At 40.5% G+C, this 122,919-nt stretch overlaps 9 protein-coding genes and 2 long non-coding RNA genes across 15 annotated transcripts in view; 7 read left to right on the forward strand and 4 right to left on the reverse strand.

Annotated features, from left to right (window-relative positions):
• The window catches only part of LOC145454398 (uncharacterized), an 11,601-nt gene extending 3,809 nt beyond the window's left edge, over positions 1-7,792 (forward strand). The window contains exons 3-5 of the mRNA XM_080332390.1: positions 409-553; positions 2,609-2,777; positions 5,029-7,792. Of these exons, the coding sequence (XP_080188516.1) occupies positions 409-553; positions 2,609-2,777; positions 5,029-5,322 (608 nt within the window). The 3' untranslated portion in view covers positions 5,323-7,792. The remainder of the gene's footprint in view (positions 1-408; positions 554-2,608; positions 2,778-5,028) is intronic.
• Positions 7,793-16,526: 8,734 nt separating this feature from the next.
• Positions 16,527-21,205, forward strand: LOC145454700 (uncharacterized). The gene is made up of 6 exons (XM_080332686.1): positions 16,527-18,056; positions 18,113-18,211; positions 18,308-18,496; positions 19,635-19,731; positions 19,832-20,002; positions 20,139-21,205. The coding sequence occupies exons 1-6, from the start codon at positions 18,044-18,046 to the stop codon at positions 20,227-20,229; spliced, it is 660 nt and encodes a 219-aa protein (XP_080188812.1). The 5' UTR covers positions 16,527-18,043; the 3' UTR covers positions 20,230-21,205.
• Positions 21,206-25,812: 4,607 nt separating this feature from the next.
• Positions 25,813-41,102, forward strand: LOC145454136 (potassium/sodium hyperpolarization-activated cyclic nucleotide-gated channel 2-like). Of its 2 annotated transcripts, XM_080332158.1 has the most exons (17): positions 25,813-26,816; positions 27,652-27,789; positions 30,889-31,023; positions 31,089-31,248; positions 31,319-31,450; positions 32,270-32,431; positions 33,452-33,584; positions 34,332-34,417; positions 34,947-35,093; positions 35,152-35,272; positions 35,609-35,731; positions 36,360-36,524; positions 36,583-36,695; positions 37,553-37,656; positions 37,962-38,052; positions 40,386-40,498; positions 40,559-41,102. In XM_080332158.1, exons 1-17 carry the CDS (start codon positions 26,758-26,760, stop codon positions 40,917-40,919), a joined length of 2,343 nt encoding a protein of 780 aa, XP_080188284.1. In that variant the 5' UTR covers positions 25,813-26,757; the 3' UTR covers positions 40,920-41,102. The 2 variants fall into 2 exon arrangements, with proteins under 2 accessions (XP_080188284.1, XP_080188283.1); XM_080332157.1 differs by having other exon boundaries at positions 40,386-41,102.
• A 3,056-nt stretch (positions 41,103-44,158) lies between these two features.
• On the reverse strand, positions 44,159-45,637 carry LOC145454134 (uncharacterized). Its single transcript, XR_013920051.1, has 2 exons — positions 45,513-45,637; positions 44,159-44,201 (listed from the first exon to the last, which is right to left on the reverse strand). It is a non-coding gene; the product is annotated as an uncharacterized LOC145454134 (long non-coding RNA).
• LOC145454132 (ras-related protein Rab-29-like) lies at positions 45,554-51,429 on the forward strand. The gene is made up of 5 exons (XM_080332155.1): positions 45,554-46,838; positions 48,030-48,101; positions 48,158-48,339; positions 49,432-49,556; positions 50,734-51,429. Exons 1-5 carry the CDS (start codon positions 46,733-46,735, stop codon positions 50,846-50,848), a joined length of 600 nt encoding a protein of 199 aa, XP_080188281.1. The 5' UTR covers positions 45,554-46,732; the 3' UTR covers positions 50,849-51,429.
• A 7,850-nt stretch (positions 51,430-59,279) lies between these two features.
• On the reverse strand, positions 59,280-61,661 carry LOC145454045 (ATP-binding cassette sub-family E member 1-like). Its single transcript, XM_080332028.1, has one exon. It carries the CDS (start codon positions 61,544-61,546, stop codon positions 59,744-59,746), a length of 1,803 nt encoding a protein of 600 aa, XP_080188154.1. The 5' UTR covers positions 61,547-61,661; the 3' UTR covers positions 59,280-59,743.
• A 9,135-nt stretch (positions 61,662-70,796) lies between these two features.
• Positions 70,797-72,739, forward strand: LOC145454013 (uncharacterized). The gene is made up of 3 exons (XM_080331987.1): positions 70,797-70,954; positions 71,240-71,364; positions 71,975-72,739. Exons 1-3 carry the CDS (start codon positions 70,948-70,950, stop codon positions 72,260-72,262), a joined length of 420 nt encoding a protein of 139 aa, XP_080188113.1. The 5' UTR covers positions 70,797-70,947; the 3' UTR covers positions 72,263-72,739.
• A 1,262-nt stretch (positions 72,740-74,001) lies between these two features.
• Positions 74,002-76,316, reverse strand: LOC145454009 (uncharacterized). Its single transcript, XM_080331984.1, has one exon. It carries the CDS (start codon positions 75,608-75,610, stop codon positions 74,402-74,404), a length of 1,209 nt encoding a protein of 402 aa, XP_080188110.1. The 5' UTR covers positions 75,611-76,316; the 3' UTR covers positions 74,002-74,401.
• A 1,157-nt stretch (positions 76,317-77,473) lies between these two features.
• LOC145454007 (adhesion G-protein coupled receptor D1-like) lies at positions 77,474-90,509 on the forward strand. The gene is made up of 15 exons (XM_080331981.1): positions 77,474-78,226; positions 78,663-78,722; positions 78,785-78,901; positions 82,349-82,404; positions 82,469-82,666; positions 82,889-83,052; positions 83,880-84,111; positions 84,200-84,361; positions 84,429-84,548; positions 88,862-88,948; positions 89,012-89,150; positions 89,246-89,391; positions 89,472-89,684; positions 89,818-90,006; positions 90,309-90,509. The coding sequence occupies exons 1-15, from the start codon at positions 78,178-78,180 to the stop codon at positions 90,318-90,320; spliced, it is 1,944 nt and encodes a 647-aa protein (XP_080188107.1). The 5' UTR covers positions 77,474-78,177; the 3' UTR covers positions 90,321-90,509.
• LOC145454014 (uncharacterized) lies at positions 84,555-87,134 on the forward strand. The gene is made up of 2 exons (XR_013920012.1): positions 84,555-85,600; positions 85,802-87,134. It is a non-coding gene; the product is annotated as an uncharacterized LOC145454014 (long non-coding RNA).
• Positions 90,510-90,955: 446 nt separating the features above from the next.
• Positions 90,956-116,696, reverse strand: LOC145454003 (calcium-dependent secretion activator 1-like). 4 transcript variants are annotated; one of them, XM_080331975.1, is made up of 30 exons: positions 116,184-116,696; positions 115,947-116,126; positions 114,950-115,021; positions 113,737-113,850; positions 112,893-113,033; positions 111,917-112,108; positions 111,580-111,747; positions 109,983-110,150; positions 109,802-109,923; positions 109,027-109,138; positions 108,643-108,726; positions 108,457-108,579; positions 106,848-107,020; positions 105,284-105,432; positions 104,223-104,359; positions 102,360-102,453; positions 102,207-102,300; positions 100,689-100,854; positions 99,578-99,701; positions 99,044-99,153; positions 97,549-97,575; positions 97,291-97,447; positions 97,083-97,224; positions 96,276-96,488; positions 94,851-94,955; positions 94,661-94,787; positions 93,962-94,045; positions 92,227-92,334; positions 91,976-92,161; positions 90,956-91,252 (listed from the first exon to the last, which is right to left on the reverse strand). In XM_080331975.1, exons 1-30 carry the CDS (start codon positions 116,340-116,342, stop codon positions 91,148-91,150), a joined length of 3,936 nt encoding a protein of 1,311 aa, XP_080188101.1. In that variant the 5' UTR covers positions 116,343-116,696; the 3' UTR covers positions 90,956-91,147. The 4 variants fall into 4 exon arrangements, with proteins under 4 accessions (XP_080188101.1, XP_080188103.1, XP_080188102.1 ...); XM_080331977.1 differs by lacking the exon at positions 97,549-97,575 and having other exon boundaries at positions 116,184-116,691; XM_080331976.1 differs by lacking the exon at positions 114,950-115,021 and having other exon boundaries at positions 115,947-116,696.
• Positions 116,697-122,919: the final 6,223 nt, after the last annotated feature.

Consider the following 122,919-nt stretch of genomic DNA (forward strand, 5'->3'; position numbering starts at 1 on the left):
AAACCACTGTTGCCCCGCAGTTTTGTTAGTATCGTCGCCACAAGATGGGGAGTGGGGAGCCTAGGTATGCCTCCATCAGTTGGACAGGTTTTGGATTCCATATCTTTTTGTCGCTTCTCCTTTTATATTATATTATTTTACTTTTCATTCAGTGTACATGCCTCCTTTTTTACATCGCCTATAGGCCAGGTGGGTGTTTAATTTTGAAGACTATACTCCAAGTCGATTCGACGCCTTCTTATCTTTCATTGTATCGCAGTCTGATGATGTATTGAAATAATGAAAGTGTTAGCAATAAATTGAATTTTATTGAAAGCTATTCCCCGTGGCTAACAATATCTTATGTGTAGATATATTTGAGTCTTTACCAAAATTATTAATTGGTATTATTGAACTCATATGTAACAGCGTCGCCAGATCCGATGTCTGCAAACTACATGTTACCACCGTTTCTTGCGGCTACTGCCGTGAACCATTACCTTCCTCTATACCTGAAAAGCAGATTCATGGATTATACAGAATTGGGACCAAACGGCACGCGAAAATGCAGGAGGTTGGTTGATGTATACTGATATTAACTATAGCTATCAAACTTGTTGGTCTTCAATATCGGCGTGAGTTACACTACAGTGCATATTCATGTAATACATCCGCTTATAGCTTACCAATGCCGCAATTTCGCGGCGTTACCGTACCAATTGTTGAAGCGGCGCCGGGCATAGGAATTACAGGTACAAATGAAGCCCATCTATCATATGTGGTTTTCTGTTTCAATGATTTGTCGGATTTCATGGCATATACTTGCGGGTGGTTTGTAAACTATCAATAATACGCATATTTGGTCTAAATAAATATAGTTTCGGTGGGACGTCACGCGTCGGCATTTATAATTGTAACAAAAAGATGATGACATGATAGCTGACACAATAATCGTGTTTCAATGATTTATTAGGCCTCCCATGCATATCCATACAGGCGCAGACACAAAATTATACATTTGAGACGCTGTAAAGTCAAGTCAGAACAACCACACGAATATAATTGACCTTGACTTACATTTCTGGTTAATCTCCCGTCGATATCCGACGCGCTTAACTTCCAATAGTTTAAATTTATCTTTTATCCTTTACCACAGCAACCACAATCAATAAATTATTTCAAGACCAACAGGTCGAGCCGTCGAATAACATTTATACACAGTTGTAAATTGTATTAATATACACCTTACATACTATACTGACATGCGTATATACCATTCAGTCACGTTTACTATCTAAAATATCCACAACTGATTCCTTCATTTATTTTGAACCAAAATGTTCAGAAGGAGTCATTCATGAAAGTCAGTAGCCAAATACCAATATTAATTGAGCGTTTACAGTATTTTCTTTAACTTCTCATGAGGACAGGAGAGGCACTGCGTCTCTGACCGGACATGCACCTGATTAGGGTTGCATGTAAAACAAACGGTATTTTAAAAGACTTTGTTTCAAATAATGGCCCTTTAAAAAATGTGTTTTTTCAAGTTGTAAAATTATGCCATAGTTGTGTAAATACTTTCCAAAAAACATATTGTATGAGCCCACGAACAATTAAGACCCGATATAGCCGACGTTTATATATATATATGGGATGGTTGAAACCCTCAAAATAGTCGGATCAACAGCAATAGTACATATATTTCGTCAAAAGAGCTATATCTACCCTATATTTTCAATTGTCAATGTCAATCCACTATGACGTCACAATCGAATATTCGTGACGCCATGGCTTTAAAAAAATAAAAAATAAAAAACATGTTTTAAATGCAATCCCACACCTGATATGATTGTTGTTTCAATTTTATGTGTAGCAAACTTTTTTTCTATTAACCCCATTTAATGATGGCGGTCATGGTTTTCGGCATGTGAATACTTAAAGATATACGTTTACGGGCAAAAGTAGTTGCCGTTTTGCCCAAACTTCAGCAGACGTGTTAATCGAGCAAGTAAATAACGCTAATCGCTGAGCGGCGCGGTCAGATTGTCGATAGAAAATGTTCTTACGGAGAGGATAAAATATCACTATGTCTATTTATCGTCGATTACGGGCTCGGATATCGTCGCGAAAATGGTTCGGTCGAAATATACTTGAAATCGTTAACTTCGTATACTTGATAACGTAATGATGCGTATAATGCTGAAGTGAAATAATAATGAAGACACGTGTAGGTGATTACAAATCTTAGTGTGAAGTAATAAACGTGTGGAAAAACAAACAAGTCGGTACGAAGAGATGGACACCGGTTCAACAACACGAAGAGCAAGCACACTGAGAATATATGATTAGCGTGAGAGAGGAAATGTTCCCGAGCTGTCTTTCATGCAGTTTAATCTATGTGGATTTACCGCAATCAATTACCATACGATATACTGCGCACGTGAGTAGTCACGTGAGTTTTCGACGAGATTTCTGCTATTTGCACCGTACGATAAGTACGGTATATACCAGTGTGGGTGCAAACCAATTTGTGGTACGAATTACGATAAATGTTATCATGCTTTAACGTACCAACTCCTTATTCGCGACGCATGTAGCACCGACAGGACGCTAATATCTTGTATTGCAGAAGCCGGACTGTCTTTAGTGAACTGCAACTTATGGCGTTGGAGGGACGGTTCAAGCAGCAAAAGTATTTGTCAACACCAGACAGAATGGAACTGGCGGAAGGGTTGGGACTTACTCAGCTTCAAGTAAAGACTTGGTATCAAAACAGAAGAATGAAATGGAAAAAGCAGGTGATGATTTCGGCTTTAGATATAGCCAAATGTAGTGTAAGAAATCCCTATCAGAAATTATAGACGGTATAGTATAATTCTTGCGCCTAGCTACAATTCTATAAAATTCAAATGTCAATTATTTGTTTCATTTGTGATCCGTGAATATTCCTCCGTTTGTTTAATTTATCTTAATCGATAGTGTGACAATAACCGACAATTCTCCTGCAAAAATATTCTATGAAATATGTAAATATAGTAGATGATGCTTATATATCTTTATATAGGGAATGTTTATAACAAGTAGAGCTTGGTCAAAGCCGCTCAACAGCTATTATTTAATGATATATCCATTATTTTCAGTCTGTTGAATATTTGCGGCCGGAAAATATATTTTAGCAGTGATGGTTTATCGAATATTCTCCATGAAATTCCAGGTCAATATTTTACTTCATTGGGATCTCATAATGGCAATCCATATATAGATGTTTTCCCATCAAAACTCCCTTTCATATCAAACACCGCAGTTGTTACATGCCCAACACAGGTCTCGCAGATAAAAGGAGTCGCCATCACCAGGAAAAGAATGTCATCATATATTTACCTTGAATGGATGATAATAATTGATAAATATATGGGACAGTTTTCCTGATCTAAATTTCATAATTGAATTAGAAATACGATTATTAGGGATAGGTGCTGCTTCCATTTTCCCGTAGTATTTGGATGCGTTATTACCTTTTCTCTCACATCAAAGGATTCGCGACCATCAATTCAAGATCCCCTTTGATGGAGTTATAAAGCTGATAACGATAATTTAATTTTCTTGTAGTAAATGGAACCTGTCATCTACTCAAGGGTTTATTTCATTTCATTATGCGGCTGTAATTAATCGCATCTGCGAAATCTGAAATTGAAAGCGCTAACGTCAATAATGATTTGAAGATTAGATGAACAACTGTATTATTCGTATGAAGAAGTCGTTTATGTTGATGCGCATCAGTGGTAAAATACCGTTGGTTTCGATTCAGTTTTGAAGATGAAAGCGATACGTAATGCTCTCTCTAGTTGAGGCGTCAAACACATCCTGTACATCTTTCCCATTGGGAAATTCCACAGGCCGGCCGCATCCACTCGCCCAGAGACTGGGCGATGTTTTGAAAATAGTGCTACGGAGCTGGGCCCGTCGTTTGACACGGTGTCAGTTATATTGGCAGCTGATGCAAAATTTGCTTCCGGGATCGAATGATCAGTCGCTACACGATTTTACGGCACTAAACCATTACGTAACATCAGTTACCGGCTCGAAGACTTCTCTAGGTATTACGAGATCAAAAGATAGTCTACATAATGCAGTATTACAAGGATTCTGTTTAAAATAATAATGAATTTAAAACACATATGTTTAAAACAAACATGTTGTTGCTGTTATTAATGTTTTAGTCATTATTGCGTACATAATAAAATTGCATCTATAATCGCAAATTCGCAACAGTTTAACTCACGAGATTGCACGACTGAACAAACGATTGCATTTGTAGTATTGGGACGACTCGGGCTATATTTTGGAATGATTTGACTTGAATCGACTCACTACCCTAAAATGACTTGACTTGACTACGGACTCGACGAAAGGTGCAATTGAATTGTGACACAGAGTCCTTGTTCAAGTCATCAAATATTCTAACTCAGTTGCACTAGAAATGACAACACCATGAATACGTCAGATGAAATGAATATACTGGTCCTTTATTTCCAATTACGTTTTCGATATGGTTAATTCCATCAGACATCGGCATCGCAAACCAAACAACATCGGCGTGCCCCTACCCGACACTCAAAAACATCAGAAAACTTGACGATTGTGGACCATCTTGGCCACAATCACAACGAGCAAATGAACCCATAATGTAATAATATAAATACTTTAAATAGGAATAGGACATTTGTATTATTGCTCTTGATGTCATCGTAATTATCGTGGAAGTTGTATATTTTTTCATAAATTTCACCACCCAAAACTGATTCGCATATCCTTGTTTCAAAATACACTAACTTCAAACGCGTCATTTCCATTTGTGCCCGCGATCATATAACTAGTTCGACGTATCATATCATTATCAATAATTGTGAATGTACCATCCGCTAGATGACACTGCTATGTCCCAAAAGTTTACCGTTTTCCTGCGATGGATTTTACGGGAATATTAAATCAGCAACATTGCGAATCCCTAACAAAATAATTAACTATATTAAAAATGTTTCTCATCAGGGCCAACATGATGATGACAGAAAACCTGCGACATGCGACTCTAGAGCGTCGGAAGAGAATTCAAATCAGCCCAATCTCAGATCTAAGACCTGCCATGGTGAATTGAAGAGGATGTCCCAATCGACGGAGGAGGACGATGAAGGCCTTGGATTCTCGCAAGAATCCACGTCAAATTCAACGACCAACAACAGACATGTTTCTAGTCGATTCAAAGCTCATTCTGCAATGAGAGACACGTCGAACAAAATATCCAACACACAGGGCAATGCGATGAAGAGTTTAAATCGCGTGTAGCCTATATTACCATAAAATATGTGATTATGGTGCGGAGAGAAACCAGAAACACTTCTGTGTATCATTAGCACGAATAGTGACTAGGCGCGGTGTCATGTGTAACGATGCTTTTGAATTTGAGAACGGTATAGAGCAGGGAGCACTGTCCTCGCAATCTGGGCCGGCCTACCGTACATTTTGCGAGCCGCAGATTAAAATGATTCAATCCACAAAGAAATGCCAATTCAGAATTGTGTACTTTTCGCACGAGTGATAGTTTTTACTGGTGCGTTCGGGCGATTCCAATATATATCTTGACTATACCTACAATCCTGATGAAAGGTCAAGAATTAACAACGTGCAACAATAGTGATCCATGATTCATCGACACCCTCTCCAGCAGCTCTACCGGCAAATCTGATCACGTGGGTTGAGGAAGGATAAATATTTGCTAGTAACATGTGCAACTGCCAATATTATCGAAGAAATTCATTCATGAAATTCAAAAAATATTCGCGTTCCGCGAGTCTGGGCAGCAAATCGCAATAACTTTTCATAACTTTACTCGCGATGTTGGTGCGTAGTGAGCCTGTGTTGATTTTCTGCTTCTAAAATTAAGAATCTTCATGCGCAAAGTATTTCACAAGAAAACAATGATGGCACAGAAAACCGCAAGGGCTGTCCACGATGCGAAGTCACCAGCAGTAACCAAATTAACATGGATATTTGGCATACAGGAGGTTCATTCACGACTATCAACTGGAATGCAGCCCTACTCGATATAAAACACCCCTGGTATAGAGTGTGAGAAACGCCGGGAGCCCAGCAGCGATATAGAGACATATATATATACTAACTCTCACATAAGGCACGGAGTCAATTTATATTTTTGTTGTAAGAATTGTGTGGTGCCGTCACATCATTGGTGAGAATAATTTTCATTCGGTAAAGTTAATATTATTACTATTGCACGTTGGACCCTTGACTATGATTATTGCGCTATGTTAAATGTCACATTTTCCTTAGTCTCATTTCATTTCTTATCAACAGCGAAATTCATCCGTTGAAGTGATCAGTGTCCCGCAGTGTAAAATGAGACGACGCCACTAAGGCTTCAAACATAAATCAATTGCCGTATAGCTGACACCGCAATGTTTGAATTCGCAAAACATGACAGGGTGACCGAAACGTTATGCGTACTATACATGCGCTGTATTTTTCTGCTCCAAACAACGTTACTCGTTGAAATCATAGGGTTACCATACGTCCTCTTTGTCCTCTTTTTTAAACATTTTTGAAAGTGTCCTCGGAGGACGCCTAAATGTACTCTTTTTTGGGAATTTGTCAGGGTTGTAATGACTCGAGTCATGACTCGACTCGAGTCAGACTCGAGTCACAATTTTCTGATGACTCGACTTGACTCGAGAGTCATTTTCTCAAAATACGGAAACGACTCGACTCGACTCGAGTCAATCTGTGTATTGACTCGACTTGGACTCGAGTCATTACGCATGACTCGAACCAAGTCATATGACTCGAGACTCAGACGGCAAAGACCGACATTTCGTTGTAATTTCGAAGAGCAATAAAGTAACCACCCTATTAGGATTTCGTCTATTGGTACTGGTACTTGAAAATGCGACCAGAAGCTGTTACAAGTGGGGAAAATTAGTATATTATGAATGCGAACCATTCGATATCACCGAACAGAGTTGTAAAAGTGGGTTTAACGAGACTTTAACTGGAAACTGAGCAGTCCGCATAATGACTTGGACTCTGACTTGAGTCATAATACCATGACTCGGACTCGAACCTCTGCTCGATGACTTGGACTCGGACTTGACTCGGTGGTGAATTGAAAATGACTCGACTTGACTCGAGTCAAAACTATAAAAGTAAGATTGACTTGCGACTCGGAGCTTTGTGACTTGGTTACAACCTTGGAATTTGTCCTCGTTTTTGAGAATTTTGGTTGAATGTACGTGCAAATCAGCGGCCAAGCAACGCTCCGACGTGATTTCCGTGACACGAGCCAGAAAATGACCTTTCCTTAAAATAAAACTGTATTTCGGGATCTGAGCCGGACAATTGACCTTTTTTAGTCAACCGACCACAAAGTCCGAAAAATTTACCATTTTCCCTGGTTTCACTCCAGCTTTGCAGCTATGAAAAATTTGAATAAGTGTCCTCTTTTCACACTTCCAAAATATGGTAACCCTATGAAATCATCATGCCTATTATACATACATAGTTTAACATGTATCTTCTTCATCCTTGACTTTGGCACTGAAACACAGATAATTCGAATAACGAAGACCAGAACATTGTCAAACTCATGCCAGGCATACGGTAACTTGTAGGTCACGCTTGTACTGCTTAAGTTTACTGTAGTATAAGTATACAAGTTTACATTTAAAGTGTGTTTCTTATTCTATATCTTTCTTTTATGCAAATTGACGTGAGTAGAACATTAATAAATGATTCCCTGTTACGTCTCGCCATTGAGCTGTGTACGCGCCAAACACGTAATCACCACGCGCGAAAAGGCTTTTGTGGTCGGTGGACGGATTACAACGTAGACGGTCGCGTGCGTTGCTGATGACGAAATCAGTCTGCTTGTGATTGAGAGAAACGTCGATTCTCGTTGAATTCCCCGCGCGATTCAAGTCCGATTCCGTCACGAATGTTCCGCAAGACACGTGTACGGATGACGTATCTGCTGAAAGCTATGTTTGAGCGCAAGCAATACTTGGGGTTGTTGTAGTTGTTATATGTTAGTATGTCGCCATTACATCAATCGTCATTCCGCAACAAGCCCGTGCCTCTGTTGACGATTACCAAACTACGGACGGTCACGACCAACTATTACTGCTGACTTTTGCAAAATAAGCTGTAGGTGTGACGACGAGTAGCCCAGATAAACCTTAAACGCTTAACAAGATCACCCTCTCGTAATAACCCTGTCACCCACGGGGCCACAAGTATTGCAAGTCTGCTATACTTGGCCGCCACGCGACATGAAGGGAACGGTTTTTTTCGGAGGATTTGATCACGATGAAATCTCTCAGTGGCTAAATTTAGCAAACACGACCTAGGCTTACACCTGAACACGGACCCTGAACTCAAAGATGAGAAAGAAATGCATTGCACATATAATACCCACTCTTAATATGCGTGGCATCCGCGTTAGGATACACTATATTGAAGACTCATAGATCGATATCTGTCTGTTTGTTTTTCATACGTACTCACAGCTTTCTCTGACACCTGAATTTCGCATTTTGATACAAGCGATTAGGCCAGTGGTTCCCAACGTGAGCGATATCGCCCCCAGGGGGCGATTTGTCGGTCCAGGGGGGCGAAAATAGCCAAGGGGGCGATAGGGGGGCGAAAACGGACGAAGGGGGCGATGTGGGGGCGATGGCGCGTTGAAATGGCTACATTGGCGTCCATGACCGTAACTGCCACACCCAAACCACCAATTGGGATGGGGGCTCGAAGAGGGCCCACAATTTTCTCGTGAATTAACACTAATTATAGAGTATAATTTTGGAAATTTAGGCAACTTTTTCAAAAAAAATTCGCGCTGTGCGCCATTTCGTGGTCACATGTTTCTTGCTTATTGGATACCCTTCCTCCAAGAAATAATACGCATGAGTTATAGAAATGGGCATCTCGGCATCAGCCATTATCACACCATGACGCACCAACACATATGAAGTTTCAGGCCATGTAACATGCGACTCCGAGAAGTGTGCCAGAACGAGAAAACCTTGGCGGAAAAGGATTTCCTTTATGCTGACCGACTTCGATATATATATTCTATACGATATACATATATATTTTATTGTCCATAGGCGCCTAAATGGCTGGCGCCAAATGTTCCTGTCCTGGCAATCCGAACCCCACAAAAAAATGCCATCTCTCAGAGAAAAATTAATTGCCAGTGCAGAAATACCAATTTGAAATCGTGTGCGTCTTTTAGTTTCGTACGTATGGGCGATTTGAATATCTTTTGACATAGCAGACAGGCCACGAAATGTCATTACGTAACGAAGTCATTATACCCACGGGTCCGCCCGAATATGTTCAATTATTATTCACGGTCCCTACATTTTCCAAGACACCTCACTCCGCTTTACCGGTAAATCTGAATACATGAGCAGAGAAAGGATAAAAAATTGACAGCAATATATATGCGATTCCCGATCATATTGACCGATTCAATCATGAATGATAGAAATTTTTCGCACTTCGCGCGAATTAATCCGACTAACTTGAGAGCAATGTTCCCTCTAAGCTGCGCACGTGCGCAAATGCGCAGTGCTGAAACGGTCTCTGCGCACAGAAAATCCAAGCTGCGCACAAAAAATCCGAAGTGATGTTTTTTAGTCGTTGCGCACTGTTGTCCAATGGACCACGCAGGCGCGCAGACTCGTGAAAATTAGATGGAACATTGCCAGGGCCAAATAGTGTTATCACTGAAGTCGGAAACCGAGGTACAAGTTCGGCCCGCAAAGGTAAATATTGCGCTCCGTGAAGAAATGAGAATTTACAATCACGTGCGCTTCACGGAAGAGATTTTTTCCGCGTGGCATGAACATTGCGTAAGATTTACTCAGGACCGTAACTGCCGCACCCCAAACCCGCCAATTGGAGGGCCGAGCTCGAATGGGGCCCAAAATTATTTCGTTAAATAACATAAATCATGGTGTATTTATTTGGAATTTTCCGGAATTTTTTTTCGCGCTACGCGCGATTTAATATTGTAAGATATCTTTATTATTGGGTGCCCTTTCCCAACAAAAAATGCGCATGATATATATAGAAATAGGCACTTGGGCGTCGGCCATTACCGCACCATGACGCTCCAAGACATATGAAATTAAAGGCTATGTAACATGTGACTCCGAGAAGTGCGCCAGAACGATCATCAGCGAGAAAACCTTGGCCGAAAAAGACTGTCCTTGTGCTGACCGAAAACTTCGATATATATATACAATATACATATATGTTCAATTGTCCGTGTCCATAGGTGGCTAAATGGCTGGCGCCGAATGTTCCTGTCATGGCGATCCGAGTCCAACGACAGGACAAATGCTATATCGAGGGAACATTATTTTCCAGTAAAGAAATACCAATTTGAAATCGTGTACGTCTTTTAGTTTACCACGTTTGGGCGATTTCAATATCTTTTGACATAGCAGATAGAAGGTCACGAAATAGATTCATATAACGAAGTCATTATACCAACGGGTGCGCCCGAAGATGTTTTATTATTTTTTAAAGGGCCTGTCTATTCCAACCCACCTCACTCGATCAGCTCTACCGGTAAATCTGATTATGTGAGCAGGGAGAGGATAAAAATTATTCAATTCCCGATCATATTGACCTATGCAATCATTAATTATATAATTTTTTCGCGCTTCGCGCGTTCAGGCGACAACAAACACTAAACGGGCACTCAATTTAGATGACAAGCACCGAAAAAAGGCCATTGCTCGAGGGGGGTCTTGGGGGCGGAGTCCCCCAGAAGTTAGTTTTATCATCCTATGGGAGGGTGGTTGCGCACAGTTTTCCAAGGGCCTGCGCAGTGAGTTGGCGTGTTTGCGCAGACTCGTGAAAAATTAGAGGGAACATTGCTTGAGAGTCCAACAATTTTTTCTGAGAAGTAGCGGTAAAGAGGTATCGGGGGAGTTTGGTCTGATGGGTGCAGAAGTTTGCTTTATCGCCCTATGTAGGGGGGGTCAACACCAACGTATTGAAGGGGGGAGCTGACGAAGTGCTGTTACGGTCCTTTTAGAATCAAGTCGAAGAAATCACCTTTTTTGTTAGTCAACTCACCAAAATTTAGCTGGAAAAGTGTAATTTCGAGGTCGAGCCGAAAAGTTGACCGTTTTTCTTAGTCAACTCGCCGGTGATTTCAGTCTGTAGGCCCATTTTCGGTTCCCAATATTTGTGGGGCGATGATCGGTGTGGAGTTTGAAAAGGGGGCGATGAGTCGAAAAAGGTTGGGAACCACTGGATTAGGCGCTTGTCGCTCCTTCTGAACAGCAAAAGCGCTCAATCGCTGCCTATGCAAATCACCGCGCGATTGCTCGAATTTCAATACTCTTCGAGAATTCCAAATCCGAAATTGGGTACAGGATAGGGTTGCCATACGTCCGGAATCTCCCGGACATGTCCGAAATTTCACTGTTAAAACTGCGTCCTGGAGGAATTTCCGAAATATGCGTTAATGTCCGGAATTTTGAAGGCTTGAAGTAAGCTCATAATATTTTCGCAAATCAACATAAACAATGTTATTTTGGGGCAGATTTATGCTACATGAAATTTTTCTTCGCGCTCCGCGCGATTTAGTATCATATATATTGGTTTTAATATGGGGACTACCACCCTCGCAAAAACTGCGATCAAAAATAAATAAAAACAGCATTCATTTACAAAAAGAAGTCTAATTGTAATCGCCATTACAAGATAACGGTATATTCATAGAGTCGGTTTACGCCGTTTGGATGCTTTATTGAAAATAGTGGTTTTAAACCTGGGGGTGGTTTGCCTTTATTCTGGAGTTCGCGAAGATGTTGAACGTAATCAGCTTCCAAAATAGGCTGTGAGTGAGTTTGGGCAAATGTGCCGGCCTTTAATTAGTAATCAGCTCATCAAATTTTGAGCTGGACCACGGAACATTACCATATTTGAAATGGAGTCGCGACCGTAAAAGGTTGGAAACCGCCGGATGTGCGGTGTTTATTTAGCTCAGTGGTGCAGTGCGCACCGGCATTAGGATGGTAAATAATCTTATCGGTGTGACTTGAACATGACTTAGCGATGTACTGTACAATTACGCTCCTTGCATTTTCGAAGTCATCATCCTCCACCACCAGCTTTACCGCTAACTGTGATCATGTAGGCGGAGAGAGGATCAAAATTATATAGCAGTGGAAGAACCAATATTATCGATATAATTCATTCAAATCATTCAACGAACAGATGCATATAGTAAGCCCCCGGAAGTTGCACCGATTACCTTACGGTGGCCCCAAGAGCAGTGTTTATTTGGGCGGGAGTGGCTGAAAAAATGTGGCTTCGGCGCTGGTTACAGCAGCACACAACCACATACTCCTGAACCGGATCGTGACCACCTCTAGTCGATAGACAATGCTTTGCTGGTGTGACGTCATATTGATCGACAACGTGTTCATACCTCATTTTAAATCCGTTAGTGGGCGATAAAGAGCGTCCGGAATTTGTGCAAGTAAAATATGGTAACCCTAGTACAGGGAGTCGTAAGCATCTCCAGGATCGCACGCAACTCTAGAGTATCTTCGTAGCAATCTAGACCGGGGCTCACCAACGCGGTTCCCGCGGGCTAGACCGGTACAGATGAGTCGCCCCAGGTCGCAGTAGCAAATATTAAAATGATAATGGGTCAGTCGACCTAAGAAACTTATGAATGCAGTTTTCGATCGAGGCGTCGCCCACGCGGAGGCTCAACGGGTATCTGATTAATATTCCCAAGTCTCGACGCGGCGTGCACCGCGCAGTGCAGCAACGCAACTGATTACGGCGACGCTGGTGTGAGTCCCGGTGAGCGAGAGTTTTCTGTTTTTGGTAAGGGGCGGAAACCCTGCCGAGTGCTCTGAATGTCTAAGTGAAGAAATCCAACCGAGCACGGCTAAATGGCGGAAGTAACTGGTAGCCCGTCGCATTAATCAGTACCCAAGAAGTGGCTCTTGGTTTGAAAAGGGTTGGGGACCCCTGATCTAGACATATTGTCAATAGATAATAGCCCCGCAAAATGCTGCGAGATGCAACAACACCGAAATAAACGCAGCATGTTGTGTCGTTTAATGGTAGTGTTGGGAACAAGTCAATACCTCCGAGTCACGCGTTCTATCGAGTCATTTTACATTTGACCCATAGGTCAAGTAAAGTCACTCGATTTTTGAAGAAGACTCCATTCAAGTCAAGTCAAGTCGTATTTCCGAAGTACAGGTATGGGCCTCCCATGGGCTGATAAACCGAAGTTCGGGGGAGATTCTCCCTCAGACCCCCTTTGCGGCGTACGTCATCACAACGACAGTGTCCTTATCGTTGCTAAGGGAGCTGGCGTTGTCCAGTCGCGAAAAAATCAAATCCATGGCTGAATTCAGTCAATGAAATTGGAATTACATATATTAGTGACAAATTATTAAGAACCCGTAATTAATATTTATACATCTGCGGGCGGGCCCATTGTTATCAATTTCTTTGTTGTGTGTTGTTGATTCGTGTCCTCTTAACCTGCTATATAGTCAAAAGATTTTGGAATTGCTCAAACGTACCGCACTTAAAGAACTTCTTCCGTGCGACGCACACGATTCAAATTGACATTTCTTCACAGGGCGCCCGGGTGGCATTGTAATGTGGGGTTTAGATTGCCAGGACGATAATAGCAGGTGCCATCCATTCAGGCATACAAATATATCGGTTTTGGTCGACATGAAGCGGTTATTTTGGGTCAAGCTTTCCTCGCCGCCGAGCTTTTTGGGCGCACACTTCGCAGAGTCGCATGTCAGTCGAAACGTCATTATGTACGTCTTGGTGTGTCGTGACGCGGTAACGGGCGACGCCTAAATGCCTATCTCTGCAAATTATGCTTTTATCCTTTCTCAGCCCATATGTGCTCAGATTCACCGGTCGAGTTGATGGAAGGGGTGCTTTCGATTATTTAAGGCAAGTTATAAGTGATGACGGATCTTCGGACCGGAAAGATATTGGAATCGCCCAAATGTAAACAATTTTTTTTCGTGAGGAGAGCACGATTCCAAGTTGATATTTCTATATGAGGCGCATCATTTTCCTCTGCTGTTCACAAAGATACTGTGGGGCTCATACTGCAAATGGCGTTATTATAATCGAAAAAGGAAGCCGTATTGAATCCCGCGCAGCACGTGGAAAATTTAAGAACATTCAAAATCTTTCAAAAATTAGGGAGTCAATTCGTAACTTCGATTTGCATGTCGACGGCCACCAACACATACTAATTGAATTACGTAATGACGGCAGCACAAATTACCTTCTACGGCAGCAGGTTAGCCACCCTTGCCGTAGAGCAAATTGACTTGAGTCAAGTCAAGTCAAGTCATGTGAAAACGTTGGGCCGCGTCATCTCAACACAGGTTAATGGGGCCACCGAGATGTATTGCAAATACTATGATGGTCTTGATCAGAGATGGTCAAAGTAGTCAAGAAATCTACTCAAGTAGAAGTAGAAGTAGCGAGGAAAAAATCTACTCAAGTACGAGTAGAAGTAGCCTACTTCTTCCATTAGCAACCTGAAACTATACTTGAAGTAGAAGTATAATTGACTGACTTTAAATCTACTCATGTAAGTAAGTAGTTATGAAAACGATCCTAATTCGTTCACACGGATCGTCTAAAGGTGCAAATTGAGCTATGCGAACGGTGCCGAGCTTGATTCATATTGATGTATACCAGGAGGTATACAATTTTCGACAACATAAGCATTCGTCCGCACCATGGGATGAAAATAATAGTATTGATATGGAAATGCGATACTAATCCTTCGTTTTCTCAAACAGCACGTTTTAGAAAATATCATGGTATGGCGCCCTCCCCCATATTATAAGGCCAGTAGTATAGTCAAAGAGCAATACAGAGAAGTTGAATAGGATACGGTGTAAACACTTTGCGCGATTAGTAAACGTTAATAAAAAATATGGTGCACCGTAAAAATGCCATATTGTGTAGCTTTATTTCCGGAAATTAAAGGTATTACTACACTTGCTTTTATAGTTCAACATGTATGTTATCCAGACAAAAGAACTGATATTAATTAGAACTCAAAGTATATGATATTGGGAATTGAAAGTGAAATATAAATACTACTTCTAAAAGCGGGACATGTATTTCATGTCTTTAGTCCAGAAAGTTTCAAAGGTGGTATGCTAAAACAGCTCTAAAACTAATAAAAAGTCAGAGTTCACTTTTCCAGATTAGGACACGCCATGGACATGCTAGATTACGATATGATAAGTAAATGCTGGATTGCGAAACATCAGTTTCAAACGTTATGCTGAGCCATGTTATGTTATGCTTATGTTTTATATTTCATATCGGCGAAGGGCGACAATGTGGTGTGAACGGAACCACGCCCACCCGCCATACCTAAATTATATTCATTGATACTTTCGTCAAATCATACTGGTTACTCCGCATCCACTGCGCGCGAAGCGCGACGACAATTCTGGGCTTTACTCTACATTTATGAAAATGAAATGTTGATACTCCGTGAAAACAGCCCCGAAATTCCTCAGGCTATCTTCTTGATATGAGGATTGAACTACTTCTACTTGACAAAAAGAAAATAGCGAAAAGTAAGTAAGTAGATCACAGAATATTACGAAGTAGAAGTAAAAGTAGAAAAAATCAGATCTAATTGAGTAAGTACCAGAAGTAGAGGAAAACTACTTGAGTAATTCGAAAAGTAGAAGTACTTCGTTACTGACCACCTCTGGTCTTTATTAACCGATAGATGTATTCCCGGAGAATGTAATCCAAATATGAGATGATTTTGGATGACCTATATATAGTCCGTGTGGGTCAAATTCAGACATGCATGAAATGCCATGACAGACATGGCGATTATAAGTATATCACCATGTTAAACAGTATATATCCAGTATGCAATATATATTCCACAATTGCGTACTTTGATCAAATTTACCTGTTTAGAAATACCTTACCTGCAAGCATAATTCCGGAATCTTCCCCAAAATTCCACTGTTTGTAATGTTGCAGACTCGTTGCATAAATGCCGTGCGTATTATTGCGGGTGAAATATGCCGACCAATCGCCTCCGGGTAACTAGTGGAAAGTTTTACTTAGTGCGCGATGCAGCCATGTCGTAACTACCAGGCGTAATACCCAGCTAATTTTAATTCGTTGTAACCATTGGTGGTGATTGAGAAGCCGAAAAACGGGTTGGGCCGATGCAAAATGATTATATCAATGTGTGGTGGTGGGTTTTCGCCCGACAACCTTGTGGATATCGCATTTAAGGAAGTGCACAGGGCTGATAGAGAAAGGTATCAAATATTACCGATCGACCCAAATGCAGCGGTCATATCTTATATATACCCATAGGTGGTGATCAGCAACAACAACAGGATCGAGTGTAGACTGCAATCTATTAAGCAATAACCAAGCAAGAATATTTGCATTTCTTATATTTATTAATGCATTGTTTCATATTTAATTATATCTCATAGTGATATGTATATGTCATCTCAGCTTGAATACCTCATTGATCAAGAATATTACACATGTGTAACTTTAATGAAGAATCTAAATTGGTTGGATCAGGCAAAATTGAAGATGGATATTGGAATTTTTTTTATATAGCAAGAACCCATTGCGGTAGCTGCGGTGTTGTAAAAATCCCTGCTGTATGAAATGAATCTCAAGTTGAATGTCGAAAAAACACGCTATATGTCACATCATATGACTAGCATTGTAACATTGTCAACGCTTTGCGTACAACAAAGTTATTTCGAAATTGTTATGATATTTTAAAAAATTTGGCACGATTTACAGAGTTAAGTTTGAGAAAGGGAGTCAGATTTCACAACGTAATTCACTTTGATGAACATCTTGTTCCACAAACCAGTCATGGAAACTTAATAATTTATTCCAGCGTACTATTTTCCACTACACTATTTTATTGATTCATCGAAACGAGCGTCAAAATGCCATGGTGGCAGTTGGGAGAAAATGAAATAATCGCTTAACATGTTGAGCAAAAATCATTTACGCTATCGGTTGGGGATCGCTCCCCACGTTTTTGCTATAAACCCTCCCGACATATTTCAATCCAGTGCACATAACTAACTATGTCTATAGCATAATACTATTATGGTACTTTTTACTCCAAGAAAAAAATCCCCTTTTACTAAACGTGACTCAGCGCACGTGATGTCTTTATAGTACGGGAGTGTAGCGAGGTCGATTCCCGGCGAAATCAAGTGGCGTTATGAATGAACGTACGCACTCATTCGCTATTTATAAGCCGCTGATTCCCTAACAAATTACTTCAGTGTAGACGTTCATGCAGACCGTTATCACTGACTTGGCAGTGCAGTGCACTTATGAATTATATCCTCTTCATATTTACGTTACTAGTTATATTGCCAAGGTGCATTGAACGATATTATACATAGACTGACGCCAGTTGTACAAGATTTATATTTACATATGCATACCAGCTGCCTTGTTCTTGACTTTTCCTCCAAATTGATGAATCTGTCATCGGGTTGAATTTTCGCGTATTCACCAGCTGGTGTTGGAGGTGCCTGTGTCGCTAGATGAACGTCTTTTACCGCTCGGGGCTGGGTAATTTTGGGATATTCAACGGATGTGTCGACGAGATCGAAAAATAGTTTATCCTCCTAATTCCGCTGCCTATGTGCTAATTACAGGATGACATCTCTGAGTGATCCTCGCTTGGTATGCATTGCAATGCAGCTCCGCCGTCGTTGCAATCACAATGTTTCTGTAGCTATATATTCGAGAGAATCGTTGATGCACTACGGTTATTGGCAGGCTAGGATGGGCTAGGTCTAAGCGATTTTTTCAAGCTGATGAATTACTGCATTGTAAATGTTGACTTTTCTACCCGAGCAGAGCGTGCTACGATACAATTTCTTGTAATCAAATCTTACGTATACTCGTCAATAGTATGGAAATAATAGGTGAGTGGGATATATTCGTAGCTAGTTTATAATAGAAACTAACAACTTGTGTTTAGGTGTTGCGCTATTCTGGTTGGCCTTGGAGTTTGCAACGGGATCAGCTGCCCCGTGTAACAGCGATAGTGATTGCAAATTCGGAGGAGAATGCGATCCAGGTAGCCAACAAAACATGAGTGACTGCGCATAGTCAATAACCAATCAACTATATAATATATGAAAACGATAAGGGAGCTTTCCTTGTATCCATCTAGTTCGCAAAGAATGCTCCTGCGTATTTTACTGCGGAAAATACAAAAGTCAAGAGCTTATTTGTTCATGGAGACGATATCCAATGACCAAATGCCAGGCCCTCTCGGACGCGTGTGAGAAGCAGGAAAACGTCGACATCAAACCTTACGTGTGGGAAGAATATTTAAGATTAAGGAGCTGCAAGCGAGTAGGTGAGTAACAGACCAGCGCATGCCGATTACGGTGAGAGAAATTCAGAGATTATGCGCTCCACACGTGATCTCTATATTAGCTGCTATGAGAGAGAGAGAGAGAGAGAGAGAGAGAGAGTCTTAATTTTCATCCAACCGAAATACAGCACAAACAGGCGGCGACAACTGATACAATAAGATGATGATACAATAAGATACGCATGTTCAGTATCCGTTGTCGGATAGGGATGATAGTCATCACATCTCTGCAAATGGCAGATGTTTGCTTAAAAAAAAGAAAATTACCGAAAAGTTATAAGATAGTTTCAAGTCGATCATGCGATATCTGGGCGAGGTAGGGTTACAGCGTTAACACGACGATAAGAGGTAATCATGTCGGCTTTTCTAAAACTATCACTGGACAGTGGACAATTCACTGATATATTATGGTAATGCATTCCAGCTGATAAGTCCTGAGTATACGATGGATCTCTTGGTTAGGGGTTGCTATTAGATGGGGGTAAGTAGATATTTTTCTTTGGCGAGGATCTTGTATCACGTGAGTGAACAGTGAATATGTTTAGCAGGTAAGAAAAAGTCATTAAACACATGAGGCAAACTATTTGAAAAACTATTGTGTAATTTTGATACGTCGAAGTAATATAGTTCACCAACTTCCCGGATTCGATGTTCACGGTCGTAAGGTGATAATTTACTGCGAAGAGGTACATATGAAATCAACCGTCTCGCACGATTTGGCAGGGTTCGAATTCTGCACATCTATTTTTTGCTGTGTGTGCATTTCGCCACACTACGATTCCGCATTGTATGTGAGAGTGGCATAGTGAGAAGTAATTGAAGCACTTGGTTCGTAGTACTGATTTAGGAACCAAAGATTGGAGACGGGTCACGAATCCTGGGCAGTTTTGAAACTGTGCATTTAATATGGTGCTTCCAAGACATTTTCGCATCAATGGTGACGCCGAGATATTTTGCCGAGTCACATATGGATAATTTTTGAGAATGATGTTCACAGTGAAATTATGCTTCTGCGCTTCTAAACTATGCTTTTTCAGCGTAGCTCGTAGACGATCTATCCATTTGTGCAAGGACAGTACAGTTGTTTGGGTTGAGATCGATATACCTTATTGCTTTTCAGAGTCGACTTTGCCCGATGAATTTTGTCCTGATCAAGGCTATTGTAACGGAAACGGTATATGCATCCAAAAAAGAGGACTAACTCGACGTTATTGCAGGTTTGTATATATGTATTTATAATCATTATAATGTCCATCGGGATCCATAGAAATTTGCACCGCATTACGAAATAGATTTTATGTGAAGTCATGCTTTCAGATGTGCGTATCAATTCGTCGGAGAACGCTGTCAGATTAAACTGTCACCGGAACCTAAAGCGGTCAGCAGGCAGGATCATTCCGGATTAATCATTGGACCGATCCCAATGACAGCGCTGTTGATCGTTTCCATTACCATTTTGACAACTTCGGTGTTTTACATTCGCCACAGGTAATTGGCTATACACTGATCCTAATTTGAGCGAAATGACTACTTGTATCTACGATTTGGCACTGTCGAATTTTCGAAGCGTTCATAATAGTTGAAATAACTATTCATGTAATAAAGATATTGGTTTGTTTTTCAGATCACCGAAACCCATTAAGGCTGAAGAGACAATTGCCGGGAGTACCACGACAATTGAAACGACACATGTCAAGATTATACAACACGTTTAATCGCTACAGGTCAAATACGATGTCCAACAAGAGTTGTTTGAGTAAATTTATGATTATTGGAAACCTCAAGACATATGAGCGTGACGAAATCACCACGCGACGGCAGAAGAGCAATCAAGGTTAAGATTTACTGAAAAGAGCACCCACCGTGTTTTCAGCGTGCGAAGAGCTCAAAACCTCGCGTTCAGTTCTCGACCAACAAATCCCTCCTTGTAATCAACTGTTAGAGTGAAATAGCGCAAGAAATGTTCATCGAACGTCCGGTATAAAGATAGGGGAAGATATGGCAAGCTGTCATTGGTTGATACCTACATGGAACCCCAGCGCTGCTACACATGCCCTTTCGCAATGAGCAATTTCTCAATTGTTGAGCGACTGCGCGTATAGCAATTACTATGGCCATTTACAGTAAGTCCGCGATCTGCCATGCTGGTCTCCGTGCTTGCAGACTCTAGCCAGTACGACATAATGTGATTCTTCGCTTCAGTAAGATGCTGCATGTGCGGTGTGCGCCCATGGAGGCATGGAGGAGCCAATCAGGAGTCGCGGTGTTATGGCGGTTGACTCAAAGACTATGCCACTTCCAAATGCACATCGCCGCTGTCTGCTAAATACAATCCCCGAAGCCACGCAGCGACTTTATTGTTCATCAACGTTAAACGAATTAAGAAAATTCCGATTTCTTCTATGATGAATATCACTGTTAAAATCTTTTGCATTGTTGGCATGTTACCAACTCTTATTTTCGCTATACACGCACTAGTCGAACCACTGTGCTTTATTATGTAACTTTAATAGACACTTTCCATCTATACTTTAGTCGCTTTCAAATGTTGGTATTTCTAATCCCTGTGCAAATAACATGCTTTTCTGTGACGCGGAATTCGAATGCGAGTACGCTACATGTTTTATGAGTCAAGTTACGTGAAAGTATCGTAGCAGTGGCATCTATATGGAGATATACTGATTTCAAAAATCACGGCGGTGATTGATATGCAATCTTCTACTCCGTCCGTTTTTTTGTCGATAGTAACCTTTAGCACGTACAGTATAGCTAATTCGCTATACAATTGATAATATGATTATCACGATAAAGAGGAAACAGACTGGATGGAAAATTGGTTTCCAAAATCAGTTCTGGCACGCGAGATATAATAGCCAATCATTTCGAATCGACTTTTCGATAGAACTAGTCCTGGTACTGTGTTTTAGAACTTACCCCGTGCATTGGTGATGAAACATAAAACCAAATTCAATGTGAAAATTACTTATTATCAGTGCTGTTTCGGAAGGATCGTGTATACGTAGTCGGAAAAGTCAAAATATAATTGTATTATCGAATGTCGCCTCTCTGAAGTTATCGGAAATATGTGGTTATGATTTTACGATGAGCAATTTGATGACAAATACAAACGTTATTTACCTTTGGAAAATGTGACAATGACGCAGCAACATTGACTTTCATGCCAAGCGAAACCATGTCCCGCCTTTTTCAGCGATAATCCGAAGTTCCGAGTATAAGTCAGAGCATATGGCAACTGATCATTTGTCAGTCGACTGTCTGCGTTTGTGCGGTTCAAGATAACTGCGTATTTTACACAACCATACTTCAGTTGAATGTCCTCGTGGTCACGGACGACTCATTGGTAACCGTAAAAATGCAATGTTACGAAACACCTATTACACCGTCACCCGCCGTCACAGAACGTGAAATAATTATATTCAAATATTATATCAAATTTTGGTCACAAAGAATAGTATTCGTACGGACTCTTCGCGAACTTATCAGTAAGAGCTCGAGCCTCGACCGTGCATAGGAGCATAGGGAAAGACGCCTAAGAATACACCTATCGTTTCGTATTTAACGGTGATCGCAATTCTAATTGATTCAGATATAGACAGTCTGTTATACGGGCGAAACACAACAATCCACTAATACCATGCTGGAGGCGATTGCGACGGAACAGCAACATAGTCGAATGGTTGAGTAACTTATAAGTTAACCCTCCCTCACTATCCTTGTACGCGGGAATTTTTCTCCTCTAACAATACATTAAACGAAAAATAGTGCAGGCCTGTATAGTCCTTTCGACAATACCTCATCTATAGTATACTGGACTTAAGTGTCGTAGCCTATAGGCCCGACTGGGAATATGTTTTTTCGGCGGGCCGCATTTACTATTCGCATTACTTCCCGCGTCGCACAAATTCAGAATTAGTCAGTAACTAATGACTTCATTTATAGTTAGGTGAGCTTATGTACAAGTTACTCTAGCTATGTTGTAAGACCGCTTCTACGTAAGTTTTTGTAGCTAAACTAGATACTTTTACCAGGGCTGCAACGACTCGTGTCATCACTGGACTTAAGTCCATCTCGAGTCGCAATTTGTCGCTGACTCGACTTGACCCGAATCATTTTATCAATATGTAAATGACTCGGCTCGACTTGAGTCCCTTTGCGTATTGATTCGACTAGCAGTCGTTTAATTGCGCATGACTCGACCAAGCCATATGACTCGAGACAGGCCGGGCCAGAAACTGTCAAGAGTCAAGGGGGTCAGAGTATAGTAATCATTGGCACTCAATTAGAAGTAACAAAGTAAATTCACACTCAAGTAGGGGAGATGTGGTACCGATGGATCAAAAATTGCAAAATGATCTCGGGCCCTCAAATCTTCAGCCTAGAATAGCATATCTTTTGCTGTCTCAACTCTCAACACTTCGATACAAGCTCTATCGCGAACATTTACATGAATATCCGCCTTTTCAAAATATATTTATAAGCGTTTAAAATTTGTTGCTCGAACGTGTCATCGGTCCCCACCCGGTGGGTCCAAAGGCACACGACCATGGGACCTATAAGACATGCGCTCAAAAACTCCAATTTGTTAACTTGTTTTTTTGTGTACTATAAGCTAAGCTACAGCAAGCCAATGAAGAATGTTTCGTCGCGACCTTCAAAAAGAAAATAGATTATATCAACTCAAATGTTGGCATAAAATCATGTTTTGATTTACGCCTAAACTTACAAAATTTATGCCACATACATATTACCCGCAAATCGACATTTTGACTTTCAAATACCTCGTAATAGCGATAAAACACCACAGGTAAATATGATAAACAACCTATATATATGTAGGCGAGTTTCTGTTGTGAAGTGATTAGTTGGTCCATCTAGTTTGCTTTATTTGGACATGGTACCATAGGTCCCCCACCCCGTAAATATTGTAATTGACTTGAAAATAGTCGACTCGAGGAGGGTATTGATTCAAAAAATATGTGCCATTATATGCCCTGATACAAGCCCTATACTTCACATTAAAAATTACGGCGGGTTTGTTAGTCTGAACGGGGATATAGAAAAATGCAAATGTCGATCCAAATTTACTTTACACCCCCCAAAACGTAAATCATTCGTCACAGACCCCATAACTCACGAAGGTCGAATTTTTTTGCATGTGAGGAAAGATTCTGTAAGCATGTAATTGTAGACAAATTCACGGAGTGTAATCATGGAATTATCATGGAGAATCTTTCAAGTATTTTCGGTCCCGGTGATCCGTCGGTACCACATCTCCTCTACACGTAAATAAAAAAAGTTAGTATTCTAGACCGAGTTCTGGCTAAAATACTGAAAAGTCTGAAGTAAAAGTAGTCCAAAACAATAACCACTTGAGCAAGGAGTGCAAGTACGCAAAACCTACTCGAGTACTTCGACAAAGTAGAAGTAGTACTTTACTGACCATTTCTGGTTACGAATGAGAGATATGAGTATAGTATAAATGAGAGGGAATCGTTTCACCCAAGCGGACTTATGAAAAATCAGTTGGACATCACATGAATGCATCTCCAGTCGGAACACTTGAGCAGTAATAAACAGTATGACTTGAACTCGGTTCAAGACTCTTAGGCCTGGTGTAAAAGACCATAGTAGCCGATCACCAAATCACGATACTAGCAACAACAACAATAACTTGAACTTGGACCCGAGTCTCAACACTACAACTCGGACTTGATCCGTTGCAACCAGACTCAGACTTGACCCGGTGGTGAATTGAAAATGGCTCGACTTGACTCAAGTCAAAACTATCAAAATAAGATTTGATGTGACTCGGAACCATGTGACCTCGTTACAACCCTGAATTTTACCAGTGATATGTAGCCTTACCATTGATAGTTATCAGCCCATCCATATATCCATGATTTTATCGAGTAGAAGTAGTGAGATTTTTAGAACTTATAGGAAATCGTAGGAACAAACTGGCCGTATACCGTATAGGTCTAGCGCTTCGGCAGCATGTTACCAGAACTTCATTTCGTAAATTCCGCTTTTTGACTGGCAGGGGCATCCGACAACCCCGTCCAAATTCATCTACTCCAACTGCTTACTGGGAGTAATTTTCTGATCTTACCTTCTTGCGATTACACTTCAGGTGAAGTCATGATAACAGCTGCGTCCAGTAAAAGTGAGGAATATTTATCATTACTTCTAAATTTACTTGATTGTCATCAATGACTGCATTGACCACCCGTGCGCAGAGTGTCTGGCATTCAGAAATATGACAAATTATTGCTAGTAAACACCAATCGCCGTTACCGTCTCATCTACCAATATATTCTGATTTGCAACATCTGATTTAAGGTTATGTAGCCTATCTCAAACTAAATCGATTTACGATTTTGAGTAACTTGATGTGGATTTTAACCTGACATTCTTAACTTTGAATGTTCGTGTCACATTCGCATGAATGTCGACCATTGAGTCATTACAGGATTCGGACTTGAAATGGGCTACGATGCGTTATGACTTCGGGATTTTTATTTTGAACAGGATTTGGAACTGAAAAGCCATTGCGTAATGAGTGCTTGCGCAACTGCTGCAGTAATGCTTCTATATATAGGTCTACTACTGCGAAGCTTCGACCCACAACGTTCACACAACAAGAGTTGAATCCAATGTGCTATCTTTATTTCTTGCACATATTTTTGCAAGCCGGAATTGTCCTCGTGGTGCCGCACTTTGCCCCAGATCACAGTTCTCTCATCTTCCATCATTTACTTGAACGCGTGATTCCGTGAAAATGATCTGAAGAATCAGTTACAATATAAAGAAGTCGATGCGCGTTGATTAGGTTTCGTAACTTCCATCGCCTTGCTAATCAACCGTATCGATCATTGCTTCTGATTACCTATTCGATTTATTTGCACTTTTACAGATTTGTGGTTGCAATATTCATGCGTAGATCATCTTCATTATATAACCTACTTGTATTGTGAGTCTCTGCCTACAACTAATGATGTGGACTGGAATGAACTCTTACTTGACTTTCCGAATCTGCATTTTTATATATAGATTACTATTCCTAATTTGGTGTCTAAGGGAATCGAGGGAATTCACAGGAGCACACACAATCCGTAACAAGGCGTTAGTTATTCCCACGGACTCCCCTTAAAATCAATCGATGAAATGTAACCATAAGCAATCAGATATTGATTATCCGATATTGGAAGAGGAACGAGGAAAAAAGAGGCCTAAAAAGCACTGAAAGGGTTGCACGATGATTCAGTATATGATTGCATTGGGATTTTCTTAGGGTTGAGCTTCGTGTGATCTGGCAGACATTGTGGAAAGAGGCCGATCAGTCTGATATGTATAAGTTGAGTGTGTAGCATGGTCTATATTTTGAAGTTTGAGTGAGACTTACGGGTTGGTTACAGGGTTATCGTCGTGAACAACCGTTTCTTGTCTGACCTGCCGCGCCATAAACTTGTAGGAGGTCGCTTATGGGTTTGGTATTTAAGGGACGGGCTGTGACTGCTCGAAGTCGAATTACATGCGCTGTTCTGCTGTCGTAGGATATCAGCAAATGAAATGGTAATATTAACGAGCTCTTACATGCTGGCCACTGACAACTGGTCACTGTGTACAGCTAATAAATTCTTTTCATTCGTTGATATGGGCCATGATCAAAGCTGTCAACTACAACGCATTGTGCCCGCTGCACGTTCTTGTTTCTGTTTAGTTTATCCTTGGTGTTCAAATCGCTCTACTTTCTTCGGTGCATGTTAATCACTGACGCTCCTAAGCTACCGCCATAACGGTACATGATCATAACACATTATGGTGTAACTATTACAAGACATCCATTGGTATCCTGCTTATACATTCTCTACACTGCAGCATTAATAATTCAATGCAATCTAGTAAAGTTCCCATCGTTCAGGAGTTGCCTTGAGTTTGCTGTTGTACATAGCTCCCGTATAATACACAAGGTTATTCTCGTTTAATGGCTCTCAATAATGGAGGATATAGGCGCAATGGGATAGTGACATTTTCTGGGAAGTTAGTGACGAGCACGCGTATAGTGTATAAAAATAAGTCAACTTTACTGGTACGCCTTCGTGTTTTCTTGGTGGGATTTGCTGGTATTATTAATTTTGTGTAGTATTGTTGGCAGGATGGTGGTCACAGCAAAACTATAGAACAGTGGCAGATTTCTGAATATACCTAAGGCATTAAATGCGATGATGGCTATATTACGCCGAAGAAAAAAGCCGGGACCACACGTGTCTGCATTCGTACTGTGAGTCTGAGTTTGTGCAAGACCGTTTATGCATAATTGTAAATGTTGATTATTATTATCTAATATGTATCAAGATATAATATGCTCATTGCCTACCGTAACCATCATCGCCCGATCTTATGATCAACTATAGACTGTTGCGGCATAGTTCGGCCAGAGGTCATGGGGAAACTGCAACCTATGTAGTATTTGGGTTTGCACAAAATGATACAAAATAAAAATATCACCTAGGATTCAGTTTTCGTTATGTCATCATTTCTAGTAGGAACTTCCAAGTGGCAGACCATTTACATGAAGAGCACAATTTATGGCAGATGTGCATACTGCTATGAATTAATGTTTTCAAATACACAACCTGATCAGTATTTGACTTACAAAACCAAGTCTACAAAAGAGTTTTCACATCCCAAAGTTGTTTATATACCCTACTGCGGCATGCCCAATGCAGTCGAACCACTAACTCGTATTTCGTGAACATATTTGAATTGTCTGCTTGTACCATGTATCAACTAAGTTAGTGGTGTTACATACACTTTACATAACTATATGAGGATGTGAATAGTTCCCTACATGTGCCTATTCTTGACTTCAGAATGTAACTTGTAAGCATGCATTCTTTATCATAGCCTTTGATGGAGATAACGATTTTCTCAACGCTGATTTTCTAATGGATATCGTGTTCCATTTTAGCTTATCCCACAAACGGCCATCGATCGCACCATGTGCGTCGTTTCGATTTACTTCTGCCATTTTCGACATCTACTGTCCCTATGTGTCACCTCGATTAACTTCTGTCAATAAGGCCCGTAATCTCGATCTGCATCTGCCGATTTAGACATACGGGCGCATCAATGTCGGTGCCGGTGACTAAATTCTCCCTGAGGATGTATGGCAGTAAGAAAGGGGTGGAGGAAGAGAGGGTAAGACAAAAGAGAACGGGGTCCTTCGTGATACATCCATATTCAAACTTCAGGTATGTTTTTTTTCTTGAAGACGGCAGGGCTAAATAACAGGTCAAATGTAATGGGTAATGTAATCTGTGAAATTTCTAAGTGTACATCGCACAGTGCACATTTGCACTACAATTGAATATTTATGAAATATCGCCGCTTGATTTGAAGTTTTTTTTTCAAAAGTGCAGGCTACTACAACTCAAGCCGACTGCACACTGCATCTTGCCACACGACAAAACGTGAGAATGGCGCCTGTCTGAGATAAAACAATGCACAGTGCTTCGCCAGACTTCGCAACATAGCGTCGGCGAGTGGGTTGAGCAACTCGCCGACTAAGTTGAATTCTTTTTAAATTTTGTCGCAAGTTGCGGGCTCAGTCGCAGTAGCAAAAAAGCACGCGCTCTCGTTTCGACGGTGCTGTACTTTGTATATTGTGTACAGTATTGTGCATCTGCGTCTTAAAATGAAATATTAAATTGAGTTTTTGAATTTGAAAATTATTTACTGGCAGTATGGTATTCCTTACCAAAATTCGAAGCATCAGTAAAATACTTTCAGTAAACATAGCTGTAAGAATTATCTTGGTGTATTCTTCAGGGGTAATAATCACCAAAAACTTATATTGTTACGACATCATCAAGATGGGACATGTCCAATGGCCATGGTTGGTACTAGTACAGAGCAGATACGCTACGACTCTGCGTCCCAGTGTGCAGCAGAACACAACTGCTATAGGGTCGAGAGCGCGACATGATAGGGGAATTATTTTAGTCGCGTCGCAAACCCAGTGTGCAGCGGGCTTCATTAGTATGGTTCCTTTTGAACGCCATTCCCGCATCGCAATATCACTGGTCAGCTTGTACAATAAATAGCATCGAGTATATATAACGTGCACCGTGCATATATGCTGATATCGTCATGTTACTATTGTTTCGGGTTAATGCCTACTTTTTTCAAATGATCACAGATAATATGGATGGGAAAGTGGTGGTATAAGGATAAGCAGGGCTCGAGTGGTAGACTCGGGTGATTTAATCGACACGATAGGTACAACGCAATCCTATTCTATCATCTCCTGTAGCATATATATATATATATATATATTAACCTGTTTTTTCTTTGATGAAGGGTCGGTGACGCAAAATTAATTCACAGTTTACATCTTGTCATTCTTCATGTAAGTAGCATTAATTAGGATATGTCTAAGTAGAAAATTGCCGCGGACGACACCGCGGCTTGAGAACTCCGCCCTCTTCATGAATATTAATTCATTCAGAACAACGAATATTTAAGATTGGGCATGAACATATTCGATTATCTGCCACCGCCTCGTTGATAAGATCTCGCGCATAGATATTCCAACAGTTATTTTTGTGTAACACTTTTTTGAGATCTTACATGTTGTACGCAGATAATAATATCGAATCCACATAAGATGAGGGCTATATCCGAATTTATAAATTGTATCCGAGTACATATATATGTACACATCTTTATTTGTATGCATATTGCGACGCTCGCAAGTCCTACTTTGCTCATCCCACCAAATCGTATGTTCATTCTCGTCTCATATCATACTTCAAATCTCTCGATTCGTATCATGGTACCGCTAGGCGGCTGGGTGGTCTGAACTCCCATCCGAGGGTGATTGGTAGCAATATTACAGCCAGTTACAGTTAACCACCTTATCCGTAGAATGTATTGCCAATGTCTCACATTCCTATAATCAGAATACAAGCGCTGAGACTCTAGTCACCTTTTCAGACGACTTGTTGATCGAATGATATGTAATCATAATCATCTAATGCTCTTGGAAGATTTTCGATTAATAATGACTCCAGTCACTTTGCAAAAAGGACTTACCTTGGCGACAGGTTGAAATTGGGTCAAATTTGGTGCGCAGCGTTTTTTACTCAACCTAGCAATTCTATCGATTAGCGAGTAAAATTTGAAAAAAAGAGTTATTTTAGAACAACCCTGGCGTAGGTGAATTGTGTAGGCTATTGCATCATATCAATTTGTTCCAGCTTTTTGAGGTTTCATGTTCTATCATTTCTTTGGCTGACAGTTACGGATGTATTTCACCAGCTCTACGTATATGTGGGTCCTACAAAGCCCTGTTGAAGGTGTAATTCAATCGATATTTGTTAGTCGATTCAGAATTAACAGCGACTTTATCTATCAATCATCAAGTAAAATGCTATGACTTGAATAATGCCTCCAACTGTGAATATTCGAGATGACTTTGTGATTTGACTCGTAAGTTCACTCGATGTGAGTACGGGAGTTGGCTTGACTCAAGTCAACTCCAAAACTCGAGTGATATGACCTGACTCAGGTCTAAATGTGCAATGAGCCGATATGACTCATGACTCGAAGGTAGACTTGATCCTAATACTGCAAAATAGCCTACAATTATGAGTTGGGGTTAGATTAGGGTTACCATACGTCCTCCTTTAGGAGGATTTGTCCTCCTTTTTGGGTTTTTGAAAATGTCCTCCGTGGACGCCTAAACGTCCTCCTTTTTGATATTTTGTCCTCTTTTTTGAGAATTTGGGTTAAATGTAGGGCACAATTCGACTGAGGTACAGTAAATCAGCGCTCAAGTAACGCTGCGGCGGCTATATCGGGAGCTGAGCCGGAAAGTTGACTTTTTTAGTCATCCGACCACGAAGTGGGAAAAATTTACCATTTTTCAAGATTTTCCTCCGGTATTCTAAATTTGAAAATCTTCCAAAATATGGTAACCCTAGGTTACATAGGAATCTCGGTAAAATATGCCTAACTGTTTATACTGCTGGAAAACCCGGGAGAGAGAGAGAGAGAGAGAGATGCTATTCTTTTTCGCCTGCACCATCGAGATGCTTTGACGATGGAGTTGCGATACGGCCCCATGAGGTCATCTAGTCTGCGCCCCCTTTTTTCTCGTCCATGCTATCCGTGATTGCTGAGCGCCTAGCAGGATAGCTGCGGATACCAATTTTCGAGTCTTTGGGTATGACGCGGCCGGGGATCGAACCCACGACCTATCGCTCGAGAAGCCGAACGCATAACCATTACACTATCTCGCTCGGGGGGTACGATTATATTTCACCTCAGCTTTCATTGACATTGAACAGGTTTTATTGGGACCTCATCTCTCTCCTGTTGCTTATTGCGAGCATCATCATCATCCCGGTCGCTATTTCGTTTTTCAATGAGGCGATGACAAGTGATCCAGGCTGGATAGCTTTCAATGTGGTTTTAGATCTCTGGTAAGACTCGGACTTGGCTTGCGGCAAGCGTCATGGCGTTGATCATCCGCAAGCTCGATGCATAGGTTTGCCAGCGATGTCGTAATGAACTTCCACACCGGAATAGTGGTAGAATACGGCGATGGTGATGTCATATTGGATTTGAAAGAGATCCGGCGTCATTACTTGAAGACGTGGTTCGCTATTGACATTCTGTCAACCTTGCCCATCGATTTTATTTTATGGGTAAGTAAGATCGTTCATTTCGTTCATATTGGCACATAATACTTGGTGTGAGGCCCGACCTGAAATACAGATGATCTACGGAGTATCTCCGAGCGCGAGCGCGTCACGAGCTATGAAGTTGTTTCGCTTCGCCAGACTGTTGAGTCTGCTCCGACTTCTGCGCATATCGAGGCTAATACGCTACGTGCATCAGTGGGAGGAGGTGGGAAAATATTATGGATTGCGTGAGCTTGCTAGAACAACAGTAAAATATTTATGACACACCAAGGTATATATATCTACGAAAAGCAAGGCTTGTATGAATACAGTCTGTTTCAGCAGCCTCATTGTTACCATACTCCACAACTTCCCTCAGTTATATTGCATTGTTACTTTTCCCCTGTTGTATTCATCGAAACCAGAATTATGTCGGCTTTACGAAGACCTGCACTACAGATATAGCTTATACCGTCAATATCATAAATACGATCAGTAAATATGCATATAGTCGATATTACTGCGTTATACCATCGGAACAGCCACTACACCGCGATTGAATAGCCTAAATACGGATTCGAGTTTGCTCCTGACCATATACTTGGAAAACTCGCACTCAACTCAACAATAGATTTTGAGCCCTCCTGCTACCGTACCTCAAAATACCAAAGACCTCGAAGTTAAATAAAACTGGACAGGTCACAAAGCACGGCTCCAGCCCGACCAGCCGTACTCACACTGGTTATTGAGTTCCGCTCTCCGAATACCGAATGTTACGCAATTTCATGTAACTCTTGGTCGTTGTTGTATATCTTGAGCAGTATAGTACTTCAGCGGTGCTATCTCAGATCAACTAAAGCAGGACTGCCTGTCGAATATGAAAAATTAACGTTTCTTGGAAGGATTATTGAACATATGCGAATAGACATTCAGTTTTATCGATTTCTGTACCATTTCCCCAACATTAGTGTAATTTCTATACCATTTACCAAACGGTAATGGAATGTTCCTGCATGAAAAATTCGATGTCTTTATTCCGTTACAGATTGTGAATATGCAGTATGATCTGGCTGTGGCAGCGGTCAGGATATTCAACCTGGTGTGTGTGATTCTCCTAATAGGGCATTGGAATGGATGTCTCCAGTACATGATTCCGATGTTGTACGACTTTCCAGAAGATTCCTGGATCGTCGTTGACAACTTGCAGGTATACAGTATTCGGCTTTTTTTGCCATGTGGCATATTCACCAATTCAGTAAGTGCTTTTTAGAGGTACAGAACTTCAATGTGCAATTGAATAGTATACTCATATTGTAATGTGTCCGGATATTTTCGGTTAACACACGGCAGGGGTAATCGTCAGCAACTAGTAGATAATTGGAAAGAACATTGTGCAATATGCATCAACAATTGTATTACAAAGTCTGACGTCATCAGCGTGAAATTTCGAATAAGGAGCGTTCAACGTACTATTTTTAGATGGTACACGAAGTCCTTGTGTTGACACAGCCTTGGCTGGTGTATTTTGATAAAAGTCGACTCTAAGACACACAAATGGAAGTGTGAACGGTCCATCCCCCGGAGATTTTGCGTCGCCGGGAGGGACCGGTCACACTTTCATTCAAAGCTCAATGTCAAGGCAGACAGATAATGAATAACCTTCATTGAGCTGCTGGAACATGATATTCACTCGGCCTAACAATTAACTTTCACCTACACACGATCCATGTGATTGTGCAATGAGCATATGCACAATGTGAATGTACATCGGAAATTTGCTATGCTGTCAGTGCGTCAGACATTCATGTTCATCGAAATACGCTGTCACAACTTTGAGTGCGTTTTCCTTTTGAGTACCATAGGATCAATATACGATTTCTTGGCTGATAAGTAATTTTACTCAATTCTTGCACTAAAGCGGTGGCTCGTAACCGGTATTCTCGGGAACCCGAGTGGTTCTCTGGGCCAGTCTCAGGGGTTCGGCAGGAGTTCAAGGAACATGCTTAACTTGTGTGTATATATATATGATTCGTGATGAAGATCACTGACTCCAGGCAATTTGGCGTGATCAGTAGTCGAATTGTGAGTGTTGTGCCCGCAGTGTTGGTATCAAGTCACTACCTTCGAGTCACGAGTCATTGCACGCTAAATGCAGAATTTACTCCGAGTTAAGAAACTCTTTTGTGCCGGCATTTTTTACAATCACAGTGAACTCGAATATTTTTAGAATGCAACATTGGGTGAAAAATATTCCTGGTCATTATTCAAAGCCATGTCCCACATGTTATGTATCGGATATGGACAACAGCCGCCGAAAAACATGATGGATCTTTGGATAACCATGGTTTCGATGATTTCGGGTAAGTGTGCCGACATTATTCATGTGTGTACAGGAGGGCTGTTCCAAAAAACAAAAACTTTTCTCTAAATCTTGCTTGATAGGCGATTAAAACGTCAGGTTCCCTAAAAAACTAAGCACGCAGGGGGATTTGAATCCAACCGGTGATCGCGAAGCTTTTACAGTTTTCAAACTTTGAATTTATTATAAAATATTTAATGAAAATTACTGACAGCTCCATGAAATTGATACGTTGTCTACAAAAACGATGCAAAACAAATTTGACTCAATTCCAACCGATAGAAGCGAAGTTATTGCGGTTGCAACTTTTGGATTTGCAAAAATAGCATTGACCGTGAGTAATCCCAGAATTATCAACAAAAAACTCAAATAACTTCGCTTCTATCAGTTGGAATTGAGTCAAATTTGTTTTACATTTGTTTTATCAATTTCATGGGGTTGCGAGTAAAATTTAGAAGAATAATTTTTGAATATATATTATAATAAATTCAAAATTATAAACCGTCCCAAATGCTGTTGTAAATGGGTTCAAATTTGGCGTGCATCGTTTTTTTAAACATGATAACAGCTAGCAAACAAGATTTGGAAAAAATATTTGAACAGCCCTACTGTACAATGTATAGCCTACAATTGTACATACTGTACAACTGCAGCACATCAAGGATGAGACAATTTGATTTGCTTTAAGGATCATCAAAGCAGATTAGAGTTGTCTCTCACTCATTAACAGCACCGTTCCTAATTTCAGGTGCCGTTTGTTTCGCAATGTTCATCGGCCATACCACAGCACTCATTCAGTCGTTAGATTCCTCAAAGCGACAGTACAAAGAAAAGGTGACCTGCCTGATTTGGATTTTTACGACGATCTTGGTTATTAGTTCTGCAATGGCGATGTGAAATGTGCGCAGGCTGATAACCCGACCTAATACCATAGTTCACTCCTAAAATTTCAAACAGTTACAAGACAAGCTCCCATATAAAAATCAAGATCTTGGGTTGAATTGTATTGCAATGAATGCAGCCCACGAGCGCTATACTGCGTTAACAGCATAAATGGACTATATCATATTGTGTTGTATCATGGTGTGTGTCGGTTATTACAGTGCTGTACGGTGCGGCTATACCTCAATCGATTTATCTAATGTTTCTGCCTGATGTAATTTAAGAAGTGATTAATTTGACTTCGCTATTGATGCGCTATATGTTGAAAGAAAAATCGCTGAGGCGGAGTTAACACTGAACTCTTATGCTGGAGCTCTGCGATAATATCGGGGTATTTTTATGGCAACTCTATTCTTGACTCACTGTCAATGGTATCTACAGTTGGCTATTTACATTGAATGTTGATTTCTCAATTCTACAGTACACTCAAGTAAAAGAATACATGAGGTACAGACGTTTACCTAAGGACCTCCGCATCAAAGTGTATGAATATTACGAGAATCGATTCCAAGGTAAAATGTTTAACGAAAAGGGGATACTGGACGAGGTGTCTCCTGCTCTTCGACAAGTGAGATACTTCCTGGTCCAAATGAGTTCGTGGGTGGTTGTGACTTTAGTGAATTCAGGAAATTGTCAACCACAACTGTCTCGATTTGGTGGCGTCTGTGCCGTTCTTCAACAAAGCGGACGAGGAATTCGTTAATGAAGTGATACTGCTGTTGAACTACGAAGTTTACCAACCTAACGGTGAGATTACAGCTGAGATCAAATAATTCCTTCACGTTTTCACTTAATGCATGTCCGTTAGTCCAAGCGCCCTTTGGTGCTTGTAATTTCTATCCGTCTGTTTATGAGTTCTAAACAGTAATTCATATCGATTCGAATACCCTGTTCCCGATTCATTCAAACATTTGATATGCGGGCTTTAAGGAAAGGTGATTAATGATCGTTGAGGTCAATATAACGGTACTATTATCTTTTCTTCTATGAAAATCCCTTCATGTACGATACATGAGCAACCTGGCCTTTCGGAGGCCGAGGACCCGATTCAAGCTGTGATGAAGTCTACTCAATTTCTGACAGACGTTATCATGCAAGAAGGCTCAGTTGGCAAAAAAATGTACTTCATGCAGCATGGGGTCGTTGAAATAAAGAGTAAGCAGAATCCAAAGACAACGCAGCTATCGGATGGCTCTTACTTCGGAGGTAAAAAAACGTACGATTACTTTCAGTGAGGTAACCTTCGCCGCAGTTAACGCTCACTATTGAACACTGTTTTACGACCAGGGGGTCGCATGTTAGTGTCCGTTTGCGTCTGAACACAGCTATCACTCACACCAATGGGTTATGAATTCGAGTCTTGCCGAGATCGACTCCAGAATTCCTACCTAAGTGTTCCAGGTTTATCTAGGCTACCTCCCCGCCATCTCATCCGCGTAAGCGGTGTCTTACAAAAAAGCCTAGAAGTGAGCCGTGCTACAAGTCGACCTTCACTCAGCCGGCCAGACCCGTATATCACGGGTGGCACACGGGTGTGAACAGCACACTCTTTCGCTAAGAGTCTATAGGACACAGAGCATAACATTAGATCAATTGGGACAGCTAATTACTTTTGATAAAATTGGAGTTTCGTCCATTAGCTGAACCCAAAGATGTCCTCTTTTCTCCATGTGGGTCCACTTGTTCGCAGTCTTCGACCACTAGTGACTACTCCGGTCTATAGTGTCTACCGATAAAGCCCTGCGACTCGGAAAGTGCATCCGTCAATAGTTGCTTAGTCATTTGCTGAATGAATTCTGCGACACAAGCCTACACTATACCGTATTCCTTCCAGAAATAGGTCTCCTCACCAATCAGAGGCGGGTCGCCTCCGTCACTGCAGTGACAATATGCGCGTTGTATTCCTTGCACGCAGACGACTTCAACGAGTTGCTGCCTCGCTATCCTGTGATGCAGCACGCGATGGAGAAGGTCGCTGCGTCTCGGCTGAATAAACTTGGTAACTATTCATAATTTACAACGGAGCAGCGGTGAGACATTTCGAATCTGTTGTCAAGGAAGGTGTAGCAGCGTTTTGAACAGGCGGATGAAACAGAAGGATGACTTAAATGATAATTCCAAAAATATCGTTATTGAAATTGAAAAACACGACCAACGTAGTGCGGAAAAGGTACGTATATAGGCGTGTTGTCTTCTTTATGTCCGTGTCACCTAGGGTTGCATTTAAAACAAAAATCCATTAAAACATATATTTAGAACAATGCTATTGTTTAAAACATGTTTTTTTATTGTTTTTTTTTGTTTTTTCAAGTCATGACGTCAGGAATATTGCGACGTCATAGGAGATTGACATTGCCAATTGAAAATATCGGGTAAATATAGCTCCTTTGGTGAAATACCTACGTACTATAGCCGCTGAACTGACTATTTTGGAGTTTCCAACCATCCCATATCGTATACATCGACAATATCGGGTGGTAATCGTTTGTAGGTTCATACAATATGTTTTTGGAAAGTATTTACACAATTATGGCATAATTATACAACTTTAAAAAGATTATTATTTTTAAAAAGGCCTTTCTTTAAAACACTGTTCAAAACATGTTTTAAACAACCATTTGTTTGAAATCGAACCCTACTCTCAACACTGTGCCCTGCTTGAGTATCCCGCGAGCAGAAATCTACACTTTTTCATGCTCAATCAGCTTTTCCTTTAAATATTTACTTGTTAGGTTATCGTTTTAAAGTATCGGGATTTCATTGATCTCATTTGCATTCTGATACTAAATAGAAGGGCGTTTATCAATGGTTAGACTCGTAACAATACCTGTACTAGATCGAGAGACTATAGCGGAGCTAAAACGAGGTTCCATAAACCCTTGTACACGTCTACCCAAGCAGCAAGCACACCGTCAGATTTTCCACGATTGTGTAACAGGTATAAGCTATAGAATGAAAAACCAGTATTCGCTACCACCGTATAGTATATATATCATCTCGTTCCACATTTTCTCGTATATTTTTAAGGTGATTTCTCCTATGCAAGCAAACCCGACCGGGGCGAGAAAATTTGCTAAGTTCCGACAAGCGAATATATCTTCGCCGAATAAAAAGTATCATGCGTTACTCAGGTGCGTAAATGAACGGCGAGTGCCCTATTGGAGTACGTTTGTTGGAGCATGTACGCTATGCATTTGCAGTGAGGTCGGTGATGAGGAGCCCAGATATGTTTTCCTCAACCCAAAATAGTTTGACCTTTCATGTTACGCCTTGCTGCCACAATTGAGTATGTCTATAGATAACTAACCTACGTATGTCAGAAGTATACAGTATCCAATAAATTTACTTGATCCAATACGTATCCTGTTTTTTTTTTACTATCACTTTAAACATCTTTCGATCATTTCACTGCGATCATTGCGAAACCATATTTCAGACGATCCCGGCATTCCGCAGCACAGGATTGTGAGCTAATGCCAATATCATTAATTGATCAGGAAGGCCACGGACCCAATCGCGATTTACAGGTAATGTTAAATTTTTCATCCGTATGTCCGTATGTTAATTATTTATCCATCAGTCTCTTGAATTGCGAATATGAACATAAGACATCGTGCAGATTTCACGAGCTTTAATGACTGTTCCCGAATCAAATATTTTGATGAAAGGCGTTACTAGTACGTATAAATATTTTATGACATCACTGATTTACTGGAAGACTCGCCTCTCATCGCGGAAGTCTGACATGGAGTGATTACGAACATTCGGCTTTCGATGATTCCAAATTGAGAGCAACATAACGTATGAATATGTTGTAAATGATAAACAGTTTCGGGATCTCTCTCGCATAGATTTTGGCGCAATGTTGTTGTTGTTGTTGTTTTTTACTAAACAAAACAATGTGGTGCTTATCCCCGTCGCATAGTGATGGAACAATATGAAAATGAGGATAAGGCTTCATCGTTGGAACGCATGGCGCGTCTTATGCGGATTTATATGCTTAAAATCGAAGTTCTCCCTAGGTCATAATGAGCATTCCGTGTATAGCAGATAGGCTCTCATATCATATCGCATATCATATATAAGATCCACGACAAAACATTGATTTGTTTATATACATAATGTTCCGAATATGATCATGGTGCATTGAGGCTCAAATCATAGATATTTTTGTGATCCAAAATCTATCTGCAATAGTCAGGGAATTCCCTGTTAACAGTGTTTCATTTTGTGCGTTGTGGATGTGCGAATGGGATATAATGAGTGAAACTAGTTTTAAAGCATATACATTCGGTGCTTCGTAAACTTTTATTCAGGGTTGTAATGACTCGAGTCACGATTTTATGGTGACTCGACTTGACTCGAATCACTTTTACAAATACGTAAAATGACTCGACTCGAGTCAATATTTGTATTGACTCGACTTGTAGGCTACTCGAGTTAACGTGCATGACTCGAACCAAGTCATATGACTAGAGAGTGTAGGGATGGTGTGAACCTCTGAAAGGTTCAGGTTCGTGTGAACGCGAGCCTTTTAGAAAGGTTCTGTGTGAACATGAACGTGAACCTCATGACGTCACGTGACGTCATTTTGCTAATTCCAACCCTTCATTTCAGTGAAGTGGTAGTCTATAATGTACACGATACCCAACGACGACTCGGGCCACATTATGCCACAATGCTGAAGTACAATGAAGTGGTTTTAAACGTCACCAAATGTATCAACTGGGGCCATCAAATGATATAATAGTCCCATTAAATCAGAATCTTTCGTCGCTTTGCCGACAATTTCGACGAGGACTTGCAAGGGAGTATAAGCTTACGACTTAACGGTCTAGACCAGACCGGGCGAATGTATTCGGCGTCCGAGTATTGCAACGTTGATATTGAGCAGAGTGTAAAACGGGTTTCTATTCTTGCTACTAATATTACCCCATTAACAAGTTGTACATTAGTAGCCAACACACCAACCCCAATCGTTTTCATGATACATTAAACATATGAAGTCAAGATTGACTCCGTACGCCTGCTAGATTTTTTACATCAAGCAACGATATCAATTTCATTGATTGGTTGAATATAATGAATAAGCATCATTCACTGACTACCTACTTGTAGTGTATTTCGCTCTTGATATTGTGTGATTGCGGGTCAAGCTTACAGTGGAGAGTCACTAAATATTCACTACGGAAATCTGGATATTTCGAGCAAACTTTTGTAACAAAGCAAGTCAAATCTTTGAGATTGTGAAATGTTATAATGAAGTTAAAATTGTAATATATAAAAAAGGTTCACAGTGCAGAACCTACCAAGGTTCGTTTGTGAACGTGAACCTCTAAATTTCTGAGGTTCACACACAGAACGCGAACGTGAACCTCAAGCTCACACCATCCCTAAGAGACTATAGGCCAGCCAAGACAGACATTTCATTGTAACTTCGAAGTAAGTAAAGTCACCACATTATTGGTAGTTCGTCTATCAGTCCTTATACTTGGAAGAGTTGAAAAAGTGGGTTGAACCAGATTGAACTGAAAACTAAACAGCGAACATAATGACTTGGACTCGGACTTGAGTCAAAACACTATGACTCGGATTCGACCATCAACTAGTTGACTAGTGACTACCGCATAAGTGACTTGACTAGTTGACTTGTGACTTCGTTACAACCCTGTATTTCCTACTTGTATAGTCTATAACTCTATATACTAGAAGAAACTCTTACCCGTTTAGGAAATCGTTATAATTGTCATGATTGTCCTTCGACTTTCTCTGTATGGAAGAGCACCTCAATATACGTCCAAATGTTCAAAATGACTGTATACTTGCCTCCACGAATATAGCATCTCTTCCGTATGTTCAGCAAAAGCCAAACGGATTTTTCCAGCGCATGATACGCCGGGCTACTGACTGGTCTGTGAATGGTCCCGCCGAAGAGAGCTGCCACAGTTCGAAGAAACGTCGCCAGGGAGACGAGTACCGACAGTTATACGATGCTCGCTCGTGTAAAGTAATTGAGGAAGTTCCTATTCACAGTTGTCACCAAAATGGCGGGTTCGATTCGATGGAAAACGAAATGATCGCAATTCAACATTCTGATGGATCCGGTCAGCCCGACGTTAATGATTTCAAAGATAGTAACAATTTATTATCAGAAACTGTGGATGTACGCAACGATATAAATTGTCGAAAAGGATCCACCCAAAGCGATTCCGTTGCTGTAGAGAGCACGGATCTAAGTACCGGCAGTGAGTTATCATTGAAAGAAAGGTTTCTGACGTCACATAGGAGTTCTCCGTTGATACACGCGGTGTCATTACCGACCTTGCCTGACACGGAAAAGAGTCAGCTGCAGTACGGCAAAGTTAAAAGCTACCAAATCCTCGACGTGACGTAGACGAAAATTGACTCGGAAAATGAGACGGAGCTCTTCCATTAACTGCCAGCTGTCTGCGAGTAGACCGTTTATCGAATTACATTTTGTACATATTATATTTTCTTGCTGCGTGGTGTCCACTGTCCATTCAAAACGCATTTTCTTGTCGGAATATGTATATACAATAAATATGCATACATATTATTATGGTAATACATAGTATAATTCGGGTATGTACATTGTGAAAAGTTGAATGAACCGGGTGATTGAAATAATACAGTGACGATAAGCTGCGCCATAGCCAAGATCACATTCTTTGCCGCGAGTGTATTCCTTGCGTTGACGCTTTGAAGTTTATGTGTATCTTTTTCGGGGGCACAGATTTGGGCATTAAGTCGACGCAGTTCTTTCCCGAGTATCGGCCATGCTATATATGCATTCTGGTAATCTGGTGGGATCATATGAGATATATCCAGTCGACAAGTGTTATAATTGCCAGAGAAGTACTTTAACTTTCTCGAAGTACACTAGTAGATTTTGCCCACTTGCAATACTTACTCGAATGGTGATATTTTGGACTACTCCCACTTCTACTTAACACTTTTGCAGGAAATTTTGAAGTTGTTTTTGACATGTCGTGAAAATAGCTACTCCTACTTCTAATTGAGCAGAAATTTACGGCGTTATACTTCTACTTCTTCTTGATTACCAACGACGACTACTTTGACCACATCTGCTTATTTCATTGAAGTCGATCAGCATATCTCGAAATATTTCAGTACTGTAGTGTCTCATTATTGAAGATATATAGGTTATCTATCAGGTAAATCCTTGACCCTAGTAAATCACACCTACATATTGTCCTGCCAGTTATTGCAGCGATTTCCGCAGGGCAAAGCGCAAGAGTGATAGGCAATGGTCAGTAGCCTGATACGCGAGGGATTAGCACAGTGACGTGCGGTGGGGTTCATGGCTGGTGGGGCACTGACCCCTAAAACCCCGGACTCATGACGTTAATAACAACAGCAGCAGGAGAAAGTGGCAATAGGCGATGGCGTTTTCTCTGCACCCTGTTAGCCGACGTTGCGATTCTTCGATACATACCTCAGTGTTTTATTTAAAATGAAATATTCAGTTATGTAATATGGATTGCTTAACAAAAAGGATGAAAGCAAAAACGAAAAATTATTCGACTCCAACCAAGTCATATGACTCGAGACTAGGATGGCCAAGACAAACATTTCCTTGGAACTTCGAAGAATAGTAAAGTTACCATACTATTGGATTTCATCTATCAGTCCTGATTCTTGAAAATTAGTGTGAGAAACTGTTAAGACTGAGGAAAATTACGATATCATGAAAGCGAACCATTCTACATCACTCGAGCAGAGTTGAAAAAACTGGGTTGAGCCCGATTCAATAGAAAACTGAACAGCGAACATAATGACTTGGACTGCGGGACTCGAGTCAAAACACTATGACTCCGACTCGACCTTCTACTAGCTGACTTGGACTCCGACTTGACTCGGTGATGAATTTAAAATAACTCGACACTCCAACCAAGTCATATGACTCGAGACTAGGATGGCCAAGACAAACATTTCCTTGGAACTTCGAAGAATAGTAAAGTTACCATACTATTGGATTTCATCTATCAGTCCTGATTCTTGAAAATTAGTGTGAGAAACTGTTAAGACTGAGGAAAATTACGATATCATGAAAGCGAACCATTCTACATCACTCGAGCAAAGTTGAAAAAACTGGGTTGAGCCCGATTCAATAGAAAACTGAACAGCGAACATAATGACTTGGACTGCGGGACTCGAGTCAAAACACTATGACTCCGACTCGACCTTCTACTAGCTGACTTGGACTCCGACTTGACTCGGTGATGAATTTAAAATAACTCGACACTCCAACCAAGTCATATGACTCGAGACTAGGATGGCCAAGACAAACATTTCCTTGGAACTTCGAAGAATAGTAAAGTTACCATACTATTGGATTTCATCTATCAGTCCTGATTCTTGAAAATTAGTGTGAGAAACTGTTAAGACTGAGGAAAATTACGATATCATGAAAGCGAACCATTCTACATCACTCGAGCAGAGTTGAAAAAACTGGGTTGAGCCCGATTCAATAGAAAACTGAACAGCGAACATAATGACTTGGACTGCGGGACTCGAGTCAAAACACTATGACTCCGACTCGACCTTCTACTAGCTGACTTGGACTCCGACTTGACTCGGTGATGAATTTAAAATAACTCGACTTGAATCGAGTCAAAACTATAAAAGTGAGATTGATTTGTGACTCGGAACCGGGTGACGTGGTTACAACCCTGGATTGTATGGTGTGAGAGACTGAGACTGATAGCATCACTGATGAGAAATATCATCTAATTCAGAACATAATTTATGCCCATATGTTAATGTTTCCATACCCTAACATTCATACAAAATCTAAGCTACAAATGTTCCATACAATCACTGATATAGAACCGCCAACTTGGCGAATTGCAACGCGTTACGTAATAGACCGCGGCTTATTTTGACATTCTATACAATAACAATGGTATGCATTCGGATAATAATTAACACCTTGTAAACACAATATGTATACATTTTACCTGGGTCATGTGATCCGGAACGGCATCAACAATGCAATTGTTGATTCAATCCAGTTCAAATCGGAAGGTTACAATCAAACCAGGTGTCGGAGACGTATTTGATTTGTGAGTCAGGGGAAAGGGTTTTTGTCTTCCGATAACTATCAAATTGAAAACAACTATATGGCATTATGGCAAGCATGGGATTTGTTGTGTTGGAATATCAGTATTTACTAATGGCACACTACCGATTATTTGGGCTTAATTTCGTCACCGACAGTATGCAGTAGGTGCCATGTATATATAGTGCCCCCAAAGAATTTCAATTATATTGCAGTTGGGTTAAGTTGAGAGTGATGCCCGTAGCTTCAGAATACATGGCCTAGTCTATTATAGAAAAGGCGTTAGGGATTTAGCGATAACCGGTCATCTACTTCCGCATACTTATTGTCAGCCTAATTTCCAATAGTATTAATTCTAGCGAAAGAGCTATAAATGCATGTATATAGCGGCTCTTGTGACGCGATAAGATCTGCTTGTTAGAGAGTTAAAAACAGAGAGTCAGTACCCAATAATAATCGTTTGACACTTGAAGGAAGCCGTTTTAGCCTGAATACAGCAGACGTTGTGGTATTTTATATATAATATAGCCAACATAAGGCGACGTGCAGAATACATTTCCTTAAGGGGCTAGGCTACCCCTCAAATCGAAAAATCAGTTAAACGCCTATAACTTGAATACTAATGGAGCAATCTTTTTGAAATTCAGACAAAAGGTGCTTTGGTGGACATTCTAAATTTGATAAAAATTTGGTGTGATATAATCAAGGATTTTTTGATTTTTATCAAATTTTGTTACTTTTCAGACTAATTTCCAGGAAAAATTTTCACACCAAACTTTTTCACTGAATTTGTTTCTCGATGCTTTTTATGGATTAAAATAGATTTAATGCACACAATAAAAGATTTTTTTAGGCCCAACAAAGGGTAACATGCAAAAAAAAAGTGTTTTTTGGAAAAATTCTGAAAAATGGTATTTTTTGACTTTCACAGGCAAATACGGATTGACCCCTTACCAATACCCCAAAATAAAATTTTTTATTGTGTTCAGCATCCCAATATATGTCAATCTTCAAATTTTCAAGTTGATTGGATGATTTTTTCTGCCTCAAAAATGGTTACTAGTACTCATACTTACGCAAAATCAAAATTTCGAGAAAAAGTCATTTTAATTTCGCAACACATAAATGCAACAGTTATACTATGAAAACTTCAATTCTAACATAGTTGGTACAATGAAACGCCCCAGGAGTATATGATTTCCTTCAGCATTTTAATGTTTTATGGTTTTTGATAGCGTTATTCATTGTTGCAGTGATCTGAGCGAGTTGATTTCCATTCTTTAAAATCGATTTTCCCTCATGATTCCACACGATTTGCTATAGTTGCTCCGGTAGTCGACAATGAAACGAGAGTGGCTAGTACCAAAACCCAATGCCATACTTGCTTCTTGCTTGTATGTATTCTGTCATGCCATGCCCCATAGCATAGATTGAGACTGTGATATATGTAAAGGTCTAATCCAGAGTCTCACAGTCTTCAATCTTATCATTTTATCGTCGAAAACCAGTCACCAAACCCGGTTTCTGAGCATACACGAACCACAAACTACAAGCGCCGAGCTCCGCATATGGTTTGTTTACATCCGTGTAACGCATCATTGATCAAACCATAGATATCTCAAATAACACTAGAATATCGTAATGATCAAGCCTTGCGATCAGGGTCTCGGGATATTGGTTGTTGTTGCGCGGTGAGTTGATAATTAGGGGGTGCGATCACTGGATAGGATCATAAAATGTTAAATTTGACACACTTAGGCTTATCCAATCATTACGAAACTTGCGTAGATGAAAGATAACATCTAATAGTACAAATATCACCAAAAATATTTTTTTTCATTTTTTTTCATGTTCAGGGGTTGCCTAGCTCCTTAAGTGAATCACTACTCCATCTGCATGATATTTAGGTATAATGGAGTTTAGAATTATTCCTTTTACTTCAAGCCATTTAAGGACTGTCAGACATGCATATTATGTTGAGTCTATATGACTTATTATCTACTGTAACCGCAGAATTATGAAGCCTATTCTGGGTGCACAACCACGTTGCGCTGTCAGCTGTCTAGTGTCTATGCTGCCGTTATAAATCTAACATGTGTCATCAAAACAACCGTATTTCACCCATGAAGCATAGACAGCTGACAGTGCAACGTGGTTGGCCGTGTACCCCGAATAGGCTTCAAAATTCCGCGGTTACAGCTACACTACAGCTATCAATATCTTTGTGTTCATTGTGAGACGTAAGCATAACGCCGTATACAGTCATGCAATTGCTACATGCTACTACTGCAGCCCAGTCCAGTCATCATTTCTATGGCTGAGACCGGATTTCCTAATTGAAAATGGTCCGCGACCCACCTCTAAATTTGGTAAGCAGATTACTTAAAAAGGATCATCACCTTTTCCCAGACCTACTCACGGGAAGTTGTGTACTAATAAAATCATAAATAAATACGACCTGCGCTTTCGCGATCCCTATAGAGATAAGCTAGACAACTATAGAGTTGCATTTAAAACAAGTGGTTGTTCAAAACATTTAGTTTAAAACATGTTTTAAAGAGTGTTTTAAACAGCGGCCTTTAAAAAATTGTGTTTTTTAAGTTGTGAAATTATGCCATAATTGTGTAAATACTTTCCAAAAAAATGTTGTATTAGCCTACGGACAATTACCACCCGATATAGCTGACGTATATCGCTATGGGATGGACGGAACACTCAAAATAGTCGGTTCAACAGCTATAGTACGGATATTTCATCAAATGGGCTATATTCACCCTATATTTTCAATTGTCAATGTCAATCCACAATGACGTCACAATTGAATATTCGTGACGTCGTGGCCTAAAAAATAACAACAAAAAAACGATAAAAAGGATGTTTTAAACAAGGGCCTTGTTTTAAACATGTTACTGTTTTAAATTGATTTTTGGTTTAAATGCAATCCTATGGACGACCTTCGATGGGGTCGCGACCCCCTGGTTGAAGACCATTAGAGTGACTACACTACTCAATATATTCTTCAATGCTAATCCACATTTATTTTTGCCGCGCAGCTCAAGGCATATTATTTGGTAGCCCATCTCTACAGTCGCCCGCACATTGCCATGTATAAGGTTTTAGTGATTGGAGATATTCGAGTTGGTAAGACATCTTTCGTACACCGACTTGTCAATAACTTGTTCAAAGACAACTATAAATGCACATTGGGAGGTAAGCGAAAAGTTCGATTCATGCTACTGCATTACTATTACAATTATTATCGTACATTGCCAACCGTCGGCTGTCAGTCAGTCAACTGTTGGCCAGAGAATATAGATGTATAGGTGGAAAAGCTAATTTACCGAAATCTGACCCTGTTAGTACGTAAATCTGACTCTGTCAGCTCAGCACGTATAACATCATTTTTAGAAGTGTTTTTAATATGTTGCAAAAGTCAATACTCAGATTGTTTTACTGTGGTTCTCCTATACCTTAAAGCCCCGAACCATGGATCCTATACCATTTGAATATCATCAACGTCTGAAAGCATGAGATTAAAAGTGTACCAGATTAACACAGCGTTGCGCCAAGTATAGGCCAATATGCCAGAGTTTCCATCGACGAAGACCAAAAATTAAGTTCATCCATTTAGGGTCACATTTAGGATGTTGACTGTTGATGACTAGAAAAATGTCATCACTTTCGCCCAGGCTGCGTCATACGACTTCATTAGCAGTCTGGATGCAATTTTTCGTAGGCGTGGTTATTGTGACCTGTGGTGAACATTAAGTCATAACTCAAAAATTAGGACAAATCATGAATACGGACAATATAATTAATCAGACATTGCCATTCAAAGTAAAGACAGATTTTATAAACAAGGTCGGTATAGCAGCCCTGCCTGCCTACATGTGGATGTGAAAAGATTTCGTGGCAGATAAAATTTGCTCAATTGCTATACTATTGTTTTGGGTTTTTTTATTAACCTTTTTTCGTCGCATAAGAGTATTCTACGACTGGTCACAGTTTCAATCCGAATCACGAAAACATGAAATAAATAATAGTTGGCCCTCCATATCACTGGACCACAATCTGACATATCCACCTCGCCTATACTGAAACCTGCGGTATTCATTTTCATCGCTTCCGTTTATGTTATCCTTTCTTAATTCGAGCCTGCATGCCTCCCATTTATATGCTGTAGTGTAGTGTGTCTGTTAAAAAGGCTACTCTAAGTCGTTTCGCCACCCTCCAATCTTTTCGTTATATCATAATCTTGTAGTGTTTTGATTTGATGAAAATTTAAATGAAAGGACAATGATGATGTGTCAGATTGTATAGTCATGATACCTTAATAGATGGTGGTATAATTGCCTATACAGCTTATCGTAACACCACAATATCATTCACTTCGTATTGCAGTTGACTTCGCTCTGAAAACAATAGAAATGGACGACGGCCAGTCGGTCAAACTCCAACTATGGGATATTGCAGGTATGTTGACTATGTTCACGTATTGACAACGCCAAAGCAAACTTTTCTATGTCAAGGGAGCGAAAGAGCAACATCGATGACAAGAGTCTATTATAAGGGTGCATCCGCTTGCATTCTAATGTTCGACCTTGCAGACCGAGATTCGTTCAATAATTGCAGCAAATGGAAAAAAGACCTCGATGATAAAGTGTTTCTTTCTGATGACGGTCCTATACCGTGTCTTTTACTGGGCAATAAGGTGATTGTTTTCAAGTTGGATGAGAAAATACGAAGAGGATTGCAAGCTTATATCCTGTGTTTTCATTATTATTATAGCTGCATGTAACATCTACCCACATTAACATATTTCAAATGTATAAGTAATTGAAGGAATTCAATAAATTTCTGCCATATTTGTAGCACACAACTGCATCAAAATCAATTCGTTCTATACGAAGCGGATTGTAAGATTATATCCTGTGTTTTGTAATTATAGCTAGGTGTACCCTACCATACCCACATGCGAACGTACTGATTACGTGAACGTATTTGGAGGAATTCAACAAATTTGACCAAACTTGCTAATTTTGCTACTGAGATGTCGTAAATTTGAATTTCATCGCCGCTTTTTGATTGCTCATTGTGCCAATGAAAACGTTGCTTTCTCTGTACAAAATCTATTGACCCTCCATTGCCTAACTATACCAGTTATAGAATTTATTTTCTCCTGCGAATTATTTCTCTGATCTCTTTGCTTTTCTCCGATTGCCTCATTGAATGTATACTAAGCGAGGCGTTAATAACCATCATCGGTTGAAAGCGCCACTTGTTTCCATATTAATAATAATAATAATAACGTTCGATTCGACATGATCCAAAATATCACATTATTGGGCACTGTGCACATTCTTCGGAAGGCCTTGAATGCACCACTGGACTAAAATTACACTTGTGAATCACAGCATAATTTCTGTAATTTCGATTCTTCATCTTCAATCATCTCTACCTCTGCTCTGTAACCCTTGCCAATTCTTCATCTGCTGCAATTCTGTAATCTGACTTCTCCATGTATTGCATAGGAATATCAATTTGAATGTATTACTGAAATTTTAAAAATTTACTCCAATCTCGCCATTTTCCTTTGGGGGCACGTTGCTCCCCGGATTATGTGTGTATTTACCAGTTTTACTGTGAATAAAGAATATAATAATATAACCCATACTTGTGACTCATGAATGTAAGCAAACCTGCGTCAAAATCCATTTGTTCGGTTCTATGAATTTGAATATGCTTGTAGCGATGAGAATTTTTTCACAGGGCAGTTTAAAGTGATGGTCTTTTGTTTTCACAGGTCGACTTAAAAGAAGAACGAGTGGTCAGTGACCAAGAAATAAAAGCATTTCAAAAGGAATATAACTTCATCGGAAGTGTTCTGTGCTCTGTTAAAGAAAACACTGGTTTACATGAAGGAATGAAGTAAGAATGACGATACATCCTATCATTACAGATATTTTGCCTATAATCTCTAAATTTATTATTATAACGTCCAGAGAAAGTCTCGCAATTCATAAAACGCAATTCCCAAATATTTAGGCCTAAATGTTATAGCGTTGATAGTATTCTCTTTATTCATCTGCATATCTTCTCTAGCATATATTTTACAAGTTTACATTGAAATCAAGGGGTAGATAGGAATTTATTATCCATTAGCGTTTTGTAAAATCCAATTCATAAGTTCATGTCTTCTTTCAGGTCGCTGTGCCTGAATTGTTCTCATATACAGCAATGGGTGTCAATATGATATTATTTAGTAATTTATACGATCACTGTATGAGAAGTGAGCACATGCACATATTCGCATAGCCCAGGGGCGGGCAAAATACGGCAAACGGGCCGGATCCGGCCCGCGACGGGATTTTGAGCGGCCCGCAGAGAGTTTCTACTCTGAAAGTGGAATTCTAATCTGAAAGTATTGAAAGTTATTATGCGTCACAGAATGAATCCAAGTTTGCCAACCTGAGATGGATGGTCATGAAACTACTTGCTCTGTTCGGGTCTATACATACATTTGCGAGCAAACATTTTCGATCATGAACATAAACAAGACAAGGCCCCGTCCCAATATAATTGATATTCACGTGCAGTCTTTATTAAGAGTTTCTACATCCGAAGTGCAGCCAGAGTTCAAAGAACTTGTTGACAAATTTCATCGACCACAGGTGTCTGATTGCGTTATTCAACAGCTATTTAAGTGCACTAGGATAATTATTGCATTAAAAACTGTTTTGGGTCTCTATACTTCAAACTTGAAGTTTGCATTACATTTATTCCTTGTGTAGGTGGATAAATACGCGAATAATGTATCGAGTATGCAATCCGGCCCGCCAAGTACTTCAATTTCCCATGTGTGGCCCGCCGACCGGAGAAGTTGCCCGCCCCTGGTATAGCCTCTAAATATCGAACTTCCCATTGCTCTGACACGAAGATCACCCATTGAGTTGAGACAATTCAATGAAACGTGATTATCAATCCTTGTTCACATGTAACTCGAGAAATATGCAAATCGTATACATCTTTGGTGTAGGACTTGAGGCCATATACAAAATGGCACTATAGTAATGGTTGAAATGAGACTATTATTTTCATCGTGTAGGTTTTTAACCTCAACTATGGTGGAAAGGTGCAATCAAATTCAAACTGCCAACGATCATGACATCGGGTTTTCTATTGACTCCGATGAGCCGAAGCCATCACGACTGTGCTGCTGATTTTATCTACCGATCTGTACCTGTACAGTAATTATCCATGTCACAAACACCAAGACCTTTGCCGTCAACAAGGTCGCGCGAACTTTGTGAACTCGAGTGCGGAGGAGTTTAAATGGCTGCGGTTATGTGATTTCGTCCAGTAAATGCCATTTCAGCATCACGAGATTTCCAGCATCAACCCGTATCAGGGAAGCACCTTGAAATGTCAGAGAATTCAAGTATGCTATATAAATATAGCCTATGTTGCGTAAACTATACGACATTACCTGGTTACATTGCTTCAAGTTATTATTGCGATCCAATACTGTGACACGAAAAGTTGGCTATGATACTTTTTTATGTCATTCCTTTTCACTTAACATGCTATTTCCTCATATCGCCATACCCAGTCGGTTTTGTAGGATGGGCAATATTGTACATGTAAAAAACACTGCATTATCGTTTTCATGAATTCCCAGGCTACCTATCAAAGAACGATCGTTGTAGGAACTACAAAGGTTTTTTCAATACATACTATATATTATATCTATATCAATTATATAGCAGATATTTTGCTCTGAATACAAAAACATTTGCTGGAAGATTGCGTAACATTTGATGACTTTGACGTTACTTTTCCCTGTCAGTAAACACTGAAGGAGGTCCCTCAGTGGGTTCTTATTCTAGTCTTTGAAGAAACAACTAATATCGCCTCCATATCAATTTTCGAATAAATCTTGGCATGTAGATTCCAGTCCAATTTCCGCGAAAACTGTTTCGTCCGGCAGATTTTTTTAGGAACACGTCGCCTCCGGCCATTCCAATTATTTTCGACTGATCAGCGGCCTCCCATTCCACTTTGGGCAAACGGTAGCCCCTATCTCTACTTTCAAGCATATACCTTGGTCTCTTATTTCGCTTACTGGGAACATTGTAATCTCCATATTTTGAGTCAATCGTGGAGAGGACCTCTAATCGCGACGCAGTTCAATTCTGCCACCTACCGGATATTTTAACGAACACGACGCCTTCGGTGCATTTGAGCGGGGCATGGACCGGAGCCGGACAGGATTTGTTCATTCTAGCCGGAGCGTGATTGGAGCCGGATTCCTATTTTTTCTGATGCGGCAGACAGACAGACAGACATTTTATTGCTTCGTCAAACATAAAAATTTGACTAGAGGCAGACATGGGGTAATCGCGATTAGTAATCGTAATCGATTACAGCATTTTCAAGTTATCGTAATTGCAATCGATTACATTCGAAAAATATTCGAAGTAATCGTAATCGACTATTTCGGATTTCCAATCATTTCTTTCTGAAATAACGATTACTTTTTATTTGTACAAGGAACATGACGTTAACTGAACATTCGTGAACAATGAAGAGTACGATATCATACCAGGTTATTGATAGAAACGCCCCTGCTCCTTATTACGTCACAGGTATTAGCTATGGCATTGCGTAAAGAATTATCCACACATAGTAAATAGATATTCGATTCACATGTAGTAGATATAAGTTAGGGTTACCATACGTACTCTTTTAAGAGGATTTGTCCTCTTTTTTGACTTTTTTGAAAGTGTCCTCGGAGGACGCCCTTTTGTCCTCTTTTTTGAGATTTTGTCCTCTTTTTTGAAAATTTAGGTCAGATTTAGAGCAAATTGCGAGTGATATGCCGTAAACTAGCACAGAAGTGATGCTCCGGCGGGTATTTCGGAGCGAAAAACGGTGACTTTAGCTCTGGGCGGAAAAATGACCTTTTTTTTAGTCATCCATCTAACAATGCGGAAAGAAAAACGGTATTTTGAGCTCTGCGCGGAAAAGATGACCTTTTTTTTAGTCAACCGATAACAAATTGGGAAAAATTCACCGGTTTTTAAGAAATCTTCTCCGGTTTTGCAAGTCTCAAATTTCTGAAAAAGTGTCCTCTTTTTAGATTTCCAAAATATGGTAAGCCTAATATAAGTAGCGTGATGGTGAGAACACCTGCCATGTCGTATATCAGGTCATCAATACACTCCAGACGCCAGTACCTTGCAGCAAGATAATAATCACCACGCTGCCCAGTTTCGAATAGAACGTATGTATTGATGCTTGGTAATGTTTTGCTAAACGCAGTTTGGCCGTTGCTGCTTGGAGAACAGTAGGCGGCCTATGTGCGTACACCAGACAAAGGTTTGAAATCTTGTACTCGTAAAATGAAACATTATGATTTCCACATCGAAGCATTAATAACAATGACTGCTCATATAAATCATAATCGAGCCGTTCTTTGCCGTTTGCAGCTTAAAATATATGTATTAAGAGGATTATAGGCTAGGGCTCTTCAAAAATGACTTTTTTTCTCAAATCGTACTGGCTACTTGATAAAATTGTTAGGTTACCTAATTTAAGCCTACACACAAAATTTGGTTCAATTCCAGCCAGTAACCGCTTTGCTACAGGAGAAAAAAGTTTCTATTTATTATGCAAAAATAAATGATAAAAAATTTGAAATTTTACTGTTCACCCCATGAAAGTGTTAGGCTGACTACAGAAACGATCCTCGCCAAATTTGGTTCAATTCCAACCTGTGGAAGCGTAGTTATTGCCGTCGAAAAATTTTGATTTGAATAAAATAGTATTTACGGTGAGCACAACTATAATAAATAAACAAAGAATCGGTCACCTTAAATACTATTTTATTCAAATCCAAATTTTTCGACGGCAATAACTCCGCTTCCACTGGTTGGAATTGAATCAAATTTGGTGAGAATCGTTTCTATAGACAGCGTAACACTTTCACGTGGTGAACAGAAAATTTTCAAATTTTTTATCATTTATTTTTATATAATAAATAGAACCTTTCTTCTCCTGTAGCAAAGCGGTTACTGGCTGGAATTGAACCAAATTTTGTGTGTAGGCTTAAATTAGGTAACATAACAATTTTATCAAGTAGCCAGTACGATTTGAGAAAAAAAAAAGTCATTTTTGAAGAGCCCTATTGTAGGCAGGCGTTGTTGTTCAGTTTATCTTAGTCTCATACATGACTCTACTCGAAACGTGCACCAATCGTTATTTCGCCATTCTTCACTACACATTTGGATCTGACGCCATAGCCGGCCACCCGCTTATTCACCATGTTAGCGTGACTTGTAGCTAGAATCAGGACCGTAACAGCACTTCGTCCATAAACGTTGGTCTTGGGCCCTCGATAGGATGATCAATCAAACTTCTGGCGGGAGGGCTAAGTCCGAAGAATAACTATTCGTGAGATGCACACACAAATTGCCATTTCTTCACGGGCGCATCATTTCCGTCTGTGGGTGCCCCAAGTGGCAGTCCTATCGTGGGGATCAGATTAGGAGAACAGGACTAATCGTCGCTCCCATTCAGCGTGACATATTAGGCGAAACTGCATATGTTTTGGAGTTTCGTGGCGCTGTAAAGGTCGGCACTGAATCTCTATAAATCAGTGGCTCTTAACCTTTTTTCTTCCAGCGCCCCCTTTCAAAAATTATCGTGCTCCAGCGCCCCCCACCTCATACTGTAATAAAGACAATGGGTAAGAGGGAGGGCCGTAACAGCACTTCGTCAGCCCCTAAAAAAACGATTGTCTTGCGCACCCATAGCGTAATAAATCAAACTTCTGAGGACTTTGCCCCAAGAACCCCGTCGCGTGATTTCGATGGTCAGCAAAGTTTGTGTGACCTGGTCGGCGTAGGCGCCAAAATTTTCTATAATGCAAGAATAAATAGGTGGTAATTGCATATATATGTCGCTATAAACTTTATCTTCTCAGCCCGCGTAATCAGATTTACCAGTAGCGCTGAGTGAGCTGTTGTATTGGAAATGAAGGCCACGTAATTAATAATTGAACATATTCGGGCGTGCCCGGTGGTACAATTAATTCGATACATGTTGGTATTTTGTTACCTCTTGTCCGCTATATAGTCAAAAGATATTGAAACGCATGAACGTAATAAACTAAAGTAAGCACACGATTCAAGATTGGTATTTCTTCACTGGCAAATAATTTTCTCTGATGGATGTTATTTGTCCTGTGGGGTGCAGATTGTGACGACATGAAAATTCGGCACGAGCGATTTAAGCACTTATACACAATTAGACTTCTATACATCAAAGTTCACGGTCAACATAAGGGCAATCCTTTTCGGCTAAGGCTTTCTTGATGACGATCTTTCTGACACACTTCTCGGAGTCACATACTGACCGGAACTTCATATGTCTTCGTGCATCGTGGCGTCGTAATGGCCGACGCCAAAATGCCAATTTTTATTTTCTATAATTATGAGTATTATTCCCTGGGGGCGTCGTTAAAACATGATGTGTAATTTATGTTCATTCACCGAAAATATTTAGGGCACCCTTCGAGCTCACCGATTGGGGGTTTGGGTTGCAGCAGTTTCGGTGCTGGTAAGAGGTCAAAGTCCAGTCGGTCATTTCGGGACTTTGGTATTGGAAATATTTCGCGCTTTAATCGCGCTCGAGGACCATTCGGCTATAATAAACCATATAATAATTGTGTGTGGTATACTCAGGGTCAAATCAAGGTTGTTATAGCAACAATCGGGTACGGTCTCATACCCTGTGGTTCGAACCATCCCGAATTCACATTTGCGATTGGCAAAACGGGGAAATTATCGGCATTGGATTTTGTCTTAGGGCTTTGTGTAACAATTAGTAAGTCAACTGAGATTGAGATGCCGACATCTGCTCTGGCAACACTGGCAACCGTGACGGCAGTGTTTTAACGGGAAATTGGCGATCTAAAAGTACGTGCAATTCGTTTTACCTGAATTATTATAATAACCCACTACATTACATTTATGGAAACATATGTATCAAACATCACCGCGCAGCGCGACCAAAAATTTCGGAATTTAACATATTTTGTGGAATGGTAATTTGCTCTGAATAATCATTAAGGGTATGTCCTACTACCACATCATCTACTGCGAAGCCATTTTTTTCAGCGCCCCCCATATCACCCCCTTGAGCCCAGCGCCCCCCATATCGCCCCCTGAGCGTTTCCGCCCCCTTCAAAATCGCCAGCGCCCCTTGGGGGGCGCTGGAGGCAAGGTTAAGAACCATTGCTATAAATTATGCTTATTTTTTTCTTGAGGGGACAGAGGTATGCATTTCAAAATCAAGAGATCTAGTAACATTAAATTGCGAAGGAAAATTTGAAGTTAATTAAATCTATGGAAAATACTCTATAACAGTGGTCGGGAACCTATGGCTCGCGAGCCATATATGGCTCTTTGGGGTATAAGATATGGCTCTTTGAAAATTTTTTAATTTTGCACCTAATTTATCAATATTGCAGCAACTTCTTCGTACATTTTCATGTCGGCAAGAATAAGTATTCTCGTCGCAGCATGAACATGTCCTTGAGAGGTCAGGGCGGTGGGGTATCCAAGGTTAGGGGAAGAACCACCCTTTTTTCAAAATCCCCAAATTTAAGTTCCTGTCGCACCGGCGACTTACACCACTCACAAATTCGATCTACCCACCATCGCGCGCCTAGAAATTGTGGATTGCGCGATAATACTTTCATTGACGAAAGATAATAGCAGAAGTGGCGACACTTATTGGACAATGCAGTTTTCAAAGGCACATTGTCTTCCTGATCTACGCCTAGAAATAAAATGACTTGGAAGTAACATTCACAATTACAAATTCAAATTAAAAACAGCGCTATCCATTTTCTTGATTGGTTAGTAGCTTCCTAGCACCGCCGTAAAAATGTAGCTGTGTAAGGCAACGTTAAGTTACGCCATATATTTTAGAAGGCGATCAATACTCAGATTTTCATATTCCTCGCGACAGTTACATCTGGTTAATATCAGTGATTCTAAGCTACTTACGATGAGTTGCATGCGATGTCACACGTGAGGTTTGGCCTGTCCGTGCCTCATCTGAGCCTTACCTCTACTTACGCGCTTTATTTTCGAACAATAAATATGAAAATTCCGTGACTAAAAATGTTTAAGATCTAGTCATTCATAACACATCGATTGAAGATAACAATAATCATTGAAGGTTCGCAATTTTCCTTCACTCATCCCTGACGACATCTGAGGCACTGCCTCAGTTGCCTCCCCTAACATCGCGTCGCTTACATATCACACAGCGGGTATGTACTGCTGTAGTGACCCTGTTTGGCTTCACCTGCCGATGTGGGCGTACAATATGGCGCACACTACGAATCCCATATATTAATGCTACAAATACGCCACGGATTTTCAATTGTGACGTAACAGTTTATTGACATGTACGGCTCTTTCGGAGTCACAATTGAAAATATTGCGCCAACATGGCTCTTTGGTCGAAAAAGGTTCCCGACCACTGCTCTATAATGTATGAAATATTTTTGTGTCCCTTTCGAGTTCGCTCTCCGCCCAATTTGGGGTCTGAGGTGCAGCAGTTGAGGCCCTGGCTAGAGTGCAAATCGTTTGGTGCGAGAAATCGTCAGCTATGAATTATGTTCAAATGCTATTTGAAACATCTCCTTTACATATGTTGTTTGTGCGTTTGATATTCATGTTGTTTCGACTACATTTGTCATGTACACCAGGCCGATATTCTTCAGTTTTATTCCGTATTTACACACTTGTACCTCGGCTCACTTCTAGGTTTTTATAAGACACCGCTTGCGCGGATCACAACCCATTGGTGCTGTAACTGTGGATCATACCACTACGCTATCTCGCCACACTATCTCGTTACTCGCCACTCCTTTACATACAAAATTCCTCATTATATTTAAACCAGTTCAGTTCAGATGTGCTTGAAGAGCAGTACGTTCGCGAGACAATTTTGTTGAGCCCGCCACGGCCCCTCAATTAAATTTGTCCTAAGCGGGCACACGTCGTGCCGAATCCATCACAACACGAGGCCTCTAGTGAAATTATTTATCTTATTTCCAAGTTAACATTTTTCATATAGTGACAAAACATTCCCACGTCATCGATTCAAGTCAAAGAGATCGCAAGTGAACTTGCCATAGCGGGAAAAAAGTGCTTTTCTTGCGCTATATTTATTAGCCAGAAGGCGAAAGGGACCATGCCTCGAGCTCTTCTGTAATTTTTTTAATGAGCAATAAATATACTATTTTTGGGCAAATTCATTTAACCTGAAATATTTCTTTGCGCGCCTCGCGCGACGTAGTTTTTCTGGAAAAGTAAAAATGAAAAATAACGCATTGAATGCGCTGTATTCCCAATTATGAAAGGATGGTATTTCCTTAGTATCGCTTGAGGCCGTAGAGATGCATCAGTCTCGAATCGCGCAGTGGGCTAGTGCGGACCATTAGGCCCATGCACATTCTGTTACAAACTCCATTACCATACAGCAAACAATGGTATCAACATTACAGACCAAATTCATGCACGAACTTTATAAGAAAAATCGCGCGACCAGTAAATTTGGGCATACAAATTTTTCACAGCAGTTATATTAGCGATTGGTGCATGGTAAGCCGACCTACATAAATCGATAAGCATTCCGTTCGCGTGATACAGGACTTAGTTCGTTGCGGACAGGGTGTGTGTGTCTGTGTGCGCGCGAGTTCGTGTGAACTGTGTGTATCAATGGAAGTATGGGGAGTCTGTGGAGCGAAGCCGTCAGGAAGTTGTGTTGATTGGGAACAAGACCATTGATTTTTGGAGGTCGAAAAGTTTTGTTACGGCCCTGCTTGAAGCAAACACTCTGTTGCGTCCGTCATATTCTTCAGTCAACTGGTGTTTGCACGGGAGGAATGACCTTTTTTAATAGTCTGGCTGATTTGTCATAGGGCAGTGGTTCTCGAACTCGGGAGCACGTCCCCCTCGGGGGGGCGTGAAAGCATCTTAAGAGAGCGAAGCTGCAGTCAACAGAATTTTTTTTCGCGCACGGCGCGATTTACCACCAATTCATAGTTATTGCTCTGTGTATAGTGCAAATTTCAGATTTGAGAACTGTCTCATCACCACTCATAACCTTCCATTCCATCAAACTATCCGTTGGGATTGCGAGTATTCTGGTTGCATTTTGTGATATGACAATGAGGGGGGCGCAAAAATTTTCACTGTCATACAGGGGGGCATGTCTAAAAAAGTTCAAGAAGCACTGTCCTAGGGGTAATTAGGCTCGAATTTCGGCAAAAGGGGTCCACGAGATGAAAAAGGTTGGGAACCACTGCCTCTGTAATGTACGTATCATGGTGAAAGTGCAACAATGAATGCCAGTAGTCTCGCAACGGGTTAAAAAGCACTGATGTGTGACCTCGATACCACAGAGATAGACTGGAATGGTACCTTTCGCAGGCCTAGTACCTAACAACTTTATAGCATCCATCCACCATGCGCCTGCCTCAGTGCAAAACGTGATTTCGAATAAATTGACTGCATACCACCAGTACACTACAATATTGACAGTTGCCATGTCACACGTCTGTACACGAGGTAGAGTTTAAAATCTCTTTATTTTACGTCAATTTTCCCACTTCACTTCAACTAATCTCAGCACTTAGCACAACACATTCTGCCATTAACTAAATATAACGCTGCAAACCCCGTCTCTAACCATTTAAGGTCTAACAGTGCAGAGACCCCAAGGGTGGCATAACAATAGCCACCTCAATCACACCCGAATACCCAATACAATTTGAATCCACAGAAACTCGAGCAGATCGCAACGTTCTCATATCACACTTTTGACAGACACCAGAGCAACAAGATTCATGACAAGGTACTGATAAATAATTACTCTAAAACACTGACCAAAACATTTACAACGTGCGCTCAAAAATTGCCCCCGAGAGCAAAATATTGTGCATTCGTTACCGTGTATCTCGGACTCAAAAACCCACCATGCTGTACACTCCTTAGTCACGAGGTTGCGTCAATGATGTGAACAAGTTCAACGAGTCAATCTTCGTAGAAGAAGTACTGCCCTGTCTTTTTCTGTTCGGCGTCCTTCACGGAATTGCGCTTATTAATCCTGGGCCGGAAATTGTTGGGGTCCCGGCGGAACGTGATTTCCAGAGACGCGAGAAATTTATTCATTCCGTTGAGTAGATTTTGAGGAGACGTAGCCGAGGTTTCAATGGACGGCGTGCCTTCAAATACAATGACTCGGTCGGCCAGGTACGTCGCCATGATAAAATCGTGCTCGACTACAAACGCCGTCTTCTTAGCATGCAATATGAATCTCTTGATGACTTTGGCGGCTACAATACGCTGTTCTGAGTCAAGGTACGCCGACGGTTCATCGATAAGATATACATCCGCAGGTTTACCAAGACATAGCGCTAACGCGACACGTTGCAATTCACCGCCAGACAGATTCTGAATTTCTTGATCGATAAGTGCATCGATCATCAATGGTTTCATAACGTCTGCTATGAACTGTGGATGAATGTATGCCGATTGGATTTTGCTGTGCAGCAACTGCCGTACACTGCCTTGCCATTTCGGACTGATTTTCTGCGGCTTGTGGCTGACGTTAAGCATGGGTACTTTGTCGCCGGAATCTGGCTGTAAACGACCCGCTAGCATTTTAATGAAGGTAGTCTTCCCAGTGCCGTTTTCTCCGAGCATGACGATGATCTCAGAATCGGTAAAATCTCCTTCGTGAATTGTAAGCTGGAATTCTCCCAGTCTTTTCTGCATATTTCCAAAATGATACCTCCTCATTTTCTTGATTTCTTCTTCATTATCAGCCGATTCGGATACTTTGAAAACGAGTGATGCATCACGAAATCTCAAATTCTCTGTCGGTACGAATCCGTCCAGAAATACATTGATTCCTTCTCGGACTGAAAAAGGCATGGTCACCACACCGTACGCACCTGGGACCCCGTAGAGGCAGCAAATGAAATCGGAAAGGTAATCCAACACGCTGAGATCATGCTCCACAACGATAACATAGTTGATTTCCTCCAGTAAACTGCGGATAGCCAGGGCTGCGTTTAATCTCTGTTTCACATCAAGGTATGACGAAGGTTCGTCGAACATGTAAATATTCGCCTTCTGCACACACACTATAGCGATAGCAAACCTCTGTAGCTCACCACCAGATAAATCTTCAATCTTCCTATCGGACACTAAAGTCAAGTCCAATAGATCGCAATACCGTTCTTGTGAGCCAGTGTCGTCCTTTCTATCCAGCATAGCTTGGACGGTACCTTTTACGGCTTTAGGGATTTGGTCCACGTACTGTGGCTTTATCACTGCTTTGAGATCGTCCTCCAAAATCTTGGTGAAATAATTCTGCAGCTCTGAGCCACGGAAGTACGATAAGATTTCTTGCCAATCCGGTGGATCACTGAATCTACCCAGGTTCGGTTTCTGCTTGCCCGCAAGGATTTTCAATGCTGTGGATTTTCCAATACCGTTCGTGCCAACGAGGCCCAAAACCTCACCAGGTCTTGGAGTCGGAAGTCGATGTAACTTAAAAGAGTTGGCACTATATCGGTGAGTCGTATCTCTTTCCAGGTTGCTGGGTAAATTTATGATTGATATAGCCTCAAACGGGCATTTTTTGACACAAATACCACAACCGATGCACAGTTCTTCAGAAATCCATGCAATCTTTGAGGCAGGTGTGACCTCGATACATAATTTCCCCATCCGCACCACGGGGCATGACTTCTTGCATTCCTGGCGACATCTCTTTGGCTTGCAACGGTCATTATTGATAACTGCGATACGGGTATTTTTGTCGGACATCTCAAGAGTGAGAAAGGCAGACAATACCCGTGAATTCCCGCACTTTCTAACAAAGTTTCAATTGGTACAGGACTAAATGAAGTTACTTGTCTAATAAAATAAACCATTGCAGTTGTGAATTTCAATAATATTAGTGTATGCATGAAAATATTACATGCACCAGCAATTATTATTGGCTCGCCAATAAACAAGCATATGATAATGAAAGTTCATATTTCCCAAGTCTGATGGTGCATGTGACCGCATCCGCATGTACGTAACATATTTATAAGAATGTTGGTGGATACACATCGGCAATGCCAGGGAAGTCGGCAATATTACCATATAATATAGCATGTAACCATATGGCAATTTCATCCATGTAATGTAGCCTAATCATATATTTAGCGATGTTATGGGGATGTTTATATATACTATTGTTTATATACTATTGGAGGGGTTGGGTAAGGTTGGGTTCGGCTAAAAAAAGGGTTGGAATAAGTTTGGTTGAATTTTATACCAGTAGGCTTGGATGGGTCAGACCAGCACCAGAGGATTAGGCTACATTACAGGTCAAGCTTGGCGTTGAGTTTAGCAGTAGCACAGTTGGTTAGGTTAGGAGGTGTAGTATATTCAGAGTTATGTTAGGTTGAGCATTGAGCGAGTGGCTGGCTGGGTATAAGCGGAGGTTACGGTATATGTTAGGCTGGGTTAGGAGCTAAGAAGTCACCAATCACCATCAATAAGTCCAATAAACCGTATAAATGGGTCCATAGGCATCCCGCATATAAGACAGAGCATAACTGTAGGCATAGCACTTTGTACGGTACGGCTAACTGTCTTGGCACACCAAATATATTGCGCTAATCGTATCGGGATTCCAGCATTCCACCACATTTAATACGAAAAGAGCCTGTTATCCTTTTCGCCATTTTTCGTATGGGCTATAACAAATTCAACTTGAGGGGGTACAACAGGGGTGGGCAAACTTTTGAGCTCGCGGGCCGCATTCAACATCTGAATCCATTCGCGGGCCGCACTACATAAAACTGGGATCATAAACCAATACGGCATATTGCTGGTAATTGATTATATAGTGAGGACAGGGAGGTAATATTTATGCTTATTTGAGACAAACCAAGCATATTGCTATGATGATATCGTGCACGCGCCAGAAACAATGGCGAGATTTCATAGGCTGGTCGACCTCAATAACCAATTTGTCAAAACTATAGAGATGAAAGTCTGTTGTCCCGATTCTTAGAACAGGATTGAAATTTAAATCTGTGAGAAGTGATCAGTTCATAGATTTACTAATTCCGCTTTGGGTTCAGTTCCAGGACACCCAATGCTGACAGCATCATAACCATGTTAGCTTCAAACACGCTTCTACTATATGTGTAGATTTCCCGCCCCCTTATCGTCATATCACAAAACGCAATCAGGATGCTATAGCAAACCTAACGAATTGTTTGGTGGCATGGAAGGTTACGACTATTGATGAGAGATTTTTAAATATGAAATTCATACTAAATACAGAGCACTAACTAGGAATTGGAAGAAATCGCGCGAAGCGCGAAAAAATTTTCAGTTGAGCTCAGCTTTGCGATCCCTTTCAGATGTTTTCATGACCCCAAGGGGCACGCGTCCCCCAGGATGAGACCCACTTCCTTAGAATTACCATGGTGAAATATACTAAGGAAAAGTTTATGCATTAATTCGATTTTTAGTACGCATTTGATCAATATTTTCAATAAGCTTCTTTAGACTCTCGCGGGCCGCACAGAACGGCGTTGCGGGCCGCATGCGGCCCGCGGGCCGTAGTTTGCCCACCCCTGGGGTACAATATATCAGCAGTGATATTGCGTTGAAACGTCTACGAGCATGTTAGACGATGAAATATATTTCATTACCTTTCTCTTCGCAGTTCAAACCAGAATTCGTAAACAAATTCTACGGCACAAATCCTATACAGCTATACTTCGACCACTTCAGTGTTCGACCTGAACCATCTCGATAGTCGAGACTCGAGAGTCGTGAAGCCCATGCACGGACGGGTCTCATGAATTTATTCCAGTTAGAATGTGTTTGAATTCTTCTTGTCAGCATTATGTACGAAATTAGTAGCATTGGTTGACTACTGGCAACATCAAATTATGTTTTGAACTTTGATATATAAAGATAAAAAGTATTGCGCCTGCCAAATAGCGCCAACATTACCTTAACACATATACGCGCCGTGTGCACAGACTAAAATGAAATTATCATCGCGCTCGCCGATATATGAATTGCAACTGCCATAGTTTTTACTATATTTATATGAATATAATGCTATCTTGCTATAAATTCCCGCATTGCTAACATCCTTTGGATGGGTATCTAACTACATATTATCTGATGCGCGAAAATGTCGAATGGATTCTAACCTCTATGCGGAAAAATGCCATGCTCCGAAACACTACAAAATGCACACGTGTGTCGTCTCAGTCGTCTCTCATTCTGTGAAGATCCGCCGCAAGATGGCAAAATCGAGCAAGCTCAGCAGTCCGGGGTGTGTCTGTTTTGTCAATGTCGTCGTGTATCTCATTATCATTTTATTAAATTTGTTATCAAATCATTACACCACAAGATTGCGATATAACGAAAAGATAGTGGGTGCCGAAACGACCTGGAGTCGTCTTTTCATCAGACACCCACCTTGGCCTACCTACAGCATGTAAATAAGAGGAATGGCAGGCGGTTGTAACCAAGTCACAAAGCTCCGAGTCACAAGTCAATCTCACTTTTAAAGTTTTGACTCGAGTCAAGTCGAATCATTTTCAATTCATCACCGAGTCAAGTCCGAGTCCAAGTCATCGAGCAGAGGTTCGAGTCCGAGTCGTGCTATTATGACTCGAGTCCGAGTCCAAGTCATTGTGTTGACTGCTCAATTTCTAGTTAAAGTCTTGTTAAACTCACTCTTATAACTCTCTTTGGTGATATCGAATGGTTCGCATTTATAATATACTCATTTTCCTCACTTTTAACAGTTTCTGGTCGCATTTTAAAGTACCAGTACCAACAGACGAAATCCCAAAAGGGTGGTTACTTTACTGTTTTTCGAAATTACAATGAATGTCGGTCTTGGCCGTCTGAGTCTCGAGTCATATGACTTGGTTCGAGTCAATGCGCAATGACTCGAGTCCATGTCGAGTCAATACGCATATCGACTCGAGTCGAGTCATTTCCGTATTTTGAGAAAATGACTCGAGTCGAGTCATGACTCGAGTCATTACAACCCTAAGTCATGGACACTGGATTTAAGAAAGGATAACATAAAATCAAGCTACAAAAATGAATGCTGCATGTGTCGGTGGGCGAGGTCGATAAGTCAGATTGTGGCCTGGTAATCTTGAAGGCTGGTCAGTATTGATTCAGTAAAAATTCCTTGTATTTCGATTTGGAAGTGGACACGCTCGATGACTGTCGGATAGACTGAGAGATGCTGTTCCCCACTATAGATCCGCCAATGCCAACAATGTCAACAACTATTCTTAGTAGCTCTACTTAGTAGCATTATAATAATAGCTACACAATACACAGCAACGTAAAACCAATGGAAAACTATGACTTTCAGACAGTCGTTCATTTGTGGACAACCCTACAGGGCTGCATTTAAAATAAAAATATTTAAAACAAACATGTTTAAAACATGGCCTTGTTTTTAAAACACGTTTTTTATTGTTGTTCGTATTTTTAACCATGGCGTTACGAATCTTGGATTGTGACGTCATAGTGGACTTATATTGGCAATTGAAAATACAGGGTGAATATGGATACTTTGACGAAAAAGGCCTCTGACCCCTCCCTGTCTTAAAGGGACCAAAAATACCTTTAAACAGGACTACATCGTAATGCAGTATTTTTACGGTCTGTGGTGATCATTACCAGAACTTCCATTCAGTACCAATGATCTACACATGCTCGTACTGTTGAACCGACGACGATTTCGCGAGTTCCAACCATTTCGTATCGTATACGTCGACTATATTGGGTGCAAATCGTCTGTAAGCTCATACTACATGTCACTTCGAAAGTATTTGCACAGTTATGGCATAATTATACAACTTTTGAAAGAGAAAAAAACAATTTTGCTTTTCAAAAATGTCATTTTTTTTACTCTCACCAGAAGAAAACGTCAATATAAATGCGGTAATCAGCAAACAAAGTGTTTTGAACAAAACGTTTTAAAACACCATCCGTTTTAAATGCAACCCTAGTTGCAACACAGTCCTCATTTCTCCGATTTGTCCGTATTTTGGGGGGTAATGTCTCATAAAACTAATTTGCCCTTTTTCCCAGATTTGTCGTGATTTTGACTTACGACCTTAATTTTTGCCCTTATTTTCGGCAATGGAGTTGTGAAAATCATGCTTTTGCGACGAGATTTTATGACACACCTAAATCAAAAGTAGGCCTACTCATGTGGTGTAGACCAGTGGTTCTCAACCGCCGGTCCGCGACGACATTTTGGCCGTTCCGCCGGGTATATTACTATACCTTAATTTCAAGATGCAATGTTGAAGGCTTATCCATTGATGAAATAAATAAAACATCAAATTTCAAAATAATTCAGAACTTCATGAGGTAACATTAGGACTGGAAACATGTTCAATTTGACTTAAAGTTCAAGACGTGTCATTTGACGACATGTGAGCGACAAGTACAGAACAGATACGAGCTGACTCGTCGCTAAACAGCGCAGTTTGCGCGATCATTCGTTTTCGATTCATTCGTTTTGTGCAGGCCCGTAACTGGGACACCCAAACCCAATTGGAGAGGGGCGATTGAAAAGAGCCCAAAATCAACATAAATCATAGCGTATTTTTCTGAAACTTTTTCCAACATTTTTCAATTTCTTTTCGCGCTTTGCGCGATTTAGTATCACTAAATGTCTTGCTTATATTAGGTGCCCGTCTCCGAGAAATACGCATGGTTTATAGAAATAGGCATTTCGGCGTCAGCCATTACCATGCCACGACGTACCAACCCATAATGAAGTTTAGGCTAACATGGGACTCCGAAAGGTGTGCCAAAAATTCGGCAACGAGAAAACCGATTCAGTCATGAATGATCGATAATTTTCGCTCTTGGCGCGATTAAGCTGAATAAACTCTCTGCTTACACTGAGTAGAATGAATGTGCTCACAAGTATAGGTGAAAACATCCACTCAACTGTAGGGTGTGGGGGCGAAGCCCCGGAAGTTTGGATTATCGCCCTGTGGGGCCCAAGATCAACGTCTTTGGGGGTGGGCTAACGAAGTGCTTTTGCTGCTCGGATTTGCGAATGGCCGGTATAGTTTGCTGCAAGGTGTTTTCTTGCGGTACGCATTGTATTCGTAGTTGCCAGAGTAGCCTGTGCGTCTGGTGGCAGTGGGCAATGAGCAAGGATAGCACGACAAGGTGCGTGGTTCTACTTGGTTCGAGTTGGCGTGGTCGGTTAAACCCACGGCCTTCGGCGCGAAAGACTGTAAACGACTCTCGGCGGTAGCACGTTCCTCTGGATAAGGCAATTTTACCTCGACTCTGCAGACTGACTATACCATAAAATCACATGGATGTCATCATGAAGATAATCAATTACGATCAAAACCCTCTAAATGTCACTTTCTAGCACAGAGGTAGGCAAACTTTTGAGCTCGCGGGCCGCATTCAACATCTGAATCCATTTGCAGGCCGCACTGTATATAATTGGGATTATAAACCAAAACGCAATATTGGTATTTCATTATATAGTGAAAACATGGAGATACTTATATATGCTTTTTAAAACAAACCAAACATTGCTTTGGTGATATCGTACACGCGTCAGAAACAGTGGGGAGATTTTATAGGCTGGTCGACCTCAATAACCAATTTGTCAAGACTATAGAGATGACAGTTGGATGTCTCGATTCTTAGAACAGGATTGGAATTTATATCTCTGAGCAGCGATCTTTTCATAGATATACCACTTTTGGATCAGTTCCATGACACACAACGCTGATAGCATCAAAACCATGTTAGCTTCAAACACGCTTCTATTATGTCTAGATAAAATATTAATACCCTAATTCTTCGCATACAGAAAACGAATCTACCTAAGACACGCGCGAATCGTTTTTTATAAGCACATCACTGAAATAATCAAAACTGGAGTGGCCAATCTGAAATCGCACCACTGATCCGAGTCAATCTCGTTCAGGATTTCTGCGGTGTTTAGCAGTTAAAACCTTTCAAACTGCGTGAGCCTTGAGATCGGGCTGTCGTGCCAGAAATTAAACAAAAAAATGATATAGGAAGTATTTACCTTAGAACAGTGGTTCTGAAACTTTTTAAGACAAGCCCCCCTCCCTATGACGGTAAAAGAGTTCGCGCTCCCTTTATCGTCATCATCACAAAATGCAACCAAGATGCTATCAAACCTAACGGATAGATAGATGGCATGGAAGGTTACGACTGTGGATGAGAGATTTTTAAATATGAAATTCAGACTAAATACAGGGCAATAATTAGGATTAAGACAGAGATCGCGCGGGGCGCGAAAAAAAAATCAGATGAGCTCAGCTTCGCGTCCCCCTTCAGATGCTTTCCCGCCCCAAGGGGTTGCACCTCCAGTTTGAGAACCACTACCTTAGATTTATCATGGGGAAATATACTAAGAAAAAGTTTAATCAAGTCCCAGCAATAATTCGATTTTTTGTACGCATATTATCAATATTTTAATAAGTTTCCTTAGACTCTCGCGGACCGCACAGAACAGTATGGAGGGCCGCATGCGGCCCGCGGGCCGTAGTTGGCCCACCCCTGCTCTAGCACCATATAATTGCAAAAAACGGTTGCATACTTTACATTTTGACTTCATTTCAATTTTCAAAGTTTACCGGTCCGCCAGACATTTTTTGAAATTTTACCGGTCCGCGAGGTGAAAAAGGTTGAGAACCATGCACTGGTGTGGACGGCACAGTGCAGTGCTGGTGTGCTTAGAAATACCTCTTATTGTGTCGTGCGCTTTCTCTCGTAAGCCTGACTGTCTCTTTGTTTGACTGTCTCAATGATCGCCGCGTTTTCTTTTCGTCCGGTCTCATATTCGACATGCAATGTTTTGGATTACTCGGTAGACGTTATGAAATGATGGTCCAATAAACATAAACATGCTCGAACCGCGAAGAAAGGCCTCTAAACTATAAACGATTGATGAATTTATCTGAATTCTTGCTTATCTGTAAAACTAATAAGTTGAAATGAGCAAGCGTGAATTCGTTTTTGTTACTCTTTTGAGAATAAATTGAAAGGTATCAAATGAAGCTTGATTGACGGGTGTTTCGCACACTGATACAATATGACATTAACCTGTAGGCAGACTTGGACAGCTAGATAATTCTAGTTATCTAATTTCACTAAATTAGAGCGAAATGCCGGTAATCTAATTCTAATCTAATTTGTGAAATGTTCTTATGCTCTAATTCTACTTCTAATCTAATTTGTGAATGTCACTATGCTTTAATTTTAGTTTCAATCTAATTTATTGTTTTACTGAAAATGCCTCTTTGTCCGAGGTATTTTGCAGCGAGTAGACAAGACTATATATCCCTTTCGCGCAGGGAAATTCAGTGACAAGCCGCCATCGTCTTACTTACACCATTCAGTCATAGCAGTTATTGTGACGAATAATAATGACCTGCTAGCATATAATAGCTTGTAGTCTGCGAACAACATTCTAGTTTTTGAAACTTTACGTTAGCACAATGCCGTGCTGACTAACATGGGCGATGCTCATGGTTACCACGAAAGTAATATTTTATTAAAGTAGTACAAATACAAGAAATATCATGATCATAAACGTCAATATATTTTGAACTATGAGCTGCGCACGATACCCGACGCTTTCCAACGACTACTGAATCGATATTGGGGCTAGCCAGACATGTTACTATAGCTCAACGGTTATCTCATCATAAAGATTGATCTTGGTGGGACGTCCATACCGTTCTCTAAGCGTCTCTGTCTTGGCAGTGTCTGGGCCATTGCACGCCAAGGCAATCTGCTTATTGATATCAGCAGACTCTCCATCGATGGAATGCTGTTGCCCTCGCCGAAGCCGTTTCAGCTAGTGTGGAATAGTGTTGTTAGGCACAGGTGAATAGCGTATTTTGAAACAAAAACAATGATTTGAAACTGAAATCCATTTTAGCATTTCAAAATGGATTTATTTCACGTATTTCCAAAATCTCAAATCAGATCACCGGCGGCGATTACAGTGACCCCTGGTATAGAAAAAAACGAGCCAAGCTTGGTGTACAGACGTTAACCATTCCCATGGTTATGGACATGCACTGTGATTTGATAACTGATTTTTGCTGAATTCCTCTCCCATTCACAATTTCATTCAGTTTCCAAGGTTTATAGCGAATTCAGTAATTTTAATTCTAATCTAATTTGGAAAATACTGTGTAGCTCTAATTCTAATTCTAATCCAATTTGGAAAAACTGTATAGCTCTAATTCTAATTCTAATCTAATTCGGAAAAGCTGACAACTTTCTAGTTGTCCAAGTCTGCCTGTTAGCCACAGGCAATTTCCAATAACAAGGAGTTGCTGGAGCACATTGTTTCTGGCAAAAATGTATGTAGCGTGATGATATGACATCGGCTCGTAAGAATACGAAGCATACCCAAAACATGTTCTTTTGATGCTAATGTAATTTTTGGTTGTCCTGTTTTGGGTCCGTGTAAATGGCAACACATGCACCCACAATCCTCTCCGTAGAGGCAAGGTTGTCGCGACGGGTTTGTATAGTTTAACTATACACTCGTAAAATTGAAATAGCATCGGGTATAAATATATGACCAGCAGTACCATAAAATTGTCGTTACCGAACTCATAATTGTACAAAGAACGTAAAATTCTTGAAAACATTCCGTAAGTTTCGTCCATCGTAAGTCGCAATCGCTGTGTCCACTGCCGTATATGCATTAAATTGATATTGACAAATACCATGAATCATCCACTTACAATACTCAAAATTAATCCCGGTATATTAAATTAAGTGCAATTAGACTTAACGGAATTAAAGGCCATATATTGCGGAACCGCGAAGTTTGTTTACCCCTGATATTTGACATGTATGGTCAACAAGCACGATCGCGTCTTTTCCGTTTATTTATGACTCGCGAATTGGAAATGAAATAAACATCCTTACAAGTATCATCAACCAAACTGCTCACCTCAATTTTGGTGTATTCCATGAGTTACATCTTTTTAACGGGTCAATATTGACTGGGCAAAATGTAAATATTGTTGGTTGTTTGGTGATCCCAGGTTTTCCAAGTTATTCGTCATTTAGGCAGCGCGATTTGGAAGCGTTGAAGCGATAGAGAAGGACATCGCACAAAATAAATCACCATGACAAGTATGTGAATTGTATCTTTTCTTAGGATTAATTAATTTAGTTTGGGCGTTGTAAATAGTGAGAATTTATAATAAAGAGAAACTACGGACATATACATATATAACATACCGTTTAAGTTGATGCCGAGTATGTGTGAGTGGGCTAGTCAAGGAGTCATCTAATATTGTATAACTTGCTCTCAGCAATCAGATAAGAAATTGAATTTTGCATTATTTTCTTGGCTGTGTGTATGAATGGACGTGAACGCGAATGATAATTTAAATATACCTGGTCTTCTCTGAACAGATTGCAGTTTCAAACACGACCATATGGACGCTCTCAATCGGTACAGAGAGTACAAGAAGTTTTGGGATCGGCATAGAATACCTGGGGAGTGTAAGGATAAACGGATGTTGTGGATTGATCCCGGGGTGAGATTTTAAACTGTCGCTACCGCATGCGAGAGAAAGCCGTCGCGGAACCTTTAGTTCTTGTTTTACATATTTGACTCGTCGCGTTTAGAATTGTATTTGAATATGCGATTTTCAAAGCCTGATTAGAATTCGGATATACGGTTCAGAATTTCAAATGCACCTTTGACAAATGAATTCAAGAAACTCGAGTCCTGATATCACACAAATTAGGATGTTGACTTATTCACTGACTGTATTGTAGATTTATTCTCGCTTTGTATGTGAAATAATTGGATGCCGATGGTCGCGAGACATTGGTGGCAGGGGTTTAATACTTTCCTGACGTAGTATTGTCATACATACAGAATAACAATAATTTAACATATTTGAAACTTAATCGATTGCTATTACCTGGTAACTTATTCAGATATAATAGATGGATGCTGGGTACAAATCGGACGTTGATACTGGTTGGTTTGATGCAAAAATGCGAAGTGTTGCGACCTGATTTCACTGTATATATTAATTGCAAACATACATCGAAATGTGACCTCTGTTTCGAGTGTAGCCTCTGTCAATTTGTTTGTCGTCCTTTAACTGACTGAATCATGTGCGATCAATTTCCCAGTATCAGTCAATCAGAGACCAGCAGAAGAATGCGACAAATAGGCAAAGAGCGAGAAGGGGCAACCTATCGAAAACGTTGAAAACAAGAAACGCTGCTAAAGACCAGATTGATCCCACTGAAACTGCCAGCGAACACAGAGCGAAAACGATTAGAAGCAACGCCAATGCAAGTAGCACGGAAACGGCTTTGATTGAACAAAGGAATCTGATCACCGACAAAGATCAAAATTTATACGAGGGCAAGGTGAAGCATTTTGCGAGCGACAACAGCAGCATTGCATCAGATTAGCAGAATAATGGAATTTTAACAATCAACACGACTTGTGACAACGACGTTTTTGCGCTGGAGCCTGCAGGCATCCAATGCCAGGCTCAATTGTATAGGTAGCAATTCCGCGGCCAGATGATGAAATCATCGCACCTTGAATGCAAATATGGACATGGGCAATGGCCAATGGGCATGTACGGATGTGAATAACGAGAGGTCGTGAACTGTTACGAATATATTTTAGTCATGTCGACAACAAACATGTTGCATCTCTAGATTGCTCTTCGCTATATTCCTTTGGATTTATCTAGCGGAATAGGCCTACCTCATATTCAAATCGATCACGAATTGTCAAAGGTACAATAATGACTCAATAATATTCTGGTTTTGCAAAAATGTGGACCTTATAGTATATATACTCTATGGCGTTGTTTATTTTCGATCAGATTATATAGACTGCGATTTTGCAATTTTGCAATAAAATAGAATGATTAAAAACTGTCAATAGACATGCGCCGGGTGCCGGCCGAGCCGCAGTCTACGCCTATCATGTCTCTTTTCAACAAATATCTGTATACACCTTGGCTATATTTATGTATTCTTCATTGACATCAGTAAGTCAGAATACCGAATCTACTAGAAAAAAGCTGTTTGGTTGGTAATTCCTTTTATAGAATATCATTGTATATTTATTATCAACTTAATCCGAAAATCTAACCCTCAATAGTTCGTCAAATTTCATTTAATAACATATTTTAAGAATAAAACTCGTTGCAGATCGCAGATTCATCGGAAATGAAATAATCTAATTTACATACAATTTAGCAGGGTTTAGTCACGTATGTAGCCCGAGGTAAAAGTTTGAGTATGCGATCGAGTCGGGAACCTGTCGAATATGAGCGCGGCAATTCACGTTAAACCTCCATTCGATTACATGGATGCCACGTACGTCGACCGCATCATCTGATGATGTCTGAGATTGCACTTACAGGAATGTGAATACCTATGACAGAATGACTTTAAGATATATCGATTGCGAACAATATGGCTACCGAAACACATGTTGGAACCGCGCGTATACGCCAGTATATCGGCTCATTTCCAAACACTTTCCAGAGGTTCTTGACTTCTCACACACGCAACTGTACTTGGACACAGCCTTCTTACCGTCCAATATATATATCTTGTACCGTCGCTGTAACAACTCGTCAACTATATATTTCTATATAAAGCTATGTCGCGTAACTAGACAGTAAATAAATTAGTGATCATTACTATAACTATATCGCATCGAAAATAGACAGACATCCTATAGACAGACATCCTATAGATATAATAGCTTCAAACCGTCGAAAAGTGGAGATGGAACTGTCCGTGTCCAGTGTCCAAATGCGACATCGCGCATTGTATTTTATACAGATACACGTTTGGCTGTTATGGAAATAACGTGAACGGGCAAAAGCAGACGCATCCAGCATCATCAGTGCGTCACGATTTACGCCACATGTCTCTTACACAACCGACTTTGAACGTGAGAAAATGCGTGGCGTCAACTTTTAAGTTATGTAACGAATCCGTTTTCTTACATAACGTTGCTTTTCCACGTTACGTAAAATTTGTATCCGACGTGCGAATCGTAAGAGCCAGAAGTGTCGTTACTGGAGAAACTCCTCGCCATGAGCGAAAACTTGTCGTGGCGCGTGCTGGCGCTTACGATAGTGCTATCGACCAAGTTCTGGCTCTGTTATGGTATGTAAACGTTGCTTGGATGGAGAGAGTTTATTCGAAAATTATGAAACAATCAAATCATGTAAAGGCAAAGAGTTTAGCGGAATGTATATTAGGCTGTCATGCAAATATCCATCGTCTCGGGCGTCATACGAGAAAGAATTTCAACGCAGAAAACTTATTATGTCCCTGATAGTACGTATTATATACACTCCAATTTAGTGCGAAGTTATTTCTATATCAGACGCTACACATGTACCATATGCCCCATAAGAATTCATATTCAGCAGATTCGTATATTATTGGATGGTACATTCTTCTGGAGTACATTGGTATTAGTAGAACATGGCGCATGTTTGTCGAGTCGATACATCCATATTAATCGTTCAACGCAATATAGTAACTTCAGTTGGTGCGAATAGCTTCAGAATATTACATAATCCACCCTAAAGAATCATTATACGGTTTTGCGGCGTCGCATTGGCGATGGTGATGAAAAGACACTTCCACCGTTCGTCTCATATTCTCTTCTTTGTTGCTTGCTGATTCGACAGAGTCTATAAAACCGTAGCTGCAATATCCACTGGAATCGGACGTAACAGCGCTGCGACGTTTCCATTGATGTATACGATCATGATAGGCGACGGGGTGGGATTGATGGTGCAGTGGTGGCACATGGGGATAAAACACATCTGAATTTTCCCATTGTGAAGGGTTGTAGAGCGCTGTTCCTTCTTGACTTGAGCCTTCACACCCAAGGATCATATCTATCGAAGGCAAAGATGAGATGTCACTTGATAAAAACTTAGTGGCGGAATGGGCTTCTTGGCTTTCTGTGCCACCGACGGATTGGTATCCTAACGAATGAGACGACGGGTGATACGGAGTGTTGTGGTTATTCGCATACGTCCCGGCGTTCGGTAAAAAATTCGAAATAGATGTCTGGGATGCTGTGCTTTCCATAAGTGTTTCTTCTTTCGCATATATATAATCGAGCGTGAACGGTTCGCTGTAGCCCGGACAGCTTTTGCGTCGCTTCTCAGACAATCCGTTGGAATGGGAAACAGCGTATTCTTCGCCGTTAACATGCTGTGATGTAGTCGGTAGATGCACGCTCCTTTTTCGAGTCAAGTCGGGCCGTTTGGTCGATGGATAGTCGAGGGAGACGCGCCTATGTTCATAAGAATCGTTGGTGCTCGTTTCAAGTGTACCGTTTGCTCCAGCAAAATTATCCGTACAGTTCGGGGAGTGTTCAGCGCTAACACAAGTATTATTTGTGTACATGCTCCCAAGGTCGACTCGTGGGCTTTTTAGAGATGCACCTTGTTGAGTTTCGTAAGAAATTTGGCACTTCTCCCGAAAGTCTGCGCTGACGGTTTGGTCACTCGTCTTCGCGCGATGAGACGTATCTAATAGTTGCCTCAACTTTGAATTTTCTTCATTCAGCCTTGCATTAGAATGTTGCAATTCATTGACTGCCTTTTCTAGCTGTAACATCCGAGCTTTCTTCCTTTCCCTTGCTGCAAGTGCAGATTGCCGGTTTCTGAGCTTCTTACGCAACTCCTTGTCTTCAATGGACGACAGGGATTTGGTTTGTTTGCACGGGGATCCCGAACTCGGCTTCGGTAAGACCTTTTGCATGATGTTCAGCTATTGTTGGCTTCGGGACATCTGCCAGTTGCACTGTGACAAATCTCCTTTTTTACGCTGAGGGAGCCTTCAATAGTCACAAATTGCCTGCAGCATGGCATAAGACTGGGTTGTGGTTAAGTGATCGTCAATGTTTTCCAGAGCTATCTGCAAAAAACACCGAGCGTATAATGCCCGGAGGAGGATAAAAAAGTTCACAGGTTACTCAAGCGCGGTAACGTATCCGATAATTCTGTATTTTCAAGCGATATATCATTTATGACATTTTGAGGATTACTCAGTTTCTAGTCGATTACGAAACATATGCGCCGTGTACTTGATATTGGCGAAAAGTATAGTGGTTTCCGGTAAATACTTTAGATCAATTATTATGCGACATATCCCTACGCAGAGTCAGTGCAAATATTGCAAATTTCACAAACGCACATAACAATAGTAGTCTACTACTGACAAGTATTAATCATTGATTGATTACACCATGTAACAAAAATTTAGTTGAGCCGATTTTTTGATATTTCCCATACCATATTCCTTAGTGCAACATGTTTCTGGTATTTATTTGCCTCAAGTGTCGTTTAAAAATGACATTTTAAGCTTTTTAAACTGCGCGCTCCTTGTTTTTCAAGCTGCTTTATTGAAATTCCTAGTAACTGTGACGTCACATTGATCCATCATTCAATTCATAATAGCTGGTTGTTAGCAACAATCATCTTCTCATGCAGTCTCAGTTCGTCAGTATTGGCTACCGCAAGCAATCTCAAATTCCTTTTCGTTTTGTTCTGATCTGATTGTGGATCTAGTGAGTATAATCTCATTATTAATGTCAACATCACAAATGTAATCTGCCTGCTGGCTGATTTCGATACATCTATGGTCTTATATCATTTTGAAACAAGTTAAGCACAAAATACAGATAGAATTAAGGTTTTTATACTTATTAACTTTACTTTGACATGAAGATTGGGGACAAAGATAAAAACTGGGCATTTCATGTAATGTGCGAAACATGCGGATGAAATACGGATGGATGGCTAAGGGGAGATTGGCATTGAATGTCATTTGCTATTAAAGAACCTGAAGGGAAATTCGAAACCTTATAGATTACTGTAATTTCTGTATGGGTGACATTCCAAGGTTTTGAATTTTAGTGATTGGTATGGAACAGGGATATCTAAAACTTCTAGATATCCCTGGTTTGGAATAGCAAAACAAAATACATAAAGAAATTGACTCAAATAAGATTTTGCAAAATTTTGTTACATGGTGTCATTTTTGGTCCATAATAAGTGAAGATTTCTCATTTCAGAGACGCAAGTCACGCAAACAAAACCACTTCTGACGATTTTTAAAGCGTTGATTTGCTACTTGATGCATGAGTAAGATATATTTGTTCATATTAACCTTTTCATTGGCGTTTTCTTACCTCCAGTAAATAATTATTATGATTAATACGGAGCAATTATGAGTAAAATCAAAAATTAGAGAAATTGACATTTCTTCAAAATTTGTGACACTTCAGGAAAAATGTTGGTATTTTGGTAATTAGATTAGAATACTATAACACAATACATAAAAATTTTTAGCCAACTAAAACTTTTGCAAAATTTTGTTGCATGGTGTTATATTCAACAATAAGTGCAACTCAGGTATCAATAATGTAAGGTAACCATATTTGGGACATGTGAAAAGAGGACACTTTTTCAAAATTTTCAGACTTACAATACTGAAGTAGAATCCGGTAAAAATGGTAAATTTTTCCAGACTTCGTGATTGGTTGACTAAAAAAAGGTCATTTTTCCGACTCAACTCCGGAAATTTACACTTTCGTTGTATTATCCATTAGTTGACTAAAAAAAGGTCAACTTTCCGGCTCACCTCCCGAAATAGCCGCCGGAGTAATGCTTCAGTGCTGATTTTCTATATCTCAGTCCAATTTTAACCTATATTTAACCAGAATTCTCAAAAAAGAGGACCTTTGGGTGTCCTCCGAGGACACTTTCAAAAAAATCAAAACAGAGGACAAACCCTCTTAAAAGAGGTCGTATGGTAACCCTGCAATAATAGAAATATTACAAAGAGACGTATAATATATCTCTACGCTGTCGAAAGCTTATAGTCTTAAGTGCTATATCATTTTGGTATGGAAATTATACTATTTTGCATAAAAAATAATGTCACTTTTTACTGAGACAAAGTTTGAAAGGCCTAACTCAAGCGCCAAGGATGATTTTATCGTTTTGTCCTAAATGTGTACCAGCATGTGTATATTTTATTCATCCTCAAATGAAAACACATATTCTTTTACCTTCAGTTATTGATTGCATATCACAAATCGTCGCAGTTGTTATTAGCGTGGCGGATAATAATAATAATCATTAAAGGCCAGAAACAGCAGATGGGAAGCGTTTGTATATCGAAATGTTGTTTCAAGCATCAATCTCCTACAACTTGGCATTATAATGGACCAGATCGATTCCCCCAAATCCCATGAAATGCCACCATCATAATCCGTAGGCGGCGCACTTGGAGATTCATTTACTCTGAAATGCGTCGCGATAATGAGGTTGCCTTTACAACTGCAATACTTTCTTCTGGCCGCGATTGGAGGTAAGAATATTTTATACGATGTAACTGAAAAGTTATCGTTTCATTCGTGACGGTATTTTCAAAATAGACTGACTCCAATCAAGTGAACATTCGGGTTTGGGATGTAATTTTAGTAACTGGAATGCATGAACCAGGGATGGAAGAGAAGTTGGTAATTTTGGGTTAAATATGAGCTATATCGCTGTGGGTCATTAAGTAATGGCCAACACACCTTTGAACTGTACCGTTCATGTTTAGTTTATGGTGCTGGTATGTAGGCCCTACCTTCTCTAGACCCCATATTGATACTTTATTCAAGACAAGATCGGACTGACATTATTATTCTATTAGGCCTACCCACCAGATCAAGCCGTCATAATACCTTATGAACAAGTATATCCCTGTCACGAGATTTGAAGGCCTACAAATGACATAATGTGATCTATTTCTTATTCAGCTTTGTCCTGTTCAAAGGCGGTGTTATTATTTGATTGCGTATACCCGTTCAAAAATTGCGGTGGGTATGTATAGACTTGCGTCGTGGTACATATGTTCTTACCGGAATCCCTAACATAACAGAAAAAGACGCCAACTCAGCGGACAATATCAATGCAGGACTTTCAACAACCAGGTCGAATTTACAGAATTCTACAATCACTTACACTTTCACTTACACAGAAAGACGCAGACGACGAAGTGAGATCTTTGAGAGTGTATTTTACCATGGGAGTAACATGCTGGAAATATTTAATACGGTTCAAAAATATTCATGTGATACTGTGATTACACTATAATGATGCCGCCACCGGGCCGTTACATTGTGAATTATGCCGTTGCAGCTAGGGGTAAACCTCAACAATGATTAAAATCGCGTGATCGCCTTTGTACCTTTGTCTTAATTACGAAAGTTCTCCCGTGATCGGGTGATATTTGAACCACCAGAGCAGCATAGGCGATTCGAACCAAGGTCAACGCAAAAATTTTGCTGGCGTTGGGAAGGTCGTGCTCTGAGCGGAGCACAGGCTGAGTCCAACTCCATTCGAGATACCGTTTGGTATTATTTTTGGTGAATATTTCGAGCAATGCTCAGTTTTGAGTCTATACTCAATAGCGTTGACAGTTGCTGACTGCTTGCAGACGGCTGCGGTTATTGTTGATTGTTAGCGATCTGGCATTCCGCGGGCATAGATGCAATGTTGGGATGTTTTTGCCTTCGATTTCGTCAACACATTATATTAGGATTCTATAGTGGTTGAGTGATATATATAGGCTATATCCGCACTATGTGTAATGAATGACTACTGCCCTTAGCTTTTACTATTCAAGTACAGTTCGCCGCATATACTATTCATTTTATGATCGTCAAAGATCGAGTCCCAAAATTTAATAACAATTTCACGGATTATCTGTCATACTTACGACAAAGCAAATATTTTCAAATAATGGAACATCAGACTTTAGACATAAACACAAGTTGATTACTGGATTACTGATGAGCAGTGGTACGGTGTTGTTGATAATTCCGCCAGAGACGCGAGAGGATGGTTTTATTAACGGTATTGCGATCACCAAGTATTGCATACCTTTAGCAAGCGTAAGATTATATACCATTGTGTATTTCGGGGGTAGGCAACCCCTGGCACACGTGCCATTTGTAGCACGCGAGATGGTTTTTCAGGGCACGCCAAATGGTTTGACGCAAATGTCATATTATAGCCAATGTTGCCCGCAGTGCTGACACGGTCTCTGCGCACAAAAAATCCGAAGTGATGACCTTTTCTTAGTCGTTACGCACTGTTGTCCAAGGGTCGGCGCAGTGAGTTGGCGAGTGTGCGTGTGCGCAGACTCGTCAAAAATTAGAGGGAACATTGATTATAACCATGCTTTAGCAAAAAGTGAAACATAAGTTTTTAAAATGTACAAAGCTCGTAGGCGACCTAAATCTATTTCGTAAATCTACATAAAGTAGAGTCTTTTGGGGCATAATTTATTTGTCTTTGAAAGTTTTTTCCGTGCCTCGCGCGAAAAATTGGAACTTGATTTCTTGATTATAATGTTGGAACCCAAAAAAGTATGCATGATGTACAGAAATGAAATGAGTCCAACCGTATTAGCAATTATGAACGAACGAAAACTCAATGTCGTATGAAACCGTTTGGATGCTTTAGTCTAGGAGTCTGCACTGTGCAAAGTGTTCAGTGTGCAGCGTGCGGGAGCACGACTACTATATATGAACCGGCATTTCGGCGCTGGACATTTTCACGCTAAGACACGACCTAGACATAGCGGTTCGGGCAATATGCTATTATTATTTTATTCAAATCCAAATTTTTCGACGGCAATAACTCTGATTCCACTGGTTGGAATTGAGCCAAATTTGGTGAACATCGTTTCTATAGACAACCTAACACTTTCATGGATGAACAGAAAATTTTGAAATTTCTGTTTATTTATTTTTATATAATAAATAGAAACTTTCTTCTCCTGTAGCAATGCGGCTACTGGCTGGAATTGAACCAAATTTTGTGTGTAGGCTTAAATTAGGTAACCTAACAATTTTATCAAGAAGCCAGTACAATTTGAGGAAAATAGTCATTTTTGAACACCCCCTTTGTCTAGTGCGGTAGCGATTTATGAATCACTGGCGTAACAAATGCCGTTGCCAGCTGCAGATAAGCGGTTGGTAGGATTCCTTACATTGAAACGCTAAATATGACAAAATTAAAATTGTTTGGCACGCCAATTGGTAATTATTTCACATTTTTTGACATTTTGGAACGCTGCATACAAAAGGTTGTCGCGCCTGGCCTTATTATGTCATGCTCTGACACGAACACGCATTTGTCTGCCCGTGTTGCCATGGTTTGGGCTGATTCTTGTCCAGGTTGGAAGATTTCTGTTGCAGGCAACAGCTTGTGCGTGGTTTTTCAGTAAAATCTGGTCTACATTCGTTTTTATACATCTCCTGCAGCTATAGGTTTTAAAGGGAAATGATACAACATAACGTTGTGAGGAATTAACACGCTCTGCGAATCCATTGAAAGCCTTTCTAACGGAAAATTTCAGTACGATATAGGAATAGCCAACGCTGAAGCCCTGCGACGCTGGAACAAGATTTTCTTTTTATAACATTCCGTATTGCTGTTACAGTTGAAATCGTGAATTCAGCCACCAAACATGTTTACAGTGCAATTTGCACAATGTATTCACGGCCAAACCTTCAAAAATGTGAATGAGTAAGGCCTCGGGCATGCCCACGGCTTTACTTCGAAAACGCTTGCTAAAACCTACATTTTGAGCTCGACTCCTACTGGGGCAAGTTTTTGCAACTTTTGCAACTTTTTTTACAGCTTCCGGCAGCTTCCTAAATGCTCAGAAGTTATGTAGTTTGGTGTTTGAGGCTGTTTGGGCGATTCTTGTATTGCAACTTTTTGCAACTTTTCTCCATTTATTTCAAGCTATTTTTTGTAAGTTTTCCGATTCTTCATGAAACTTTTTGCAACTTTTTCGATTTTTCTTGCAACTAGCTTTCTACTAGTAATATTTGGCACTATATGTAAATAGATCGCTTGATTATTTCACTGTTGTTTAAATTTAAGGTCCTTTCGGATTTGACGTACATTAAAGCTAGACTGAAGAAAATTATATTTTCATTGGGTCAATTTTTTCAGGCTATTGATTTTGTTGAAGTCGTTAACACTCAGTTTTGCTACAGTGCCTTGGATACGGATCGATTCTAGTATCTCATACCCTCATAATTTCAAGGAACTTGTTCATTAATGCAACTTTTGAGGAAAATAAATGCAACTTTTTAATGCAACTGTTGTGAAAAATAAATGCAACTTTCCACAGATTAGACTGCAACAAAAACTTGTCCTAATCATAACCCAGAAGTACAACTCGAGAGAGCGTTAAGAACGACTCGAGTCGAACTCAAACTCGTTCTCTCGCTGCGCTTTTTGACTACCAATTCTTACGCAATGTTGACGCAAAATGAGTTTGAGCACTGAATTCGTGCCTATGTGCTGGAGGTTTATCTAGGCTCCTCCTCGCCATGTGATCCGCAAACGACCCTTATGCCCTGCTCAGTGCCCCTATTACGAAACCAAACACTCGTTCTATCACCAGGATTTACTATTGCAGACGAAACTGCAACACTGTCATCGAATCAATCTGAGGCAATGAACGCAATAACAGATGTAAGAATAAAATGCCGCGAACATGCTGAAACATCATAATTTTAATACAAATTTGATAATTTAGACTGGGTCAGTGGTAAGTGTTATGAGCAGATTGGAAGAACTGGAATTATCAACGGAAGGAGCTGTCAGTGTTGTGAATAGAGCGATGGATGCTCTAGCGAACGACAGCGAAGCGTCCAACACCAGCACCAAAGACTTGATCGGTGCATTCGACCAGGCACTCAAATATGTCGAATTCATGAGCCGTGATGAGATCAAGGTTAGAAAAACTGTGTTAATGCATCGGTATCTGTAGATTAGTATGGTGTACTGGTTACGCCCTCAAGTATATAGGAATATAATATTGAATACTCACCTAAGTGTGCATTAATTGGAAATTTTCTAGAGCAATACCCATTATAAACGTATAAACTGGACGGTGCTAAAAATATAACATTGTTTTTAGGTCTAGTGTGGCGCATTTCAGTAAGACATTCCGTAGAATTTTTTGCATGTTTCCTCCGATACGTTGGTCGGAAGTTTGAATAAAGAGGGAAACGCGGAAAAGAGAAGAGATGTCGTAGTAAAGATCGAAGAGTACGCAGTTACGTCAGCAGCGGACTATTTGGATTCAACCGAACAAAATTCAACCAATGTTGACTTTGGGTAACATACATTGTTGCTGCATTACCAAGTTGTATCGTTTCAAAATATGACAGAACTTTCTTTGGGATCATGGCATATGGACCAAACAATCGGTTCGAAATATTTTATTCTTTCACATTGCCTGCCAACCACGGCTGGGATTAGAATCAGATATCCCCATATCTCTTCATTTCGTCGCATTGAACATTGTGTGTCTAAATGCCTATGATTGATTGATTCATTTATTTATTGATTAGTTAATTAAAGATAAATCGAATATTTTGGGCAATTTAGGCGCTGGGTCCCTCAGTCGTACTTTTCAATTTATGCGACTTGATAGTCGGAGTCGCCATTATGGATCGAACAATGGGAGTCGCAATTCCGATCATGTGAGAATTGTGAGAGTCCAGAGTAGGAGCCGAAGTCGCAAGTAGGAATAGCAAGCTCTTTAGTCAATAATCAATTTTATGTTATACACCAAAATTGAAAATACCAAACCTATATGAATGTTATGTTAACTTGGAAACTCCACATAACCAATTATGTTCGATTCGATCCCACCTGCAAATTAACGCTGCTTATTTCTACAAACCGTTGTTCGCATGCAAGTTGTCCATTGTCTACATGGCGTTAAGCCTAATATACAGCCTGTGTACGTGTGGTCGCGCAGTTACGTTCATTTCTAGTTTCTGAATACATGTATTGTGTAGCAATTCAGCAAAATGCCATATGCAATGTATTACAGGCTGTAAACGAAACGCGCAGAGGCAGATTAATAGAAATACTTTGTTGAAAAGACTGCTTTAATTCATATCTACAATTCTAGACATTAATCGCGTCCATTTTAGATCCGTCAAAATAACTTTCTGTCGAAGCGGGACGGACGAATGTTTACTGGAATCCGAAGACGCGGCGTTTGAGTCGATCAGCGCCAGCAATCTTATCGTCACCTTTATCCAACATAATGCTCTGGAAAACGACCCTCTACCCGCCGATTCAGTAATCGCGTCTGCTAGCGCTCAAGATCAATTGCGCAGAAAAGTGTCGATACCGGTAACGTTCACATTAAAACACGATGAGGTGAGAGCGCTTTGAAAATCCGTAATACCGTAGGATATGTTTGACTGTTATACGTCACTATAAATGACGTATAATTTTTGTCCTCTAGCCCTTGGAAGCGGGTTCATCTTCTTGCGTGTTTTTAAATGAAACTACCGCGGAATGGTCAACTGACGGGTGCATTTCTGTCGACGTGAACTTTACGCATACAAAATGCTTCTGCAACCACACAACGAATTTCGCCATATTGTTTCTGCATTCGTCGGTTGGCGTGAGTGTACTGAGTGAACGGAATGAATGTTTTCCGTTTTTTTTTGCGGTAATATCGGTATTTTCAGATCACAAAAGCGGATGAATTCTGGTTCAATTTGATGACGTATGTCGGTTGTGGCGTTTCCATAACAGCATTGATAGCGACCATGGCTATTTTTATATTGTTGGGTTTACATCGTGCCGAGGTATGCAAACAATTTTTGATTTTTGAAAGCAAATGCTTCTGATAAAAATACATGTACATTGTACATTGTACTGTACATGTAAATTGTCGATATCAAGTAATCATATTGTAGGGTAGGTTATCATCATAGTCGAATAAAAAATGGGTATGTCAGTTATGTCCATCGCCCTCGATTCCGAATACCGTTGCGTAATCCTAGTCAGTGTTCAGCTCTACTGTACTTTCCACATCACCAAGAATAGAATGCCAGTCTCAATGCCTGCGGCAAAAACGTGATTACATAATCAGAACAACACTCCACGTCGGACAATGTCAATCTCGAAGTCTCCAAAATAATTGACTCTTGAATGCTGCGTTTGTGTGTCTTATACCCTGAATTTACAGAGTCCGTAGACACTACATAGATATGACGCACCGTCAATCATGAAACTTACAACGCTTATCATCATACGTTAGTAACAGCAGAGGTGGTCAGTAACGAAGTACTTCTACTTTTTCGAAGTACTCAAGTAGTTTCCCTCTACTTCTGGTACTTACTCAAGCAAATGGAATATTCGCTACTTCTACTTCTACTTCGTAATATTTTGTGATCTACTTACTTACTTTTCGCAATTTTCAGTTTGTCAAGTAGAAGTAGTGTAACCCTCCAATTAGAAAGAGAAACTGGTTAATTCTCGGACTGTTTTCACGGAGTTCTAACTTTCAATTTTAAGAAAATTGAAGTCAAACCCAGAATTTCCGTCGCGCTTCACATCAAGTAGATATAGAGTTACAAATATGTTTTCACGAAATTGAATATTATTTAGGTTGCAGGTTGCATTGCAACGCATTGTCCCCCATATGACATACGTCATCACAGTAAATGTGGCCCATTATAACGTTTGAGACTACCGTTTCGCAATCTAGCATTTACCCATCATATCGTAATCTAGCAGCCCATGGCGTGTCCTAATCTGGAAAAGTGGGCTCTGACTATTTGAGCGTTAGGTCTGTTTTAGCAGACCACCGTTAAAACTGTCTCGACAAAAGATATAAAATACATTTACTGCTTTGGTATTTCTCGTTCAATTCGCAGTATCATTACTTATATTTCTAAGTAGTTTCAGTTCTTTTGTCTGGAGAACATACATGTTTAAGTTTAAAAGCAAGTGTAGGATCGCCGTCTATTTTCCTAAAATACAATTACACTATATGGCATTTTTACGTTACCCCATATTTTATTATTATCGTATACGAATTGCGCAAAGTGTTAAGATCGTATCAATACAACTTCTCCGTATTGCTCTTCGACTAAACTAAAGGCCGTAATAGGCGTGAGGGAACATGCCATGACATTTTCTAAAACGGGATGTTCGAGTAAACAAAAGATTAGTATCTCATTTCCATAGCAAAACTATCATTTGCATCTCATGATGCAGCCGAATGCTCATGCTGTCGGAAATTTATACCTTCTGGGATGCATCAATATGCATTGTACATGAAGCTCTCTGCACCTTCCGCATAGCTCAATTTGCAGCTTATGAAAGTCCATGCGAACGTATTATGACCGTTTTCAAAACTACTTACTTACTTGAGTAGATTTAAAGCCATTAAATTCTACTTCTACTTCAAGTAGTTTCAGGTGGCTTATGGAAAAAGTACTTCTACTCGTACTTGAGTAGATTTTTGCGTTGCTACTTCTACTTCTACTTGAGTAGCTTTCTTGACTACTTTGACCACCTCTGAGTAACAGTCATAATTTCGATCCGAACGACCCGGAGTGACATATTTTCATCCATCAGACGGATTGTATTAGTGAGTTTAGTAAGCTCCAAACGGTTTCACAATGTAAGTTTCGCTGCCATTCTGTCGCTGTGGACCAGCATCGGATTTCAGTTGAAAACGATTTCTCCTGTATCAATTGTTGCCAACAATTTGTTGGACTATACACTACGGTCCCTCATATTTTCCGATACGCATTTTGATCTCATCGGATTGTGTTAATTTGTCTAGATGGGTGACAGTTTCGGCAGGGTGACAACAGTGTAGGACTGTAGGTATATAGATAGATAGATAGACAATAAAATGGGGATTGGTGGATTGATGGGAGGTGCAAGATTGTCTACAGTCTTCAATCTAAATCAATTTTGGCCAAGAAAGAGAAATATGTGGAGTAGGCCTATGGTCACGGAATCACACTAAAAAGTCACATTTCCTTACATCCAATGCGAAACATCTTTCTAGTTCACACGTGCTTATTTAGAATGTCGAGTGAGGACAATCCTAGGGTTTCATTTAAAACAAATGGTGTTTTAAAACACTTTGTGTAAAACATGTTTTAAACACTGTTTTAAACAAAGACCTTTTAAAAAAATTGTTTTTTTCCAAGTTGTAAAATTATGCCATAATTGTGTAAATACCTTCCAAAAACATGTTGTATGAGCCTACGGACAATTACCACCCGATATAGCCGACGTATATCGATATGGGATGGTTGGAACCCTCAAAATAGTCGGTTCAACATTAATAGTACAGATATTTCGTCACAAGAGCTATATTTACCCTATATTTTCAAATGTCAATGCCAATCCACTATGACGTCACAATTGTATATTCGTGACGTCATGGATTTTAAAAAAAACAAAAAAAAACAATAAAAACATGTTTTAAATTAGGGCCTTGTTTTAAACAAGTTTGTTTTAAATTGATTTTTGTTTTAAATGCAACCCTAATCGTAGCCCTCAGCGTGACCAGAATGAATCATGTGTTGTAAATGATGACGATACCGTCACTGATATTCATCCCGCGCCTTATTTCCGCCCTCTGCCTATGCCTACGCAGTTCGTTTTATCAACAATATGTAAAATACGAACCAGAATTTAGTCCCATGCTGTTCACTGATTGATTGTTATAAAGACACCCGTAACACCAACATGTCTTACGAAATTGGGAACTCAAACACACCAATTATGTTGATCGCATTATAGTAGGCTACAAGTTCACATATGAGTCAGCCGTGCGGTGCTGTGGTAGGCTACAACTATAGAGGTGGTCAAAGTAGTCAAGAAAGCTACTCAAGTAGAAGTCGAAGTGTAGCGACTAAAAATCTACTCACGTACGAGCAGAAGTACTTCTTTCATATGCAACCAAAAACTACATGAAGTAGAATTGACTGACTTTAAATCTACTCAAGTAAGTAGTTGTGAAAACGATCGTAATTCGTTCGCATGGACTGTCAAAAGCTGCAAATTGAGCTATGCGAAAGGTGCAGAGCTTGATTAATAGGCCTATTGATGCATACCAGGAGGTATCCAATTTTCGACAGCATAAGCATTCGTCTGCATCATCGGAGGAAAACGATAGTATTGATATGGAAATGCGATACTAATATGTTTACTCGAACAGCCCGTTTTCGAAAATATCATGATATGGCACCTTCCCCATATTATGCCCTTAGTTTAGTTGAAGAGCAATACGGAGAAAGTTGTATCGGATACGTTGTAAACACTTTGCGCGATTAGTAAACGTTAATAAAACATATGGTGGGTCGTAAAAATGCCATATTGTGTAGTTTTATTTCCGGAAATTAAAGTCATTACTACACTTGCTTTTATACTTCAACATGTATAGTCTCCAGACAAAAGAACTGAAACTCAAATTATGATACTGGGAATTTAAAGAGAAATATAAATACTGTATTTCATGTCATTAGTCCAGAAAGTTTGAGAGGTGCTATGCAAAAACAGGTCTGAAGCTAAAATAAAGTCATAGTCCACTTTTCCAGATTAGGACACGCCATGGACTGCTGGATTACAATATGATAAGTAAATGCTAGATTGCAAAACATCAGTTTAAAACGTTATGATGGGCCATATATACTGTGATGAAATATTTCATATGGGCTACCATGTGGTGTACAATAAAGTGCGGTGCGGTGTTCGTGAAAGCATATTAGTCACTCCATGTCCACTGTGCGCGACGAAAATTCTTGCCTTTACTCAATATTTATCAAAATTGAATGTTGATACTCCGTGAAAACAGCCCCGAAATTCCTCAGGCTATCTTCCTGATTAAAGGATTAAACTACTTCTACTTGACAAACTGAAAATAGCGAAAAGTAAGTAAGTAGATCACGAAATATTACGAAGTAGAAGTAACGGGAAATTATACCTTTTTGAGTAAGTACCCAAGTAGCGTATAACTACTTGAGTACTTCAAAAAGTAGAAGTACTTCGTTACTGACCACATCTGGCTACAACACATAGCTTGGTTCCATCAATTCGTGTATGATGTGATTGAACGATTTTCATGCGCTCAAACGCTATTTTATTTCAGCGAGTAATCTTGCTGTGGAACTTATGCTTTTGCCTATGCAGCGCTCAACTGATATTGGTCGCTGGCACTACAGCTCAAGTTGGAACGGTATATAACTCTGTGATGTTATAGTAAAAAATGCCTGTTATTCAAGATGGGTTACTTATTAAGGTTGGCTGCAAAGTGATAGCGATACTTCTGCACTTTTTCTTCACTGCGACATTCTCGTGGATGCTGATGGAAGGGGTACACATATACATGAAAGCGTCAAATGTCAGAGGCGGTAGATACAAGTTCAGAATAATTCTAGGTACTATTTTTTCACACATCAAGAGGGCCCAGTCGTGGCTGGGCTATGATACGGTCAGGTTCTGACTCAAAGCAATAATGTTAATTGTATTTAAGCCGCAGGATGGGCATTGCCCGCCTGTATAATCGCGATATCAATGGGAATCGGACTCGACCACTATGGGTCAGGAAATGCTTGTTGGCTGTCTGTGGCAAGTGGTTTTGTATGGGCATTCATTGGACCAGCACTGGGAATAATACTGGTATGTAGCCTATATTAGCGAAGGTGTGTAGATTTTAAAAATTTATTTAGCCCCTAATTCGCATTCCGCAACACTACTAGGTGAACACCTTTGTGCTTATCTTCGTTATCAAAGTGTTCCTTGGCCTGAAATCAATATCGAAAACTAGTGAAAAGGAGAGAATAAAAAAGGCCACGAAAGCTGTGCTCTTCTTGATGCCGCTGCTCGGGATCACATGGATTTTCGGACTCCTAGCAATCGACGAATCAACAAAATGGTTTTTGTACTTGTTTTGCATCTGCAACAGTCTCCAGGTATTGCAATGCATATGGATTGATACAAATGATTAATATCATAATTCACAACGATCTTCATGCTTGTATCTGATTTTTAGGTTGAGATCAACATGCCACCTTTTGAATCGTTTTTATTACTTTCTTCGTCAAGGGTCTGTCCATATTCATTTTGCAATGCGCCAAAAATGATGACGTGCGCAAGGCCTTCTTCAAAAAATATCGCCGAACGTTCGTCTCGGTCGGATCATATTCGAGTGGAGGTACAGGATCTTCGAACTCTAACAAGACAAACGACTCATACATGAGTTCTGACCACCCGACGAAGGGGCTGCCGACAGTCGTAAGTCCGATTCTGCAGTATTCGCGATATATTGTTTTTTTTATAGCCATTTTGGGTCGGACGGTGACAGTTTGTTAACACTGTGCCAAGGAAACGAAATTATATGGTGAAATGATCGTTCATGTTCTAACACAATACATATACGGACGATAGACGCACCCGTATAGAAAATATACAGCCAGGAACTTCTAGAAATATATAGCTAGAGATTTCTAGAATCCCTGATATAGCCTACATATAGGCCGCTACATTTTTCAAATATCTACTACTATTGAAATGTAACCATTGCCCTTTTTTTGAAGGCCAAATGGTAATGACGCCTCTCACAACTCACATGTACAGCACCCATGATACATTCTCCTGCTACATGATCGCAACAGCATTATCAAGGACCTGAGAACCCACCGAGGCAACTGTATGCATTCGGGCTTCAGAGGACGGCGATTTAGAATAGAATTGATGTTAGTCGTTCAAGTGTTCTACAATAAACGGTAGTCGCTATCTATCGTGTCACGTGTGTAACACAGTTGAGTTCTTCAGTCGATATATTAATTAGGCATCCTCATTATACCAGGGATTGTGTGCTTTAAATCAGACGAACGATAGTCAATCTATATTCCGAATATTATGAGAAAGTTTTTACATTTATCCACTGTAATGAGAAGGAATAATTTGATGCACGTCTTTCTGTAACCACAACACCCCTGTCAAACTGATCACTTTCGGATATGTGAGGGGAAGTTGTTCCAATTCACCGTCACGATTTACTTGAATGGATTATAAACAGGGATGACTAGAACTCTTAGAAAACTCTGGAGACCAAGATATATCTGGTTATAATATTACAGAAGCTGCAAGAGCATTTTACGCAAGCTTTCCCGTGCTACGCCAACTGCAGCCTGTCATAACACCACGAGTCGTCACTCCTACAAAGCGACATACACACACGCTCGAACTAGACAGTCATGTTTACAGTAGTTACAGTGCATAAACACAAACAGATATAGTATATGAAATAAAGACGATGCCGACAGACACTACACTGGATGAAGAATACCTCATAATTATCGTATACTGCAATAATATTGCACCAGGCAAAATTCCATTTAAGAAGGTGAAAAAAAACAACACTCCGGCAGAATCACGATTCGCGCCGGTCCTCCGATTCATATTCGTCGTCCGAGTCTTTCATGGTGATGCTGTGACCCAGCGCGCCGGTGGTGACCGACGCCGTGGCTTCCTCAACCTACGATTCAGGCAGAAGAGGGGTTATGGCGGATGCAAGCACTCCAGGAGTTTGAACCCTTGTTTAGTGTTGAAAGATGACTGTTACAGTGTTACTAGAGATGGTCAAGCAGTCTAAAACCATAACCACTTGCGCCACCTACTCGGGCTCAATTGGTTACGTTTGGAGACTTAATTCGAATCGGGCACTCTTTTAGGCTCAACTTAACTTTTACACTACAGATTTTGAAAAGTAGATTGTAGTTTTGGTAGAGGCATGTACCAGTCTTGTGTGAAACGGTCATAAAAAAGCATGAAACAGTCATCGCAGAAACTCTCAAAATTTTTTCAAACATTGTATCCATTTGCAGCGTCATTGATCATATTGCGTAGGGTTACCATACGTCCTCCTTTTTCAGGAAATTTAAAATGTCCGCCTTTTTGGCAATTCGTCCTCCTTTACAGCTTTTACAGCTGGGCTAATGGACAGGGTCAACTGAAAATCGACATGAATGAAGCGGAATAGGTAATGCGCATCTAGGCAATGCGGTAATACTCGAGTAGCAGCCAGAGGTCGTCAAAGTAGTCATCGTGGGCACCTTAGTGCAAGCACAAGTAACTTCATAAATACCTAATCAAGAACAGGTAAAAGTATCAATGGCCAAGTCAGCAAAAAAAACAAGTATTCTAGGTCTTGACCACGTTGACCATCTCCGCCCGTTCAAGAGAGACAAGCGATACGAACCGTCAATCTCTTGTGGATGATCTCGAAGTTGCCCTTTCGAACGTCGAGAACGCCTTGCAGCTCGAAATCTTTGTAGATCTTCTTGAAGACGCGGATCAATATCTTCAACTGGTAGACGTGCAGCTGGATCTCGCTTCTCTCCATGAGCCAGTCCTTGATCAGCTTCACGCTGCTATCGTACCAGCGCTATAGCCGAGCCGACGGAAATTAATTGCACAATCGCATATGGAGGAAAAAAGGAATGCAGTTACCTTGAAGAGACTCTCCACGAAATACTCGTCGCTGATTTTTTCTCGGAGGATATCTTGATTGACCCGCATGAACTCAACATACTTGTCAGCCAATTCCATACCGGGTTTCTTAACGGACACAGGCTTATAATGTCGAATTTTCCAAGTACTTTTTCCATTATTAGCTAGTATAGCTTTGCTACCATCTACTTTGACATTGATTTTCAAGTATATTTTGTATTTTTTCAAGGAGATAATGCGCATAAGATTAAAAAGTATGGGAGATAGCACCAAAATAGCACCACCAGTCCTACTATATTCATCACGGATGATACGTATTTTGTGATTTCGAATGTTGAAAAATACATGGCTTTCTGCATTTTCAGCATTGCTTTCTGAAGCTAGTTGGAATATTTTTCAAACCTTTGTCTTCCACTTCTACCAAGGACTTCCGACCTGCCAAAGATATCGGTATTCAATAATATTTTTAATGTACAATTTCCTCTAGAACGTAATCGCATGGAAAACTCGGTAAGTTACGGTCAAGTTTAAGAAAAGAAAAAAATCAAAATCTTATCTCAGCGAACGTATCTTTCCTTTATAACAAACAAAAAGATCTTGGTACTACTTGGCATTCGATTCTGATAAATAATTATTGATGCCAATGCACAATCAGCTTACCACCAGCGAAACTACATGGGGAAACATGCCATCTAACTCAGGGGTCACCAACACGCGGCCCGCGGGCCGCAAAATAGTGCGGCCCGCGACGTGATTTGAGATTTCAGAAGAAAACTGAGAAAACGATTTTGAAATGCAGTTTCAATTATTGTTGTTGTTGTTGTTGTTTCGAAATAAGCTATTCTCCTGTGCCCAACATCACTATTCGTCACTAGCTAAAACGGCTTTGGAGATGACAACAGCATTCCAGCGAGGGAGAATAATCTGCTGGAACGAATGGGCTGGGCATATTGCCTTGACGTGCAATGACCAAAACACTGCCAAGATCGAGACGCCTATAAAACGGAATACGGCAGTGGTTCGCCGGGCTGCGCGCCCCTCTTGTGGGGGCGTGAAAGCATCTGAAGAGGGTGCGGGGCTGCGGTCAACTGAAAAATTTTTCGCGCTCCGTGCGATTTACATCAACTTTATATTTCGTGGATGTTCCGTGTATTTTGTGTATATCAACAGTCATAACCTTCAATGCCATCAAACTATCCGTTGGGATCGCTAGCATTCTGGTTGCATTTTGTGATATGACGATAAGGGGGGGGGGGGGGCGAAAGTTTTCAGTATCATTATGGGGGGCGTGTCTTAAAATGTTTGAGAACCACTGGCTTAGGGCTTCCCCACAAGATCAAACTTTACGTGGAGATGGTATTTCAGCTAGTACCGTATCTCGCTAGCCCCAATATCGAGTCCTTATTCGCTGAAAAGCGTTTCCAGTATCGTGCACAGCTCAGACTTCAAAATAAAATGAAAAGAATGATAATGATTTTTTGTTGTATTTGTATTCTTTTGATAAAATATTACTTCTTTTGTGGTCACTACGCCCATTGCCTAAATTATGTAGCACGGCGTTGTACTGACGTAGAGTTCCGAAACGATGGTTGCCTAGTTTATACCGATATTGAATTCATTCGGCCCGCGGCCGCTGCGAAATTTGAAAAGTGGCCCGCGACCCGATTTGAGTTGGCGACCCCTGATCTAACTATACGGCGTTACCTAAGAAAAGGAGTGATAAGAAGGTACATACAGACAGCGACAGCAATGATGCAGTGAACGAGCCCTCGTCATATCTGGACAGCTTACTCAGCACCAGCTCCAACACTTTGATGAGCTGTCATAGAGAAAGCCTAACTGATCAAATAGACCATATCCATCCACACATTCGGGAGGAAGCTATGAGAATATTGACTTCAGCAGATTTGAGGCATTTCGGGGCTAATGATCCATTCATGAGCGTTCGATAATATTTTTGCATTTAAAAAAATTTGAAACCAGCAGAATAATATGGGTCACGCACCCTGCTACCAACCCACAAGCAGCTGCGATACCAACTTCACAGGCAGGCCATGAAATTTTACTCAGCGGCATTCTCAAAGAATTTTCAAAACCTTTTACTGATCCCAAGTAGACTTGTATAGAGTTGTACTTTGAAATATTAGACCAGTGGGATTCGGCGAAAAGTCTTAGCAGTTGAGAATGCATGTAACTGGAATACGGCCGTATATACGCAGTTCAACCAGGAACATTAGGGGTTTGGTTGGGGTTTCATACCATCTACGATTTCGTTTTTCAACTTCTGTTTCAGTGAGAGTATGTCTGTTTTAAGTTTAGTGCATCAAGGCATAAATGCGACCGCAGTTAGTGGTATTTGTTTTGGAATGTTTTTGCAACAGATTGCACCAACATATCCAGCCCTTACGTTGGAATACCATAGTCGTTGTCTTACCTTATCGACGAGAATTTCCTCAACGGATTGAAAAGCGCTCTCCACAGCTTTCTCAACCTCGGTGTGATAAATTTGGTGAGTTTTCCCTGGATCTAAGCCTGGCTCGCACAGCTTCGGGGAACGGTTTCTGCGTGTAGCGTAAGCATGTGCGATGATATTGAGAAAAGGATAGTCAATCCAACACACTAACCGGCATTCGAGGATAATGTTTATCAACACGCAAGGATTCGTCGTCAATTCCAAATCTGTGGACACCTTGATTCTGCCGATTGCTTCTTCGAAACGAGACAGAGATCTAAATAGCATTGTGGGAATTGTTTACTAAGCCGTATGTTTTACTATGACGTTGCTACGTTTGGCGGTGTGTCTCCATATCATATGCAACGTAAAACTTAATCATGAATCATTTGTTCATAGGAACAGCCTTCAGCCAACGATTGGCTGGCCAAATAACATTTTCAGTCAGCGAGTGAAATCTTTGAATATTTCTTCCAAATTGTACAATGGATTACAAAATGTACTGCTACATGCCATACAGATTATGCGAGGTTGAGTCGATCTGGTGGGACTTTTGGATAGGAGCTTCAGCAAAAGAGATGCAGAATGTCACGGTAGGTATTGTGACATCTTTACTGCAATAAACTGGCCATGATTGTGCAGCAATGATTCGCAGATCCTTCAACTTTAGATTCGTCTAATTCGGGAAATCACTGACAGTCATCGATGTTGAAACGCTGAGACAGAATAGATCACTCCACAACTTGGTATCAGGAGCAGCGCGCAAAAAGTGCCCTAGAAGATCTATTGATTGCACTCTGGAGCAAATCAATGCAAAAGTTCAAGTGCGATATTCATCGTTAAAAAATTGCTTTCACAAAATCTTTGAAGCCGATCGATATATGCCGAATCAAAGGCGGCATAACGGATGAGGTAAGTTCAGATTAAAAACTAGCATGTGGGATTTATCTAATGACTGTTTCACTAGGAATACGTGATTGGGTGGTAGGTAAATAATCTCACATGAAAAATCATGTTCATGTTTCTGTTTCGGTAGCAAATCAGGTCGTCAATCAACTGTTTCAACTAACTCTGAACGAATGGGGTATTTCAATATCATTATATTAATCAATTACATATAGATATAACTTGACAATGTAGATAGATCAAGATATAGCATTTCAACATATAAGAATAGGAAAGGTAAGGACAGGACATATTTTATTTTTGTCCTTGATGTTTTTGTGGCATATACACCGGCTCATGATACACATACACACGATCTGTGCATATGCATACCATGAGCGCATGGTGTGCATATGCCGTTGGACAAAAGATGTGTAGATATAGCCTTCTACGACTTTCGAAGTCTTGCACCACCCCTCCATGCTATCCCAGTAATGCATTCGAGCGCCTAGCAGGGAGGCCATGGATACCAGTGTTACTAATCAGGTCTTTGGTCTGACCCGGCCGGGGATCGAATCCACGACTTACCGATCAAGAAGCCGAACGCTTCATCACGCTATCGTGTCGGCATAACCAAGTGCAGCGAAGTCAAGATGACATGGAAGGAGAGCATTGAACATGAGATATTAAAGCGTTGGACCACGATACATGCCTGGCGATCACGCTCTTGATCATGGAGCAGGTCATGAGTTTTAGCCTGTGCTGGATGTGCATTCCAAACGCTTCTGGCGGCCAGTTCAAGTCTCGAATGAATCGCTGCAGCATTTCCAACTGTTGCAACACCGTATCGCCCGTGTCGTTCCCCGATTTCAATTGTGTACCACTCCCTTGCGTCGATTTCAGTATTGTGCTGATTCCGAAATCGCTGTGGAAATTTTGAATCTTACAAGACGCCCCGATATGATATTGAACGATGCAGAAACAATGAGATGTACTCAAATTAAAAGTCTGAAAATTAGACAATGCTTGGTTTGTTGTAGCAAATGGGTCTCTCTACTCAGAAACTGAATTGTTTGATAGCCCCAATTACCAAAACCAGACCTTTCAGTCCTAGCCATAGCGCAGTGGTTAGAGTACTGGTCACACAATCAGCCTGCCTGGGTTCAAATGGCATCTACGGCTGTCTAGCTCAAAACCAGCCATCTACAAGAAAAATTCCATCACAGTGCCGGCCCCAAGCCCAAAGAAATGGGTCGTGCTCCAAGATGAGCAAATTCAATATTTCAAATCCAAGTAAAAAAACAGTTAAAAAAAATTGTGTCTCGTGACCAAATCCGGCGACAGCTGAAATTTGTTCAAAAGTTGCATGAAAATTGAAACTATAACGACTTTCATGTCCAAGTCCAAAATACCAAAATTAAATCGTTTTTGTGATGAATCATATATCGGTGAAAACTCAAATGATTGCACTCCAAGCACTTTCTGTTTTGAAAATCCGTCCAAGATTATCAACGCTCACTTTTGTGTAGCCCAAGCCTCTTTCGAAAATGACTTGTGTATCGTCTGTGCGATGGATGTCTCCATGAGATCGATATACCGTATGACCAGCGGTGCAAAGGAATCTTGGAGGTGCAGATGAAACTCGCCTTTATTCAGGGAGGCTGAAAACGTACAGTTCAAAAAGTTAAAAGTACACTTTTTACGCGGGCGGATCACACAAAACTCACGGTGAGGCAGTAAAAATTCGTTCAAAATCTGGAAGAGCTGAAAGCTGTCCCACGTGTCCGGCACTTGCTGGTCGAGCACCGAGTCCATGTCGACGCCAAACAGGGACAGGAACGTGTCGGAATGTCGGGACATGACGCCGCTAAACCACGCGAATGACTGCAAAGACAAAACAACAGAATACAAAATGTGCAAGAGAAAAATACACAACTTATGCCGATGTTGATGAAATCTTGCCCACGACAGCCGCATGCACGTACCTTTCTATCCTTGTCGTCGAGGCGCAGCTTGTACAAAAAGTTCGCAAGATAAACAAGGCGTAAAGGCAATAGATTGGATACTAAATCAAAGCCCTAAACTTGCTCTAGCACAATAACAAGAGAAAAATGTGATCAATATCCAAATGTGACACCGACATTTTTTCACCGATAGCCAACGCTCAATAACTGATAACGTCGAAATTTTCTCACGGATTGGCAACATTCCAACTTTGGACCCAAATAGAAAAGAATGACAATGGAAAACAAATTTATTCCACAGCATCCGATGAGATTTTGAGATTTCTATTAATAAAGAATTTCTTGACATCAGTGAACTTTTAAATGAATAGTGCACGACGTTCATTAGTATGGCTGAATAGAGTACATTGATTTCAATGATTAGAAAATTGAAGATCTATGTCCCATTGCGACCGAGAATTATTTACTGAACTAGAATTGTTGATTCGATACTCTCTTTCTGCAGTGAGTTACTTGAAACAGGCATCCAAAACATATCCTTAATGCTGCACAGTAGGGCTGTTCAAAAATAGCTTTTATTCCTGAATCTTGCTGGTTACGTGATTAAATCGTTAGGTTGCCTTAAAAACGACGCACACCAAATTTTAATTCATTCCAACCAACAATCGCGGATTTCGTACAGTTTGAAAATTGTGAATTTACCCAAAGATGCAAAAAAATTTTTTTGTCAAAGTTTTCTGTCAATCCCGTGAAATTGTTGCGCTGTCTTCAAAGACGATGCAAAACAAATTTGACTCAATTCCAACCCGTAGAAGCGGAGTTATTTGAGTTTTTCGATAATAATTCTTGAATTATCCACCGATCAAGGATAATCCCCGAATTATTGAAGAAAAACTCAAATAGCTCCGCTTCTATGGGTTGGAATTGAGTCAAATTTGTTTTGCATCGTCTCTGAAGACAGCGCAACAATTTCACGGGGTTGACAGAAAAATTTGACGGAAAAATTTTTTTTGCATCTTTGGGTAAATTCAAAATTTTCAAACTGTACGAAATCCGCGATTATTGGTTGGAATGAATTAAAATTTGGTGTGCGTCGTTTTTAAGGCAACTCAACGATTTAATCACGTAACCAGCAAGATTCAGGAAAAAAGTTTTTTTTTTAACAGCCCTACTGCACAGTGCGTATTGTTACGATGACAACAACATGTCTTTGAGAAGCAGTGATTGACGCACAGGGTCACAATGCTCTATATATATCACTGCCATCGTGTAATGACACGAAACTAATCCTAATTACTATTTTATTGACCGCATAAAAGGTACATATTTGCATGAATGACCGAAACTTGAATCAGTTAAGCACACTCGATTGTGCCCGGGTCACATTTGCCATCTATTCACAATCGACCAGCTCTACAAAGTTAAGGAAACGCTGGAAGCACACGAGTCGCGTTTTCAAGAAAACTTGATTTCTATAACTGTAAAAAACGATGACCCACGACACAAGCAAACATACTTCGGCATGATGTTCTTCGTTCTGTTGAACCACTTCGATGCAGAGTTCGGCGAGGTGAATAATCGCGTCTAGCTTCTGATTTGGCGATACCCCGTCCGAGTTCAAGTTTTCTGCAGACAAACAACCGCCGATTAGAACATGGACTTTCCAAAGTAATAACAACATCTCAGAGTCGCGATAAGACTAATCATCGTAGAAATGGCAAGCGCAAAGTGAGCAAATGGAGTGAAAAATCTGGCAGGTACTTCATGAGAGGTACGGACTTGTTATGCTTAGTATACCACTGTTCAACGGTCGAATAACAAAGCTCGATTTTGTAATCATCGAGCCCTGGCATGTATTGCAAGTGCCAATACAGATATGTATGGAAATTAGTCGATTACCAGATTTGCTAATGAGCTAAAAACTCCAGGCTGTATTTTGCGAAGGCTCTAAATATGTTTGGCATCATAGTGCTCAGAGCTTAAAAAATCAAGCTCATTTTTGCTATTTCCGTATCTCGTCATATCTCATTGGTACCTTAACAGACAATACCTTCAATTTTCCCATACTCCGACACCCGGCTGTAATTCACAAGGGCTGCTTTCTCGAGACATTCCGAAATGACGGCGCGCAAATCTACTTGACTGACCGGCGTGGTCAGGTCTTTCATCATGACCTGCAATAGAACGTAGTCACGGCTCATCGACGGTCTTCGAGCCATTCCTCTAAAACTATTGTACCATTGCGAACAGCCATTTACAAATAACACGGAGCGTGGTCACAAGTCTGTGAGACCATAATATTGGCGTCAATGTCCAAATTTGACACTAAGATAGCAAGCCAGTACCAATGCACTTCTATTTTGGTGTATTCGAGTAAGTATCGCTACTTGTACTCTTGTGGTCATGTTTTTAGAACACTTTCACTTTTATTCATTTCTACGCTTCATGTTTAAAAAATAGAAAGCAGTTTGGTGATGTGCTTTCATCCCCTTTTATGAGTGATATTTTCACGACAACCAGGCAAAAGAGCACCTATATCAGAGTAACTGAATATGGTATCCAAAAATTCCACCGATTTGTAGTGTCATCGGTCATTTTGTGTCGCCAAGATGAACCCTAAAGTAGCCACCTTCGATCAACCGATAATAGGATGTCCCTATCGAACAAATTAAATTTTTTGTACTACTTCCTAGGATACTTTTCACACCTTCTACTTCTAACCGAAGCTGCTATTGTTGCTCGTAATTGAGTACAAATTTACATTGTTACTTCTACTTCTGGTTGAGTAGCAACAATGACTGACCCCCCCATGTACTTTATTATCGACTATTTAATGCCAGCCGGTATTGATAACTCTCTTAAATGCAGTAGCTAAAATTCAACAGTGGGAGATGGTAAACAATCAGCTGAGTTGATATTAATAACAAAAGGTGCAACCTCCTCATACGGTAGGTCAGGGGCAGGCAACTTTTCCGGTCGGCCGACCGACCGGTTTCCAGTCCCTGCGTTAGGTCATACGAATGGAAAACCACAGATCACGATCGCCGCGGCGACAATCAGACGACCTCATGAATCAACTGGTTTGTCGCGGATGAATAATTCATCACAAAATGAGCCCGAGACGCACGAGGCAACCGCATCGCCACGATTCCCGCACGTACCCGTTCCAGTAGCAGTAAAGTCGACTTTAGACCTCCGTCTGGACGACCGAACGGGAAACAGTATCGGAAATGGGTGATTTGATTCTTCAGATAGTTCTTCAAGCGTTCCTGCACTTCGAGAAAACCATTTCTCTCGTCTTCCGTCACAGTACCGATACCGTCTGGCCTGAAACACTCAGATGGCGTCAAAGTAGCCATCATTGGTACTAAGTAAGAGTAAGATTAAGGACGTAAATTTCTACCTGAGTGCAAGTTGAAGTAGTGATTTCTAAGAAAACGAAACCTGTCAAGTAGAAGTTAAAGTAGCCAAAAATTATAACCACTCGTGTAAGCAATGCAAGAAGGAAAAACCTACTCGAGTACCCACAGTAGAACCCTTTGTTACTGATTACCAAGATTGAGTACCTGGGTGATTCGATTCTGAGTACTAAGCTGCGATTCCAGTTGATAATTCGATTACCACCTATTACGTCATACCAGTAATGAAAACCCGGAAAGTCCGAAAATCTACCCTTTTCGCGGCCGCAGGTAAATGAGAATGCCGGGTAAGCGTCTTCGAGAATACTTGTGTCTATCTTGACCATGACTATTTCATGGTGCTTTGCGACGATGCCACGTGCTGATCGCTAACTCGGAGAAATGCTGTTTCGACGCGCAGAAGTAGCTTTATGCAACACGTTTTTGGTGAACAGGTGAATATGGTTCCCGCAGTGGAAAAAAAGTAGCAAAACTGTATATTTCATTGGAAAAAAGGGTTACCCCATTGCAATAAATTTGATACTACAATTGAGACAAGTTCATCGGCGAAGTTCACAAACCGTGTTCAAAATAACTTCCAAGGACTCGGAAAGTACCGTTTCTCAAGATATTACGCATCACGCCAGATTTAGACCTGCGGCTTTTTCCTACTTTCTAATGGAAGCAGCTGTCGATAGAGGTTCCGAAAAATCAATGACATAAATCAGGCAAAACACCAGATCTTTAGGAATCAATTCCTGAGGGGCCAGGCTTGTAAAGCGACCGAGCAATGCGCGTTTGTCATGAGACCGAGCTTACAAAGCGATACCCGTTTTAATAGTGGCCGGTATCATTCCAGATTATGGGATCGATCTCGAAGGAAATATTTGGCGATGCACCGCCAAGCAACGTATATTCTAGTGAGATAATGGTCGCGCTAAGCAAAACATTATTTTAACGAAACAAAATAAAATGAATGACAGCAGCTGCGTAATTTCAAAAACTGTGTGCAACCGGCTATCAGCGGGGTTGTAATCGATGTGGAACAAAAATTATGGTCTGAGTAGCCTCGCTAACATTTGCAGCACGATTATTTGTGTTCATATCGTCAATGAGGCTATTGTGGGCTGCGGTGAGCACTGACACAGTCAAGAATAAGGGCACATCTCAGAAATACGGGCAATGTACAGTTTTATAACACATTGCCCTACAAAATAAGGACAGATCTTATAAATAAGGTGGTACGACAACCCCTGTGTATCGACGTAACGTCAGGCATACCTGTTTCCGTGAACGTGGCTCGCGCAAAACGCGAAACTATAATGCAGCAAGTTGGAATCGATCATCGCCCCCTCCGAGGCCCGTTGAAGCAAATCTGTGAAAGAATTTATTGCCGTTAACGCGGCAATCACGGAGCGCGACGTTGGCGCCAACCTGTCAAAAAGCACAGGTGACGGTGACAGCCACGGACGCCGTATCTTGCGCAGTATTCTTCCAGGACAAAGATCTGACCGGGAGATAACCAGCCCTGCGGAGAAAGCACGGTAGAAAATGAGAGTGTACGATGCCAACAATGTCGATATCAAGAAAAAACACAATACAACGAAAAATCTAATCTGGTCAAAACATGATTAAAAACCGTGGTTCTCAGCAGTCAATTTCACCGCCGATTCGCCAAATATGTATTTCAATTTAATATCTCAATTTCAAAATGCAAGAACATGAAAGCTTGTCTGTTAATTAGAGACTTGAAATATAAGATTTGGAACTATTGACATAAATTTAGGACATAGTTTGCTGAATTGTGACATGGTGTAGAGTTCATGGTCAGCTTTGGACGTAACGTGCATTGTGTCGCAGTGTTTAAAAACAACCTACTACCTGTTCAAAACCAATTTTATGTGAAATGTAAGACTTTCAAATAAAATTTGCCAGTAAAATATGGCCACAGCAGACAAAAGTTACTGGTTTCATCAAGACTTCGACTTGCCGAAACTCCAATCGAATCACGTAAAATATGTCTTAATATCAAAAAGACAGCAGAAAATTTCACATTTAATTAACGTTTCCGTCTTTTATTGAGTTGCATAATTTTGTCGGCGTCATTTTTGTTAGGTTTGGTTTGATTCTTGGAGGTTTACCGTGACCGGAAACCCTGTTTTGAAATGATAAAGGTCTGCAAGTTGAGGATACCAATTAGTTTTCGCCAATGACACGGAGATTTTATTGTGTGCATTGTGATATGCTGTTAATTTCAAAAGTCAACACAAATAGAAAGATCCGCAGCACTTTGAAAGTGTGTGAAGTTTTCAAAATCAGTCAAGTGCCTGCGAAAAGATATCGAGAATTTCCCTCCTCAATTAATGTCGCACCATGCGTCATCAGTTTGACGCAAACTATATCGACAGCCATGTTAGCCACGCAAATTTCGATGGGATCACGTTGTTAGGATGACTAAGACTTCAAAGACAGCCCACCGCAAAATAGGAAGTGACAGACCTCACGAAACGTCCAAAGCAATACTACATCCACCATGAAATCGGCAATACCCGTTCTGGCGGCAAAGTGGCCTGATAGCATAAATTATGCATTGATTGAGTCGATGTCGGAACCGTGCACAAAGCAACGGGAATTCCAAAACACAAAGAGCAGGGAATGCTACAGCATGATGACATGATGAAAGTGGCCTGCCAGTGAGACCGAGACATAATGATAGCACAATATATTCCAGACTTGACTAAACGTACCAACAATAATCCCTACACTTTGTAAGACATCACTTTTACAATAATCTTGACAAATCGCTTCCGCTTGTTGAAGCATTTCACAGACGTCGACTCATTGGACTTCCTAGACCCGCCTACTACTATAACTCCAGCGATACCAATGGATCAGTTTCCAGCATGTTGAAGTAATCCAATCAATCTATTGTCTACTTCACATTTGTTATACGTCCCGCAATTATGTATGATTGTTTTAACAAATACATGCATTTATTTCTTCCACATATTTTCTATATGCATTATTTCTTTGTTTCACAAGTATATATATATATATATCTGAATGGTAGCTGGATGTGTATATGTGTGTGCTTAATATCTTTTACGTCGACCCTATGTGATGAGCTATATTGCACCAAATACACATACGGGTGACAAATGACTCTTAAAACCGCTTTGATCGTCGCAAAATCATACAATATACAGTAGATATAAAATTCAAAAGATCCTAACACGATATGCTGTGATCACCACAAGGACGAGGAACTTCATAGAGTATTATTTCGCAGCAACATACCAGGCACGAGTAAGAGTCGTCAAGACGATGGGACAAAGTCAATCTCTGCAACATCTCAAACAGGGTGGCGTGAGAGAATTTCGAGGGGTCCGCCGCAATAAACTCGTCCATGCCGTGCTTGCGTGCCCTGTCCGCATCTGCCGCAAAGAACAATGGAGTGAAAAACAAAATAATGATACACGTTTGGTAAGAGCGACTACACAGTACCCACATACCGGTACACACGACGGCTCATTAGAACGAGTTACAAAGCTCGAGGTCAGATATCCAGAATTTACCGCGAATAAACCGCTGCCAACATGACGGGTGAGGTAAAAGAAATGGATTCTACATATTCTTGAAAATATGGTTGGAAACCTCCAGCCCGGCCAAGATATTGACCGAAATTTGCAATCCGTCCCCCGGGATCAGATATGTAAAATCTCCGTGTAATCACAAATCAAAAATCCGACCACGATTTTTCTCACGATTTCACAAGCTTGAATATTGACTTCAAGATTGCCATCATTTCAGCATAATTTACCTCAAAGACTTTTCGTGTGCCCCTTAGCAAAAGTGATGACAAGAATAATATATACAAATATTCAAACGGAAAATAATTTGGTGAAGCATGACGTAACAATGCAACAACATAGTTGCAACAAGCTCACAAGTGAGCATTGCCACTATACAATACACGGAGAGACATTCAACAGACAAAAGTAGCAGTACGTATCAATTAAAAATTGTAGAGTTTAAAAGAACACATTTTGTACAGAAGAGTTCGCATTACGTAATTTAAATGCTAGCTGAATCCAATACTGTTCAAAGGAATGCAGATCTGCGCTTAGAAATCAACGCAAAGATGGTGTTTTCGTTGTAATTACTGGTGTAGACAGGATTGTTAATTAGATGCTGCTCAATTCAAGTATTTCACAGGCATACAGAGCCTCCTAGAAAATATGCAAGGATACAAATTGCACCACTACAGAATCAATGAACTCCAAAAATGAAGCGAGTATCCCATTCCTAATTTCACAATGCGCAATGTCGTATTAAAACGAGCTAGTGAACAAACTCACGGAACTGGGAAATGGGCGCGTCCACCTGTCCCTGCTTGCCGCCCTTGTCGCTCAGCTTCTGGACCTGCGTCGGTGGCACGGGCTTGTGCGATTGCCCCGTTGCCCTGTACATGGCCTGCACCCACAGAATTCTGTCTTGCTCGTCGTCGCTGTGAAAATCGGACGTTTGGAATTGACTTAAAATACTAGAGTCGCATTGCATCGGCAAGATGGATCGATGAATTTTTGTCCTAATTTTCTGGGCTTGTTGAGTGTGGAGCACAATTAGAAAATATCTCAGAGGCCATATGAAAGTCTAATCAGACGGGAATCTTCGAGGCACAGAACTTAAGTATAGGCTACAATTGACTAATATATTCATATGGAAATAAGCCCAAGCCACATAACATAAGTATCATCATTGTGACATATTTTAAAGGGGCACTGCGCTCTAAATATGTGATCTAAAATCAAAGTTACAGCGTCAACATCTTCATCTGACTCGGTGGTATCGAGGTGACGCATTATCGCTTCTTAACCCTTAGCGAAATTGCTGGATAATATTGTATCAAACTATACAATTTGTTCTCCGAGTGATCGGTGAATGCTCTAGCTGTAGTTCAAATATGATGGCTTTCTTAGAAAAATGGCTGTTGCCAAATTATTTTTTCACACTTTCAATTTAAATGAGACCACGTTCTATTTCGAGCTCAGTGTCCCTTAAAATATAAATATTTGCTTCTATAGACAGCACCATTTGTGTCACGTGGGGAATACCAGAGAACCGTGTTTAAATGTGATCAGGGGGAACTCGCAGAGAGAGAGAGAGAGAGAATTTTTTTATTCATCACCGCAAAATAACAAAACAGGCAACAAAATAGCATAAACTGGACACATACAAAAAAATGGTAACAGTGTCAATTTCAAAGTAAATGAGATGTGTACGAATACGATTTACAGTTCATAGGATAGGATGTTTTACGATTGCAAGATGAAGCTGCAGCAAAGTGATCTGTTGATCATCGAGTCTGCTGCAGCTGATCGAAGTAGATTGGCTATAAATTGCATACATCGTACTGTAACAGTGAATTGTAAGATTGACAGAATAAATGTAAGAGCACATGTTAGGAAAAACGGAGGAAATGAATATAAAGTGTACTGGTCTGAAGCAAACAAGATATGTTGACCGGTACTAGTTCACACTGAAAATACATTTTAGCTTTTGTATGACTCAATAAGGAAGGCACGATACATGGTTTTAAATACATATAAAGTATTGCTCCTAATATGCGAAGGAATGGAGTTCCATATTAGAGGACCTTGATAGGCAATGGTTTTGTGATGGGCCTTAGGTAAATACAGATTCATAACAGAACCTCTTGTAAAATGAGAATGGTGTTCACTGATAGGTGTAAAGTAGTTCGAGAAAATGTCAGGTAGGGTGTTATTGTAGAACTTATGCACGTGCAGAGTCGAGTATGTAAATGAAAAAAGTGCACTCGGAAACTTGCTATTTTTGTGTCGGCAGTTTTATGCGCTCCGTGATATTGCTAATTACGCCAGAGTTTATAAAAGCCTCACAGACCTTGCAAAGCTGACGCTCTCCCCCTCTTTCACAGCGTTGAAAAAAGCTTTTCCTCCTTCGCGATTCGGCTCCGGGCTTGAATAGTCGACGGTAAATCCGTCCAGCTGCAGCATTTCGTTTGGTTCCGACTTACGATCCAGATATGTACACATTGCAAATGCATACTGAGACACCTGCATATTTTAGAAAAGTGTCCTGATAATCCCTCTACTTGACACCTCATAAGTTCACAATAACAATATGTGGAAGTCTGTTGATAACCAGAACGTAACTGCAGAATGTTTGTTGTGGGCATTAGCTCCTACCAATAAATAGGAATAATGAGGAAAGCATCCATCCCAATAACAATTCAACTTGTGAGCAGATTGCAATAATGCCAAAAACCGACTGAATAGAAAAAAGTCTATCTCATTGCAGACATCACTTGCAGGAATGAAAGTTTGATACCAGACCAATGAATGCCAAAATAAGAACTGCACACACTACAAGCCTAGAAATACGGTCACTGTGGGCCAATTACTTTTGCAATTAGTAGATCTGAATTGAGCTGTTGGAGTCAATTTACATCACGCAATCGGTAATTTATAAAAATTGCTTAATAACGGTGTCTTCACCCCGAAGCGTGCAGACATTCACTACGTATCAAAAGCGGTACGTGATTCAGTGAGTAATTGCGTGTGGAAGTATCGAAAACAAGACTGCGAGTTGCCACAATACAAGGGATGAAATATAAATAGCGCGACTAGGATATGAATTTAATCCACCATCGACCAAATCTATTTGGATATGTAGGCAGAGATAAAAATTATATTCAACGGTGAAGAACACCTGCATATTTGCGGATCAATACCGTCTAAAAAGTCACCGAAATTTTACTCCATGGTTCCGTAAACAAAAGAGTCACCACCGAAAAATGCTTGGGGGAGTCACATAGAGTCTCGGCAAAGGTTCATAGAGTGTCAACATAATAGATTTTAATCATCAGTAGCACTACAAATCGCCATAAATCAATATCTACAGCTGGGATCTATTGGCATTGAGCTCCCGATAATCAATAGTGTAATTTTTTATATCCAAAGGCCATCTGTTGTCTCCCCGTAACTTGACAGAACGTACTACTACATTTGCGGTCGAAAGAAGTCACTATTTTAATCATCTCACGAATAAAGAAAAGAGCACCCAACGCACCAGTACTAGATTCTGACACTTGATCAAGACAACAGTATCAGAAAAGACATTCTACTTGGTGATGACCACTGACCAATGACCAGCATAAGATTCAGTAACAAAATAGAATGCAACAAAGGAAAGATACTGCAAAATTCTTGAAATAGGTTAAAAGCATATTAATTTTCCCCTAGAGATAAGATACATTACAGTAGCGATAGTAGGCTGTAGGCAATACAGGTAAAAACATATCAGTGAGAACTTTTACAGGGTAAAAATTGTCGTTAAAATAATTCTTTCATTATGACATTGTAGTTCTATATTTCCGAGCGCATACGTTTGGTGAAGCTCAGGAGTTTAGTAAATTTCTACTAACTACCATTAGCACGGCAAACTAACTGACCCATTGCATGTGTTACATAACAAATCTTCGCCCACACACCTGAACAAGAATCGTGAAGCGCTTCCTCCATTTTTTCCATACGCCTTTGCCTTGCGCGTAGAGATATCCGCAGTATTTCATATTTTGTGGCCGTTCCACTTTCACGATGAGTTTTATTTTCATCTACAAGGCAAAAATAAGGCGTAACAAGGCTGCACGCAAAAAAATGCATTCACCGGCACTCACGTCTGTGTCTTGACTGTTTTTTGGGACGGTCATGTTGTGCCAATCGGGCGACTTTGGAGTGTTAGGATTCGGGTGTATGATAACCTGGAAGGAACACACCGGCATGGAGAATGAAGGCAGTGAAAAAACAAAACTACTCATGAAATTTGGAAAATGCGGGTCTTCCTTGCATCTGATGAATACTAAATTCCAGGTTGCAGGTTAAACGTTATTATTCTCGCCCGGTGACATTAGTACAGGCTTACCAAGACAGATGCAGGTTTTTTACACATCTAATGTGTTGGAAATTTGTCGAAACAATCCAAATTAACAACTGTCGTGCGTGCAGGTCGTTTCAAATTGCATCCATGGACAATATCTAGAATATGATTAAATGGTCAGTACTTTGCCGAGTTCTTTATCGTCGATGGATAGCATTCCTGTGCTTTCGGCAAATAGTTTCACCTTCACCACCGGAAGCGGCTGAGACGTGACAAAATCTCCTTGCGTGTTCCAGCTAACGGTAAAACAATACAGCTCGCATCAAGTTTATGATTCATTGCGACTTTAACGTTACATAAAACGACAGGATACAAGCCGTAATATCATGTTGCTGTTAGTTGACAAGCAAAACAGTCAGCACCAGGCAATAGAACCAATTAGAAAATCTATCATATTTTCGCAACCAAAATAAATAATTTACCACGCGGGAATTGGCATGTCTTCATCATGTTTTGCAAAATATCAGCGAGTGGTAGGTACGGGGAATTTATCGTTGCCATCAATCAAATCGCGGATCTGTCCCGCGATACGAACTAGTAGACACTCTGCTTATGAAAAATTAATTGCAAGGCCGTGGAAATCGGCTGAAATCAATAGCAAAACCAATCAAAAATCAACGATGACGATCTACAACCGCATATTCGACGACTTATGAGACACTGGATGTTTTATAAGCTATAATTTTTGTTGATAATATAAATTTTAGTGGAGAAGGACATATGTATTCAGTTCTCAAATCATTGCGGCCAGCTCTGCAAATGAGTGACGAGCATCATAAAATGTGACGATACCAAAATCTCTTTCTTAATCTCTCCGAAATCAAAGCCAGGCCGCATTCCCGGCTATCAGATTAGAATCGACACAAAACCGAGAACAAATTCATTAATTATTCTCTCACTATGGCTTCGAGGCCTCGGCCTGTTCCGTCTGCTTCTTTTCGCTACCTTCCACCTCCATCGTGCAGTAAACTATCTTGCGAGCGGCCAACGACTTCAGACCTTTGACCTCGATGACCACGACCTAATGAACAAAAAGGGCTGTGGCGCGCTCGGGAAAGTTTGCCACACACATCGGCGAACCTCGATCGCAAATCGGAGGCCAACATCGGATTTCGAGAGAGTGTTATCGTCTTCCGAAGCTTGGTCCAGAGCAGATGTGGGGAGCCGCGGTAATCGGGTGGGGTGGTAAGACTTGTCGGACCCGCGGGTCAGCGGCAGTGTTTCGAGATTACTGCGCAGGAGGTTGACCTGGATGATAATAATAGTCGTTTGTCATGGTTATGCCGAAGAATTTGTACGCTTTTACATGTCATTTCTATACCCTAACATGTGTCTTCAGCAAGTTTTTCTCATATATACAATATTCACCCGACACTCCAACCTAGATTATAAGAAGTCGATTGCTGTTATTTCTCTCGGTTTACAGAAGAGATTCAATACTGTCGATATAACTATTCTCCGAGCCAAACTCAAGCACTATGGCATTCGTGTTCCCATATTCATTCACTCAGGCTGAATATTAGGGAATCTCAAGGGTCAGTGCTCTTAATGTTTCTCTCCTTAATTTATCGTATTGATCTTCTTGATCTTGCATCCAAATTTTTCAAATTTTTTCCTAAACTCTTTCCAGACAAATAAAATCCATCACGTTTTGAGGTACTAATCACATTTTTCAACGGATCAACGCACATACGGAATCGCCAATCAAACCGCAGTATCAAATTACCCTCAAATCTAGATATTTGCAGCTATTGCTGTGCACAGAAGAACCGCGATAAGACAAACAAAATAATAAACTCGAGTAGGTAGAAGGGGTATTGGCGACAGAATGTTTTTACTTAAAATATGCAGAGTCCTTTGTACATTAGGGGTGTTCATAAATGACTTTTTTTCTCAAATTCTACTGGCTACTTGATAAAATTGTTAGGTTACCTAATTGAAGCCTGCACACCAAATTTGGTTCAATTCCAACCAGTAGCACCATTGCTAAGCCAAGAAAGTTTTTTATTTATTAGAAAAAAATTATCAACTTTTTTTTCAATTTTCTGTTCACCCCATGAAATTGTTAGGTTGTCTATAGAAACGATGCTCACAAAATTTGGCTCAATTCCAACCAGTGGAAGCGGGGAGTTATTGCCGTCGAAAATTTTTGGATTCGAATAAAATAGTATTTACGGTGACCAATTCTTTGATTATTTATTGTAGTTGTGCCCACCAAAAATACTATTTTATTCAAATTCAATCCGCTTCCGCTGGTTGGAATGGAGCCAAATTTGACGAACATCGTTTCTATAGACCACTGAACAATTTCATGGTGTGTACAGAAAATTTTGAAATGTCATTTATTTATTTTTATATAATAAATAACGAACTTTTTTCCGCCGTAGCAATGCGGCTACTGGTTGTAATTGAGCCAAATTTGGTACAATCAGCATAGTGGCGAATAAAGCATGAGACTATGTTGTCATGGATTTCCAACGTACATATTTTTGAACATAATGCCTATCATTGATATTCAGTTACAGATATTCACAAATCCCAGTATTAACCCGTCCGGGGAAAAAATTGCGATTTCCGACCACACTACACTCGAGGAAACTCAATAGTACCAACGAGCCAAGTGCTAACATGATATCCATGTTTACAAAATATTACGCCCTCCGCACGTTCACAATACCTGCTGTTTCAGTTCGTTGATGTACTGGTCCTGCAACTGCCGTTCGATTTCATTGTTGCGCAGGTAAAACTTCGGGAACTTATTCTTGCTTTCGATCTTATCGGCGGCGTGCATTCGACCGTTCAATTCTCTTCTTATAGCTGCGGCCTGCTCGTCGCCGTTGTCCAGCTGAACGAGAGAACCTGAGTAGGTTTTGCGTGCTCGTTTTACTAAAGTGGTCATGATTTCAGACTATTTCAGACTCAGAAATTGTTACTTCTACTTGTACTGAGCATAAATTCACGATGTCACTGCCACACTAGTAACAATGATGACAACTTGGACCGTCTCTGATCACCTGGCAAGCGTTATACAGAAGCTGGTGTTCCATTTTTTTGATGTCGAGAATGCTTTGGAACATTTCGTAAAGTTGGTCCTTGCTTAAAATGAGTTCAGAGGCGGCCGAGGGGGCTAGTCGGTTTGTGGGTCGTCTCGTGTCTTCCTCGCCGCGATATATAGCGTCAAACTTCACCATCCACGATGACAACACCTGGGAATGGATGGTGCGAGATTTGAAAACGCTGGATGGTTACTATTTTCATTATTGATATGGAAACTCTTTAAACGTAAGCCTGCTTGACAACATTTTTGCGATGCCAGAAAGAAAACAGTGAAGCCTACAATAGCAGTATCTTGATCCTCAACAAACATAGTACTGCAAAAAAACATATCAGGTGAGAGAGAGAAAGAGAGATGCTGTAGAAGAAAACGAATAGGTATCGGATGGGAATGGTCGATACAGCCTCAGAGGTCACCTAGTCTTATCCCACCTGCATTAAAAAATTACACTCTCTCTACATCATCTGGTTGTAAAGATGTTACACAAAGAATTTCAATATTATTGGTAATGATATGAAATCGGAAGCAGTGTTTGGGCTAAGCAGTGTAAGAGTCTTAATATTGCGATAAGATGTGTAATCTATTATGTCTTTTTCATATCTATCATACAGCAATTCCCCGACATCATGCGTCAGTTACTCATCTCAAATGATAGATCTCCGAGTAGTCGCCAGGCTTCTTAGTTAGTGGGGTAGGGGGATAAGCAGATATTTTTATATTTGACCAGGATATTGTATTATGGGAGTAAACATCTGTAGCAGACTGTATGAAGAAGTCAACAAACACATGAAGCAAACTCTGAAAACTATTTGTGTACAAATTTTGATACTTCGATGCAATACAGTTTATCAACTTGCAAAATTATGTGTATTCGATTGTAAGGTGAACGCCAGGTGGGACTACACAGGTACGTGGTATATCACCGCAATACTCACAGTCTCCTTACTCAGCCCGCTGATTTCAGGAATTTGACGAACTCGTTTTTCGATATTATTTTTGAAAACCTCGCGAAAGTCATTGGCCGAGCACCCGCCGCTGGTGACCATTCTCGCCACCCTGTCGCTTCTCAAGAAAATCTGAAAAGCAAGATTATATGAAGGCTGGTCCGATTTCACGAGAGCGTTCCTTGTTTTGATAAGGCGTGCCTGGAAATTAGCCAGCGCAATAAGAATATTCAGCAAGAGCACCTGCCTGAGGCCTGGCAAGCAGGCTAATCATTTTCCACTGACGTCATCATAACCAACCAATTTCTTATCCATAACTTTAGAACTATTTCAGGATTTTGCAAATATTGAAGCCATGCATTGCGTTAGAAAATCGATGTCCATCCCTTTGTTCAGATATGTTAAAAATTTGAATCGGCCGCTATCCAGAATTTATTGACGGACATTGTTACATTGCCGCAATGCCAACATAGACGCGATTACACCCACAAGATAAACAGATGACTTCTTTGGCCATAACAAAAATAAATAAATGTAAAATGGAACAAGACACATGCCATATGCGTTCGGCGCAAGCATGTGGAGTTATTAATGACGGTGAAGAGCGGACTATATCAACACTTAATCAGTCAAGCGGTCGATATATTTTAATTGAATAATAGATCCGCTCACAGCCTGAAACTGATTACACTGCCCTGTGGTACAGAAAAATGACGTTCGGTGCAATATGGCTGTGCTATTATCATAGCAATGAAATTTACATTGTTAAAACAAATACACCGAACAAATAACTGGCAGACTACTTTAGTTGCAACGCACAAAATGTATCACTCACATTATAATAATCCTGTACGGCATTTAAAAATGCTTCATCCGTAATGATTGACGTCTGGCCTTTTAGGAAGCATTGAAAACGATCTTTGATGGTTTGCAACTGTTGTTTGCTGACCTGTGCATACAAGGAATATACCGGTCTCTCATACTGGTAAAAACATGCCACAAATATTCATGTCTGCATATTGAATGGTACCCATGTCCATGCATCTGATTTAGCGGGTTTCAGGAGCAAGATTGTGGTAGCTTGAAATAGCAGGACTTGGAAATACTAGCGGTAGCAATCACTGAAGGATGTGTCACATCATTATTGAAAATAAGGACAGACTACTCCTCGAAGTTCACAAAATCATCTAATCGGACATGATTGAATGGAATAAAAATGCACAAATTATTATAAATTGGGCCTACTAGGAAGATGTGGTATAGTTTTTGCAGATTGAAATAGAACTGCAGATTGCAACACAATGACAAAATGCAGTTTCATAACCTACTAGTATTTACTCTTTTCAAATGGTATTCCTGCAGTGCTATGTAAGGGGAGTGAAAAATTGGAGGTTTTGTCGTATTAGCGCAAAGAATAATTTATGCCATTGCCAATCCAGAACACTTCAAAGATATGAATTTGTTTATTTGTTTATACGCAGGGGAGGCAGGACAAAAGATGGTAGTGGCCACAATAGGATCACATGCATGCACATTCCCATTTGTTAGTTCCTGGGGTTGCTGAATGCAGTGGGTATCCACCTATCCACATACTTACGCAATTCTTGCTGGCAAAGTCATATCATAGGTTAATACTGGGCCACAATCAAGATTATTTATTCACAGGTAGACATACCATGCGCCACATGCAAAACTGCATTACAATAGGTCTCGATTATGTTTCAGAATAAATGGTAATCGCTTGATCATCCCAGGCACCCGGGAACATATTTGCTTCATCTAAATATGTTGATAACCCATAGCTTTGTTCCAAATTTGAATATTTTCCACCTAATGGGAGGGATACTGCGCACAGAATACTGTGACATACACGTAAAATCTTTTATGAATGTTTTCATCAAGCTTTGCGACAAGCAACATTTTGTCAACACATATTGCTTGATGCATAAATCTGGGTGATGGCATAACTGAGAAGAGAGTCTTCAAGTTCACTGACACCGCAGAACAGATGAACGAACAGACAGATATACATCCATGTTTCATCTCACCATGTAAGGGATGTTTTCAACAAGGGTAAAAAAGGGACGATACGACCAATCGGTTATATTGTAAAAGTCCACCTGACATCACACGATGAGTGGCAGCGAAAAAAAGCGAACAAAATTATAAATACTCAGAGCCTAGAATAGAAGGAACAGAAAAGCTGTGAAGCATAGAGATTAAATTGAAAATCAAGAGGATTGAGAACTGGCTCATCATATTAAAATTTGCAATAAAGTCATCAAGGCATCAAGATAAAAGATTCTAGGCTTATATAAATAACAAGCTTTGTTACGCTCGACAGTTCACAAGTAACTTCTCGAAACTAGTTAGTCGCCATGCTATTCAACCTAATATTTTAGTCACACAACATAGGTGTAGGCTACATTGCCTATAAATTTCTAGAGTGTGCCAGTATTGGAAATATTGTTTTTCAGTAGAAGTATCCGCATGAAAACTGACACCATGATAATAAGGCCTACAGCCCACAGACTGATGATAAGACCAATAGAAAAATATTGACTAATTGAAATGCATTCTCCCTTTGAATTCGTGGCCAGTTCTATTAACCGTGAAAAATCTCAAAATAACAATACGGGCCTAACCAACAAAATTTGTCAGCATTGTGCGTTAGTTCCGCATAAATGTGTGCTCGTGCAGCTGTGTCACTTCTTTCTACAACGCACCAACGTGGCGATAGGAGGTTTTCAAAGTACTCATCGGTGGTACTCAACCAGAAGTAGAAGTACGGTAACGCCGCAAATTTCTACAGAAGTACAAGTAGGCATAGCGATTTTCCAGTTAGTAAAAATGTAAGTATTTTAGGCCTAGTTGGCTGAAAACTAAAAACTGAGGCAGTAGTTTAAAAACATAGAAGTAGTTTAAAAACATAACCACTCGAGCACTGTGAAAAAATAGAAGTACCGTACTTCATTTCTGAGTACCACAGGTTTAAACTCTGATTGACACTCAAAACAGCAATAGGCTATGCAACTTACTAATTACCTTGGTTTGTCTTTTTGCCATCTCGGTAGCTTGCTTTGCATTAAACGGATAGCTGATGCATCGCAATACAAAGACATACAACTGCATTCGTTTGCGACGCTCTTCCTCTTGCTTGGCCTCCGCGTCCTCACTAATAACCGACGGAGACGGCGAGGGACCATCCCCGCCTCCACTGCCATCCTGCAGATTTGACGATAAGAGGATTAGAACATCAAATATGTTGTGAGTGTGGCTTACCATTGCAGGTCCCGGATTTGAGTTGATGGATTTGGTATCGGCGGAAGGATTTGGCGAACGAGTGCCTGCACGATCCATGGAACGCGCATCCGCATTTGGATGCGTGTCAGGAACATCTTCATTGTCGGTCTCGTACTCACTCGAACTTGGATCAATCATTGTTTATTAATTAACCTATAAATTAGATATACAAAAGCTGTAAAACAATGACCGGTATGCTGTCATATTTTATGCTTCCAAGACATACAATGTGCAATGCAATATACAAAACACATTGTGATGTAGCCTACTGAACAGATTGGAGGATGTCAAAACGACCAAGTACGGTGTCGCGATTAAACATCCACCTTGACCTAACGCCCGATGTAGCAGTGTTAATTCTTGAACTTTCGTCTGCTATTTCTTTAGACACTTCTACTTGCAATTTTTCATTTGTCTTTATTCGTCTGTCATCCGGGAGTTTTCAAGAATTACCTTAGGCTATATCATACTCGAGTTTAATTTTGCATAGGCCTACATCGTATCTTTGTACATTTTTAGAGTTTTAGAACATTCTCAGCCCATAGTTACTGTCAGCAAATCTGTCTCTGTAGCACCTAAATCACTTTTGAAATGTTTCTGCATAGAATAATTATGTAATTGAACAGAAAATTCTGCGTAACGTTGCCACCTATTCCACCCTAGGAAATAGACAAAGTCTCATTATAGTATGAAAATCGTTAATCCGTGGTTAGGGTCTTCGGCATGTATTCTCGAAAAATGATAAATCTTTACATGCACTCCGTATGCTATGTGGTTTTTGTTATTCAAACCAGTTTCATATTACAACATCATAGGCCCTATTCAAATATATAGTTTTCAAGGTTACCTTTCTTCCATTTTCAAGTTATTTCCTTGAAATTCGACAAGCGTTCATTTCTACTTCATGCATACGGGTACTTGGAAAAGCTAGGGAAAAAGCAATATCGATTATTTGCCAGGTATTTTCAATTCTCAAAACCGGTAGCCCTATGCTCACCTCTGGCTATCTGTACTATCATGCTCATTGTGAAATAAATAACCGTTATCCTACGTCGTATGTTTTCCCAAAAAGAGACTTCGCAAGTAATGTTGTCCAGACTCTGAAAATATAAATATATCTATCTTCGCAAAGACTTATCAGCAACATTATCGAAGCCTGTAATAAGTCATCGTAGTCTACTGGTACACTGGTATAGACGCCTCCTATATGATTACAAGCATAGCTGTCTTGCAATAGCACTAAAACACCACGGTAACGACGAAAATTTCAGTCAATCCCTGCGCCGATAACAGCCATGTCTAATCTAGAATGGAAACTGGAATGCAAAGTGACCATCCGGCGCATCCGCGGGCATCCCTAAAAGACGGAAAAGCGGAAACAGCGAAAACAGCGGAAACAGCGCAAAACGAACCCTAAAACGCGGAAACAACGGAAACAGCGGAAACAATAAAAAATGCCGATTCCTAAAAGACGGAAAGACGGAAATAGCGGAAAACTTAACCATCGATTAAATAGCGGACTTTGATACTGACATAATCTGCTCGCTGCGGAATCCAAATCAGCGGAAAACGGAGTGTAGCCTGAGCAGCGGAAACAGCGGAAAAGTTAACCATACCATTTTGAGGCGAATATTACGGAAATATGACCATCGATTACATAGCGGACTTTGATACTGACATAATCAGCTCGCTGCGGAATCTAAATCAGCGGAAAAACGGAGTGTAGCCGAAGCAGCGGAAACAGCGGAAAATTTAACCATACCAGTTTGAGGCGAATATGACGGAAAATTTGACCATCGATTACATAGCGGGCTTTGATACTGACATAATCAGCTCGCTGCGGAATCTAAATCAGCGGAAAAACGGAGTGTAGCCGAAGCAGCAGAAACAGCGGAAAATTTAACCATACCAGTTTGAGGCGAATATGACGGAAAATTTGACCATCGATTACATAGCGGACTTTGATACTAACATAATCTGCTGGCTACGGAATCTAAATCAGCGGAAAAACGGAGTGCAGCCGAAGCAGCGGAAACAGCGGAAAATTTAACCATACCATTTTGAGGCGAATATTACGGAAATATGACCATCGATTACATAGCGGACTTTGATACTGACATAATCAGCTCGCTGCGGAATCTAAATCAGCGGAAAAACGGAGTGTAGCCGAAGCAGCGGAAACAGCGGAAAATTTAACCATACCAGTTTGAGGCGAATATGACGGAAAATTCGACCATCGATTACATAGCGGACTTTGATACTAACATAATCTGCTGGCTACGGAATCTAAATCAGCGGAAAAACGGAGTGTAGCCGAAACAGCGGAAAATTTAACCATACCAGTTTGAGGCGAATATGACGGAAAATTTGACCATCGATTACATAGTGGACTTTGATACTAACATAATCAGCTCGCTGCGGAATCTAAATCAGCGGAAAAACGGAGTGTAGCCGAAGCAGCGGAAACAGCGGAAAATTTAACCATACCAGTTTGAGGCGAATATGACGGAAAATTCGACCATCGATTACATAGCGGACTTTGATACTAACATAATCTGCTGGCTACGGAATCTAAATCAGCGGAAAAACGGAGTGTAGCCGAAACAGCGGAAAATTTAACCATACCAGTTTGAGGCGAATATGACGGAAAATTTGACCATCGATTACATAGTGGACTTTGATACTAACATAATCAGCTCGCTGCGGAATCTAAATCAGCGGAAAAACGGAGTGTAGCCGAAACAGCGGAAAATTTAACCATACCAGTTTGAGGCGAATATGACGGAAAATTTGACCATCGATTACATAGCGGACTTTGATACTAACATAATCTGCTGGCTACGGAATCTAAATCAGCGGGAAAACGGAGTGTAGCCGAAGCAGCGGAAACAGCGGAAAATTTAACCATACCAGTTTGAGGCGAATATGACGGAAAATTTGACCATCGATTACATAGCGGGCTTTGATACTGACATAATCAGCTCGCTGCGGAATCTAAATCAGCGGAAAAACGGAGTGTAGCCGAAGCAGCAGAAACAGCGGAAAATTTAACCATACCAGTTTGAGGCGAATATGACGGAAAATTTGACCATCGATTACATAGCGGACTTTGATACTAACATAATCTGCTGGCTACGGAATCTAAATCAGCGGAAAAACGGAGTGCAGCCGAAGCAGCGGAAACAGCGGAAAATTTAACCATACCATTTTGAGGCGAATATTACGGAAATATGACCATCGATTACATAGCGGACTTTGATACTGACATAATCAGCTCGCTGCGGAATCTAAATCAGCGGAAAAACGGAGTGTAGCCGAAGCAGCGGAAACAGCGGAAAATTTAACCATACCAGTTTGAGGCGAATATGACGGAAAATTCGACCATCGATTACATAGCGGACTTTGATACTAACATAATCTGCTGGCTACGGAATCTAAATCAGCGGAAAAACGGAGTGTAGCCGAAACAGCGGAAAATTTAACCATACCAGTTTGAGGCGAATATGACGGAAAATTCGACCATCGATTACATAGCGGACTTTGATACTAACATAATCTGCTGGCTACGGAATCTAAATCAGCGGAAAAACGGAGTGTAGCCGAAACAGCGGAAAATTTAACCATACCAGTTTGAGGCGAATATGACGGAAAATTTGACCATCGATTACATAGCGGACTTTGATACTAACATAATCTGCTGGCTACGGAATCTAAATCAGCGGAAAAACGGAGTGTAGCCGAAACAGCGGAAAATTTAACCATACCAGTTTGAGGCGAATATGACGGAAAATTTGACCATCGATTACATAGTGGACTTTGATACTAACATAATCAGCTCGCTGCGGAATCTAAATCAGCGGAAAAACGGAGTGTAGCCGAAACAGCGGAAAATTTAACCATACCAGTTTGAGGCGAATATGACGGAAAATTTGACCATCGATTACATAGCGGACTTTGATACTAACATAATCTGCTGGCTACGGAATCTAAATTAGCGGGAAAACGGAGTGTAGCCGAAACAGCGGAAAATTTAACCATACCAGTTTGAGGCGAATATGACGGAAAATTTGACCATCGATTTTATAGCGGGCTTTGATACTGACATAATCAGCTCGCTGCGGAATCTATATCAGCGGGAAAACGGAGTGTAGCCGAAACAGCAAAAAATTTAACCATACCAGTTTGAGGCGAATATGACGGAAAATTTGACCATCGATTACATAGCGGACTTTGATACTAACATAATCTGCTGGCTAGGAATCTAAATCAGCGGAAAAACGGAGTGCAGCCGAAGCAGCGGAAACAGCGGAAAATTTAACCATACCAGTTTGAGGCGAATATGACGGAAAATTTGACCATCGATTACATAGTGGACTTTGATACTAACATAATCAGCTCGCTGCGGAATCTAAATCAGCGGAAAAACGGAGTGTAGCCGAAGCAGCGGAAACAGCGGAAAATTTAACCATACCAGTTTGAGGCGAATATGACGGAAAATTCGACCATCGATTACATAGCGGACTTTGATACTAACATAATCAGCTGGCTACGGAATCTAAATCAGCGGAAAAACGGAGTGTAGCCGAAACAGCGGAAAATTTAACCATACCAGTTTGAGGCGAATATGACGGAAAATTTGACCATCGATTACATAGTGGACTTTGATACTAACATAATCAGCTCGCTGCGGAATCTAAATCAGCGGAAAAACGGAGTGTAGCCGAAACAGCGGAAAATTTAACCATACCAGTTTGAGGCGAATATGACGGAAAATTTGACCATCGATTGAAGAGAGGACTTTGATACTGACATAATCAGCTCGCTGCGGAATCTATATCAGCGGGAAAACGGAGTGTAGCCGAAACAGCAAAAAATTTAACCATACCAGTTTGAGGCGAATATGACGGAAAATTTGACCATCGATTACATAGCGGACTTTGATACTAACATAATCTGCTGGCTACGGAATCTAAATCACTCATCGTCGCTACTCAAGTAGAAGTAGAAGTAACACCGGAATTTCTACTCAAGTAGAAGTAGGAGTGGTGGTTCAAAGTAATTAAGTAAGCAGGTTTTCTAGGCTTATTTTTGCCTACAAAACTGAAAACTGTCAAGTAGAGGTAGAAGTAGTCTAGGGGACACCCGATTAAGATGATAAATAGCAACATAATTGGTAGTCCTATAGCTCGCGACCCAAGCGTCCGAATAATTTGATATGTCGGTGTTTATAGAAAGCAAGTATCGCACTGATTCCAAAAATACGAATTGAAATCTCGCCAGGGCAATAAAACTACTCCGAAATAGGCAGCAAATGTTGATTCTTCAGAACCACGGGAGCGCGGCAACACAATGGCCAATGGCGTCAAGCGAATGATCGGAATACTGCCAATTTTCATCTTTTGGTGACTATTTTGGGTTCCTCTCATTGCCCTTGTATTCGTGCGGCCCCAACCGTGCTCTGAAATTCTAAATTTGGCCCTGCCACCGAAAAAGGTTGGGAACCACTGATCAAAGTCATATTCGCCTCAAACTGGTAGGCCTTGGTTAACTTTTCCGCTGTTTCCGCTGCTTCGGTTACACTCCGTTTTCCGCTGATTTAGATTCCGCAGCCAGCAGATTATGTCAGTATCAAAGTCCTCTCTTCAATCGATGGTCAAATTTTCCGTCATATTCGCCTCAAACTGGTATGGTTAAATTTTCCGCTGTTTCCGCTGCTTCGGCTACACTCCGTTTTCCGCTTCTATGGATTCCGTAGCCAGCAGATTATGTCAGTATCAAAGTCCTCTCTTCAATCGATGGTCAAATTTTCCGTCAAATTTGCCTCAAACTGGTATGGTTAACTTTTCCGCTGTTTCCGCTGCTTCGGCTACACTCCGTTTTCCGCTTATATGGATTCCGTAGCCAGCAGATTATGTCAGTATCAAAGCCCGCTATGTAATCGATGGTCAAATTTTCCGTCAAATTTGCCTCAAACTGGTATGGTTAACTTTTCCGCTGTTTCCGCTGCTCAGGCTACACTTCGTTTTCCGCTGATTTAGATTCCGCAGCCAGCAGATTATGTCAGTATCAAAGTCCTCTCTTCAATCGATGGTCAAATTTTCCGTCATATTCGCCTCAAACTGGTATGGTTAAATTTTCCGCTGTTTCCGCTGCTTCGGCTACACTCCATTTTCCGCTTATATGGATTCCGTAGCCAGCAGATTATGTCAGTATCAAAGCCCGCTATGTAATCGATGGTCAAATTTTCCGTCAAATTTGCCTCAAACTGGTATGGTTAACTTTTCCGCTGTTTCCGCTGCTCAGGCTACACTTCGTTTTCCGCTGATTTAGATTCCGCAGCCAGCAGATTATGTCAGTATCAAAGTCCTCTCTTCAATCGATGGTCAAATTTTCCGTCATATTCGCCTCAAACTGGTATGGTTAAATTTTCCGCTGTTTCCGCTGCTTCGGCTACACTCCGTTTTCCGCTTATATGGATTCCGTAGCCAGCAGATTATGTCAGTATCAAAGCCCGCTATGTAATCGATGGTCAAATTTTCCGTCAAATTTGCCTCAAACTGGTATGGTTAACTTTTCCGCTGTTTCCGCTGCTCAGGCTACACTTCGTTTTCCGCTGATTTAGATTCCGCAGCCAGCAGATTATGTCAGTATCAAAGTCCTCTCTTCAATCGATGGTCAAATTTTCCGTCATATTCGCCTCAAACTGGTATGGTTA

The sequence above is a fragment of the Botryllus schlosseri genome, chromosome 13 (genome assembly GCF_051294905.1).
Source record: "Botryllus schlosseri isolate E-star chromosome 13, Bs_hap1, whole genome shotgun sequence".
NCBI lineage: Eukaryota > Metazoa > Chordata > Ascidiacea > Stolidobranchia > Styelidae > Botryllus > Botryllus schlosseri.

What these genes read in the sequence shown, in the direction of transcription:
- LOC145454009 (XM_080331984.1), bottom strand. Translation starts at nt 75,610, where the DNA reads ATGCAAAAGGTCTTACCGAAGCCGAGTTCGGGATCCCCGTGCAAACAA.
- LOC145454045 (XM_080332028.1), bottom strand. Translation starts at nt 61,546, where the DNA reads ATGTCCGACAAAAATACCCGTATCGCAGTTATCAATAATGACCGTTGC.
- LOC145454700 (XM_080332686.1), top strand. An exon ending in AAGGAGCTGCAAGCGAGTAG is followed by an intron (nt 18,497 to 19,634) that starts GTGAGTAACAGA and finishes ATTGCTTTTCAG; the next exon opens with AGTCGACTTTGCCCGATGAA. An exon ending in CTAACTCGACGTTATTGCAG is followed by an intron (nt 19,732 to 19,831) that starts GTTTGTATATAT and finishes TCATGCTTTCAG; the next exon opens with ATGTGCGTATCAATTCGTCG.
- LOC145454003 (XM_080331975.1), bottom strand. Translation starts at nt 116,342, where the DNA reads ATGATTGATCCAAGTTCGAGTGAGTACGAGACCGACAATGAAGATGTT. An exon ending in CTTTACTGCTACTGGAACGG is followed by an intron (nt 99,702 to 100,688) that starts GTACGTGCGGGA and finishes GTTCTATTGCAG; the next exon opens with GTCATGATGAAAGACCTGAC. An exon ending in CGAATTTTTACTGCCTCACC is followed by an intron (nt 97,225 to 97,290) that starts GTGAGTTTTGTG and finishes GTACGTTTTCAG; the next exon opens with CCTCCCTGAATAAAGGCGAG.
- LOC145454007 (XM_080331981.1), top strand. Translation starts at nt 78,178, where the DNA reads ATGAGGTTGCCTTTACAACTGCAATACTTTCTTCTGGCCGCGATTGGA. An exon ending in AGAAAGACGCAGACGACGAA is followed by an intron (nt 78,902 to 82,348) that starts GTGAGATCTTTG and finishes TTACTATTGCAG; the next exon opens with ACGAAACTGCAACACTGTCA. An exon ending in CAATGAACGCAATAACAGAT is followed by an intron (nt 82,405 to 82,468) that starts GTAAGAATAAAA and finishes TTGATAATTTAG; the next exon opens with ACTGGGTCAGTGGTAAGTGT.
- LOC145454013 (XM_080331987.1), top strand. An exon ending in TGTTGTGGATTGATCCCGGG is followed by an intron (nt 71,365 to 71,974) that starts GTGAGATTTTAA and finishes TCAATTTCCCAG; the next exon opens with TATCAGTCAATCAGAGACCA.
- LOC145454132 (XM_080332155.1), top strand. Translation starts at nt 46,733, where the DNA reads ATGTATAAGGTTTTAGTGATTGGAGATATTCGAGTTGGTAAGACATCT. An exon ending in GTCTTTTACTGGGCAATAAG is followed by an intron (nt 48,340 to 49,431) that starts GTGATTGTTTTC and finishes TTGTTTTCACAG; the next exon opens with GTCGACTTAAAAGAAGAACG. An exon ending in GGTTTACATGAAGGAATGAA is followed by an intron (nt 49,557 to 50,733) that starts GTAAGAATGACG and finishes TTCATCGTGTAG; the next exon opens with GTTTTTAACCTCAACTATGG.
- LOC145454136 (XM_080332157.1), top strand. Translation starts at nt 26,758, where the DNA reads ATGATGGCTATATTACGCCGAAGAAAAAAGCCGGGACCACACGTGTCT. An exon ending in CATCCATATTCAAACTTCAG is followed by an intron (nt 27,790 to 30,888) that starts GTATGTTTTTTT and finishes GACATTGAACAG; the next exon opens with GTTTTATTGGGACCTCATCT. An exon ending in ACCAACGTAGTGCGGAAAAG is followed by an intron (nt 36,696 to 37,552) that starts GTACGTATATAG and finishes TATATTTTTAAG; the next exon opens with GTGATTTCTCCTATGCAAGC.